Below are 126,115 nucleotides of genomic sequence, written 5' to 3'. Positions count from 1 at the left end.
CAGAAATGTCATTGGTCTATATCCCCAAACTCTGAGGAGGTAAAATGAGGTAATTTATTATAAAATCAGAAATAGTCTAAATTTTCTAAAAAGTATAATCCCCCTTCACCTAAAGTGTTCCCCAGCATAATGATAATGCAATCTTTACCTCAAAATCCCCATAAACTCTCACCATATGGAGTTTTTATAGGAAGGTTCATGAAGCGTGGCTCGACTCCTACTATGATGGAGTCCTCCTTGGTATATTTCAATATGGTCAAGTATTTTCAAAGTATGATTTACAAAGGATTTGTCCAAGAGGTATGAGATACAGTTCCTAAAGGAACAGTATCTTACATACCCTTCTTATGTACCGCAGGAGATATAAGAAGAGACACCAACAGAAGTTAGCCTTAGAACATAACAGAAAGGAACTTTTCAAATCTTAAATGTGTTTCCTAAGCCTCAATGCATACTCTTGTGGGAATATGCTTCCCAGCTGTATTACTTTGTTAGGGTTAGCATAACAAAAATCACAGAATGGGTAGCTTAAATAACAGAAATGTATGTCTCACAGTTCTGGAGGCTAGAAGTCCAAGATCAAGGTCAGATTGTCTTTTGCTGAGTCCTGTCTCCTTGGCTTGCAGATGACCACCTTCTCACTGTGTCCTCAAGGGGTCTTTCTCTGTGCCTGAGCATCCTTGGTCTCTTCTCGTGTATCCAAATTTCCTCTTCTTATAAGGGCATCAGTAACGTGGATTAGGACCCACCCTAATGACTTCATTTTAACTTAATCACCTATTTAAAGACCTACTTCCTCATATAATCACAGTCTGAGGTACTGTTGGTTAGGGCTTTGTGTTTAGGATCCTGGATATCTAGATCCACTGGACAGCTGATCCTGAGGCTCATTAAATGGTCTCCATAAGCAAAGGACTTCCAGAAGTAGAAAGCAATTTGCAAACATTTTATGTATCAAGAAGATGGCATTGGGTATTGTCAAAGGTAAACAAAGCTGGACATTAAGGTGGTAAAACAGATTTAATTTAGTAACTACTGCCATTGCGGAAAGAGGTGAGCTCCATTCCAATTTGCTGCAGAGGTGACTGGACATTTTAAAGAGAGAATGAAGGAGTAGGAGAGAGAGTGAGTGAGGGCTTGAGCAGAGTCAGGGAAGTGACAAATCACCACAACAGCTTAAGGGAGCTGGTCAGTGTAAAGTGAGTAGACCATCTGTGTCTTCTAACTGGCATTTATCAAAATAAGGCTTTTACCCTCCCCAAAAGACTGGGAAAAAGAGACCCTATCCTTCCTGATGATTACATTTCAAAGGAATGACTTTCAGTTCCTAGAGAAAACATTCCAGAGTTGTAGAAAAGATGAAGACATCTCAAAGGAACAGAAGAAGGATTTACAATTGTAAGCACTTTTGAGTAAAGGTTCTTAGAAAGAGGTCAGGGAGCGGGGAGGGGGTGCTATCATCAAGTATTGGAAGAACAAACAGCAAATTCTTTTGACAGCTGTACTTTTTTCTAGACAAGAATGCAACTCGGGGATGGATTGCCCCAGGGAGGGGCCTTAGGCTCCTAGAAGCTGTGTTGAAGCTTAGTGAAGTTTCTGATTGCAGAGGTTTGAATGGATGTTCATGGAGCTTTTGCAGGTCTCAAAGATTTTAGTCAATCAAATCCTTATAATCCAGAGATGCTATGTCATTAAATTGGAATTCCATTTCTGGGAACCCATTTCATAGTACAAATATATCAAAACTGATGATTAAATGAAGTAGGAAGAAAACAAGTGCAAATCTTTGCTTTTATAAAATGACTTAACTGAAGACAATATATAATTCACATCCATAGAAAATGAATTGAAAAACTTAACCATGTGAGGCATACTGGTGACAGGTCCCCACATCAGTGGCTCCCAAACCAGAATCTTAGGAATCACTTAAGATTTATATTTTATTTATTATTTTAAAATCACATATACCATCATATGATACAAATTTTACCAGGTAGGTACATAGTAGTATTTCTATCGCCCAGCCCCTAGCATCCTTTGAGTAACTTTTAAAAGTTGCTTCCTAGGATTCAGGACAAAGCTAATATATCAGAATCAGAGATGAATCCCAGGCATTGGCATTTTTGAAAAAGGTGATTCTGAAGGTATTCAGGTTTGTTACGCACTACTTCATAGGAGACTTTAATATAAGTGCTTTTGTTATTCACTTTTAGAGATGAAGAAACTGATGTTACCTCATATGTTGAGCCCCTACTCCATATGACTGGTGTTCTAAAAAGAATGCCATGTAAAGAGAGAGATGCGCACACAGAGAGAACGCCACGTGAACACGAAGGCAGAGGGGCTGGCTTCCAGAAGCCAAGGAACGCCAGATGGCAGGCAAAGCACCAGAAGCTCAGAAAGGAGGGACAGAACGGATTCCCCTCCCGCAGCCCTCAGGAAAACTAACTCCACCCTGCTGAGTTCCGACTTTCATCCTGCAGACTGTGAGACAATGAATTCACGTTTAAGCCACCCAATTTGTGGTACTTTGTTAAGGCCCTAGCAAATTAATACGTTTCCTAAAATAGCAGACTACTTTGGTTCTTAGAAGCCTCCCTAATTCACTTTATTTTCTCACTGCCCTAACCAGAGTCTTTTCTCCACTCCCCACCAAGATCATGCTCTTTCTCTACGGAATTTTATTTTCTTATAACCTGGTTTCAGTCTGTTTGGACTGCTATAACAAAAATACCATGAACTAGGTGGCTTATTAACAATGAACATTTATTTCTCACAGTTCTGGCATGGTGCTGGCTGATTTGGTGTTTAATGAGGGCTTCTTCTTGCTGTAACTTCACGTGGTAACACGCTTTCTGAAGTCTCTTCTTTAAGGGCATTAATTCCAATCTTGAGGGCTCTGCTCTCATGATTTAATCATTTCCCAAAGGCCCCCCCACCCACCTCTTAATACTGTCATCTGGGGATTAGGATTTCAAAATATGTATTTTGAGGGGAACATAGTATTCAGGCAGTAGCAATCCCTTCCATGTCCTTTTTTTAAAAAAATAATCTGTATGCCACCTATTAGAGTTCTAGTTTCTCCTAAATCCCTCTCCATTGTAGAAAGTTATTTTTACTCCTACAGAATTTGAAAAACTATTGATAACTATATTATGTGAGCTTCATGTTAGTAGAGATTATTAATCTGTCCCCCTCTAACCCCATTTTATTTTCAATCCCTAGAGTAGTGCCTAGGTCAACGTTCACAATAAATATTTGTGGGATGAATAAATTTTGTTTCTTAACTATTGACTAATGGGCATAGGTGTTGCTTGTTTTTTTTTTTTCTTTCCTCAATAAGATTCTAAATTCTTGGAGGGCAGGAATCCTGTCTTATACTTTACTTGTATTCATGAATTCACAACTACTGAATATCTGACTTTAAATCAGGTGCTATGCTAGCTACTGAAGGTCCATTGAAAAACAAAATAGAAGTAGTTAGTGTTGGCCCTGTGGAATTTATAACTTAGGTGGAGATGGAAACATTAAAGACCTAATCTCTTACGAGGGCCTAATTGCATAATTCTGATAAGCGCTTATCAGGAAAAATACAGAAAGCTAGGAGCAAGGATAACTAAGGTACCCCTACTACTGTTAGGATCAGGGAAAGTCTTCTCAAGGACCTAAATGCTTGGGAAGAAAAAGGTGGGAAAAGAGCCGGCGCTCTGCTCCATGGAAGCCCTGATCCAAACTTGGGGAATGGTTACCTAAACTGAGAATTAAAACAAATGTAGTTTTGAATCTTATTTGGGCTCAACTGTGAGCAGTTCCTGTGTTCTGGGAAATCACCTGAACAAATCCTTTAATTATAAAAATGTAAAGTAAGTACTAACCCTTTGTTTTTAAGAAAAAACTGAAGGAGTAAGAAAAGCGTAGATGTTTTAGACATGAGTCTTAATCAGTGGTATATTTGGACTCTGAATAGTTGTATATAGTTGGTTGGCCTTAAAAATAAAAGTCTGTTATTTTGTTAGCAAAGATAGGTTTATTTGGAAATAGCAGAGGATTACAATTTGGGACGAGCAGACTATTGCAAAAACCAAAGGCAAGTCCAACAAAGTAGAGGAATGTTATTTTTTTATTGCTTTTAAAAAATTATTTATTCATTTATTTATTGTTAAAGTATTGTTGATATACAGTCGTATGTTGGTTTCAAATATACAACACAGTCATTCAACAGTTACCCATATTATTAAGCCCTCACCTCCTCTTAGCGCAGTCACCATCTATCTACATAGTAAGATGTTACAGAATCATTAACTGTAGAGAGGAATGTTATTTTTGTGGAGAAGAAGGAGGAAGTTGGAGGCATTGTTTTGAAGGCAAGTCCATTAGAGAAAAGCAGGAGTTCAGGGTTGATGGTTTCTCCTTGGCTGAGTTGCTGGGATAGTTGAGTTCTTGTAGAAGATGCGATGTACATCTCTTCCTGTCAGGGTTTGCAACTGATGGTTCCTTCGTGTTGATTCTTCAGTTGGGGTCTTACTGAGAGCGCTTACTGTTATTGGGGTGCAGTACTATGGTGCAAGAGCTCCTCCTGCTGGCCTCCCAAGTCCATTTTCACAAGCTGAATCACTACTACACACTGAGACTCATTTGTACCTGTGGTAAGAAATATTTCTGGACTTAATTTATACCTAGTATAAGTACTTTGGTACAAAGTACATGTTATTTTCTTCTTAACTCTGTTGTACTCACACCCTTGGGGAAGTGAGTCAAGAATTGCTTGCAGGAGATCTAGATCTTTTGCTCCAGAGCCAAGGACCTGGTCTTTATTTTCTACTACAGAAGACAGTAACTAGGAATAGACTGGGCTTGGCACAACCCAGTCTGTGCTAGATTGTTGATACCTTACATATGACTGTAAGACTGAATAAGTTAAAATTATGCTGATGCTTGCTTTCAAAATGACTGCTCCAATTTCAGAGCAGAAAATGGGTTGAAAGGGGCAAAAAAGGATTCAATCTAGGTTATTCTGTATATAGAACCCATCTGGTTAATTTCTTCACATGCATTTAATTTTTCTTTACACATTCAAGATTTATCATAATATCTGGCAAACCTGTAGTATGCCCTCCATATTTACTTACTGAGTGAATGGACTTTTTCATTAGGAGATTACTCAAAAAGTCATTATATAGAGTATGGAGTAAGACTTCCTTGGATCACCAGAATTTGGAAAGAACATCCTTTCAGAATGAAAATAATATATATATGTATTTCTTTGTTCATCATTTATTTTCTTGATTACTTGTTCTCACTTTTCCAAAAATGATTCAAAGGGATGAAACTATGCATAATGAGTCATTTGTAGTAAGGAAACGCCATCAGAAAAAAAAAAAACTGGCAAGTGCATTGTGAAGAGATGCAAGGAACAGCCATGAAGGTGACTAGAGTGAATTTCCCGGAAGAATGACCAGAATATAACTAACACGAGAGGAACCTGTGATGTCATGGACTATCAAGAAGCCCGTTTAAGGAAGGATGACAGGCGATCCAGGTGGAGTCAGGAAAGAGAGAAACCAGAGAGGCTGTCATGGGTGGCTGTCGTGTCGAGGGCTGGGTGGTCTCCTTGTCCAGGGGAGGCACGGATGGCAGTCCCTCCACCTGGAGCCACACAACAGTGATCTGCTCCAGGAGTCTCCTAGCCTGGACGAAACAACCCTCGACACTGTGCAGCTCTCTCGCTCTCATGTTTTTTTATTGTGAATTCGGCCTTCCAACTCTTTGACACAATGAAGGAGGAGGCACTATGTTTTGAAGATGTTCTGGTTACTAGAAAAATACATCTAGCACCACACACGGCACTTGGCATTCTGACTGAGAGCTCAGTCCCCTGTGAATTTGATTATTATGAACTGGCTGCAAAAGCTTGACCAAATCAGTTTTGATCTTAAAACCAAGGGCCATTTAAGCTACTTCGAATGGAGACGGCCACGCTAAAGTAGTGGCGGGCTCCCGTTTTGGTATTCCGCCTCGCCCGTCTGTCCTATAGGGATTTTTCAGAAGGAACCTTCCTCGTTAGGGTGGCTCACAACTGGGCCGTCTGGGAGAATCTATGTTGTGGAATTGTTTGCACAGCCTTGGTTTTAGGAGTGCTGGTGGGACTGGCTGGGTCATGGTATTTTCCAGGTAGGAGTCACAAGGAAAATGCCCTCCAGACACTTTTTTATAAAGGCAGGTTCATAGGAAAATTTAAGAGGTTGAGACTTCAGTCAATAGTAAGCAAGCTGAGAGCCTCCTTACTTAATTAAACAGATATGTGTAGGTGAACCATTTGCTTTTTAAAGTCTTTAATAACAGACTCATAGGCTGGGATTTTCCTGGTTCCAAAGAACATTTCCTCTAGCTTTAAGTTCATCAGATCAGAACCATATCACCATCTCCCTGGGCTGCACAGACCAGAGAATTCTCAGATTTCTAGGATGATATGTGTCTACTCTAATTTGAGAATACTGAATTTAAAAAGTTGGTGACCACTACTCTCTCACAGAGGACATATGGACCCCCAAGAATATGTGTATGTGTTTCCCCATGGTTCCAGGGACTCCATTTTGAGGAACACTGGGGAGGTGATTGCCTACCCATCCCTGTTCACTTGTGGACAGGGTGGGATACCAGCTTTCTGTGCATGTATGTTGAGGTCCTGCCTGAAATGTTAGTCTTCTAGTGAGAACAATGCCTGATGGATTTAAGTGTATGTCAAAGAAAAAGAGTTTTTGTTGGTTATAATAACAAAAAGAAGAGTGGAAATAAAGTATACACTTGGCACCACTGTTTGAAACTTTGCTCTAAACTTTGGTTTGGAGAGGGGAATGTTTTTCCTCAAGACTCCAGACAGGAGATACCAGGAGTGGATAAATAAAGAGTAATGGGTGGAGTGCTACAAGTAACAGGAATGTGTTGTAACAATCATTACGGTGATTGAAAAGATTTTATCTTTAACAGAGGTCAGAGTACATTGAAGCTACTAATTAATCAGTAGGTTGTTTTCTTTTTAATTGTTGTCAGCTAGTCGTTCTCTGCGCAAAATGTAGAAGTGAACTTTAGCACTATATATACAGGGTGGCAACAGCAATCTGCTAAATAAAGGCAACTCTTATGATTTGAAAAGGTTTTTAACTTATGAACTTGTAGAATGAGAGACTCCCAGACTAATCATGGGATAAATTTCAGTCTTCTCTTTAATTATTAATCTACTTCTTTTTATTCTGCTTTAGTGAAGAGAAAGCATGCCCCCTAAATAATATTTAAAATGCCAGTGTCCATTTATTACCAGTTGTCCACATATCTAATTCGGACCTGCATTCAGTTTTAAAAAATTTTTATTTTTAAAAGTTTTTTATTTTCCCTGAAGTGTGACTATTTTAAGGACAGAAGAGAGAAAATCAATCTCTATGACAAATTTTCCATTTATGAATGAATTTTGGTGTGTGATTGATTATACCATTAGATAATTAAAATCCTGAAACCATGACTGGAACCACCAAATCATCAAGACCCATCTACATACATGTATGTGTATGTGGAAGTGTGTAAATACGGTGCAATACTTCAGCCAGTGAGATGAGGACTTTACCCACTCTCAGGTAAAGTCAGAAAGCTAGCTACAGTATCAGTCTCAGAGCAAAATGTTGCTATTATCCAGAAACTTCAAATATGAACTCAATTAAAAAAATCTGTTAAATATTTTAGTGGTTATGATAATAATGTAATGATTCTTCCAAAATTAGAGAACTATTTTGGGAAGGTTGATAAATTATGTCAAAGTGGGTATTACTGGGAATAAAGTGATTACAACTGCTTGAGGAAGACCCTCCCCAAGTGAGAGGTTTCTTAATGGAAACATTTGCCAGCATTTCACTACCCTCCAATTTTATTCTCCTCTGTCATTATCTCACTCCTCTTCCTTAGAGGTGATGAACTGTATGGGGACATCTTTGGTCTTATTATTATCTTGGGACACTGGGCTCTTTCTAAACAGAAAAAAAAAAAGGAAGAAAGGAAGAAAGGAGGAAAGAAAGAAAGGAAGGAAAGAAAGGAGGGAGGGAGGGAGGTAGGAAGGAAGGAGGGGAAGAGGGAACAAGGAAAGAAAGAAAGAAAGAAAAAAGAAAAAGAAAACATTTCTTTGTGAGATCCAGCTCTTAGGAATACTGACAATCTAAAGTTTTGGTAGTGATGAGATAATCAAACTTCTGGTGGAAGAAATTCGGATTCAATGGGGCTATCTACATTCAAATTAAAAAACCAACTAAAAGAGGCTGAGCAAGTAATGAAAATGAAGAAATAGGCTGGGCTTGAGAAAAATCTGGTATAAGTACTTTGGTACAAAGTACATGTTATTTTCTTCTTAACTCTGTTGTACTGCAAGAAATACATCAGTGCCATGGTGATAGGAAAAGACCACGAGCAGCGTGGAGACAGAGTACACTGGAGAGGTTATGTACTGCAGGGAGCAAGCCCAGTGCTGGCTGAGTCCAAGAAAATCCAGACATTCTAATGTTAGTGCATATTTTAATATGTCAGTAAGCAATTCAAATTTTCTAAAAAACATTGGATGGGCCCTTGCAAAGGCCCTCTAGTTCCTGACTGCTGATTTATATATGATCAGTGAATAAAAGGATTGGGAAGAGGCAGGCCTAGACTTTCTGGCCAGAGGCTTCTCTTCCCACTGTGTACACTCCTGGAAGCTGCATTCTTGCCCATTTGGGACATTCTGTCCAATTTGGCAAGTGTACATTGAGTATATCACTATATCATAACAGTTTGCCTTGGGATGAAAAATTTCACCTCTAGTTCTCATATCACTTTTGAAGATTTGATGTAGTAGATTCAGATATTTGGTCCTGTAATAGTGGTCCCCAATCAGACTATTGATTAGAATTAGTGGGGTCACAACCTATATCTGAGAGTTCTGTTCTAAGTCCACCCAAAAAGAAAAGACTGGGGGTGTCAAAATCATCCTTTGAAAAGGTCCTTAGGAATGCTCCATCATGGAGACCAATAGACTACCTCTCACCAGGCAGTTTTCCTCTAATACCAGAATAGATTCATTGCTTCTTGGACTGAGCCCAGATGACGTAGTGCCTGGATTTTAGGGCTAAGCAGTTTGAAAATATGCAGTCTAGTTTTACACAATAGAATCACACTCAGGGGGGACTTTGAGAGACACCCTCCACCTGTTTCAGGAACTGAGCTCTTTAGAAGGAAAAACAGACTTGTATTCCCCATCTCAAAAAGCTCCCTGAGTGGAATGGCCACTATATCGTCTTTGCTCTTTTCATTTTTTTAGTTATATAATTTAACTCACATAGTTAGGCATGAGGTATGAGGCAACTCTACTGTAAATAATGTCCCCCATGCACTGTTGTTTTTCAGTTGGAGAAATAATTTTATGTAGAGCAGTAGTTCTCAAAGTACAGTCTAGGGACTCTTGAAGTGGTCTGACACCCTTTCAAGGGGTGTGTAAAGTTACACTATTTTTATAGTAATATTAAGATGCTGTTTTCCCTTTTTGCCTTCATTCTCTCTCACATGTGCCTAATGGTCGTTTTGATGCATTCACCTGGAAAGGCTACAGTCCTGAGTTTCTCAAACATTCATCTAGGTGTTGCTGTGAAGTTGCTTTACATGTGATTAAAGTATGTAGTCACTTGACTTTAAGTAAGGGAGCTTATCCTGGATAATTTGGGTGTGCCCAAGCGGATCAGTTCAAATGCCTTAAAAACAGAGCTAAGGCTTTTCTGAAGAAGCTCCATCTGTGGACAGCAGCTTCTCCTGCCTGAGATGTGCAGCCTGCCCTTCCTGACATCCTGTCCTGTGGGTTTCAGACTTGCCTGGCCAGCCCCCACAAAGCGTAAGTGATTCCTTGTAGTATATCTCGTAATATATATCTGCCACTGTTTGCTTCCTCGGTTTAACTCTATTTTGGTAGCAGAAGTGCTTATAGAAGAACAGAATTGTAAGGATGAGTTTTCTGGAGTTGATTTTCTAATCTGGTTAGATTTAAAGGCACTACTACCTCTGTCTGCGGGGTAACAAGGGCATTTGTAGTTCATGACATGAGAGGATAAGAGATACACAAATTATCCCTTGGAGGCTCCTAATCAATATCAGTAGAAGGCAAGGTTCTGGGTGACTGTGTATTTGCTATTTCAGAACATTTTAGTTAAACTAAGGAGGCTGGCTGATTGCTCCAACTGTACTCCTGAGTAGGGATAGAAAAGTGAGCTCAGCACTTCAAATTCTTAGGTCAAGTTCCAAAGAAGTGACCTGAAAGCTTCTATATCTGCCCCCAAAGAAACCCTTGACTTCTGTAGTCATGGGCCAGGATTGTTGAAAACCGAACTCACAGTCCCATCCTGTGAGCAGCCAGTGTATAACGTAAAGATGAAGGCATTGATCAGAAAGGAACAGGATCCTGAAAACCGGCATGGGGCTGTGTGGGCAGATCTTCATGAAGCCGAGGACATTCTGCTGAGTTGGGGATGGAGCTTTCTACTTCTGCCTCTAGAAATTGGCCCTCCTTTGCCCGAAGAACCTGTAAGGCTCCTCTGAGGCACTTGCCTTTCAAGATGTTGCTGATGTGCCTCAGAACCTGCCTTCACCACTCTCTGCCTCTAGACCTGTCACTAAGCTCAAGTCCCAGCAGCCACAGAAAGCACTGCACAAAGTGTGACCCCTGAGTAGGTGTGCTGTGCCCCCAAAGAAGTGCATGACTTTCCCCATTTACACAGGGAGAAATCGGGGAGTATGTGTGGGAATGGACATTAATGGTGTGGGAGAATGTTGGAAGGAATGGAAACTTGGATCAGGTGAAATTTATGGAGATGTGCCCACTAAGCAGAAATTGCAGGTTTGGTATTTTAGTTTAGGGGTTAGAGAAGACTCTTAACAGTTTAACTTGCAGTCTGGAATATGGACCCAAGGTGGTCTATGCTAAAAGGTGAAAACACCAGGACTGCCTTTGTATGCTTTAGAGGATAGTAGCCAAAGGCATAGGGAGATTGGGATCTTAGAGTAGATTTATCATGTAGGACCTGATCATTCACCCTGGGAAGGTCCAATGACATACTTTTACCTCAACTGTGAGAAATATATTTGTGAAGGGAGCCCCAGGATGCTTGAAGAGCTCTGTGGTTGCTCTTCTCTGTAAGTCAGAATTTACAGTGGGAATTGCTACCATTGAACTGGGATCCCTAAATGCAATGGGGATAATGGGAATCCAGTAAGGCAGGGCCCAAGTGGCTGCACTTGACAGCCAAAGGCGGTGGCTGTGATGATTGTAATGGACAGCAGAGGGAGTCAGGTAGCAGTCAGAATAACCTGATTCAAAGAAACCTGTGGTGTTGACTAATTGATGGATAGAAGTAGATGGTCAATCTACTAAATTCTCATTTGTATTCTGTGTAAGTGGAAGAGGTCTAGGATTAGTCAACATAAGTCTTAACTTGAATCACAAAACAGCTAGTCATGATCTCTCAATTAAGTCCCAAACTTGAGCCAGCTTATAGACCGAGAGCCACACAAAGAAAGGGAATCTGGGTCTCCTTGAGGAGGGCCAAAGTTTTATACTGTTAATCCGACTCCCAGTCTTCCTCAAAGGTACATGTGGCCATTTACCAGCATGACTATACATTGAAGAAAGGGAAATCATCAGATTATTCAGGGAATACTGGATAGTGTTTCTAAATTGATACTAACTTGGAGAGACCCAAAATGTCATTCTGATCTATCAGTGAAAATAGTAGTTTATGGAAGTCAGGTGAACAAGGGGATTTTAGCTCAGGTTCATCTAACAGTGGATCGAGTTGAGTCCCTGAATCCATTCTGCGGTTATTTCCCCAGTTCTGGAATGCAAAATTGGAATGCAGAGACTCAGCAGCTGGCAGGATCCCCAAGTTGGATCTCTCAACTGTGAAGTAAGGAATTTGAATGAGAGATCAGGAGAGTGGTGTGGGTGGGGCAGGGGGAACTGTGACACGATCAGAGACCCAGAGAAGAAGAAACCCTGCAGAAACCAGGCAGGTAAGAAACACTTTGTTGGAATGTGATGGGAGTTAAAACTGGAGTGCTTTAAAGATCTAGGCTAAGATGTTTGATAGTTGAACTTTAATTTATGACCATCAGGAAAGTCACTTCTGGCTTTGAACAGTAGTGTAGCATGAAGTAAAATCCTGTGCTTTCTTAGGTAGAGAAGAGGTGAAATAATGGGCAGGGCATGAAAGATGAATGATACAATTCCCGGTATTTAGGTATTTACAGTGGGACAATAAAGTACATACACAAATCAAGGCAGGATATGATGAATGCCTAAGAAAGGTGTGAAATCAGGGAAAAGAGAGGTCTTTTTCAGAGACTGGAGATAAAATGTAAAACCTGTCTATTTAATAAAATTCTTCACCAATCTGCCTCACTACCAGATTTCTCAGTTCTGTCCTACCTCTTAAATTGAATCAATATTCATCATTTGCTTCTAGCTATGGAATCTTATTTGCCATAGGCATCTATTCATGAGAGTATTGACCTGTGCTCCAAGTTTTTTAGCCTAAACTTCTCTGACACATTTTGCACAATTGCTGTCAAAACATGGGTATAAGGATGTAAATGATACAGAGTCCTCAGATAAGATCTTCTATTTGCTTGAGAAAGTAACACAGCTCTTCTATTTTGGTTGGGAAGAAGAGACATACCAAGAAGACAGAGGCAGAGACTGGACTTCGGCTTCCACAAGCCAAGGAATACTGAGAGTCATCAGAAGCTGAATAAGCGAGGAAAGGCTCTCCCCAGGAGCTTTGGAGGGAGCTTGGTCCTGCGTCTGGATTTCAGATTTCTGGCCTCCAGAATTGAAAGAATAAATTTCTGTTGTTTTAAGTCACTAAGTCTGTGATGCTTTGTTAAAGTAGCCCTGGGAAACTAATACAGCAAGTGAAGGGAGTCCTAACTGCAGGAAGTGGGGGAGGATTTTATCCCAAGATTTAACTGAAAGATCCTCAGGGGGTACAGGAGAGGCTGGAGTACAGGGAGAAACTGGCAGAGAGCAGTGGGACCATCTGCCACTTCATTTCTTCCTTCTCCTTCCCTCCTTCATTTGCAAAGGTGAGCCTATCTTGCTCCTTTGTGTTTTAGGTTAGAAAAGGATGGAGGGCTTTTGCACTTGCACCAAGCTGCTTTCTGATCTCTGCTTTGTTGTTAACAAAGCACTTTCAACTCATAATCACTTTTCACCCTAAAAAAAGAATCTGTTTTATTGATGAGAAAGCTGAAGCTGAAGTACAGAAGGACTAAATGAATTGCTCAAAATAAAAGAAGGGTAAGAGCCAATATAATCTTTGAGGTTTTGTGCAAAATATGTCTCTGTTTTCAGCAAGAATTTTGGACAGATTTTGGCAATTGTATTTTCCTCATTTTGTAAACCACAGACTATAGAGGGGTTTAATTTTGAGAAACCAAGCACCTGAAACATCTTCATTTATAACTTGGTTTTTACGAACAAGTTATATTTTTTTCCCATTTCTTGTGGGGGAGGCAGCTTGTGACACCTACTTGGCTGGATGCCCAAAGAGGACAAACATTTACATTATTTGCAGTGGGGTTTCTCTCTTCCCTTCCATTCCCCACTTCCTCCACACCTGGGGCAGGGGCAGACCTCTCTTTGCACTATTTGCTATCAATACTGTTTCAATTCAGTTTTCTGGCCCTCCCAGTTTTTTCAGCTTAAAATAACCTGAAAGAACCCTGTGTGAGATTTTGGTCCCCATTCAGTGACGATATGGAAACATTGGACAGTCTGATTTTCTTCCTACTACAGTCTCGACATCCATTCTCATGCTCATTTTTAAAAACACATCAGGTTTCTAAGAGACAAGAACTGCAGTGGAGCAAATACGCATACAGGATTTTGTCTGTCATTGCTCTTACAAGGGCCAACAAGGCAGCAGCGGGGCACTGAGTGCCCAGGACGCTTGCAGCAGCCGGGCGTTTTTCTGCAGCTTCTGTTCTTTGGAAGTGTTGGGTACAGGAACTGTGCTTTGAATCTTCCCCCAGGAAGAGGGCGATCCGCAGCCGAACTGTTTCTGTGCCAGGGAGACGGCCGCTGAGCGGAGTGGGGGAAGTGAGGAGAGGGCTTTCAGGAGGCGACCAGTAAGACATCGCCCCAGAGCTCCGAAGCGGAGGGAGGGGGAGACCTGGAAGCCGCGCAAACCGCAGCTCAGCAGCGCTCGGTACATTTCTCTTCTTGAAAGCCTTTCAAAAGGTCGTTTTACACCCACAAAACAAGACCTTTCCCAAACGTCCGGGACACGTCAACAGTTCATTCTGGGGGTGAAGAAAATGCTAACATTTTGCAGATGACAACTCTGCTCCCTGAAAGACCTTTGCCGAGAGTGACGGGGGAGGGGGGGGTGAGGAAAAGAAGGGAGACGGCCCCGGGGGCTGCGGCGCTCTCGGGGCAGTTCCCACCTGGAAGCTCCGCGTGGGGTGGCGGAGGACGTGCGGCGAGGGCAGAAGCAGAAACAGGGCGCCGGACGGCCGAGCGCAGCCCGTCACCAGCGCAGTCCTCGGCCCGGCGCCAGTCCCTCCGGCCGCCGGAGTGCGGCGGGGAGGTGCTGCCGCGGGAATCCTCGCTGCGGGAGGGCCTTCGTGCGTCAGCCGCTGAGCTGTCGCAAGCGCCACCGGGAGGAAATCAGGCACAAGGGTGGGGCGCGTTCCCGGCTGCGCTCGCGGCCCTACGCGCGCCGCTGTGTCACTTCGCTCACCTCCAGTCGCGTCCTCTGGCCGGCGCTTCCAGGTCTGCGCACGCGGCTGGGGAGGCTACGGCGCGGGCCTGGGCCTCCGGCGCAGAGGGAGTTAACCGGCCCGGGCGAGGAGGAGCCCGAAAAGGAAGGAAGGAAATTGCCGCCGTTCTGAAAGTTTTTTTCCTTCCTTCTTTTCCCTGCAGACGTGAGCGCCCGGAGGCGGCGCCGCTGATTCTGCGGAGCCGGGCTGCGCTGCTCTGCTCCCAGAGCGGCCGCCCGACTGCCTGGGGAGAGGAACAGCTGTCGCGCTCGGATCTGCTCTGTGGACCTCTTCCGAGAGGGTGCGCCGAGCCATGGACGGCGCAGAGCTGGCCGGGAAGATCCTTTCCACTTGGCTGACGCTCGTACTTGGCTTCATCCTTCTGCCTTCGGCCTTCGGGGTGTCTTTGGGCATCTCCGAGGTCTACATGAAGATCTTGGTGAAAACTTTAGAGGTGAGTGACAGGAGGGATGTGACGCCCCTGCGACTCAGAGGGCTTTAGGGAGAAGCCGGGTTGGAGGTGGCTGGGGGAGAGCTGTGGGGGCCGAGCTAACACGAGGGGGCCAGTTCCGAAGGTCAGTGGTCAGGAGGGGTGTGCATTGCAGTTTATTCTCCGCAGTAGCGAGAAGACAGCATCGTGGCTACCCCTGCAGAGTTGGAGGGATCCGGGCTGAGAACCCTGGACCACCCTATTCCTCTGGTTGAAGGCAGAACCACCCCTGCTCTGTTAGTATTTTTACCAGTTAGAATAACGATGTAACCGCCTTTTATATCCTCGGCGTCTTTATATCCATTGTGCAGTGCAGCTGTCACTTCAGTCTGCTTAGTTTTTACAGCCCCAGGTTCAGAGGTCCTTTCATGTACTAAGGCATCCTGTCCTTCAGAAAGGCATCTGGTTTATGCTCAAGATAAGAAACAAATTGCTGGAAGGTAGAAAGAAATCAAGATTATATTTTAAGGGAGTTATGGACATTTTATCTAACCAGTGGCATTTGAAATGTCATTGAAAATCTACATTCTTTGCCTTCAGAGCCCCCTATACTACTGTTTCCAAATTTTGCAATAAAGGTGTTAGATGGAAGTGGGCTCGGTAGGGAGCAGCTGCAGGTTACCTTACAGGGCTTTATTATATTAGATGCTTCCCTCATCAGATGCTTCCCAAAGCCTTGGAAGGTAGGGAGCACAAGTGTTATCCCCCTTTTACAGGTAAGGAACCTGAGATTTAGAGAAGGTCAGTGGTTTGCGCCAATTAAGAGGAGACAGGAGTCTTAGGAGAGGGACTGTAGCTAAGTGGTTAGAGTACAGACTGGCTAAGATTTGGTACCAAAACCCAGGGTCTGCTCCTCAAGATGTGCCTTTAGGGAAGTCACCTTTTCTTGTGCCTCATTTTCCTTATCTATAAAGGAGGAGTAACAGTAATACCTATTACCAGATGGTTGGTTATGTGAATTAAAATGTGAAGCATTTTAGAAGGGTGCTTGTACATATTAGGTGCTATTAAAAGAATAATATTATTATTTAGATTCTAGCATCCTGGTTTCTGTAACTTCTACAGTACCTATTAATATAGTTCTCATTTTTCTGCCCTTATTTTCTGTTTGCCTCCAGGGCTTGCCTCTATCTGCTCTTCTCTCTCAGCTAGTAGGGTGGCTCCAAGATACATGTCTCTAACCTGCTGATCTCTTGCCAATCTCTTTTATCTGTCAATCTCCTGTTTTACCCCAGATTTTTGTTGCGCTTCCTCTTTGTGGCTTTTTTTTTGTTTAGTCTTTGAAGTTATATTTGATTCTTCCTCCTCTGCTCTCATGTTTTAAAAGTTCTGTTGTTTCTACTTGGGAGATACTTCAATTTTGGACCCTTCATATTGACTGCACACTCTGAACTTGGTCACACTATACTGTGAATTTCCTACCTGCTTCCTACTGTTAGATCTTTTTCAGAATACTCTCTCCATAGCAGATGATCCTCTCCAGCTGGTGTTCACTTTTTGAGAACTCTGAAATGATTGAATTGTTCTCCCACACAGCAATGTCTTTTGGGATTTATACCCCAAGTGAGAGTGCAGTGATGGAAAGTTATATTCACTGGTTTTCAGCTGCTGACTCCTGTATGTCTTGCTTTAGTAATTCAAGGTACAGCTGAAGAGATGTCAATGAGAGAGGCCTGCTACTTGGCTGTCAGTCTGGCAAGTAACTACTATACTTTGAAGAGATACATCCAGTCCAGGATCTGGCCTTCAGTTTGGTAGGGACTCAGGTTTTAATTTTTGTCCATCTAGAGTTGAAGAGACTGTCAGAGATGTACTTCTTGTTAATCAGACTCTCAATTTTCTACCTGTAGTGGGAGACAGAGCACTTAGATCGGAAACCAGGTAGATGGCAGCATAAGGAACTACCCTTTTTTGCTAAGACCAATCATTAGGGAAGAGAGCTTCTCAGCGAATGTGGAATTAGAAGTGGTTCATTTCATGTGCCAGCTCTTACATGTTGGCTATAGCTGCCTGGAGCACCCTGTGTTTGGGAGCAGCTGGGATCATCAGGGAAGAACTGTAATCCTGTAGTGGTATCTGGTTTAGACACAGGAGAGGAAAGTGGCAACCCAGGGCTTTTCATCTTTCAGATAGACCAGTGTTATTACACTAAAGATGGTGACCTGCTGTTGTTGGAGTAAGCCTAGTATTTTGAACTGTTATATAATTTTACACATTTTTTTTGTTCTGTTTCTCTCTATAGTCCATTCTTAACTGTCTTAGTAGTGTGAAAGCTGAAAATTGTAATTGTCTAGGAGATGATGTCACAATTCTGTAAGCTTTTGACCTAAACTTTCAAAAGACTTAACCCTTTAATTCATTTTGGTGCAGTGGAGACAGCTACTTTTTCCTTTCCAAGAGGAATTTGACATTAAGTGGAGTGAGAAGCTGCCTGAAAGTGTTTTTCAGCTTTTCCCCGCAGGAGGGAGTGGGGTGGGGAGCAGTACTGGGGATTGTTGCGAGCCACTCTTGAACTTGAGGGTCACCTTGTGGATAGGCATGTATCTTCCATGGTGCCTTTGTTCTGAGATGCCTCTGAAGAAGGTTTAAAATCTATAAAGAGAAACTCTACCTCTGCATTTGAACTTAACCTGATTAGCTACAGAAGCTGGTACAGTAAAAGAGAAATTGCTATTTATTGGGAGATGCACTGATGGTTTGGAAAAAACTGATCATTTTGGAACCTAAATAAAGTGTAGGATACATAGAGGGAGGAGGAAGCTAACACTTGTCATTTTACTTCTTAGCCTATTGTGTGGTAGGCATTGGATAGATTATCTACCTTAATCTTTATAAACACCCTTGGTATTGTCTTTGGTTTAGAGATGATGAAATTGAGGCCCCAAGAGGTTGACATCTTTTGTCTGTGATGATTAGCTGGGAAGTGGCAGAATTGCAATTCATGTGTACATCTGTCTGGCTGCAAATCACTGGCACTTTTCACTCTCTCTGGGGAGTAAGCCCAAAGAGGAAAATGGTTTTCCAGTACAAATTCCCTTTGATTAAATGATTTCTCCAACCTTAGCGTTTGCTAGTCTTGAACACTAAGAGCATTTTGTAGGACAAACCTTTAGAGTTATCGTTTCAGAGGTGTTACTCATTCTGATACTTGTCTGGCGACAGAGCATGGAGCTCTTCGTGCCCCAGTGTGGTACCTGAAGAATGTACCCCCCCCCGTGTTAGGGTGCTGGAGCTGCTGTAACAAGTACCACAGACTAGGTGGCTTAGAAGTTTATTTCTCTCAGTTTTGGAGGCTGAAAGTCCAAGATCAAGATGTCAACAGGTTTGGTTTCTTCCGAGGCCTCTTTCATTGGCTTGCATTGGCTGCCTTTTCTCTGTGTCTGCACAAGTCCGTTCCTCTGTGCGTGCGCATCCCTGGCAGCCTTATGTGTGTCCAAATTAACTGTTATAAGGACACCAGGCAGATGGATTAGGAGCTACTCTAAGGCTCTCATTTTAACTTTGTCAAAATTAAACCCTTTTGAACAGGTTCTATACAAATACAGTCACATTCTGAGGTACAGGGTGTGGCAGGGTGCTAGTTTAGGGCTTCAGCATGTGAATTATGTGAATTTTGGAGGGGACACAATTCAGCCCATCACAGCCACAAAATATCAATAATTTCCATGATATGAGCATGGAATAATTATCCCAGTCTATGGTAATTATTTATATAAAATATAAAATCAAATAGTTACAATAAAAAAGTGAATTCCAAGATATCAATGATTGATTATTTATAACATTTTATTTTAATCATATCTTTGGTCTACTTATACATGATAATAGATTTTAAAGTGAAAAACCATGGAAATAAACCTTTCCCTCTGTTGAGAGCAGATGGGAGGTCTAAGTCTGGAGTTTGAGAACACTTCTTCTCAATCAGCAAGGAAAAGAAAAGGATGCAACCAGATTAAGATTGAGTCTTATTATTATTTGTAACTTGCCACTTGACACCTGGAAGATCAGGCCTCTATTTATAGGCCTTTCTGTAAGTGTAAATGGCATGTTCCTCTTTGGCTCCTTGGGATCTTGTGCAGGAGTCCTGACACAGTCAGATCATGCCTTACTCCTTGACATTCATGTACATGTTTTAGGTCACTTATTTTGTATCAGTTACTTTCTTATTTACTTGAAAAAAAATTTTAACTTCTCTGTTTTAAGCCCTCTGACCAGAGGAATAACTGAGGTTTTTGTCTGACATAGTCAATAAACTCTGTCTTTTTGCCCTTTCAAGGGTGCTTAAGTCCTAGTCAAAATTATTACCATGCCTTTTACCTCTTATTTTGCACCTTCCCTCTCCTCCCTAAATCAGTGAATTTAGACATTGTTAGCTTCTGAAATTGTGATCATCTAAATAATACTTAAGTTTAATTGTTCTAAACTAGAAAAATCGCCATTGGGATTTCCTGGAATGCTGTCAACAAAGTTAACTTGCAGGTTTTGAACTATGATGTTAATAGTAGATAATTTTGGAAAGGCATAAAAAAAGTATAAAAAGAAAATGACAAATCACATCCTGTATATTTCTTTATGCCTCTATATACATTCAGAACAAATGAGAGTTGATTTTTTCCTGTTCTTAAATTCTCTTCAACCTGTGATTCCTCATAATCATAACCCTTTCCCTGTGCATCTTATTAGAAGTAAGTGGCCAGATGGGCAGGTGAGCTCTACAGTTAGTGAATTCACTGATTTTTTTCCAGCTTTCCAAGTGTCACACTGCCTCAATATGCAAGCTAATTTCTGATGCACCCAATTAGTCCTCTTTGAGTGTATCTTACCCCTCAATGTTTAATTTGTTATGAAAATTATAGTTACTCTCTGGGCCCAGTATTTATGTCTTTACATGTGTTAATCTCACGTAAGTATCATAGCAGCCTTATGGGATAGGATACATCATCCTCATTTTACAAATGAAAAAATTGAGGCCTAGAGGGATTAAGTAACTTCAAACCCAGACAATTTTGATGCTGTAACCTGTGACCTGGCTCGACACATATCACGAACTTCTCAAGGAGTAATTTATTGGGGTACCAGAGGTGTGTGAGGGGTGTAAGTAGGCTAAACATAATTTTTTTGTCATTTTATTAGGGTATTGTCAGGAAGTCATGTAAGAGTATACCTGGCAGTACTGGGTTCACTGCACTGGGGTATCCCTTTAATTCAGAAAGCACCAGGGCTTAATGTTTAATTTCACTTCTGTATAAGCATGGTTTAAATATTTGACGTTGTGTCTGTAGAACAGTTTAAATTAATGCTTCTTATTTTTGAACAGTGGGCTACAATACGAATTGAAAAAGGAGTCTCAAAGGAGTCAGTTCTTAAAAACTCAGCTTCTGTTGGTAAGTCTTCCTTTTTATTATGATTTAAATATTGAAACTGGGTAAATTTATATCTACCCAGTTTGGGCTTGAAATATGCAGAGAGCAGTGCATTCTGTAAGTCTTGGATTGTTCATAACTGTTTCCTTTATGCAAAATTGCAGCTGCCTTTGTTTTGAATGGGTTTTTACTGTAAAAGAGGCTTAGTGCTTATGTGTTCTTACAGGGTATTTCTAAAGGCATACATTTAAAGGTGGGTACCCCTAGTTTTGAAGATGTTGTAAATGTTTATTTTTTTGAAGACTAAGACTACTTTGGGGTTAAACCAGCTTTTGAGGTTTCATTAGCACCTTGCACCTTATTCTAACTTACGGTTCTCAAAAATGGTCTTCAGAATACTCTTCCCTTTTAAAGGTTCATTGGTAATACATAAAATCAATAACTCTCTCATGAAATAAGCTTGGTATCACCACAAATCACACCTCACTTTGTGCTTTGCTTTTGTCCATAAATCCTTTCATTTGGGGTAAGAATTTAGGAATTGTTTAGGGCACTGGCCTCATAGGGGTGTAGTATTCTGTGAGAGCACTGGCTATGAAACTAGGAAGAAATAAATCATGCAGTTTAATTAAAAGATTAAGCTTTATGTTTTTTTCAAAAATAATGTAGAAACAATTTTGTATCCATTTAATTTAGGATTAAAGATGGCCAAAATGACAAACACTGCATTAGAAGGAATTTGTCTTCTGGAGGCTTGTCTAAGAGAAATTGTAGAAATTATATATTATAGTAGAGTATAATTTGTTTTGAAGGTAAAATATTTGAGTGAAAAACACCTGCACGTTTTGGTGTAATTAGATCATTATAGTAAAATGATTGGAGCAACTAGTAGATTGTTGTGGTGTGTACTTAAAAACACCAAAGTATTACCACCAATAACATTTTTACCAAGATTGGACATTTCTGGCTATATATGATTCTCTCTTTATTGTCAGATAATTTCTCTCAGATATAGCAGACTCTATAACTTTTTTATTTTGGGGTACATATTTTTAATGTGTGTCCTTATGATTTAAGGAGAGAGCAAACTTTTTGCCTCCAATGGCAGAATTTTAGGTGATTTTATTTATTTAATTAATTAATTTTAAGTATTTTTCTTATTGAAGTATAGTTTGTCGCCACTCTTCAGGGACCAAAGCAACACGCCCAAGGTCTTGATTCTTCTCTAGGCTTTATTGTCTAATCTCTCACGGAGGTTACAGCAGTTGTCGGGAAGCTCTTCTCACTCCCGGCGGGCTCCCTTATATTCAGTCACCCAACCAATCCGGGACAGTATCATGCGTGACCTTTAAGCAGATAGGTGTCACGCGCCACTCTAAGTGGGCAGCACGAGCTGTGCGCGGGTACGGAAGTCTGCTGGGCCAATCCCCAACAGGGAAGCAGGCGCCATCTTTAGGGCATTGTCCAGCTAGAGTGGGGCTCAGCCTCGGCCGTAGGCGGGGCCCCCACATAGTTGATACACAATATTACATTGGTTTCAAGTATACAACACAGTGGTTCAACAGTTACCCATATTATTAAATCCTCACCCCTCCACTCGTGCAGTTACTATCAGTCAACATAGAAAGATGTTACAGAATCATTGGCTATAATCTCCATGGGGAGCAAATCTTATTGCTGGTTTTCTCTTGTACTTGGTAGACTTTGGGCTGTCACCGATCTTAAATGAAATTGTGTGGGGCCTTATGGATTGGGATGGTGGTGGTGCATGTCTTGGGCCATGAATTTAAAAGGGCACAAGGTGTTTCAATTTGGTAGGTTAAGAGAATTAAAGTCACTAGGTGAGGGTGTCCAACAGCACTGGTTTAGTTTTTCCTCCTATATGGAAGTGAATATTTTCACTTGTTGAATTTTTTTTTCTTTTTTCTTGTCATGTGTCTGTCTATTTTTGGTCTTTGTCTCTTCCATGGTACCTCCAGGAAAGAGTGGAAGTGAACAGGAGAGAAGATATACATCATAATGGCTTAGAGTGTGGCTGATGTCTACAAAATTTGCCATGTTTCATTCAGAGTAGCTGCCCTTCCTTTTCACCTGTGAGATGGGGACTTGACTATTGCAGCTGTGGAGCATTTGCTCCCTGTAAGCTTGACAGGGGACCCAGAGATGGATAAGAGATGGCCCCTGTGGGGAGACCAGTATCTGACAGGCCACTGTAATAAATGCTAAATAGGTGTATTAAGCAAAGGACCATGGGAGATCTGATTTAGGCTCTGATATGTGTTTTCCTCTGTTAATCCGTACCTGTGGGTGGTGTGCACCTCCGCCCCAATCCTGACATCTGTCCAGCTTGGATATCTTTGCCATAGGGTGTGTGCCCCGTTGAGACATGCTGGTCCTGGGAGTCAGCAGAGTGGAGAGTGGTTTAGCATTACAATCTTAGGCATACCGGCAGAGGGTGATGAAACACAGTGAGCACTGAATGCCTGCCTGGCTGGTATAATCTTCTGCCTGCGGAGCATCATGTCTCTTTACTGAAGCCAAAGTTAACAGAAGGCAGTATTCAGCTGGTCAAGAGTTTAGACAAGGTCACAGGCAAGCCAAGGGCCTCAGAGGTGTGGGTGTGATTGTGAGATGTCTGAATGTTTAAGTGCTGATAATGGGTTTGGGGAACTGAGAGAGATTAGCTAAATAGGGAAAATTGTTATGTTTATTTTCTACACCAAAAATTCCTCTGCCTCTGTTTTACATAGTGAAGCACATTTTTTGAAAGACTTTTCAAGTCTCCCTCTCTAGTTAAACCCCTTTTGTATTATATTTCTTCTGTGCTTTTATTGAATAAGCAAACCTTTTATTGAAAGCTGAACCTAGGGAAGCATTATGTTTGGGGTTAAAGCATTCTCTTCTGCCTTTAGCCATATTCTAATGTCTTCTATTAAAAAGCTATTGAACTCCAGACATAATCATGAGTAAGGTCTCTGTAAGAAGCTCTAATATTGTACCTTCTTTTCGGTTTAAGGACTTTTTCTCATTGTTAATACCACGATGAAGATAAATCTTCTCCCCCTTCAAGTAACTATGTTATACTGAACAACTTAAGTGGAGAATATACATTACCTCTACCTTAGTTTTTCTTCTCTGAAAGTTGATGGGCTAGAGGCTACAACTAGAGAAGAGGAGGGTGTTGACTTATTTTTCTTCTTTGCATAAGCTGTGCTTTTACCACCCCAGCCAGTGGCCCAATGCATCATCTCCTCAGACTCTGGGATGTGTTCTGATAGATATTTTAGCAACTTTTATATTGCTCTCTTGTAAATAGTGCAAGTGATCACTAGAGAGCCTTTGACTATTAAGAGCCACCAGCCTCACTCTTTGGGTACTAGACTGATTTCCAGGAACTATGATGCTATCAGACTTTAATAAGTCAGTAATTTGATTGTACTTGTAATGAAGGTAATTAATTATATCATTTTTGTGACTCAAGATTAATTCCATTCTAATTGCATTATGAAACTAGGACATTTTGAATGATTACTAACTCAAAGTCAACAGGCAGGAATAAAAGCCCAAATTGGCCTTTGCCCTGGGAGTGAGTCACAAACAATACAAATAAATAGAGGCTCAGTCATTTTGCTATTGTTCCCTTGAGCAAGGTCGTTGGACTGAGTAGCATCTGCAGTGGGAATGCAGGCTGCCTCCCTAGGCTCTGCTTGCCCTACGCAGCGGGCACATGGCCTATTAATTATGCCCTTGTGCTAAACTTCTATTCTGCTCTGTATATCTTGTCCCCCAGCCATCTTCTACCCCCATCACTCCCAACACAAAGGACAAAATGTGATTGTGAGGCCTCTATTGTTACATCTATTCAGAGAGAATTGAAGCTGCCTGACATTTCTCTCTAATTTTGATTTCAGAATTCTTGCTGTCAGACTTGACTAACCACGTTGAAAGCTTTGCCACAGTGATTACATCAACATTAATTGATTAGTTAATCTCTTAAATTCACAGAAAATATGGAATAATATTTTGTGACAGGAATTTGAACGGTATCATTTTCCCATACTCATTTTGACATTTTTGATATTCTTTAAATCAGCTAAGTTGATTTAGTACTATTGTCTCAGAGTTAACTCTCTGAATACAAATCGGTATCTGCTGTCCTCAAGTATATGGAGTATAATGTATTTAATAGGGTTATCTTACTGATAAAATCCTGGCACTTGTCTGGCTACTTGCAGAGAGAAAAATAATCCAGTTATGGGCTGTGGAAGGGTTGTAGGTTGAGATTTTATCATGGCTGTGGGTCCACCTGCTTCTATTAGTTTGTCTCTATTGGTAAGTCTTGTGGCTGATGGTGATGATGATGAGGAAAATGACAATTTTCAATACACAGAAGTAGAGGAAGAGTGTAATGAGCCCGACTGAGCCAACATTTGTCAAGGTTTTGCCATATTTGACCTGTCTATCCTCATTTTTTGTTGAAGTGTACAATGCAGATACAAGATTTCATGTCTTTCATACCTTTTTTAAAAAAGACTTTAAATAATAACCACAATGCTATTATCCTTTTAAAAAACTTAATAATACCTTAATATCATCTAATACATGGTCCATATATAAATTTCCCTAACAGTTTCAAATATTTTTTATAATTGATTTGTTTGAAGTGTTCTTGAAACAAAAATTACTTAATAGGTGATTCTGAAAAAATTCACTAGCGTTTTTATCCTCACGTCTTAATGTGGCTCTGTAGAAGGCAAAGGTTTGATTCTTTTGCTTGTTTATTTGTTTATGAACTCTAAGATTAGTCATCTTTATTTATAAGTACAATATAATGAAAACTTAGTTCAGTCCCTTTGGAGAGCAATTTGGCAATCTGTGGCAAAGTTGAAGGCCTATTATACTCCAACCCCACAATTGCACTTCCCTTAAGATAGGGAGCCTACCCAAACTCTCTGCATGTTGTATTCAAGTACACAAGTGTATACAAATAGTGTATACAACAGTGTATATGAACAAGTATATGCAAATAGTGAAAATGTGGAGACAACACACTCACTCACTCATTGGGAGAAAATTTAATATGTAAGCTGGTTTATTTATCCTATGCAGTGTTCAAAATGAATGAACTAGATTTCCATGAAGAGAACAAAGTAAACAAATCTCAATGTTGAGAGAAAAAATGTATAGTATAACAACACTTATATAAAATTTAGTGCTGTAAACAGATACTGTATATATGTATGTAGATAGGTGTAGATGAGTAGAAAATGTATGTGGAAATAATATATACTATGATGGTGGTTATCTTCTAGGAGGGAGGAGAAAAGGTAGCAAGGTTGGCTTTAACTATATCTATAATTTTTTTCTTTAAAAAATACTTGAAGCAAATAAGACAGTGGGTATATTTTTTCCTTGTTGAACTCATGTTTTTTTTTGTTAAACTTATATTTTAAAAATAAAAATTGAAAAAAGCCAACCAAATAAAATGTCAGTAGTCATTTATCTAGTCTTTAGTCTGATAAATGGAACTAGTTTTATATGAAGAGAAAATAGATACCTGTCTCGGGGGTGTGACTGAATGTTACCTTCTTCTTTTTTTAAAATTTATTTTATTTTATTATTTTATTTTTTATTTTTCATTAAGGTATGATTGATATACACTCTTATAAAGGTTTCACATGAAAAAATAATGTGGTTACTACATTTACCCATATTATCAAGTCCCCACCCATACCCCCCAATGCAGTCACTGTCCATCAGTGCAGCAAGATGCCAGAGATCCACCATGTCCCTTCTCTGTGATGCACTGTTCTCCCCATGATCCCCCATACCATGTGTACTAAACATAATACCCGTCAGTCCCTTTCTCCCTCCCTCCCCACCCGCCCTCCCACACCCCTCCCCTTTGGTAACCACTAGTTCATTCTTGGAGTCTCTGAGTCTGCTGCCATTTTGTTCCTTCAGTTTTGCTTCATTGTTATACTCCACAAATGAGGGAAATCATTTGGCATTTGTCTTTCTCTACCTGGCTTATTTCACTGAGCATAATGTCCTCCAGCTCCATCGATGTTGTTGCAAATGGTAGGATTTGTTTCTTTCTTACGGCTAAATAGTATTCCATTGTATATATGTACCACATCTTCTTTATCCATTCATCTACAGATGGATACTTAGGTTGCTTCCATATCTTGGCTATTGTAAAAAGTGCCACAATGAACATAGGGGTGCGCATGTCTTTTTGAATCTAAGAAGTTGTATTCTTTGAGTATATTCCAAGAAGTGGGATTCCGGGGTCAAATGGTATTTCTATTTTTAGTTTTTTGAGGAACCTCCATATTGCTTTCCACAATGGTTGAACTAGCTTACATTCCCACCATCAGTGTATGAGGGTTCCGCTTTCTCTGCATCCTCGCCAACATTTGTTGTTCTTAGTCTTTTCGATGCTGGCCATCCTTATGGGTGTGAGGTGATATCTCATTGTGGTTTTAATTTGCATTTCCCTGGTGATTAGTGATATGGAGCATCTTTTCATGTATCTGTTGGCCATCTGAATTTCTTCTTTGGAGAACCATCTCTTCATATCCTCTGTCCATTTTTTTATCAGGTTATTTGCTTTTTGGGTGTTGAGGTGTGTGAGTTCTTTATATATTTTGGATGTTAACCCCTTGTCGGATATGTCATTTACAAATATATTCTCCCATATTGTAGGATGCCTTTTTGTTTTGTTGATGATGTCCTTTGCCATACAAAAACTTTTTAGTTTGATATAGTCCTGTGAGTTCATTTTTGCTTTTGTTTCCCTTTCTCGAGGAGATGGTTTCAGGAAGAAGTTGCTCATGCTTATATTCAGGAGATGTTTGCCTATGTTGTCTTCTAAGAGTTTTATGGTTTCATGACTTACATTCAAGTCTTTAATCCATTTTGAGTTTACTTTTGTGTATGGAGTTAAACAATAATCCAGTTTCATTCTCTTGCATGTAGCTGTCCAGTTTTGCCAACACCAGCTATTGAAGAGGCTGTCATTTCTCCATTGTATGTCCATGGCTCCTTTATCATATATTAATTGACCATATATGGTTGGGTTTATATCAGGGCTATCTAGTCTGTTCCATTGGTCTATGGGTCTGTTCTTGTGCCAGTACCAAATTGTCTTGATTACTGTGGCTTTGTAGTAAAGCTTGAAGTTGGAGAGCATAATTCCCCCTGCTTTATTCTTCCTTCTCAGGATTGCTTTGGCTATTCAAGGTCTTTTGTGGTTCCATATGAATTTTAGGACGATTTTCTCTAGTTTGTTGAAGAATGCTGTTGGTATTTTAATAGGAATTGCATTGAATCTATAGATTGCTTTAGGCAGGATGGCCATTTTGACAATATTAATTCTTCCTATCCATGAGCACGGGATGTGTTTACATTTATTGGTATCTTCTTTAATTTCTCTCATGAGTGTCTTGTAGTTTTCAGAGTATAGGTCTTTCACTTCCTTGGTTAAGTTTATTCCTAGGTATTTTATTCTTTTTGATGTAATTGTGAATGGAATTGTTTTCCTGATTTCTCTCTCTGCTAGTTCATTGTTAGTGTATAGGAATGCCACAGATTTCTGCGTATTAATTTTGTATCCTCCAACTTTGCTGAATTCAGATATTAGATCTAGTGGTTTTGGAGTGGATTCTTTAGGGTTTTTCATGTACAATATCATGTCATCTGCAATGAATGTTACCTTCTTCAAAACACATCTCCATTCAGCCTGGCCAGTGCCTGGAAATTAAATTAAACCTATGGAACAAAGGTGTGTTCATTGCAGTATATTACCTCAGAGCTGGGTTTTTCAACTTCAGCACTACTGACATTTGGGGGTTGAATAATTGTTTGTCATGGGAAGCAGTGTCCTGGGCTTCTAGATGACAGTAGCACACCCCTACTGTGACAGCCAGCAGTGCCTCCAGATTTGCTGAATGTTCCATGGGGTGGCAAAATCCTCTCCCCTCTCCCATCCATCCGTGCACTACTTTGTGAACCACTGCTCTTAGAGAGTAACACATTAATATATTGATACCCACAGTCATTGGCATAATTTATTTTAGTTTTCCAACAAACAGGCCCTTAAAGGAGCAGAACTTTATTTCTACAGTTTTTTGGTGGCCAGTGTGGGAAAGGATGGACTGTGAGGTGAGGCATATGAATGACAGGGTTAGGAGAGAACACTGGTTGGTGGGGGTGGAGGTACGTTCCTTAAAGAAAGGTAGAGGTGAGACACCCTTGTCTCAACTCTCAGAGTCTGAGGAAAACAGAAGGTCTGTTTTGGAGGGAGCTTTACTTTAGTGTGGTAGAGACTTGTATTTAACTAGGTACTCTCACCTCTGAAAGGAGATGACTTGGCTTTTAATTCTGGCCAACAATGACTAAGCAGGATGGAGGGGTTTGGGCAGGAAAAAAGGTTAAAGTTCAGATTAGACTGTTGATCTTAACCGGTTCTGTGAAGTGATGTGTGGGAAGACAGTGATGTAAGCCGTAAATCACAGAAAGGAGGGCTCACATCCTAAGAAACCAATTAGGAAGCTCATAAAACATTCTCTATTACTTTTCAGATTGTTCTTCCTTTCATATGGCAGTAACAAATTGGATGACATGTCCTGTGCCTCATTCCTATTTTCTGTGAAATTTTTTTTTAACATAATGAAAATAAGCAGATTTTAAATCTGTCTATAACCAGCACCAACTAGTTCTGGGAAAATCTTGCTGGTGATTTAGCTTTCCTACTCCCAAGTCCTTCAGCAGTTTAGAAGGGTACATGCATCTCAGAATTGTGTAGTTTGGAAAAAAAGGTTGGATGAGATCTGAAACTCAAGAATTCTTTGAGGGTGGGAAGATAATAGGATCAGATGAAAGGAGAGTCAGCTCAAGGATACCTTCCCTGCTTATTTAGAGAAGTTCTCTTTACTGCTAGGGCGAGTAGATAACTCATCAGGTACCCATCAAATTCAAAATCCAGCTTGTCATTTAGAAGTGTCCCCAAAACCAGCTGCTCCACGACCACATCCCTTCTGGCTACCCTACATGCCAGAGAAAACCCCAGTACAGACAAGAACCTATTAATAATAATAGTAATCACTACAATTTGTTAAACACGACTCCACTGTACAAAATTTACATGAGGAAGGTCTTGTTAATTGTCTTTTAAAGCTGAGGAATCACAGTTGAAGAAGCCACGTAACTTGCTGCAGATCACATAGTCCCAGGCAGCCTGAAGAGGAATCCCAATTTGTCTTTCTCCTCAAAATTCCTTGCTACCTCCCCAAACTATCCTTTCCTTACCAGCTCCTCTGGTCAATGCCTTCTAATTCTCCCTCGGAAGGCTGAGTTAACTCCTCCACAAACGGAAACTCCTCTGCAAATTGTTGGCTTTGTCACATACTAGGAAACTTATACCATTTTGATTTCAAATCATCAACAAAATTTTAAAAGAAATGAATCTATGAAGAGTGTTTAGCATTATGATCAAAGATACTGTACATAAAAGCCAAACCATAAGGCTGACATTTTAATTGAACTGATGACTCACTTGATGATGAAATTTTATGGATGCTTCTGTATTGTGGGACTTCTTGTTTAAATCAAATTGGTTATGTTCAAATCAACAAAGTTAATGTGGGCTGTCAGTCAAGATATGGGTCAACAGTATATGGAATGGGATGTTAAAATGTTAATTGTTTAAGTGAAACCGCCTGTTACTCCAAATGCCTGTTGCTCATGCAGAGACCAGGAAGAGTGATTCAAACCAGCTGGTGACTGTGTGGATGAACATGCTGCTTCTGTCATGCACTGCCACATCGCCTGTTCTGCAGTGTTGACTGACAACTGATTACAACATCCATACTTCCACCCTATTTATGCTTCAAAATAGGTATAAACACATGGTTAATGACATGATTAGTATTTATATCTGGGTTCAAAATCTTCTCATTTTATAATCAGCATTGATTTTTTTAATGATTATAAGTTTCTAGAGAACTACTGGAGTTTATGATGAAACAGGGAGTAGATTTTCTCACCCACCTTTCTCCAGAGAACAAAAATACATCTCCAGTACTTATTTTTAGTCTTGATAACTGAGAGACAATAACAGAAAATTACTCAAAATGAAAAGGGCAAATTTGTATTACAGATATATAAACCATGTAGAAAACAGGAAAATAGAAGCTACCTTTATTTCAATAAAGCGCTTGGTTCTATCCTGATCTCAAATCCATCCTCCATGTCACCCCTCCTGTGACTCTGGCAGGCATTACTAATTGATGATAAGTCTTTGTCAGTGAATCAAGATGTGGCCTCTTAAAAGTTCTGCTTAATGTAAACCTGCAGACAGCTTCTCACTACCAACTGATTTAGAGTTGGCCTTCCTGATGAAACCTTGTCACCACTCCTGATCTGAGAGCAGACCAGGTTTCTCACACTGTGAACTAGAGGATCACTAACTGAAAGGAAGGGAACCTGTTGAGTAATTGGGTTTGGGCGTAGATTTGGTTGTATTGTTTGAGGTTGTATTGATGACTTGGACATAGTTGAGAGCTCAGTAGTTTTGACTGCATGCTCTTAAAATAGGTTTTAAAGAGCCTAGGAAACAGGAATAGAAAGTAATCTTGATGGTTTCAATGAATGAGCCATCAGAGAGAAGGATGACACTGAAGATCCTTTACCCATGCAGGGTGCTCTGAAATGATAGAAACACCAGGCTTGATTAATGGTAGGAAAAGGCTTGCTGCTTCTGAAAGCCAGAGGCAGAATTTTAGGCAACCAGACAGTGGAAAGCAAGGCACAGCACAGACCCTCAGGCGATGTGGCAGTGCATGACAGAAGCAGCATGTTCATCCACACAGTCACCAGCTGGTTTGAATCACTCTTCCTGGTCTCTGCATGAGCAATGCTTCCTGAGTGTCTTCCCCATCCTGGGTGAGAGGCTGAGCTATGCTCTTAAGCAACCCTTAGCCTAGTTAAGGAGATATGGCCCATTTCCATATATCCATGAGCTGTTGTGAACCAGGTGGTACTGAGATTGCTGATTCCACAAACATTAAATAGAATTAGTTTGAGGAAGAAAATTCGTCAAGTGTCACCTGAAAGGAGATCATTTTGGATGGAGGACATCAGAGAGGGTTTTTTGTGGATGTGTTAGTGTTGAACTGGCTTTGTGGAGGTGAATTGGAATTAACTAAGGTGATGGAGCTTCTCAGCTGGGGGAAGGAGGGAATGGCTTAAATAGTAATGGGAGGGAACTAAGTTTATAGAAGAGGCAAAACAGAAGTAAAGTTGGCTGAGATTATCTAAGAAGGACCTCAAATGCAAAGGAGTTTAGATGTGCTATAAAGGCATAGTTAACCCTGGTTTACTGTTTATATTAAGGGCGGTAAAGAGGAAGTTCTGAAGCCTGTAAAAAGGACTGATGTAGTGGTAAAATGAAATCTGTGAAGGCTGATTATTGAATTTAAGAAAAAAAATCAAGGGATGATTCATATTACAGTTGGTTAATAGGAGGAGGAAACCATCCTACTTTTCATCCATATCCATAAAAGATAGGCCAAAAATATTGGCTTAAATTGAAGTAAAATGATTGTTATATGTAAGAAAGAACTTCTTGTTGGCAGAAATGATCTAAAACTGGACCAGGCTAGTAGGTAGATTATATAGAGATTTTTTACAAAAAGGGCAGGTGGCAGAGAATCTGGGGAGAGGTATGACCTATATGACAAAGCTTTTCTCACTTTTAACAGTACCTTGCTTTGGTTGTAACAAATTCCCTATAAAAATCCAAAGTATTTCAGTTTTAATCTGTCTTTCTGTAGGGTTTGTAACATTGCTATCTGCTTATAGGTCACTGGCTCTATAAGCAGAGAAAGCAAGAAAGCTCTTCATCAGTTTTTATTCTGCCAGCATGGAGCAACAACCCTTCAAGCCCTTTTACCTTTTCTTCTCTGAGAGGCTTTGAAATGCAATTTCACAATTTTCTGTTTTCTTGCTGAAGCTCCCTGGGAAACATAAGTTCTCAAATGAGCAAGAAGGTGAGGGTCTGGGGTATGAAAGCATGCTTGGCACACAGAAGGCTGGGGAGATGGGGAGCAGGCAGTGGTGGTTCTGTGTTTCTTGAGAACAGGCTCTTGTGGTTCAGGGAGAAGAGAGCTATTTGGATTTGTGATTAGATGGAGTTATTTTCTTGGGTTGTGATAGGAAGAAACCAATGATATCTCGATGCCCTGAGCATCAACAAAATGCTTAGAAAAAACATTCTCCTTCATGTGCCAACCTTAGAACGGTTTGATGAAAGCTCTACTCTGTACCCCCTTCACTAATTTTTCTAGGTCAGGTGCTTGGGTTCCCTGCTTCTCTTCCTCAAAGCTCTGTTTCCCCCAAAGCTTGGGCTGTCTAGAGAAGAACTTTAATTTCCTGGAGTCCTATTCCATTTTCCAAAGGTTCCTCAGGGAGTAGAACCAATAGACCCTTGTGTCTTTGGTGACTTCTGGAGCCACTCGGTGAACTAGAGGAAAGAACAGGACATGTTCTGCTATCCTATTAGTGCCTTAGAGCCTTCACTCTGTCTAGCCTTGGCATTTCTGTCTGGAATTGATCATTCTTGCCCTGTGGGCTTCTGGTGTTGTTGAGTGATGGGCAGCTCACACCTGCTCATTTCACCTGGGGAGGAGGGGTGGACACTGAAGCCCAAGGATGCAGAGGATGCCAAGGACAGACTTTGTGGGTGGGGTAATTTGGCCCTTTTAACTTTGAATATTTGGAAAAATGCACTGTATGCAGGGGACAGAGGTCTGGAGGAACATTGGCTCAGCTCTTTACAAAAACTTAAAAACTTTGGAGACTGCATATACATTGCAAATCACACCCTTCTCCAAGCTGTAAGAGGAAACCAGCCTGATTTCTGGTATTCCTTTGTAACCAGTGGAATTCTCTTGGTTTAAGCAGGGGAGAAATTAATAATGAATTCCAGAAACTATAAAAAAAAAGGATAAAAGGCAATTAAGACCAGACAGAGTTTAGACTTTGGCTATGTATAATTAATAAAATTCCCTGTGAGGAGGAGGGAAAAAAATGGCAGAGTAGGAAAGTAAAGTGGTTACATTCTCCCACACATACACCAAGGAAGCAACTACAGCAAATACGACTAAACCTGAAAATGACCTGAAGACTGCAGAACAGACCACCTACACCTGGCAAAGAAGAGAAGACCACATGGAGAAGGGTAAAGTGGCAGAGCCACAATTGAGCAGGACCCAAGCCCTTCCCCCAGCCCAACCCACAGGAGAGAGGAATAGGAACAGAGCCAGGACTTAGAAACACTGCACACCTGGTCCTGGAGATCTGCTCCAGGAACATGAGTCCCCGTTGCATTGGGTTCTGGTGATTAGCGGGGCTAGACATGAGGGACAGTTGGAACATGCTGGAAGACTAAGACTACAGCTGTTTGTGGAGGACAGGCATGCTTCTCTGATCCTGCTGAGACCCAAAGGAGAGGCAGCAGTTTGAAAATTCCATGAAAGATCACTTCCAGCAGTGGGAGGGATGCCTGAGGGGTGAGGGTTGGATGGATTTCTCTCCACAGGAGAAAGGGCGGGTGAATGACACTTCCCCAGCCCCTGAGGGCACTCTCAGGAGCTCCATCCACTCCATCCACCTTGCTGGTGGCTCAGCTCTGAGGTCCTTGCACACCACAGGTGCTCCAGCCTGGTTGGTCCAGCAGCTGAGGCCTTGCTGCCTGGCAGGCAGAGGAAGTCTTTTCCAGGTTTCTTGACCCTGTATCAGCCCAATTAGAGAGGCACCTGCAGGAGCCAGCTCCAAGCCTCTTTCTTTCTTACCCCTGAGCCGCACCACTGCCCTACCCCATTAGCACTGCAGCCCCACCACCAGCACAGGGCAGGCATAGGGCAGCCCTGCCCACAACAGCACCAGCAGAAACTACTGCTGTGATCACAAAGAGCCAGCTGAGGCAAACTACCAGCCACAGGAAACTGACAGCCAGCAGGCAGACAGAAAGGCAGCCCCACCCATTGCCCACCAACAGCAACTGGGGCTCCACCACAGAGGAGAACCAGGCACTGGTGAGCAAAGAATCTTGAGCTTGTGGGCACCACAGTACACATTCTTTACTCTCTAGAATAGGAAGCACAGCAGATCCGTCTATACAAAGGAAGAAACACAGAAACCCTGACAAAATGAGGCAAAGGAATATGTTCCAAACAAAACTATAGGATAAGATACCAGAAAGAGGGCTAAATGAAATGGAGATCACCAATCTTCTTGATAAAGATTTCAAAGTCATAAATATGCTCACTGATCTGTGGAAAAGTATTGAAGATCTCAGGGGGGACATCAACAAAGAGATAGAAGAGTTGAAAAAGAGCCTCTCAGAGCTGAAGAATGCAGTAACTGAAATTAAATATACAATGGAGGGAATGAATAATAGATTGCTGCAAATAGACGGGACAGTCAATGAGATGGAATTAGAGAAAAGGAAAACAATGAAGCTGAGGAACAGAGAGCAAAAGAATCTCTAGGAATGAAAGAATGTTAAGAAAGCTGTGTGACAACTCTAAATAAAACAGTATTTGCATAGTAGGGGTACAAGAAGAAGAGAGAGACAAAGGGATAGAAAGTCTCTGAGGAAATAATTATTGAAAACTTCCCCAATCTGGGAAGGAAAATAGACACTCAGGTGGTAAATGAAAAATCAGAAGCCCCTAACAAAAGGAACTCCAGGAAGACAATGCCAAGGCATATAATAATTAACATAACAAAGATTAAGGATAAGAAAAGAGTACTGAAAGCAGCCAGAGAGAAAAAAAAATTACTTATAAAGCAAACCTCATCAGGCTATCAGCAGACTTCTCAGCAGAAACTTTACAAGCCAGAAAGGAGTGGTATGAAATATTTAATGTACTGAAACAGAAAGAACTTCAACCAAGAATCCTCCATCCACCAAGATTATCATTCAAATTTGAAGGAGAGATTAAACACTTCCCAGATAAACGAAGGCTGATGGAAGTTAAAATCACTAAACTGGCATTACAGGATATGTTAGAGGAACTTCTGTAGGTGGAAATGTTCGTAAGCATAAATAGTTTTCAGAGGCAAAAATAAACCCACAGTAAAGGAGTAGACCATTTATTTACCAAGCAAATGTGAAATTAAAACAAAACAAATCAAAACAAAGGTAGTAAAACCAACCATACATGAAATCAATCGAGGAATACACAAAAAAATACAGATTATGACATCTAATAAATAAAATGTGAAGGAGGAAGAAGAAGAAAAAAGTACTTTTAGATTGTGTTTGAAATAGAGCACCATCACCTTAATAAATACTGTTATATAGTTAGGAAGCTGTCCTTGAACCTTATGGTAGCCACAAACCTAAAGCCTATAATAGATACACAAAAAATTAAAAAAGAGAAATCCAATCACGACACTAAAGATACCATCAAATAACAAGAGAAGAGTATAAGAGAGGAAGAAAGGAACAGAGAGAAACTATAAAAACAGCCACAAAACAGTATAAATAATTAACTATCAGCAGTTACCTTAAGTGTAAATGGGCTGAATGCACCAATCCGAAGACATGGAGTGGCAGAATGGATAAAGAAACAAGACCCATGTATATGCTGCCTACAAGAAACTGATTTCAGACCCAAAGACATACACAGACTGAAAATGAAGGGATGGAAAAAGATATTTCATGTAAATAATAGGGAGAAAAAAGCAGGAGTGGCGGTACTTATCAGACAAAATAGACTTCAAAACAAAGAAAGTAACAAGAGACAAGGAAGGACAATGATAAAAGGGTCAGCCCAACAAGAGGATATAACCATTATAAATGATCTATGCAACCAACATAGGAGCACCTAAATACGTAAAACAAATACTAATAAAATTAAAGGGGAAATAGATTGCAGCTCATTTATTTTAGGAGACTTGAACACAGCACTCATATCTGAAACATCTTCCTATGTTGACAGATAGTAACCATATTAGTGGTTAATCCTAACAGCATTAGGATTGAATAATGTGGGTGAGTATTGAACCACTGTGTTGTATACTTAAAACCAATATAAGACTATATCAATGATACTTCAATAAAAAAGAAATAGCATTCCCTACTTGGTAGATCGTGTAAAGGCTAAGTTTATTTTCCTTTTTTTCCAAGTGTGGCAAGCTTTTTGTTTATTAAGTTGGTATCTGTTAGTATACCATGCATAGATATATATCCCTTCTTCTTCTTTTCTCTTCAGTGATATTGGCACAAATTTACTCAAATAAACATCCTCATTTTCAATGACTCATATGTTCAGAGCAGTGAGTTTTTCTTGCCAGTCAGTGGCCAACCTACATGACCTTCCACAACAGACTCTAAATGTGTGATGCCAGCAGACATTGCAAAATCCCAGCATGTGATAGCATTTAGCCTCTGATGCTCAGCTGGCATTCTGTACAATGAGCATGTGCCCAAGATTGCTAGTCAATAGAGAGACATGTCTATCAGGAGATGTGTGCAAGCAGGAGAGAGAACAACAGGCATTTTGTAATCAACAAAAACTGACACCCTTTTCTTAAGGGAGGGGCTGCCTTGCCATTCCACTCTTACCCGCTGAAGGCAAACCATCCATTGTGCCCTTTAGTATAAACCTGATTTAATTTAGAAACTTAGAAATGATATTCCATAAGTTTGAGGTAACTTAGTCTTTTTTGTTTTTGCTTGTAATCCATGAAGACAACCTTGTATCATATAATGAATAGAATTGGTGTTTTATGGACTCAAGGAAAACAAAAAGGGAAAATGGATTTCTATTTATGTAAAAAAATTCTACTGATTTTAGGAAAAGGGGTATCAGGTGGAAGAAACTGTGAGGAAAAGCAGGAGGGTAGGAGAACACAGGAGATATTAGCAGATCCAAGAACTGATTTAGGTTCGTTGGAGTTAGGATGAGTGAAGATGAGGTGGAGGTAGAAGGAGTTGAGATTGGATACTTAGGTTTATGTCAAATCCTAAAAGGCCATGAATGACAGGCTAAGACATTGCCTTAGATAAGGCATCTCAGTTTTGGGAAGACAAATCTGGTAGATTTGTGGAAGTGGGATTAGACAGGAAGAGGGTGGAGGAAGTGGAGAAAGGAGGGATTGTAGACGGGGAGCCGTTTGGGAAGGTAATCGGGCCTTGAACTGGAGCAATGCGATGAGTGGAAGGTGAAGTGTCTAGGCAGCTGTATAAAAATGTGAGCCTTGGGGAAGAAGTCAGGACTACAGATGCACATTTTAGAGTTATTTGCAGAGGGTGGAAGTTGAAATGGTAGATTTAATGAACTCACAGAGAGTGAAAGACATTTACAAAGGCTAGGGAAAAAAATCATAGGAAAGGGGCAGGAAGAGATAAATGAACCACCTAAGGATCAACCAGGAAAGAGAATGAGAGCCGAGGGAATGTTAACGAAGAGAAGGGAGTTCTGACTGTATTTCCTTTGTCCTCATCCCACTGCTACTCTTTTGTGCTACATTTTTCTCCCAAGGATAATACATGTCTATCTCCAAGGATAATACATGTCTATCTCTTTCAGAAATAAAAACATTGAATTCCTTATCTGTAAACTGTTCTTTTCCATGAGTGTATAAACCTGTGAGGTGGTAGATTATTAGGGGCTTCTAAATCTAGCCCAGAAATTAAGTATTTTTGAGTAAGATTTGAAATGCAAAGGTGACACTGGTTATGTGGAAAGTGATCAAAATACAGTTTCATTTTGTTACATTTTCACAATTCCAAGAACATGCAGAGCCTTCAGAATGATGTGATTCTGAGAAGCAAGCTGACGAACCAAGGATATATATGTAAATATTTGAAATTTGGGTTTATAAGTCTTTTAAAAATATTTTTTATTTTCTGCATAAGTAGTACATTTACATGGTACAAAAATTATAGCAACTTGGAAGTATATGCTTTGGTAAGTGTAGTTTCCACCTGTTACTGTCTACTACTGTGCCATATTAGTTTCTTATGGATCATTCCAGTTTTTATACTATTACAAACATGCTGTTATAATGCAAATGCTTATTATCTTCATGTCTCGTGAACCCCAAAGGTGATGTACAATAAGCACTATTCTGAACTGTTTTTCACTTATATCCTATAGTTCTTAACGTGTTGTTACTTAGAAAGTTCCTTCTTTTTTAATAAGAAATTACATACCCTGCATGCAGATGGTACTTTTTATCTGTAGTTCTCAACCATTTGCTGTTAAAAAAATGCTGTGATATGTGTATCTATAACATGAATTATAGGTAACATGAATTTGTGGCATGAGAGGTATTGCTCTGTCAGAGTATTTGTAATTTTGTCTATTCTTCACTAATGGTTGTACTATTTGTTCTTCCACAGGCATGTATGCAAATGCCTGTTTCTCCACAGCTTCACCAGTGGTATAAATATATGTCAAACTTTTGGATTTGTGTCAACCTGATAGGTGAGAAGTGGAAACTCAGTTTAGTCTTAATTTGCATTTCTGTTAAAGGTAGTGTGATTTTGTACATGTTTCAGGGTCCATTTGTATTTCTTTTTCTGGGAATTATCTACCTACATCTTTTAGTCATTTTTCTATTTCTCTTTGTTTTCTGTTCCGCTTTGATTTCTAGGACCTTCTCATATATTAAGGTGATTAGCTTTTGTCTGTGCTAAGATACAAATACCTTTCAGTTTGCCGTTTGTATTTTTTCCTTTGCTTATCACACTTCATACTATGCAGGTGTTTTTCACTTTAATGTACTGATACTTATCAATGTTTTCTTTTTATAGCTTCTGGATTTTGAGTTTTTTAGTACAGAGATTTTTCCTCTGCCAGGTTCAAAGGAAATGCTCTGATGTTTTCTTTGATTACTTGCATGTCTTTATTTTTGTATATTTAAATCTTTGATTCATTTATGCTGGTGTATTTGTCCAAATGACTATCCAGTTGTTGCAACACTTTTTATTAAAAATTCCGTCTATACCCTACTGATTTGCAAAGCATTCTCAATGATTTCCTGAAATCCAGTATGTGTTTGGATGTATTTCTGGACTTTCTTTTCTGTTCCATTTGTTTACTTGTCTTATGCATTACTTATCATGTTTTAATTGTTGACATTCTCCTAGATGTTTTAATTTCTGAAGGGATTGTTGTTCCCACTCCTTTTCCTTAACAGAGTTTTCCTTTTACTCTTGCTTGCTTATTTTTCCATCTTATCTTGTGATTAAGCTTGTCTATGATCCAGAGGAAATGCAACTATCTATTTTTATTGGAGTTGTATTAAATCTATGAAGTTATTGAGGGCAGCTTGCCATTATTGATTTGAGTCTTGCTTACTTTCAAAGACGTACTTTTCTGTTTGTTTAGGTGTTCTTTTGTATCTTCCGAGGTGTTTTAAAGTTTTCCTCAGATAGGTTTTGAACATTTCCTCTTAAGTTTATATTTCTGATTGCTATTATAAATGGAGTCCATCATATCATCCGGTTGTTCTTTATATATTAGAAAGCTTTTGATTTTAGTAAGGTAGAGGATATTAAAGTAAGGAATTCTTTACAGATTTTTGCAGATTTCTTTTTTTTTAGGTATGCAATTATTTTATCTTCATATAGTCATATCTTTACTACTTCTTATTCAACTTTAGTTTGTATTTTAATTTTTTCCAGTTTATACTTCATTTCTTTCACTTGTCTAATTGTGCTGCCTGCTCTTTCAGTACGGTGTTGAATAACAGTGATACCAGCTGCCATTCCTGCTGGGGATGGACTGTAGGGCTTTCCGTGTCTTCCCAGTGTCTTGTTGGCTTTGATCTACCTCTCCATCTTATGTTAAGTACTTGGTGATTCGTGTTTTGTTATTTTAAATCAAGATGAATGTTGGATTTTTCATGCTTTTCAGCATCTTTGGTGATGAATATATGTTTTCTCCCTTAAGTGTATTATGGTACACTAAAAACAAATAAAAGTTTATTTAAAAACATCAAATAAACAAGTTAAATGTAACTCTTCAGTGTGCCAAGTGGGGAAACATTAGTGGGGGCCACATGAGTAGTTTTATACTCTTGTGCTTTTGAAAAAACTAGGCAATCATGATTGAGTAGCTCTTAGGAAACCAAAGGAGATGAGAAGCCAGCATTTATTTTGAGCATAGTTCATGTATATGACATGTTAGATAGCTGTGCTGATTTTGTCCCCTTTCTGTCTATGGTGTATAATAATCTAGTTCTTCTAAAGCAGTTTTGCTGCAAAAGGGACACTTGTGAGTTTTTCTCATTTTGTATTATACTCATATTTTTTTATCCTCTCCAATCTCTCCACTTCCAGAAACAGAGAAACTTCAAACCTTGAAATAACCAAAAAGCAACCTAGCCAACAGCAGCCCCTCAGAGTATACAGCTAATTTGACTATCAAATAGATGAAATATTATCAATCATAGATGAAATTACGCATAAAGATGTTAATGCATGTCTGTGAATTCCCGATGTTTAGTACTTATTGGTAACAAGTTGGTTCTTTCATCCTAAGAATTTCTCTTTCCAAATCAGTTTAATCTGCAAAGTGAATAATTTAACATAGATCTGTTGCTTGTAGCAACAAAATGATAATGTGATTCAGAGGAAGGGCAAATCCAGTTTTGTGGGGGCCTGAAGCTGATACAATCCGGCCACCCTCTTTACGAAAGAATACACAGAATTTGGTGCTGGACCTTGAAAGGCACTGTGCAGGTGAGGAGACTGCAGCTTAACCTTACTAGGGTCACGGTCAGTTTGTCTTCAGCTCAGAGACCTTGAATGCACACTTAGGGTGATGGCTGAGGGTACAGCAGGCTGTTGGGAATAAAAGAGGTAGAGGCTGTTTTCTACAAACCCTGGCTAAGTAATGGTCCAGGTTAATGAGGTTGTAAGAGATGTAGAAGGTTTTAGGACATATCTAACAGCAGCAATGAAACAGGGTGATTATCCTTTCTAAATCTTGATTAACCTGTAAGATGCATGGGGCAGCTGCTTCTGCCTCAAAGGGACACGAAGAGTAAAAATGCTGGCAGGATATCTGTGTGGTGAAGTTACAGTCATAGGTTGGACAGAACAGCCTCTCGGGGCAGCTGGGACCCAGCTAAACTACAGAACAGGGGAAGCCTTGAGGGGGTGTTTTTTGCTGGGTTTATCTTGGGAAGGCTCAGAGACCTGATCGGATGTATTCCAGACTGTAAAAGATTTCTGCCCCAGTTGCCAAAAAAATAGTTACAATTTTCTGGAAGTCAAGTCAATTGGTGACAAGTGCATATCCAGATTAATGCTAGATGGAGGCACATACAGGTTTTCCTGTGTCAAAGTTCCATTTCTTCTCTCAATAGGACAGATACTAGGAGGAACTGCTAGTCAGGACTTTCTACTCAGCAAGGAAGAACTGGGCTGATGTGGAGTTGCTGGGAAAGATCTTACCCATTTGGGGTTTGAGGGCAAGTGTTAGACTGAGTGACATAGAATTTGAAGTTTAGGATATGAGAAGCTTTTGGTTTTGGAGTCACAGACTTGGTTTCAAATCCTGGTTCTGTTTCTTATTCTCTCTGTGGCCCTGGGCAAGTCACTCAACCCTTCTGAGCCTTAGTCTCCTCATATGGAAAGTAGGGATAATAGACAATAGCTCATAGGATTATGGGGTTGTATAGGTGGGTGTGTCAAGGATTCAGCACACAGTTCAGTATCAGGAGACATTCAATAAATGTCAGTTGTCTTCTAGTTTGGGAAGGAAGATTTAAAAATATTGATGGGAAGGATGGGTATGATTGCCTAGAGCCTCTAATTGGGTTTGAAAATTGTAGAGACTCTTAAATGCAACATTTTTCTGATTTTTAAAAAAGTGAGGCATAATCAACATACATTAAAATGCACAAATATAAAGAGTTCAGCCAGATTATTTTTATGTATTTATAGAGCTGTGTGATTAACACCCAAATCTAGCTGAAGAACAAATGCAAGATCTAAAAGTTGTTTTAAACCCCTTCGTAGCATATGTCACTCATCCCTTGGTCCCCATTATAAACTCTCTTCTGATTTCCATCATCATTAATTGATTTTCCCTAATTTTGAAATTCATATAAATGGAATCCTTTAGTAGGCACTCTTTGTATCTGTTTCTTTTTCACTCAGTATAACATTTATGAGATTTCTCCATGTTGTATGAATCAGTGGATTATTTTTTAATTGCTGAGTAGTATTCCTTTATACAAATACATAGTAATTTGTTTATCTATTATTATTTTGATCAACATTTGGGTTGTTTCCTGTTTTTATCTGCCATGAGCATTGTTGTGAACACATTTGCTTATTTTTCTTGGGTACATACCTTGAAGTGGAATTGCTAGGTCATAGGATAAGTGAGTTTATGTTTAACTTTGTTAGACACTGTTGAGTGGTATTCCAAATGGTTGTACATTCTTAGAGCAATGCATGAGTTCCATTAAGTTGCTCCATAGTCTCTTCAATTCATGGTATTTTGGGCCTTTTTAATTATAGCCATTCTGGTGGGTATGTAGTAATATCTCACTGTGGTTTTAGAAAAGAGCATTTTAAGTACTTTTTCCCATTATGTAAGGTAATACATATACTTGAGAAATTAAACATTGTGGATGTACTACTAAGAAAATTAAAAATCACCCATATGAAATCCTGTTACTCAGAAAAGACCTAATATTTTGATGTATTTCCTTATAGCTTTTGTCTATTTATATACATATTTTAAAACGTAGTTGACGTTTGAGTTTATTAGATCTGGGCTTGGACCCTGACATCTGTATTTTTATAGATTCTAAAGGTATTTTGATGTGTGGCTATACTTGAGAACTACTGAGTTAGCTCAACTCCTCTTTTTCCCTCTCTCTTAAATTTCAGTGCCTAGCCTGGTACCTGGCTCTGTCTCATAGTGGCTGAGTGATAAGCTGCCAGAATGGAGGAATGCTTTTGATTTAAGTGAGAAAATTGAGTCACAGCTAAATTGACTTTTCAAATGAGTTTCTTAAATAGATTTAAAAAAAATATAGCCTGCATTTTTAAAAAACAAAGAGAATAGTACAATCAATTCCCCAGACCCCATCACAGAAACTCAACAAGAATTTGCTTATCTGTCCTTTTTTTTCAGTTTCTCTTTTGTGGAAGTACATTTTTAGTTAAAATTTTAATTACCGATGTAGTATGTGAGCAATGTAGAAAATTAGAAAAATAAAGATAATCAATCAGAAACGCCATATTTTCATCTTCTTAATGTATGTTCTTTTATGGAAACATTTTAAAACTAATCCTAGAGATTATGTCATTTTGCCTTTACCTCAGTATGCTTCTCAAAAAATTGACTTTTTTTTAACGTAACCCTGATACCATTTTTACACTTAACTAAGTTAATAACAATAAATTGGATTTTTAAAAAGTACTTAGGAAGGAAAGCTGGGGCAATCAGGAAAACAGAAGAGTCAATGTGAAATTGTTTAATTTATGTGCTGTAAATTGCATCTTGACTAATGGCCCGGGGAATTTTTTGGACGTAGTATATCTAGAGCTTAGCCTTGCAGAGTTATAGCTGTATTATTGTCCAAAAATGTGGCAGAAAGTGGACTAGAAACTTGTGTGGTTAGGTGGCTATGTATTTGTGCGTATTAATATATTAGTATGTGTGACGATTAATGAATTGGAGAAGAATGAGGACAGAGATTGGCGACTGTTTCAGGGATTCTTTCTTGGCTCTTGCTTGTTAGAATTGTATAAAGACTTTTCAGTTTTTAACTGAACCTGAGCGATCACTCGAATACGGTCTTTCCTCTCGGAGCTTGGCTTTGAGTACTTCTGGTCTTTACACCCAGCAGCACAGGGGTACTCCTGGCTCAGCCCCACCCACATACAATTATCTTTACAGCTACTTCACCTTGGTCTCCTCTTTAATCAGGCCGATCGCGTTTATGGATCAGGAAGGTATGATATGGGGGCATGGGAGGGAAGAATGTTAGCCTGGCTTTCTTGCCAAGGGCCAGAGGCCCTCAGAGGAGCTCCTCATCCCAGGAAAGGGACCTCCCTACTGGGTGTTGGTGCTGGGACCTCTAAACTCTCCGCGGATTTGCTTAACGGAATATGAATTTTTTTTTAAAAAAAGGGAAGCAGTATTTATTTAATCCCATAGTGGATAAATTACTGAAATAGGGGACTCACAGATATTGCCTCCTTTTTTAAAAAATTGTGGTAAGAGCATTTAACATGAGATCTACACTCTTTTAACAAAATTTTAAGTGTACAATATCATATTGTTAACTATAGGCAATATTGAACAGTGGATCTCAAGTAAAATTTTTTTGATTGAAGCACAGCATAGATAGACAAGAGTGTTAAATTATAAATGTAAAACTTGATGAAGTTTTCAAAGTGAACTTACTCATATACTTCTCATCCAGATAATACAACATTACCAGGACCCCAGAAAGTTCAGCTAACGCACCCTCTCGGTCACACTTCAGGGCAAGGAAGGGTATTTTTGTTAATTCCAAACCAGCTTCAACTAAAATTTTTCCTGTAGAAATAGTGCTGAAAGACATGTCTATTATATGGTACTGCTACTATATGATCATCTATGTTTTGGGGTTAGTTAGGTTTATGATTGGATAAAATTCTAGCTCAAACAGATTTATTCAAAGTTTCCATGAGAACGTGTTTTGGACTCTGAGCTTCTTCTAACTTTTGGAATATAGCCTATTGGTAGGTTAAGGATCACCTTATATATATATATATATAAGGCTATCACCCCACTTTTAGTCTGTAGTGGATCCTGTTCCCTAATGGGTGACCTACAAAGTATGCTTTACAGCTGGAGGAAGGAAGAACTAGTGTGATTTATAAATGGGCAGTTATTCCAAGAGTTCGCTCAGCTCATTTAGAGTTAATTATATTTGAGCTGGTTTTAACTTCAGCCTGCATTTCTTTTAACAGGCTTTCCATAGCTGGTATTATTTATGTACCAGTGACTTGCTAAAGGCACAGGGGCATAGGGCACCTTGTGCAATTAATCTCTTGCATTAGATAGATACAGTTCACATTTTATTTTCACCCAAGCACAAACCTTGTTGGTAGAAGGACACAGTTCAAATGTTTTTGGCTTTACTTTTTGGAAGCTGACTTGTGTAACCAACGAAAATATTTTCTAGAATCAGGGTTTTACCGATTTCAGAAGTGATGGATTACTCTGAAGGATCAGGATTAATTTACTAAGAATTTGGGATTCCTTAATGGCAATAAAAACCATTATCCAAATTGTGTCTGTGTTGGTTAAATCTGATATGAATTTATATCTATATTTTCAAGATTTTTTCAAGTCTACTTATGAACCTTTCTTGGTGCTGTAAGAAATATTTCCTCCTTTTCTTTCTAGACTGTACTTTGATGCCTGATACATCATGAGTGTCCCCTATATGCTGATTGAGTTGAATACATTTTCTGTCAGAAGTTTGTATTTCGGGTGAATTGAATCAGTAATTCTGACATCAGGGTGTTTCAAGAAGGAAGTAACATTACATATTCAGCAGTACTTCTTTTGACATTTAATCTTGTAATTCCCATTTCTAGATTTTGTATGCCTTGGTGAACTCTAAAGCTAGTATTTGTTCATTTACAGTATGGATCTTCATCCTGGGAACAACTGTCAGTTCCATGTATCTTTCTTTTTTTGGATTATAGCACATATGTAGCCATTACCTAATTTAATAAATAGAGTTTTACAGATACAATCTATTTCTCCCCTGTATCCCTCCCTAATTCTTACCCTGCCAAGCCCTGAAACTACACCCTGATTTTGATGTTTATTATTTTTATGCATATTTTCATGCTCCCCCTGTACATGTATGTATTCTTAAATAATACATAGTATATATTGTTTTGCATTATTCCAAGTCTATAAAAATATCACCTTCCACATATCATTCTGAGTGTTTGTTCATTCTGTTTGCCAGTTTTCTATGTTGGTAAATGTTCTAGTTAACTTTTTAAAAACTCCTATGTAGTATACACTGTATGTATCCATCTTTTAAAAATAATACAAACTGCCTTTTATTATTTATTTATTCACTAATTTTTAATTGAGGTATAATGACATATAGCATATTAACATATTAGTGTCCAATTAGTTGCCCAACATGATTATTTGATATTTGTATATATTGCTATATATCCATGTACTTAATGGACCTTTCGATTGATCCCAGTATATCTATTGCCAGCAATGTGGCAAAATGTTCTTATATGTCTACGTATGCACAGTTTTATAAGACTCTTTCTAGAATGTAAGGGAAAAGCTATTCCTTAAGGTGGAATGCCAATTAATAAATGTGAAAGGAATGAAGGAGTGAGAAAATGCTATTTTAAAAGACACATAGTACCAATTTATCCAAGCAAGAATCATAATATCTGTTAATACCATTGACTAAAAAGTTTGAGGAGTAGGATATTTCTGTAGACTCACTTATATAGATACTTTTAGATAATAATTATCTACCTATTAATCAAAAAGAGAAAAATAGTAACTTTATAGTGGAGAAACCTGGTAAGCGTTAACTACTTCAAACCAAGTGATCAAAGCTAAATGTCATCAATCATGGCACAAACTGACATCACATGTGATGTATGGAGAAGAATACAGCATCACTTACATAGGATTCTGCAAAAGTGTACAACTTGCACCTAATCATGAAGAGACATCAGATTAACCCAAGAGAAATTTGGCAAAATAAATATTTTGTACTAAAAAATATTTCAGTATCTTGAAAGGCTGAGGAAGCTTTTCATATAATGGGAGACTAAAGAGATGGCATGTATATATAATGTGTAATCCTGAGTTGAATCCTGGACCAGGAAAAAATGCCCTGAAGCATATTATTGGGACCATTGTCAAACTTTGAATAAAGTCTGTAAATTAGATACTAGTATTTGCAATAATGTCAAGTCTTTTATTTTGATAATTGTATTGTGGTTTAAATAAGTGAAGCCCCATATGTCGTAAGGAAATCTGTGCTGCAATATTTGTAGGTATAAAGGGCATGATGTTTGCAATTTATTTTCAAGTGGTTTAGAAAAAATGATACTATATATATCATTTTATACATATATAGAGAGAGAACAATAAAGCAAGTCTAACAAAGTGTTGGCAATTTGTGAATTTGAATAAAGTCAACTATCATTGCAACTGTTGTGTATATTTGAAACCAAGTTGTTTTCTAGTGTGGTTATACTAATTACATTCCCCTTGTTCCAAATCTTCATCAACATTTGACAGTATTCAATTTAAAATTCTTACCAGCCTTCATGGGTATGAAATAGTATCTCACTGTGGTTTTAGTTTGCCTTTCTCTGATTATGGTAAAGGTGAACATCTTTTTAAAAATGTTTAGTCATTAAGGTTAGTCTTTTTGTGAATTGCCTGCCATACTCAGAGCCAAATTTTTTAGGGGTTTCTTTGACTTTTCCTTATTAATTATTTTATATTTCTTAATCCATTCTGGAAATTAATTTTTCATCAGCTAGATGCATTGCCAGACACTAACATACTTTTGAAAGAGGCTTAATGAAAATATAAAACTGAATTATATTTTATTTGACTTACACAGAATAAAGTAAGTCAGGGGTCAGAGAAAATATTGCACATCAAGTGTGTAGAGGCTACAGGGATGGCTTCTGTTTACAGATTTCTTCTCTCCTGGCTCAGTTAGTATGAAGCAATTTGAACTTGTGTTTGTACCTCTGGCCCCTCTGAAAAAGGTTATTGTTATAAGGGCTGTCCACTGTCTCCAGTGTGTTTCATTCAGAGATTTGCTGCATAACTTGGTCTTCCCTCCTCTTCTAGACTTAAAATAAAAATCTGTATATTGCTGAATAATGAAACTATTGCGCTGCTTAATACCGGCCAGTATTTGGCTCGAGTAACCTCTAGAGAGCAAGATGGTAATTCAGGAGCGACGCTATGGTTCGTCTGATAACACTAAGTAAACCCTTTTCATAGATTGTAAAGAAAGATTTAACCACTTAGACTTGAATACTGAAAAAGATAATCTAATGATCATTCAAGAACTTACTTTACTTTCTATCCCAGTGCATTATGCTGCCATTCCTTCAAAAAACTGATAGATTATAGCTCTTTCCATGGATGCACAAACATTTCACCAGCATAGATATTATATCCACATTCCTCATTATTTCCTTGTAAACTGGAAAGTGAGAAAATCAAAAGGGATCTTCTTGCAGGGAATCTGACATCTTAATTTCCACCTCCAAAGAAAAGACTTTTCTGTTGTTGGAAGTAAATTGCTACACACCCCAGGGGGTGGATAGTCACATCACTGATACTGCAGCTCTTCACTCCTCAGAGATCTCATCTAGCATTCTTAGTTGATAGTTAGAAATGAGTGGCCGTAGTCATTTTTCAATTAAAAAAATTTATGACACTTTAAAAATCTTTGAGTTATTTTCTTTATGGAAAATACAGTAACAGTATAAAAAGAAAAATCTAACCCTGTTGCTTCAGAATAAGCACTTAATATTTCCTTCTTGACGTTTTTTTCTATGTATATATATATTTCATGGAGTTAGATTAAAATAATAGTGTTTTAAATTGAAGTATAGTTGATATACAATCATATTGGTTTCAAGTAGACAACACAACAGTTCAACAGTTACCCATATTATTAAGCCCTCACCTCAATGAATGCAGTTAACTGTCAACATAGAAAGATGTTACAGAATCATTGGCTATATACTCCATGCTGTGCTGCCATCCCTGTGACTGATTTATGTTATGATTGAGAATTTCTGTGCCCCTTTATCCCCTTCACCCTGTCCACCTACCCCAACTCCTCCCCCATGGTAACCACCAGTCACTTCTCAGTGTCTATGAATCTACTGCTGTTTTGTTCCTTCTGTTTTGTTTTGTTTTTATATTCCACAAATAAGTGAAATTGTATGGTATTTGTCTTTCTTTGCCTGGCTTATTTCACTTAGCATAATACCCTCTCGGTCCATCCATGATGTCTCAAATGGCAGGATTTCTGTTTTGTTTTTTTTAATGGCTGAATAGTATTCCATTGTGTATATGTACCACCTCTTTATCCATTCATCTATTGATGGACATATAGGTTGCTTCCATATCTTGTCATTGCATATAATGCGGCAATAAACATAGGGGTGCATTATCTTTTCAAATCACAGGTTTTGTGTGGTACTTCTATCATAGATGTAGAATTACTACTTTGTATGGTTTTCTATCTTTAGTTATTTGAGGCACCTCCATACTGCTTTCCACAGCAGCTGCAACAATTTACATTCCCACTAACAGTGTAGGAGGGTTCCCTTAAAATACAGTTTTATTTATTTATTTATTTAAAAAATTTTTAAATTTTGATATCGTTAATGTGCAATTACTTGACAACATTATGGTTACTAGACTCCCCCTATTATCAAGTCCCCCCCCACATGCCCCATTACAGTCACTGTCCATCAGCATAGTAAGATGCTATAGAATCATTACTTGTCTTCTCTGTAAAATAGTTTTAGATCCTGCCTTTTTTCACTTGACATTCGAGTACTTACTAATGGGATGCATTATATCTCATTGGCTAGATTTTGAATGCAAAATGCTACAGTGAATACTCTTGCCTACATTTTGGATTATTTTCTTATGACAGATTTCTAGAATTGGAATTACTGAATTAGCAGCAAAACTATTTTTAGTTTCTTTATGCTAAACAGGTTTTGACAAAGTTGCTACTGGTTCCACATCATACAAATTGAGTATAAGAGTAACTGAATAGTTTTTATCACTGAAGTTTATTAAATAAAAATGTTGCTGATTTGATCATGTAAATAGGCCAGTCTTTGTCTTATTCACATTTCTTTGTTTACTAGGAAAAAGGTTTTGCTGCAATTATTACCTATTTCTATTGTTTCTGTGAATTCAGTTCATGCACTTTGCTTACTTTTCTGAAGGAGTCAGTGTTTTTCTTATTAAATAATTTTTACATATTAAAAATTTCAGCCTTTTGCCATCTGTGGCAAGCACTTATTGCCATTTTGCTTTGTTTTTGGCTTTATGGTTTTTATCAGTGGGAAGCAGAAATCTTTGTTTTTTACACAGTCTAGATCTATACTTGGGGAGAGTTTGCTTCTGTGATTTCCTTTGCTAATGGAGTGTATGAAGGAAATGCAGGCAAGAAGGTTACTGGGGCCCGGAATTCTCCGTGACTGAGTTCATTGAGTAGAGGCCATGTTATGCAGATTCAGTAGTTTTGCCTCTTTTCCCACTACACTTGCTCATCTTATATTTCTGAAATCTGCCTCAGATTTTACCTGTTACCTATTAAATTTATTTGTCTGCTGCACAGTTAAAGTTGCTCCTTTGGTCAGTTGTTCTGTCCTATGGCATTTTCTCATGTTCTGATGCTTTCTTTTAAGGTATTATCCAAAGAGATGAGTCACCCATGGAAAAAGGGCTCTCTGGTCTGCGAGGAAGGGACTTTGAGCTGTCTGATGTGTTTTATTTCTCCAAGAAGGGATTGGAAGCCATTGTGGAAGATGAAGTGACCCAGAGGTTCTCCTCAGAGGAGCTAGTGTCATGGAATCTCCTCACAAGGACCAACGTAAACTTCCAGTACATCAGTCTACGGCTCACCATGGTGTGGGTGCTGGGCGTCATAGTACGCTACTGTGTTCTGCTACCCCTGAGGTACGTCTTCTGCCCAGCAATTGGATGGCATCATTGGTTCAGCCTTCCTTTTAAATTATGTATGTAATGGCCACATGAGAATATTATGGTACTCTTCTCACTGAGAAAACACCACCGAATGTCACCCCCAGGGGAATGTATTATCTGTTCTCGTTTCACATTTTTTTCCAAATGACGGTGTGTATTCAGAACCCAGTATAGCAATCCGGATCCATGTTGTTCTGTAAGTCATAGCTAATTTGAGGATGGAGAGAGAAGGGAAGTTAGAAAAAAAGGACGAGAGAGGATTTAGTTTCACTTTCACCGAGTGTCAGCCAAGCTCTAACTGCCTCTCTTTGCTGGTCTGTAGCAGTTCATAGATGCACAGGAGAGAAAAAATTCCTGAACGAGGATACCACAGGGGAGAGCCATTTGGAAGGGTAGATTTGTTTTATCCAACTCCATATGATCACTCGCTTTTCTTATTAAACATTTGCCTTCTGGGTACCCTTTGGTTCTAAGTTTGAGTGCCGCCTGACGAGGATTTGCTCTTAAGCCTGGTTTACTGGAACCACAGTGTGGAACATAAGAGTAGAAGAGGTGACATTGGGCAGTAGGATGAAGTACAGTTGCCAAGGTGTGCTTAGCATGTGATGTGTGATGGTGGGGAGTAGGTGTGTGCACCAGTCACAATATTTTTGTTGATTGTCTTGCTTCATTTCCCTGGGACACGGCATTCTCTCAAGAGAGCTTTCCAGGCTGTTGTTACCAGCCAATTAAAATTGGCACATGAATTGAAACCTCTTTCCCATCCCTCGGGTGGCCTGTACTTGCCTCATTCGGATTTATTACAGGGGAAGAGATTGCGTAAGTATAGCAAAGGCTCATGTCTAAAAGCCTCATGGTGGGCATGGTATGTCTTTTGGGAATCATGTCAGCTGTGATAACAAAGTGAAGTTCAGGGTTTTGCATACACTTTTGCTTGAGCCTTAAGCCAGTGTTCCCAAAGTGGGTTTCATGTCCTCTGGGGAGGCATAAAACTATCCTTTGGTGTGCAGGAAAGAAATATTTGAGTTTTTATTTTTTAGAAGTTTCTAGATTATTTACAATTAAGCTTCTATTAGTTCTATTTCTATTCTTAAAAAGAAATGAAACTTCAGTGAAATTGAATATATGGATTCGTTCCTGTGTCTTGACTTGGTCCGTGGAGCAGGCACTGTATCCAAGGCAACCTGAAGGAAGAGTGAGGATTTCACAGCGCAGAGTACTTGAGAAGCCCTCATTTGTTGGTTAGCTTTCAACTGCTGTGGGTGCCCAGCAAACTGTGTTATGATTCTATTATCTAGTTTAAACCAGCACTCACAAAATAGGCAAGGGACATGAAAGATGCTTGCAAAAATCCCACAGATTTAGGTAATCCAGTATGTAAGCACCCAAGAAGAATAAAGAAATGGAAGAATTGAGACTCCTAATCTTGGTACATGCTCTTCAGTCTGAAGGAATTGTTTTGTAAGTGCTTTTTAAAAGTAGTTGCTAGAAAGTGAGTGTTTAAAAAATAGATTGTGCTAAAATTAATTGTACTGATGGTTGCACAGTTTTGTGAATATGCCCCAAACTGTTGAATTGTTCACTTTAAATGGACGAGTTGTGTGAGATATGAATTGGATTTAGTAAATAAAGCTCTTAAAAATACAGATATGACTCAAAACTTGTGTCATCTATGAGAATCCCACGTTTAGCTCATATAAACTGGAAAACAGAATTTTCATATAAACTGGAAAACAGAATTAATCTAGCCAATAAAAAATTTCAGTAGTTTTGAACCCAATAGTTGGGCATGTTAAAATGTAACCCCTTCTAATTTAATGTGTAGGAACAAGTGATTCTCATTAGGGCAAGATAGCAAAACATTGTTTTTAAACTCTTGCATAATGGACAGTGATTTGAGATTAAATAGTGATTGGCGTGAAAATATGACATCTAAAGAAAACTGAATCTAACCTTCAAAGTGCTGTGTAAAAAGTTTTAAACCAAGACTTACACCTTAATAAGGTATTTATAAGGAAGCCCCATTTATTTTAAAAGATTTTAAATGTGAACTTTTTCTTATTGAGTAATTCTACTTACTTTTCTAAAAATGACTATTTTTCTTTTGAAGTGACTGGAGCATGTATTAAAAGCACTTTTCAAAAATGTGGAGTTTAGGGGTATTGTCAGCCACTTTGTTTACTAACTTCTGAGTTATCTTGAACCATACAAAGGGACAACAGATTTGCTTTAAAGATTCCTACAGGGTGGCATAATTTGCTCTTCTTACAGTGAAAGAGCCTTTAAGTATAAGTTTCATGATATTTTTTATAATTTTAAAGTCCTTTGAGAAAAATTTGTATTGTACCCTTTTGCCCCCATTAGAAAACAGAAAAACAAGTTATTTTCAGACTTTTGAAAGATATCTCCTTTTACAACCATACCATGCCACACCAAAGTGTCGTGAACAAAATAACTACTTCCAAACTGAAGTGACTCCTTTATGTAAACTAAAATTTTCTTCTTAAATTATACAAGAAGGTAACATGTGTGTTTTTTAAAAAAAAATTAAAAGAATTTAGAAAAGCTGAAGGCCAAGACATTATTCCCTTCACTACCTGCTTAACCCTTTGATGACAGAACTTGGCAGTTTTGTAAACAAATTTCCAGGCCTTCTCTCTGCATCTGTGTATGAGACACATTCTCGCTGTTAGTTTGGAAATGATTCATACCCTGTATATTATTTTGAAGTTTACTTTGCTTGTTTTTTTCTTCTCATAATGTGCCAAGTACCATTCTTCCATGTCAGAAACTATAAATATACCCAATTCTTTTAATGGCTGCATCATATTTCATAGTGTGGATGTACCACAATTTATTTCCGGTTTTGTTATTTATGCACTTTTGGGTTACTTCCCTTCACCCCTACTCCTCAGCTTACTTGTGCTTTGCCTTTTCTTTTCCTTTTCAGGGTTACCCTGGCTTTCATTGGGATCAGTTTGCTGGTCCTTGGAACCACCCTGGTTGGGCAGCTGCCAGACAGCAGGTAAAATGTTTGCTTCCATCCGGCCATAAATAGGATTGTCCCTTTTCTTAGCTGTGTCCACAAAGAGAATATTTGATTCCTATGTATTGCATCAAATTTATGGCCTCAACACACTTATTAAGATCCTGTTTACTTCTTATTTATAGTCTTTGTTTGGTTTCCCATCCTATTTTCCTACACATTGTGAGATGCTATTTCTTACAAGTGGATAGGAAAAGAGCTCACCAAGGAATTCAAGGGGAGCAGGAGAGTATTCTCAGGCTCACAAGGCCAAGAGCAGACAAGCTTCAGCTTCTCTTGGTCAGGGGTTCATCGTGCTAGTCTAGCAGGTGGGAGCTAGTTTCCTTGACAGTTTTGTCATGAGTGAGGCCCTAAGAGCTGACTGTGCTGGTGTGTGAGAACACAGTGTGCTATTGGGAAGGCCCACACTGAAGCTGTTACCAGGTAGGCCTCAGGTGTGCCCACAACTGTGCAGTAAAGTATTTTCTTTTCCTTCAGCCTGAAGTCTGAGCTGAGTGAGCTGGTGCACCTGACTTGCTGTAGGATCTGCGTGCGAGCCCTCTCTGGCACCATTCATTACCACAACAAGTGAGTGTCAGCTGGCTCCTCTGTTAACCCAGCATTGATTTACAAAAGGGTGGGAGGCAGCCTGGCATGTAAGGGAGCTTCCAGTGTGTCCATCCCTGCTGCTTAGATTGTCACAGACATAACAATGCACAAAAACGCTTTTAAAAGACAATCTATTTGCAGGCAGAACATAATAATAAACATGTAATGACAATAACTGGACTTATATGGTGTTCAGGCCAGGCCATTTTACAGGTGAAGAGGTGCAAGCTCTGGGAGTGTTTGTCTGGGGTCACATAACTGGTGAGTGGCTAGGAGTATGAGTCATATTTTCAACTGGGTCTGTCTGACATAAACAATGATGAGGTTGACAGGCCTGTAGTGTGGTGGAAGGAGGACCACACTTAGAGTCTTGAGGCCTGGCTTCTAGTCTCAGTCATGCACTTCTAATATTCCATATCTGAGCCTTATAACAGAGCACCGTATTCTGCTTCCCTCATCCCTAGCCATAGGAGTATCAGTAGCTAAATGAAGTTATTAGCTAAGTGAAAGGGATTTCGACTGTTTTACTTTTCTGTTAACTCAATTTTAATTTTTTTACATTTAACATCATTTTTTTAAAAGTTCCAGGACAAGACTCTTTTTTACTGACTGGATCTTTCTGTCTCATTTGTAGAAGGGAAACGTTTTATCATTTGGCTTTACCATGTATTCCCAACATTAAAGGGCCCATAATTTTCTAAAATTAGATGATTTTGTGGTTGGGCTCTGTGTTTTGGGGTGAGGAAATGCTTTGGTAAAAGTGTGATCAGAAAAGATACCTTCTACAGAAATGGTGCTTTAATTACAGGGAGAGGACTTCATAACTTGCTATAGAATTGCTTTTAACTTTAAGGAAAATATGCTAAAGTTATTATGCATTGGGTTCCCTGTTCCCTTTCTTCTCTGTACAGGCCCAAAGAAAACTGTTCCGCTTCATTGGTGTCATTGGTTTCAGTACTGGTTGAATTCTAGGACAGAGTTTGGGAAACTAAACTACGGGCCCATAGGCTAAATGTGGCCCCCAATCTGGTGTTTTTTTGTAAATAAAGTTTTACCAAAACATAGCCATGCTCATTCATTTACATATTGTCTGTGGCTGCCTTTGTGCCAAAATAGCAGAGTCCTGTAGTTGTGACAAGGATTGGCTGCCTTGCAAAGTGTAAAGTGTTTACGACCTGGCCCGTGAGAGGAAAAGTTTGCCAACCTCTACTTTAGGGGATGGAAGGGAGGAAACCACAGTAAATTTGCTCTGTGGATCACCATGGAGCAACTAAAAGTGAGTCTTATGAAAAATGGAATGATATAAAAAAAACTTATGTTAAAGTAAGTGAAACTTACATATCACAACATTTATTAAGGTTATGGAATCTTTGTAATTCACTCCAATATTTTTAAATTGTTTTTTCATCATAAAAGGAAAATTTGATCATTAGAAAAAGCAACATAAATATATGTAAAGGAAAAGCCATGGTTCCCTTCTGTACTCTTACCCAACTCCTACACACTGCCTAGAGATAGCCTCTTTAAGATGGGCCCATATACTTAGAAACCTAAATTTAATAAAATCTTTTTTTTTAAAACAAAGTAAGATGAATCTCTACATGCTGTTCTGAAAAATAGTGGCCATTTTTCAAGGTTTAGTATTTACCATTGTTTGTAATTGCAGGCAGTACAGACCCCAGAAGGGAGGCATTTGTGTTGCTAACCATACCTCCCCAATAGATGTTTTGATCTTGACAACGGATGGATGCTATGCTATGGTAAGAGTGGCTCACTGATGTTTCAAGTACTAGTTGCCTATTTTGTGGATTGCTCAAGTTTTTCATTTATTTTGGCACAAATAAGAAAGTCATTTGCATATTAGAAAGTGGATTATACTACTGTAGCTATCTGTTATGTAATATATTAACTAAAGAATATATAGCACAAGAGGAAAAATGAAAGTAACCATTATATTTAAGGTAGTAAAAAATTACTGAAATGTAGATGTGCTTGAGCTTGATAGGATTTTAGGAAGTTGATTCCATCTTGCTTCTAAAATCTTAGCAATGTTTAGTAACACTGAAGTGTTCCTCCTTAGAGCTGTACAACTCCCTTACCAGACAATTAGTTCTGTCTTCCTTCAGGGGCTCATACACAATTAAAGAAATATCTGGCTCTTTAATGAAGATCAAGCAAGAAAGACAATGTTTTTACCACATTGCCTTTCTCATTTCTTGCTTATAGCCCCAAAAGAACAGTAGAGAAGAAAAGAAAACCTCAGACAAAACAAAACCCAACAAGAAACCACAAAGCCCACAGTAAAATCACTTCAAAACACCTTTTTGTGAGATGAACCACAGTCTGGCATTTTTTTCCTCCAAATCTGCGTTTTGAAACTTGTTAAGATTTCCTTTACCTCCTCTATGTATGTGTCAGGTAAATTTTGGAGAATAACTATAACTGAAGATGTTTTTTCCTGTGTGGTGGTAAATAAGCCTTAAGCTGGTGTGTGGAATAAAATCTTGGGGAACCTTCTTTCCATTTCTCATGTCGAGAACTCGGCTACAGGGAGAGCAGATGGATTTTATTTCACTGGTCAGCTCCAGCAACTGATAGAAATGGGCTGGTATGCTTTTCTGGGAAGACATTTGTAAGGAGCCATTATTATGAGTCACTGCAGGTAGGAGAACAGACACATGGGCCAATGTTTGTCTATGGGTTATACAATCATTGAGGGGGTTTTGGAGGCCTTTGTATAAACTCCTAACTCATTGCGAGATATTTATCTGTCTAAAATATAAGTTCAGATACTAACTCTTGGGCAATTAAATTTTAACACCATAGTAAATTTCTGTCATTCACAGTTAAAAAAATATCTGGCTCTTTAATGAAGATCAAGCAAGATGTTCTGAATCTTGCTTGCAACTTTTTCTGAATCTAAGGAAGTTTTAACCATTTCTCTGAAAAGACTTATGGGCACTGGTAGTTCAAAACCTTCTTTAATTAGGAGTCAGTTTATAGTTATGTACTCTTTTTTTTTAGGAAACCACAACAACATATGCATACATCAGATAAACACAATTTTGTGTATAACTTCAAGAATGTTTATGGATTCTCTAGAAAGCCTGTCCAAGGACCATCATGTAAACAACTCATGATTGACCCCCAGTGGTCCTTCGTGTATGTAATAATTCCTTCCCTTCATGTGGACAAGCATCTTCATGTCCATTAGATTCTACGTTCCCTGTAATTCAGTGAGGTTAGGGCTGAGATTTTGTTACAGATGAGAAAGAAGAGATTCGGGCATTATAACCAACTTGCCTTGTAATTTTGTGTTTCTGAGACCATATTTATTCTGTGTGCTGGTCAGCAAAGAGCTGACTAGAATTCATTTGTGTCACAGAATTTTTTTGGCATTTTCCATGCTTTTTGATCCTGTATAAGTGCAATTACAATGTTAGCCAAGGTTTAGAAAAACACAGTACCTGTGGACTTCCCAGTGGGCTGAGTGATAGAAGCCTAAAGCCAGCTGGATTTAAGTCAGTGGCGGTGTGGGAGGAAGCTACTTCCAGAGGTCACAGTTGGCCTCATTTGGCTAAACATAAATGTATATCTGAAGAACATTCAAGATCTGTTCTCAGTGGCTTTTCAGTCTTTTTGCTCCAAAACAAATACCTCTACTTATTTCTTTTATTTAGAAATATTTTCTAACTTGCAGAGAAGTTGTAATAATAAAAATGTTAATTAAGTTTCAATATGCCCTTTATTTTATTCATATTCTCATCCCTATAATACTTCTAAAATTGTTCAGAATTGCTTCACCTGTTTTACTACAGAAAACAAATGCTAGAAATGAAAAGAATTCAGGATTTTTGCACATCTTGGTACCCCATCTGAGATGGAGGGTGTGTGGTCAAACACTCTCTGAACATTTTTCGAATTCTTACCCCCTTCCTTCAGTGTTGTTCTTTTTTTCATTTGAAATACAGTTGGGTTTGTTTCTTTCAGTTTGCTAGTCCCATCCTGTTGACTTATTTTTTTGAATATGTTGGGCATTAATGGGCTTCCATATGTTAAAACTAAACAAAAAAAGGTATTACTCAGAGAAGTGTCCCTCCCTCCCATGTCCATTCCACCCATTCCTTCCTACCCTTGTCGGTTTCTAACTGATTTGGTTATTCTCTCTTTTTGTAGAGATGAACAAACATGCATATATTTACCTTCTGTCTTAGACAAAAGGTGGCATACTGTATTTACTCTTTTGCAATTTGCTTTTTCACTTCACAGTATCTCCTGTAAACCACTCCTTAGGAGTTACAGAGCACGACTGTGTTCTTTTCTCAGCTGCATGGTCCTCCCTGTGTGTGTACCATTGTTTGTTCATCTAATTTCCTATGGCTGGACATTCAGATAGTTTCCAATATCTCACAACTATGAATAATGCTGTAGTTCAAACCTTGTATATATGTATTTTCATTTTTTTGAAGGTATTTCTTCAGGGTAAATTCCTGGAAGTGGTATTATTGAGTTGACAGTTCCATGTACATATAGTTTTGATAGATACTACAAAATTTCCTTTCATGGATGTTATAATTTCCCCTGTTCCAAGCAATGTATGAGAGAGAGTGCCTGCTTTCCGTAGCCCCGGCTCAGAGTGCATTATCAAGCTTTTGAATCTTTTTCAGTCTGAGGGTGAGAAATGACATTTCAGTGCAGTTTTAATTTGCATTTCTGTTTTCTTGACTAAGTTGAAAGACCTTTACTTTTTAAAGCTAGAATATAGCTAGGTGTAGCAACATAGCTTAAAATTCAAAGGCGCTGCTGAAGAACACGTTTTTCTTATATTTGGCCATTCATGTCCTTTGAACAGATGAAGAACTTCAGTCACTAGAGAAGGCCTGTCCTTTCTTCAACTGTGGGACAGGAACTTATTGGCACTAAAAATAAAAAGCCTTGGACAATTGTACCTTCACATTTTTCTCTTCCTCTCATGTTACATCTAGGTTGGCCAGGTTCATGGTGGATTGATGGGAATTATTCAGAGAGCTATGGTCAAGGCTTGTCCACATGTCTGGTTTGAACGCTCAGAAATGAAGGATCGACACCTGGTTACTAGGAGGTAAGCAGTAACATCACTCAGAATCCTTTGGGGGAGCATAAAATCCGATTCTCTTGGCTTTCCTGCTGAAGAGGGCAGAGCAGTACTAAGGATTAAACAAAAATATATGGAGCTCATTTTATGGTTGTTTTTTTCTGGTTAATCACCTGTCTTAGCTTGATTTAAACATTTTTTAATCCTGTAATCATAGTGGGATATATGATGAGATTAGAAGCCCTGTAAATGTATATTGCTGTGATTTAGGTATAGTCCAGACACTGAATTTTCAGTTAAAAATTACTACTTTGAAGGTTAAATAATTGATAACTGTTTGCTTAATAAACAGTCAGCTGTCTGCTGTTTGCTGCATGGCCGACTGGTTGCTGAATGACTGTCAACACTTAAAGCCATCCAGAGATAGGCAGAGCTAGTGCTGTTTGTGGGAACGGGAGAAGGAGCCTCTGGGGCTCTGCAGGAGGTGAGCCACCGGAAACCTCTGCTGGGGAGCAGCTTTTGGCCTGAGGCCTTTAACCACTCTGGGTTGTTGTTTCTAGAAATAAGAAGGTGGGCCTACTTAAGAGTTAAATGAAAAGTACTGGTTGAAATCGTAAAAGGTTAGAAAAGGTATTCCCCATTTTGAGATTACTTAGCAATGGGGCACTGGCAACTGTGACTGCCCTGTCTCAGCCTTACCAGTTTCTGGTGAGCAGTTGAGAATATAGAGCAGGTCTATATTAATTTCAACTTTTATTTCTTTTGTATTGACTAATCCTCCTAATTAAGGAGTTTTCTTTTACTTACTGGCCATAAGGCAGACAGGTCTGGCAATTGACATTCCCATTTTTCAGAAGAGAAAATACAAGTACAGGGGCAAGGGTGCAAAGCTTTGACACAGCTCATGTCTGCCTAGGATTCTTTACTGCATAGCAGAAAGCACTGCAAATCGCTCCTTTGAAATGAAACTGCAATAGTGTGGATAGCCTTATACTTTTTAAGGGACCAACTTCAGTGCATTTTCTTTACTTTAATTTATTTCTTTTCTCCTTATTGCTTTACAAGCAGTACAGAGAGTAAAGAATATCAAAGAGGATTGCTGCCTCTCTATTTTAAAGGTAGAATTTTGATCCTTTTATTTTTTTCTGCAGACTCAGAGAACATATTGCTGATAAGAAAAAATTACCCATATTAATCTTTCCTGAAGGTAAGATGGGTAAGACGGGGCACTGCCTATCAAACTGTAGTTGTAACAACAAGCACCAAAAGTGTGTGAGGAATCAGACTGTTCTAGAGTTGACATTCTTAGCCCAGATCTCTGCAGTCCTGTATGCATGGGATTGCCTTATTGGGGTTAGTAACTTCTTGTTTTCTTTTTAAATTTGTTGAAAGTCATAGTAACTTTTTGATCTTTTTATATATATACATATTTTAAATTAAGGTATCATTGATATACAATCTTATAAAGGTTTTATATGAGCAATATTGTGGTTTCAAGATTCATCCATATCATCAAGTTCCCTGCCCAACCCCATTGTAGTCACTATCTATCAGTATAGTAACATGCTATAGAGTTATTACTTGTCTTCTCTGTGCTATACTGTTGTCCCTGTGACCTGTCTATATTGTGTGTGCTAATTATAGTGCTCTTTAATCCCCTTATCCCTCCTTTCCCACCCATCCTTCCCCCCCCTTCCCTTTGGTACCTGCTAGTCCCTTCCTGAAGTCTGTGAGTCTGCTGCTGTTTTGTTGCTTCAGTTTTGCTTTATTGTTATACTCCACAAATGAGGGAAATCATTTGGTATTTGTCTTTCTCTGCCTGGCTTATTTCACTGAGCATAATTCCCTCCAGCTCCATCCATGTTGTTGCAAATGGTAGGATTTGTTTTCTTTTTATGGCTAAATAATATTCCATCATGTATATGGTACCTTCTTGATCTTAAAAGTCATTTCTGGTAATGAACTTCGACAGGTATTACCTATAACTTTTTAAAAGTCCTTATTTTAAATGTATTGAAATTGTTACCTATTGTGAAGAAGTTGTGTGTCTCTAGAGCATTTGGTCATAAGATTAAGGTTTGTTCTTAAATCTGCTTAGAACTGTTGAATTATTACTTAAGCAGGGATTGATTTGTGAAATGAAGTAAAAAAGCCTATAATTTTGATATGATTTGAATATTTGACATCATTTTATATCAAAATAATTACCTTTTAAAATTTGTTTAAAAAATGGCAGCCTTTAAAAACACTCACCTCCCCTCAATCCTGTTCTCACTCCACTGCAGGAACTTGTATCAACAACACTTCAGTCATGATGTTTAAAAAAGGAAGCTTTGAAATTGGAGGAACTATACATCCAGTCGCAATTAAGGTAAAACATGTCCCTTCTCCCCCCACAACAAACAGCAGTAAACTTGGTATTTATTTTCATAGAATTCAGGCTTAAATTTGCAAGAATAAAGAGCACTTGTGGACCCCTTACTCAGATTCTCCGGTTGTTTACAGTTTGCTCTGTTTGCTTGATTATTCTCTCTCTCCCTATGGGTATGTGATCAAATATGAAGGGGAAGAGTGTGGGGTGGGGACAGACTGTGGGCCAGGCATCGTGTTAAGTACTGAGGACACAGTAATAAGTGCTGAGGACACTGTCCCTACTTTCAGCCACTTCCAATTAAGTGGGGAGACAAACGTTTAAGAGTCACGTGAATAAACCTCCTGTTGCAGTGCTCCGGGGCTGTTGTCAGAGGAGTTAGCTGGTTTGCATTTTTGATGATTTCTATCAAGCAACGGAGCTTCTCTTCTTGGGGTGTAACAGAGCCGTTGGGCCTGCCACCTTGTGAACACTGATGTGGATAAGAGAAGCCACCAACTCGTTTGTGACTGGGCTGGGTTTTTTCTTTTGTTTTTTTCTCAGTATAACCCTCAGTTTGGTGATGCATTTTGGAACAGTAGCAAATACAACATGGTGAGCTACCTGCTTCGAATAATGACCAGCTGGGCCATCGTCTGTGATGTGTGGTACATGCCTCCCATGACCAGAGAGGTATTACATAGATAGCAGCTAGACTTTGGTGCTTTATCTAATCAGATAAAGGCAAGAAAACCTTTCCCTAGGTGTCTCCCTCTCTTACATCAGTTAGAGCTGACTTTCATTCTGCTTTCCTCAGCAAATGAGTCATTTTAAAAAAATGTATTTAGCTTTCTTCAAATTAGGCCATTTTTACATTCAGAGGTTCTTTTCCATAATAGTTTTCACAATTGCTGTTGCCTTGTTGAGCCTACAGATATGATGGAATATTGTATCTGGATAAGACTAATGAAAAGCTTAATAAATATATACGCATGAACTAGTTCAGCTATTGTGGAAAGCAATATGGAGGTTCCTCAAAAAACTAAAAATAGAAATAGCATCTGACCCAGGAATTCCACCCCTAGGAATTTGCCCAAAGAAAACACGTTCTCAGATTCAAAAAGACATATGCACCCTTATGTTTATTGCCACACTATTTACAATAGCCAAGATATGGAAGCAACCTAAGTAACCATTAGTAGATGAATGGATAAAGAAGATGTGGTACATATACACAATGAAATACTATTCAGCTATAAGAAAGAAACAAATCCTACTATTTGCAACAACATGGGTGGAGCTATAGGTATTATGTTCACTGAAATAAGTCAGGCAGAGAAAGACAAATACCAAATGATTTCCCTCATTTGTGGAGTATAACAATGAAGCAAAACTGAAGGAACAAAACAGCAGCAGACTCACAGACTCCAAGAAGGGACTAGCGGTTACCAAAGGGGAGGGGAAAAGGAGGGGTGGGAACGGAGGGATAAGGGTATTGAGGAGTATTATGATTAGTACACATGGTGTGGGGGGGATCATGGGGAAGACAGTGTAGCACAGAGAAGATAAGTAGTGATTCTGTGGCATCTTACTACACTGATGGACAGTGACTGCAATGGGGTATTGGCGTTACTCGATAATATGGGTGAATATAGTAACCACATTGTTTTTCATGTGAAACCTTCATAAGAGTATATATCAATGATACCTTAATAAAAAAATATATACACTTGATAAAATCAAACAATACAGAATTGCATTTTCTTGAAAGAACAAATGATATCTACTATAGTTGAGAATGGAATGTATTTGAGCTAAAATGTGAATCTTATATGTTAAAACAAATCTAAATTATAACGGGACATTTTAAGGTTATTATTTGAAAACTCTATCCCTAGAATGTACTAGTAATTTTTTTTCCCCTAGGAAGGAGAGGATGCAGTCCAATTTGCTAATAGGGTTAAGTCTGCTATTGCTGTACAAGGAGGATTGACTGAGCTTCCTTGGTAAGAGAGTTTTCAGAAGTACTATCACATTTTTTTTAATTAAAAAAAAAACTTTTAATAATGTCATTTATTATGGTGGTTAGCTGGAGGTTTAGCTGAAAGTGGCAGTGGTTTATGCAGAATAACAATGGCTTAAATATAGTAGTTTTTCCTCTCACTGAAACGTGGGCAGTCCTGTGTGGTATATCAGCTCAAGCTGTATTGTTCAACCATCCTCAATGAGCACAGTCAGTTTCTGGTGAAAGTTTTCGCTCCCCTTTGGCTTGCAAATGTCTGCCTTCTTTCCATGTATTACGTAATTTCTGCTTTGTGCATGAGGAGAAAGGTGAGGGGGAGAGGGAGGGGTGGAGTGAGTGAGCCAGTATGCTGATGTTTCTTCTATAAGGGCAGTAATCCCATCCTAAGGGCCCTAGCCTGATGACCTCATCTGAACCTACCTACCTCCCTCCCAAAGGCCCCATCTCTAAATATCATCGTACTGGGGTTAGGGTTTCAATATATGAATTTCAGAGGGAAACAAACATTTTGTCTGTCTTGGTGAGGGTTAGCTATACCTAATTTTAGTGCAAGCTGGCACCCAAGAGTCCATACTTCAAGTCCTATAAATTTATTAGAAGTTCCTCTATCCTTTTGATAGAGTAGTTTTTCTATCTCACTGAAACATGGGCAGTCCTGTGTGGTATATCAGCTCAAGCTGTATTGTTCAACCATCCTCAATGTGCTTCTGCTTTAGGGTGGAGGGTGGCTGCTCCAGGTCTAACCCAAACATGGATAGCCAGAAGGAGTTACAACAAGGACACACCCCTTTCTTTAAGAGCATAGGCTGGAAGGGCCCTAGCTTGATGACCTCATCTGAACCTACCTACCTCCCAAAGGCCCTATCTCTAAATATCATCGTACTACTGGGGTTAGGGCTTCAATATATGAATTTCACAGGGAAACAAACATTTTGTCTGTCTCGGTGAGGATGTTTCAAAAACACTTTACATGAAAAGTTCATTGGAGGCAATTGTAGCAATGTTGTAGAAGGAGGATTTGGCTGAGTCAGACTGTCAGCCAGGCAACCAAGAACTTAGGAACCCGCAGAGGGCCCAGGACTCTAGAGATTAAGGTTCTGGAAGAAGGGTAACCTAGATTGTTATACTCCTTTATGGGAGGGTGGGGAATCTCTAAACTATTTCATCTGTTCACATACCTTGATACAACTAATTTCACCTAAGAAAGCCATTTCTGGCATCCATTATGCTAATGAGCAGGGCACTAACTTCTACAGATACGAGTTTTCTACGTTGAAAACTCATTTCAAAAGTTGTTATGTGAATAACAAAGCTTGGGAAGTTGATGGGAGATAAAGGTAGCTGAAACCTTAGAGGGGTGGCTCTGGAGGGAGGCCCTCTGATTAAATGCCCACTTGATCACCCCTGGAGTATGAATCCCTAAGACAAATGTCTTCCCCTAAGGCCAAGACTAGTTCCAGATAAGTTAAGGCTGATATTTATATTACACTCTCTAAACTGGAATATGTGAAACTAAATTGCAGACCTCGTAACATCATGAAATGACAGGTTTACAAACATCGTAGTTTATAGTATCTTAGTTTACAAATGACCTTGTAATTCATGTTCATATATGTAACTGGCTTCATCTTCCTCATTCATTGTTTTCTGTTCTTTACCCCCTTCCTCTTACCTGGCGTTCCAGCCCAGCTCCTGCCCTGAAGCCATTATGAAAAGCTCAGAGCTTTGGATCAGTGGCTTCAGACCAAGGAAGGGAAGAAAGCCCTGAGCAGTCAGCCACAGCATAGACTCCTAATCAGATAGGCTTAAATGAAATCCATCAGAAATGATCCTCAGAGTTTTTCAATTTCCTTTTTTTAGGCCATATTCAGTTTATAATAAATGATTGCTTTTAATCACCTAGGCTCATTAAAAAGAAAATTAACTCACTGCCTTTCCAGATGTATTTGTCATTCACTCATTGGGTTATGAATTAACATGTCTGGATTGTTTTTTTCTTGATTAAATGAGAACTTAATTCTATCTTAAACTGGCTTTTATATGTGGTTGCTACTCTTTTAATTAAGATCTGCTTCCATTACAAAGGGGAGTTGGGTAAAACTTTGAATTCCCTAGGGGAGACTTGTCACAATTGGGGTACTTACAGCAGCCTGAGGCTTCCTGGGTGCTTGGGAAGGAGAACTGAGTGATGATATAGCATCAGGATGCTCGAGGGCAAGAGTTGCCTTCCACTTTTTGCCAGGTTTGGCCTGGACCTCACAAAAGGAAGAAGGACCTTTCTTCTCTCCCTCCCTTCCTTAATTCTTACTATACAGAATTCATGTAAATGCTAGGAATGGTTAGAGGCAGTTCATTTGGTTAAAAGAGGCTTTTGGGGACAATTCTGGGGAACTAACAACAGTTTCTGACCTTGTTTCATGAAAATTTCCTACACCTGACCTCCTGGAAGATTTGTGGGCTGCAGTCTATTTTTAAGTAGAGGACTTGCTAGTGGGGTGTGTCTTGGATTTGACTCTAGTGGCCAGAGCATTGCAGTGGGCTCAGGCAGGCATCTGTTTGTAGGTCAAGTTCTGCCTTCAGGGCATTGAGTTCACCAGCTAACCTGTGACCTATTCATCATTAGCAGGGGGCACTCGGTAAACGTTTGTGCTTAACTGGGTTAAAATTAAACAGGCATAGTATGAAGTAAGCAAATTCTCAATCCACTTTCCTAGGAGTTAAAATAAAAAACCTTAGATTGGGAGAGAGAGAGCAGCCCCTGATAGTCCAGACTCCACCCAGCTGTTACAGTTTGTTGTTTTTTTGTGTTGTCCAAAGAAGGAAAGATGTGCAGAGTCCATGTGACCCAGGCAGGTCTGTGTTTTCACCACGCTGGAGAGAGTTCAAAGACTCATCATGTCTGCATTAAGGAATGCTGCTTACATAGGCACAGACTACTGGTTGAGGGGAGGTTATGATTTCATTGTTTGTTTTATTCTGGGTCCTGTTTGGAATACAGAAGATGATAAATGCTTGAGACACATAATGCTCTGAATGAAAATACAACTGGTTAGACATAGGATTAGATTTGAATAATGATTAACCCATTTATCTTTAAGGAATGTACCCACATATATACAGTACTCTCACCATTTCTTGTGTGTATATTTTAAATTTTCCACATGGTTTTCTAGTAAGACATAGGTTGATTAGACGAAAAGACCAGTACTTTGCTTTCCTTAGGGAAAAAGATAGGTGAACAATCCTAGCTTTAATATAGAGCCCAAATATTGAATACAGCAGCCCTAACTTCTGCTAAGTAGAAGATACTGAGTAGAAACTGAGTACAGATAGTATTCTTTATTTCAACCAAGCCTCAGAGAGACTGTTCCTTCCCCGAAGTAACACACAGCTGGTAAGTGGTGGAGCAGAGACTGAACTCTGGGTCTTCTGCTTCCAAATCCTGTGTACTTTGCCTCAGAGCTGCTCAGCCACTTAAGCATCATGGCACCACATGGTATGTATTAATAGGTAACCCTTTTAAACATGGCTGGGAGCATCTTTTACCTTTTCTCTTTCTGTTCCCAGGGATGGAGGGCTGAAGAGAGCAAAGGTGAAGGATGCCTATAAGGAAGAGCAGCAGAAGAATTACAGCAAGATGATTGTGGGCAATGGAGCTCTCTGAATCGGACTGAATGACTGAACGCCACCCTGGAGATGAAACTTGACTCCCCAGAACTAGCCCTGAGAAATGGAATGTGTGTTTGTGTTTTCTGGAGGGTGGGCACTGTTTTGCGTTATTGTTTTTGTTTTTTTATTGTTAATCTTTCCTACAGAATGATTGTCTCTACCTCTTTATGCCAGAGGCAGAACCCACCAGTGCCGTTTTTGGCTTCCGCTGTTGTTAGAGCATTAGCCTCATGAATGTCAAGGTGGTTTACTGAATCTAAGCAGATTCTGCCTTTTGTAAAATGATCATGTCATGGTTGATTGAATGAAATATTTGTTCAGGGAAAAGTGCTTCTAAAACACTTTGGGAACTCACTGTGTTTGGAACTCATTGATAGGGTAGTTCTCAAAAAATACTCTAATCTCTATTTTTATAATTAGCTTTCTCAATTGCTTTCCTTCCCCTTCCTTCAGTCGCTTAAGCAGTTGGGATTCCTCTTCAGGTCAGGGTTACCATCAGGGTCATGTTCTACTTCAGGGTTGGAAAGAAAAATGAAGGTTGGTATTTAGGAGAAAGGACAAGTTTGTGGCCACCTGATTGAAAGTTGAAAGCAAATGTAAATATTTTTTACTGGTGTGTTCAGAGAGAAATACTGTTTGCTAACTTTACCAAAGAAAAGTGAGTCCAGGTGACTGCATGTGTGATTGATATGCAGGCGCGGTGGGAATCAACACATTTTAGCCACCAACCAGTGATAAAGTTTTCAGTTTTCCTTGTTTATGTGCTGAAGATCTATACCTGCTGTCTCTCCCATCTGCTGATTTGCTTGATTTTGTAACAAAATACATTTTCAAATAGGAGGATCCTTTGATAGCGACAACAAATCACACTGAGTAGTGTCTTCAGCGGCTGGACGCATGAGTGAAGTGTGCTGCCCCTCACCTTCCACCCCTTTGCGGTTTATGTCAGAATGTTCCCAGTTTCTTAAGCTGAAAAAATAAGTGGTAAAATTACCTTTTGGAAACTGAGCCTTAAATTTTTTAAAGGGGAAAATAAGTGTTTCCCGACTCACACAGCGTAAGCAATGTTTGGTAGCAATATAATGCCGTGTTAAACTCCAAGAGTGTTCTCTCTCTTCTGGTAACCATGTACAAAATGTGAAACTATCTTAGTGAATATAAATAAATTCTATATTTATAAATGTATGTTGCATTATTTCCCCTCACCTCTACCCTTAACTTAACTTAACTTAACTTAAGGAAGTTAAGTTCTTAGTATGAACAAGGATTGTGTATTTTTCACAGCATTGACAAAAGTACATTTTATTAGACTGGAATATCTGGGAAATGAGAACATGAACTGCTGTTTTTGGTTTGTTTTTTCTTTCTCTTTTAGCTTAGTTATCTGGACTCTGACCCTGTGGACTCTGCCCTGAGCAAAGTCACAGACTCCAGTTATTTTGTTGGGGAGCTCAGGCACCAATGACCTTTTAATGGGCTATAGGCATGCGTGCCACAGCACTGTGGGTGTCTATTCTTCTTACTGAGCTGGGTGGGTTTGACCCAAAGGAAAATTTGCAGACAGGTTACCCTCCTGGTCAGCTACTCTTCTGTTCTCACCTCCATTGTTTTTCCATTTTTTTTGTCCCAAAGACTGTACTGGGAGTGATCTTGACTAGAAATCACTATGTCCAAATATGTATGTTGGCATGGCTCTTTGTCTTTCCTTTTTTTCCCCCAGAAATAAGAGTTCCTTTTTCTCTTTTACTTTTCATATTCAATATAACTTGAAGTAATAAATCCATTTTGTTAATTAGTCTCATTCTCAGAAAAGCTGATAGAACAACTACTGGCTCTTTCGCTTGGGACACCAAAAACGTCTATCTTTCCAAGGGCACTGTGCAAGTAATAATGCTGTTGCGTATCCACTAGAAAATCGAATGCTTTCTCAGTCAAAACTTTTGTAGGTCTTTGACTGACACAACTACTTTTCTAGTAGTTTGAGGAGTTGCCATGTTACCAAAAACATATTTTTAGAAAGCAAATATTGCTCAGATTTAGTTTTTGCCCCCCCCAGAGGTAATTTTTTTTATTTGCCTTCCTTAATACTGTTTTATACCCACCTTAGAAATATTGTGCTCAGACTTTGGTCTTCTAAACTTCTGAGTCTGTAATTGTAATGGGATGTTAAGGGTAGGCAGGGTTTGGTAGAAAAATTCCACTAGATAAAACCTTTCATCTAAACCTCATACAGATTAATTCACTGAGCCTTGAGATTTCCTTTTTTATTCCAACTCTGACCTGGTCATTTTTTTTTTTTTTGAGAGGGCATCTCTCATATTTATTGATCAAATGATTGTTAACAACAATAAGATTCTGTATAGGGGACTCAATGCACAATCATTAATCAACTCCGAGCCTAATTCTCAACAGTCTCCAATCTTCTGAAGCATAACGAACAAGTTCTTACATGGTGAACAAGTTCTGACATAGTGAATAAGTTCTTACATGGTGAACAGTGCAAGGGCAGTCATATCACAGAAACTTTCGGTTTTGATCACGCATCATGAACTATAAACAATCAAGTCTGACCTGGTCATATTTACAGACATCAGGTTTGAGGAATTCTAAAGATTTCTGAATATTCTGGCATAGCTTGGGTTAGGTGAGTAGCCACGAATGAAACAAATATACTCAGTGCACAGGGGAAGTAGTTCTGGATAACAGGCTAGTGCAAAGATCATCTTGAGGACAGTTTTCCTGCATAAGCAGACTTCCTAAGGGGCCTTCAGCTCTGCTGTGGTGATTTTCCGTCATCCTCCCAGGCCTGTGTTGCACCTGGGCTTGCTGTTGGTGTCCTTCCATCTACGTAAAGGCTGTTGGTTTCCCGTGACTACAGATAATGTACCATGGTCATGAGGACTGCCTCTCAGCCAGAGTTGCTCTCTCTTTGGTCTCTGAAATGGGGTTTCCTGCCAGGTCTGAGAAAGTTGTGGTGGGAGGGAGGGTGAAGCTAAGATCTGAGGTTGGTGCTGAGAAGTAGGGGCCCTAGGAAGGGCCTTGACAAAAGCTGTGTGCTTGGTTTTGTTTTTTAACCACTGGCTTCATTGAGGGATTCATTACTTTTGTTCTTCCATTTTCTATTCCATCAGAGCTTAATGGTCTTATTTCTGCTTGTTCTGTGCTTACCTTGTAAATTACAACTTGCAAACTTATCAAAGTCTAAACTTGATCACTATCCTTACACTCCTTGTGAATAATACAAGAGCTCTAGAACTTGAATTCCAGCCATTCGTCCCTTCCCACTTGCCAGTTTATGTGACACTGAGTTTTAGTTACTTATATAATTCCACAAATTGTCATCATCATCATCATCGTCATCGTCATGGTTAGCACTTGTACAGTCAGTGATCGCCCGCACTCTTACTATATTGTTTATTCTTCCTCACCTCTCCTTGCAGTTCTCAACTGGGGGCCACATTCCCTCAGGGAGAATCTGCTCATGGCTAACTCCCTGTTCCAGTTTTTCTGAAAGCATATTCGTTTTGTACTCATTCTTAAAAGGTTTTGCTGGATGTGTAAGTTTATGTTCATACCGACAGTTATTTTTTTCTAAGTGCATTAAAGCTCATTCCATAGTCGGTATTGATAAGTTAGCTACCAGCAGCATAATTATTACTTCTTTGAAGGTAATACGTGTTTTTTTTTAAAGAACATTTTCATGTTTTTTTGCTTTCTAAAAACATGTTTTCAGTGTTTTTTAAGTGTATTAAACATGTGTTTTCATATTTTTTGTGTGTATTTAAGAGCATTCCTTTGTTTTGTTATTTTACCATTTCACTGTGATGTATCTAGGTGTGGGTTTCTTGTTATGTATCTTGCATGTGGCTTGCTGGGTTCTTGTCTGTAGATTGGTGATTTTTCATCAGGTCTCAAAAGTTCTCAGAAATACCTTCTTATTTTACCAGTGAAAACAGGTTATTCAGGAATGGCAGAAAATTGCAATCTGTGACATGAAAGCTATAGCAGAGTCATAGGCTTGTCTGAAGAACAAAGGAAACACTCTTTTATAGGGGAAGGGCAGAGTTGGGAGGGCTGTGCTCAGCAAAATGTCCTTGGAGTAAACTGAAGTTCCACGTCTCGTGGCTTCTCATGGGTTGAATAGTGACAGTCTCTGCTTGTCTGGGCTGTAGCCAGCAGGTGCAAGGTGGAAGCCTTCTTCTCCCTGCTGGGTGGTAAAGAAGCTTCAACAGCATGGCGTCCATCCCTTCTGCTGGGATCTGAGATGAATGAAGAGTGATGCGCATGAGAGCTTCTCCTGCAGGCCTCCTGAGTCTATGTCAGTAAAGTTTCCCTTAATTAATTTTTACTACCTTCAGATAATGTCTTTGTCCCATTTTCCCATCCCTGTCTTTTTAGATGTCTGATTAAACAAGAAAAATTCTCTATCCAACATGTCCTTCAATCCGTTTTTATATTTCCCATTTCTTTGTCTTTCCAGATTTCTTTCTGGATCATTTTCAGTTGTGCCATTTTGCTAGTTTCTTGTTCAGTTCTGATTGATCTGTTGTGTCCCTTCAGTGATATTTTAACTTCAATTTTTATATTTCTAATTTCTATGAGTTTTATTTGATTCTTTTCAAGTGTGCTTACTTTTAAAACCTCTTTAAACGTTTTGAAGCATCTTATGCTTGTTGATTTTATATTTTTTTCCAACAATTCCAAAATCCTACATCTTTTGAGGAGTTGCATCTTTTTTCCCCCTCCCTGTGGTTTTTTTTCTTTTTTTGTTAATCTTATTTCTTTGTGTGTTAGGAGAATTTTCATGATCTGTCATTTTCTTTGGAATTTTATTTCCCTTCAGGCCTTTAGAGCAAGATGAGCAAACAGCCTACAGGCTAAATCCTCCCCTCTGCCTATTTTTATAAATAAATTTGTATTAGAAGACAGTCACACCTGTTTGTTTATACATTGTCTGTGTTTGCTTCTACACTACAAAAGAAGTCAGGTAGTTGCAACAGTGAGTGGTTGGCCAAAAGAGCCTGAAATATTTACTCTCTGTCTCTTCCCCTGAAATAGTTTGCCTACCCCCGCTCCAGGGCACTAGCAGTCCTGGGCCACTTTAAACTACATTATTAGCTTTAGGTTTATTGAGCCATGTAAATAGTGAGAATTTAGCTTGTAAACCTATAATTAGGGTCTATAAATAAGGGCCGTTTTGTGGTTTCGAATTCGCTACATCGTGTTTTTGAGATACATCCATGTTGTTATGTTTGTAATTAGTTCATTCCTTTTCATTGCCAAGTGCTTTTAAATCCTTAGGGGAAATTAATTTTTCCCTTTCACTTAGTGTTGAGGTTTGACAGACAATTGTCCTGGCTGCCCTCTGGGAGTTGGGCCTGGGTGATTTCTACTTTCTTCTTATTTAACAGATATGGCCCTTTGAGATCCCACCGGTAAGGGAAGTGTTTCTAGTTAGGTTTCCCAGCCTGGCCCAGCCTTCAACTTTGTCTATTAACCCTTAGGCCGTTGCTGCTCTGGAAATCACAGCTCCAGTTTGCTTGGTTCAGCCAGCGCCTTCAAGGTGCAAGCCAGTAGCTGACCTCTCTGTCCTGCTTATCTCTCAGCGGTAACTTCTTTTCCCTCCGTCTTTGGACTGAGTGGTCATAACGTTCTTACTAGTTTATGGAAGCATTCAAAATAACTTTCTTTTATCATATAGAAAGAGGGTATGTCCAGGTTGGTAGAAATGAAGTTCTGCGGCATGACCCTAAATTTAAAAAAAGTTTCTCTGGGTCATTATTTTAGTATAAAGAGCCAAAACACTCCTTTAGAATCTAACTGTTGATTTGCAAATTAAATACTCTGCTGAAGATACACAGGAAGATCCAGACTGACACAGGGAAAGCTGTAAGGTTTTCAGCATCTGTAGAGATTGCAGTGTGCTAAGAGCATGGAGGCAGCTGAAAGCAGCTGACAGGTGGGTGGTGGTCTCTGCACTGTGGGTGAGTGGCATGTTCTCTCCCTGCCCATGTAACAGCCTGGGCTGAGGTCCCATCAAGGCTTTAAAGGCTCTTCCTGGGGCTTGAAAATCCCTGAGGATGGGTGCCCTTCTGCTGTTGTAGGAAGCTTAGAGCAATCCTGGCTCCTTGGCTGGCCTCTTGGCTCTATGTCCTGAAAAGATGCCCAGGATAGCTTTGAAAATAGAATGTGTATGCTCTATCTCGGTGAACCAAAATATTTTGGATCCCTTTGAGGTCCAAGCTATAATTAGGGAGTGGGATGCCTGGAAGAGCGGGAACAAACAGTCAGTCTCCTCTCAAGGTGAAATATATATGTGTTTCTTTTAAAAATAAGTAAATTGAATTTGTTTTGAAAAGCTTTGAAAATTGTATCCCTTGTCTTAATTAAGATACATCCTTGCCAAATATAAAAAGTGATTGGGAATCACAGGTTACAGTTAGGAAAGTTTTAAAATTACTATTTCTCTAGCTGTATAAAGTAAAACATTTGGTGCCTGCTATGTGTCCACCACGGTTCTGGATCTGAAAACATGGCAGTGTCAAAGGAAAAGTCGCTGGGTTTGTGGAAAGCCACTGAAGCAAGTGGAAAGTGAAAAAATAAAAAAACATGTTTGGATAAAGCCATCACAGGGGATTCAGAGTGGTCTTTAATTTTTTGTATAATCCTGGGATAGTAAATACCTAATCATTTTTTAGAAAGAGTTTACGGAGAAGTATAGCATCAATGGAATGGAGCTCTGTGACCGACCTGCATAAGGGAGTGGGTGCATCTAATCTCTGCGGAATGCACACCTGACTGTTTATTGCTGAGTCGGCTGGCGGTTTGACCTTGGTTAAGGCCCTTTTGCTATAGCAACTGTCTTTTGATACAGGCAGCCCTGACGTCTGGGTGTTGCTAAATCAGGCACAAGTGAGAGTTCCAAAGTTCCTCACTGGAAGGAATTCTCAGTGCTGGTTGTTTGTAAGGCAGGTTCTGAGATTGTTCCTGAGGACTCAGAATTTTGCTCAGGGTGGGGCAGAGGAATGATTGAAATCCTGTCCTATCCAATCTGTTCTATGGTCATTTGGTTAGCCAGTGGAGTGATGAATGAGATCCCATAGCTTCACCCACTAAATCCCTTGGTTTAATACCTGTCTTTGGAAAATGCTTCTATTAAACAGTGATTTTTGTTAGACATTTAACACATATTTTATGAAATGTGTGCTTGAAATGAGTCAGGCTCCATTGGTCGCAAGGTGCTGTGCTGTCTCAGACAGAAATCTGCACGGCAGGAGCTCAGAATGTGGAAGTGGACACAAACTCACTAACCACCGGAGGAAGTGGCAAGGCCTTTTTCTGGCCTGGGAGCAAAGTGCTGTGGCCATCTGGAGAAGTGATTAACACTGGGGATGGCACAGCGTGTGGCAGGGAGTACATTGAGTCAGTCTGGGGGCTAAGTGCTCCCTGCTGAGGTGGGGGAAAGGTAGGTGAATGGGTGCCTTGTTCTGCCCGCGCACCGTACCCTCCCACCCCCGCCAAACCAAACCAAACCAAAACCCTGAAAAGGAGAGGGTTATGTGTAATCACAGAACCGTTTACCTTGGAGGTGTTCCTTACTCTCATTTTTTGAGTTGCCTACTCTTTTTCCGGCATTACTGCCTGAGCCTAAGCCATCGTCATCTCTCACCTGGGCTGCAGTAAGAATCTTCAACTCATTCTCCCTGCCTCTGTTCATGTCTCTGTTTGGTAAACAGCAGCTAGTGTGATCATTTGAGTTTATTTTTTCCCTTATCTACCTTCTCTTTTTTTTCCTGTTAATCTCCGTTATTAGATGTTCACCTCAACTATGTAGTTACTATCTGTCAACACAGAAAAATATTACGGTAGTGAGAGCACTTGAAGTCATAACTGATCATGACTTCCACCTTCACACCTCTCCAGTGGCTTCCCATCACCCTGAGAATAAAATCCAAATCCTTTACCCTGACCTCCAAGATCTTGCTGTGATCTGGCCTCTGGTCACCCCTTTGGCCTGACTCCTACCATTCCTAACCCGGCTCAACCTCCCCCTAACACTCTGGCATTTTTGTTCTTTTTTGAAACCAACATTCCTGCTTCAGGATCTTGACACTTGTTACTTCAGCTTAGAATGATCTTCTCCTGGGTATTTGTGAGGCTCCCTTCCTGTTTCATCTGTCTGCTCGCATACCTGCTCCTCAAAGGCCTTCCCTGGCTGTCCGGCCAGTCTAACACAGCAGCTCCTGCCACTCCTGTCATGCTTCATTCCTTACCTTGCCTACCCCCAACCCCCAATAGCACTTACTTCCAAACAGTATGTATTTGTTTTACATGTACCCACCACACCAGTGAGGTTGATCAATATTTGCCAAATGAATGGGCAAATTTGTACTCATTCCTCACTCCTTCTTTGACTTTTCCAACTTTGACAATCTTGAAGATTGTAGGCCAGCTATTTTTTAGCATGTCCTTTAATTCGGATGGGTCTGATGTTTGTTCATGATTAGGTCAGGTTATGCATCTTGGGTGAGTAACTGACATGCTGTGCTCTTCTCATGGGTCCTATCCGGCTGTGCCCAGCCAGAGGGATCCTCATCACCCTGCACAGGCTCTGGCAGCTCACCCGGCTGGGGCTGCAGCATTCTGCACAGGGCACCCTTCTGCCATGGACGGCTCACCTGCGCGTGTCCACCGTGGCCTTCTTGATGCCCATGTGGAGGCTGCCTTACTGTGCTCTACCTATGGCTTTAGGACTGAATTGTCCAGGCAGTTGAGGCCCTAATAACTCTCATTGTTAATCATACCTAATGTATCCTGTCTAGTCTAGTGAAGTCCCGATCTTCAGCACTAAGCACGCACATTTGTTTTACACTGCAGAGTGGTAAAATTTGGCATAGAACACGCCACTCTGACAGCTGGACATAAAAGGGATAATTTCACGGACTCTTAAAGGGGTTTCTTAACACTGGGAGTTAGAGTTTCCACAATGCCTGCATTTCATTTTTGGGGGGAGTGTACAAGGAAGGTTGTTTCCTCTGTAAACTCACTCCTATTAGGAGAGAATGCTGCTTCGCCGAAAAATACCTCTCAGAATCTCGGAGTGTATAAACCACAGCAGCCTGTAATAATATCATGTCAGGACTAACCCCTTTTTTTCCTGTGCCCTGGGAATCTTAGCCTGTGTTAAACAAAAGCAATTCTGGCTGTTTCTTTGACCTTCTTTTCTCTCGATCATCTCTTTTCTACTGTTTACAGTGTGACACCTTCAATGCTTGTCTGACTTGGGTTGTCTATGCTCAGTTCATTTTTGGTTTGCTATTTTTAACACATTGTTGAGGTAGTTTTTGATCAAAATTATATATTTTGGCAGCACAAATCATTCAGCTAACAAAGACATAATAATCATTGAAGTGATGATGAAATCAGATTTTTCAAAAGTGTTTGGCTTTTTTTAAAAAGCATTTCCAAGTGGGTATGTAAATTTTTATGAAAATTCCTTTGGAGCAAGAAGCATTTATTTCTTAGTACTGATCTCATTTCCTTCCACATCAGTCTCATCAAATAATTGCTTACATCATGAGAAGAAAATTCATAGATATAAGCCAAAGTCTGAGGCCAAAAGTTCATCTTCTACCAAGAAAGTAAATAATGTCAAGGTAGCAGCTTTTTTTTTTAGTAGTGGGAAATTGCTACATGGCCACAGGTTCTAAATTTCTCCCTTCTCTCTACTCCTCCTAGTAAATTTCATTTCAGGAGATTTTGTTTGCTATCGTCATGTCATATTTATTGATGAAACTAAGAAGGTGGATGTTCCGACAGTAGTTCAAAATAATTTGCAGATTAATCATCTCCTCTATAGCCCAATTTTCTGAACAAAAACTTTAGAGATTTTCATTCATTCATTGACTCATTCATTCAGTGGTCACTAGAGTAGAACCTTTCCTGACACTCTCTGATTGGGCAGGAACAAAGGTTGTTTTTCCACGTTGGTACCCCATCTGTCCGGTCACCCATCTTGGGCAACATTAGGTTGTCTGTTGGTATGGTTTCAGGACAGGAACTAAGGCCGCCTGCAGCTCTCTCCCTGGTCTTGGGTTAGATGTCCCCAGCCTCTCGAGGTGAGGGGGGCCATGATGGGTGAGTCAGGCTGCTGGTGCTCCTCATGGAGGGGCTGCCTGTGGCCCCTGCCGTGTTGGTAGATCTGTAGCTGGTCAATAGTGGTTGTTGGCATTTCAAGAATCCTGATTCAAATAGGGGTGAGGAAGATTGTGGTTCTCTGCTTATTGTCCACTGTTGGGCTTTCTATACATAATTGAATTTTTCTTTAAAGCCCCTCTCTTATTTTTTCTTCTCTGTCATCACCATTCAAGCAGCATTCAGACTTTAAAAATCTCTTGCTTAAAAATCTCTTGCTACAGTCTTAGAACTAAAATTCTCTATGTCTAAAGCCACCATTAGCTAAGCTTCTTAAAATACACCTTTCATCATGTCGTAGTCCATTATTAGACACCAAATGAAGTCCAACTCCTTAGCTTGGAATTCTAGGCTCACCACAGTTTGGTTCCAAACAACTGAAATTCCTACTTATCCCTTTTCCTCTCGGTAGATATGTACACTTGAGGTTTCTAAAACATCCCATGGCAGAGACCACTTACTCTCCCTAAATTCATTCTCTTTCTCCATCATAGTAACAGAATCCTGACTTTACCCCAAATATCAGCACACCCAGATGAAAACTCTACCCCTCAGGCTGTGCTGCAACCAAGTATATCTGTGGACTAGGTGTTTGTCAAAGGGACATGAATCCAAGTGTAGAATGGAACTTCTGGAAAGTATCTATACAAATTTTTTTCTTTCTAGTTTCCTAGTTTAGGGGTGCGATGGCTGGAGCTCCAGTAGCCATTTTGGGCCTTGACAAGAACCACACTTGAGGCAAAGCAGATGAGAGATCTGGAAGAAGTCTGGGTCCCAGTGACTTTGTGAATCTAACTTACCAGCTCTACCTTCAGTGTTATTTGAGTAATTGTTTTGTTTTCTTATTATATGAATGGAACCTAATCCCAATTAATATATATGCTTCATGGTAACATTGAGATGGTTTTGAGGGATTTAGAAGGTTTAGTAGGATTTAGAAGGGCAAGAAGAGTAAAGAAACTTCACTAGTGAGCAGATAAAAGAATCATCAATACCCATTAAATTTACACTGCATTTTATAGCTTGTAGAGTGCATCCACATCCACTATCTAATTTGTTCCTCCCAACAGCTGGGCATGTTATATGCAAATATTATCCCCATTTTATGGATAGAACTATGAAGTCCAAAGCTGGAGAGATGATTAAATGGGAGGAATGCTGGATTTGTAGTCAGAAAATATCAGGGTTTGTGTTTCTCATTGTGAAGAACAAACTTTAAGGTGGCCCCATGTTCCCTCTTCTGGTGTTCATGTTTTTGTGTTATCCCCTTCCCTGAAGTGTGTGTGGACCTGTGACTTGCCTGTAGCCAGTGGAAGGCAGCAAAGTTGATTCGATGTTATTCCCATGGTTACAGTACACTGTATTTCACGCTGTCTTGGTAACTTACTCGCTCTAGGGTCTTTCTTTCTCCATTGCTGGCTTTGGGAAGGATGCTGCCGTGAATCCTACAGCCGTAAAGAGCCAGTGCTGCCAAGAACCATGTGAGCAGGTAGGTGGATCTTTCTCTCGTTGAGGCTCCAGATGAGACCTCAGCTCAGGCCAAAATCTTGACTGTAGCCTCCTGAAACTGAAGTGGAAACCAGCTAATCCATGTCCAGACTCCTGACCCAGAGTAACAAACAAACAAACATGGGTTGCTTTGAAATACTGAGTTTGTGGTAGTGTGTCCTGCAGAAATAGTTAATATACTAATCTACCAATTGTGTAGCCTTGAGGTCATTACATAACTACTCTGTCATGAGAGGGATGATTAACTGTTCATCATAAATTATGTTAACTTCTTCCACAGAATAACATTGTCACTGAGAAGTGGCTGACCTGCCAGGGGCTACATATTCCAGTCCCCCCTTGCATCTAGGTGGAGCCATTAATTGGTTCTTATGAAGGAGATGTGAATGGAAGTCATCTGGGTTACTGCCAGGATGAGGTTGCTAAGAAGTGACCAGGAACATCTGTTTGTACTGTTAACACGAATGTGAAATAAACCTTATTATGTTAAGCCACTGACTTTTTGGGATTTATTTATTGTAGCACTATTTTCCCCCTAATACAGTATTAGTTTTCGTATCTATAAAATGGGGGTAAAGCTTTGTGACTGAATGAAACAATCTATTGGAAACACTTACTACCTCGTCAAACACTATGCTAACATGGGGTGTTTAATGGTATCTTCACAAAAGTCCTAAGGCTGTAACCAGGGGAGAAATTATTTCTTCATTTCAGAGGGGATAAAACTAAAACGGAGAGGTGACAAGACTTGTTTGAGATCACTCAGTGAATTAGTGATGGGGGTAGGACTAGAACTTTGGATTTCCTGTCTGATACTTTTCCATGACTCACATCAAGTGTTCAGAGGAGGGGAAAGTGTGCGAGCAGGGGAGGCTGCAGAAAGGCCTATTGATTTCAGTGTAAGCTCAGTGTTTTCAAGGCTCTCCCTGCGGAGCAGAGCCCAAGGCATCCCTCTGCAGAGGCTGAATGTACATTTGGCTGTCAGTACATGGAAAAGAAACAGGCTACACCTTACATATGTTGTACTTCAATGAAAAGATTGATATGTACTTATTTTGAGGTGATTGTTGAAATACCTTCCTTGTGTGTAATGGAATGTTTTCCTTTGGCAATGCTGAAGACAGTTAATTTAGCTGCATATGTTGTCGGTGAAATTTCCCACGTGCTTGTATGAAACATTGGTCTTTTCCAGATGGTCTGTGTAAAGCAGGGTTGTTCTAGTAAATTTGTAGTTATGACAAACATGTTATCTTTCTTGACTAGATGAGAGTTCTTTCTTGGAAGAGGAAATGGTCTCCTACTGTTCGAAAGGGGAAAGCAGGCACTACACTGTTCTAAGGTGAGACTTGGTGGGATCTGAGTTTAAAGAAACCAGCAAGCTAGATATATTGCTTTTATCCCCTCTCCACCCACAGAATTGTGTGGTCTGAAGTTCCCTCTGAAAAGGAATCCCAACACAAAAGTTCCCCTGAAGATACTCCACATATTTCTAATTTCATGCTTTTCAGCTTTTTTCTAATAATGCCTTACTTTCTTGTTAAACACTCAAGCATTTATGATTCAATATTTAATATATAAAAAAGAATATCTGTGCTATATATGTTAAGAAGCTTACTAATAATTGAACACCTGTGGAAACACTGATCGACCTCGAGCCAGAACACAGCCAATGCTATTGTGTTGATCTGTAGTTCCTTTCTTTTTTCACATTTCTGCTCCCACTATGAGCCACTACTGAGCCTTACTTTCTTAAATTTGCATGAACTGGTTATAATTATTTATAAAAAGGTTTGAAAACCTTTGCAGGAGACTATGTAATGTGACTTCAGATGGGTATTTATAATAATTCTAACCTTTTTGCTCAGTACTTTCAAGACTATGATCTTCTTTGAAATTTACAATAGTCCTGTGAGCTAACCAGGAAGGGCCTTTAATATTTTTGCAGATAGGGAACAGAGGTCAACACAGGACTCATAACTGATAAGTAGGTAGCAGAGTTGAGCTTATAGCCAGTCTTCAGACCCTAAGTCCTGTGATCTTTGCACTAAATGATATTGCCTATAAGTGAGTAGCTGCCGTTCAGTAGATGTCAAAGGAGAAATCCTTGTTCCTCACCTGACAGAAACATCACTGCAGGTCATAGCCCCAGACTAACAGTAGCTTGTATGGTTAGCAGACTCACCAATTCAGGGCCAAAGATTGTACCTTCTTTTTTCTTGCATTCTCAGCCCTCAGCATGGTGTCTGATACATATTAGGTTCAGGTTAGGAGCCTGGGCTCTGGCATCAAACATCATGGAAATGAAGATTGGCCCTCCATTTATGGTAGCTCTATGATGCTGGGCAAGTAAACTAACTTCCGGAAGTCCCTGTTACTCCTTTGTAAACTGAGCCTAATCACAGCAATGCTCAGGGGTGCTGGGAGGCAATGACTGTGTAGTGATGGCACAGTGCTTGGCATACAAGGGCTGAATAGATGGTGGCCAAAAATAAAAAGGAAGTGTCAGTTTCTGCTTCAAGGAGTCTTAAGCATTGAGTTTATTTTCTAACTGTAATCTGGAGAAGGATGCACAATGGTATGGGAGCAATTCCCCATCTGACAGGCATTAAAGTCTAAGTGAACCTTGGCTTCAGTGCGAACATGACAGGCTCTGATGCTGGAGGTGCCTGAGGTGAGACTCCCACACTTGCCATATGGTGGAGGTAGAGAATGAGAAAAGAGACACTTCCAGTATGTTTTAGGTGGTGTCGTAGCAAAAAGGACCTGCCCCTCATTTCCTGGGTTAAGTCTGAAGGCAGAAACCTTGAAAAGCAGTCCTTCTGTCCCACCCTAATGCTAATATGGCTTAGCTGAGGAAGAGCAGAAATGGTGGTGTGACACTTATGGACAAAATGTCCCCCTGCTCACCCACATACATGCATAAAGTTGCATGCAACATTTACCAACAGGGGCATGGAATTAAATGGGAGCCAACTAGGGACTGAGAGCTGCCTTGGAGTGAGCATTAAGAGGGCTGGCAGGCTATTCCTGCAGATACTAGGACAATTGATGCCACGGCTTAGTCCCAGAGACAGCGAGACATGATTACTAGTAATGCCATGTGCTACATGTTGTGCTTGATTATACCCAAGGTGCTGTGATATGGCCATATGACAGAAGGTATCTCCAAAGGGGATCATGTGAACTGGATTGTGAAGAATGTGTAGGTGCTCATCATATGGAAAAGAAGATGGCAGTTGTTCATAGGAGACAAGTCATTCAGAGTCCTAGAGAAATAGTGTGAAGCATTTGGGAGATAGTGAGAAGACCAGGTGTGCAGAAGGTCAGGTCCATGTGGGAGAAAGGAGGACAAGAGGCAGGGCAGGTTTTTATTTTATGCCTTGAAAAATATTGTTTTCAAAGGGGCATGAATGCCAGATTGTAAAGGACTTTGTATGACATGTTAATTTCTCCTAACCCTAGATCATTCTATAAAGGTTTTCAGAGTTTTCTTTATGAAGGACAAATACATCATTTGACTTAAAATCCTACACTAACTCCCCTTAGAACAAGGATTCTTACCTTTTATCATGCCATATAATCATGTACGAGTCTGGGAAAGCTCAGAAAAAATATATTTCAAGGCATAGAATAAATAGCATCCCAAAGGAAACCAATTATGTAGAAATAAAATGATTAAAATAGTTGAAAATTTGTATTATATGTACATCTCCAGTAGGTCTTCTGCAAGTACGTGTAATAACTACTGAAATTGGAAAGAAGTGATGAGTTCATAAAATAGTTCCTGGTATCTGCCACAGTGTTAAGTGTGAAAATACTTGTGATACTGATTCGTTCACTAGATCACAGGTACTGCTCATACCATGTGATTTGTGCCTAACTTCTTAATCAAAAGAAACACTGAATTAAATTAGAAGTTAGTGAACATAAAGATGCCAACAGTGTGTGACAGACATGCTTCTGGATTGGTGGAAACGAACTCACTGGAAGTCCTGAAAAGGGGGGTTGGTCACCATGCCCTTCCCCGACGGGCAGTGACCTCAGTGTGTGAGTCAGCTTTCCTGCAGATGCAGCTCCTAGGTGGAGACTTTGGTCTTAGGAAGGCTGGTGACTCTCACAGTAGGTCCTGTTCTCCACCCAGACTTTATGAGTAAAATTGGTATTTTGATTCTCTGTCTGCTGACTCATTTATCTCCGTTCTGTCTTAAGCAGAGAAGGGGGGTGCTATTTATTGCTCTCCCCCCCATTGAAGATTCAAGAATAGCAAGACTTGTTAAGAAGCTAGTCTCCCAACAGCTGAGAAAAGTTAAATGTATTAAACTATTTTCAGTCTGTTAATTCCTCTCAGGATGTAGGTTACCAGGCTCTTTGTTGTCTTACCCCAAATCCCCCAGAACCTGTTAGTCATCAGGATGCTGGAGGGACAGGGAGTGGAGAGAGGGCAGGAAAGCCCTGAAAGGGGGAAAATGGTTCAGAAATAATATATTAGCAATATACACACTATCTTAGAGTTCTCTCCATGTAGCAAGTTACTAAGCCCCTTTATATGTTTATCTTAATTGATCTACGTGAGTTTGGCTGTTACAGATGAAAAAGAAAAGACTGATGTCCAGATTGAAGCTCTTTCCTACTATTTTAAATGAAAAGAGTGCCTAGAGATGTGTGCATGTGTGTGTGTGTTGGGGTGGGGAGGTGGGGAGGAAGGGGATTTTTATACAGAGAAATAGCAATTAAAAGCCAAGACGAAAAAAAAAAAAGCAGAGCATAGTCCCGTTTAATAAAGACACTATGAATAAATGGAGTGACTTGCTTCTGCTTGCCTGGATCTGGCTCTGGATATTTGGATTATGGCTATTTTAATTTCCATTTTCCTTCTGACATCATCACTTAAGTTATCATTGGTCAAAGTGTCCTGGGTCCTGGGAAGAAAACTTCCAGGGGCAGAGCTCAAGCCCATCGCTGCAGAGGCTTCTGGGAGGATGCTTCATTTGTCTCAAAGGTAGAGCACACTCGAGGACCCACCAGAATTCGGAGGCTCTGATGGACGTCTGGACATCATCTACCTCCTTTCCTTTAAGTAACTGAAGTGTCCCCCACGACTGGGTTCTCAGGGGCCTGGCAGCCAAGGTGCTTGTCTCTTGTCAAGGGTTGGTCACATGATCGCTCTAGGCCAGTCAGATGTTCTCTCAGACACTGGAATCTGGAGTGAAGTGTCCACAAGGACTGACCATGGACTGAACTCGTTCACTTTGAGGGGGCATCTTGAAGATAATCTATTATTTCCTGCTACCCAGATCCTTAAAACTGCCCTGCTTTCACCTTGAGGTGTGATTCTACATTGTTTTCTTTTAATTTATGGGTTACCACATGTCCTTAGCATACACTGCTTTCTAGTTTAAGTCATCCAGAGATAGTTTCTATTGCTTAAAATTAAATATCCCTGGCAAGTACTTAGCAGTACAACCCCTTTGTTGCGGGCAGCCTTCTGGTTCTATGTCAATACTTTTGTACATATGCTGATTTGTGAAGAAAAAGCTCTTTTTACCCAGGAGACAAGCTGGGGCCAGGCTAAAAAGTTAATAGAAAGTGTGGGAAATCTGACTGAGATCACCAGGAAACAGTGTCAGGAGAGAAAAGGCAGTGAAGACCAGGTACTTAGAAAGATGTTAATTGGTCAAGAGCACTGTGTCAGGTTGGGGACCAGGTAAGGGTGATCTGCCACGGCCAAGCGTTTAGGGAGAACTCTAGATGGGACAGGAATAGATCCACAGCTACTCAGTCAGCCCCTTCCTCAGGTAGAGGAGACTGTGCTGGAAACAGGTTGGATACCAGCGGCTAGTTCAGATTCTGGACTCTCAATGTGAGGCTTTTCTCCCAACCTGAATGGGATTGGACTCTGGAATTGTTCTGTGTACCTGCCATTGTTTATCAGGACATAAATCGCATCCTGATAAATAATTGCACCTGTTTTATAGTAACTTTCTATATTCAGGAAATTGACTTAGAATTGTGACAATCTCATTTGCTTATTCATTCAGTAAATATTTATTGAGCTTCAGTCACATTTGCAGGTGCTAAGTACATAATGGTACAAAGCAGAGAGTTCCTGTTTCATGGAGACAGTAACTGTAGAGAGGGAAAGAAATACCAAGCAAATATTTTAGTAGAAATGTATAATACTAAACTGTGCCAAGTGCTAAAAAGGAAAAGTACAGCCTGTGTTCAGGATATAATATGAATAATATTTTACTATCAAAGTAGGGCAAACGGAGGACGTTTTACCATAAGGAGGGTTCACAAACTTGTATTCCTTCAGTAGGACTCTTGCACTTTATTCAAGAGCTCTTGTCCTTCTATTTTCATAAACATACATTAAAACATAGTTCAAAATATAGAATTTGTTAGATGTGGTATTTTTTTGTGTTGACCTTATGTGTAGTATGCTGTAACTGAAAACTGAAGGCAAGCTTGCACACTAAATTTGGCTTAGAGACAGGGACATAAACTTGTGAATCTAAATTGTGAACAGGGAAAACAATTTAAAAACATTTTTATTATTATGAAGAAAGGACATAATCAGGCTAATTTCATGAGTGCATAACAGGGGCTTGGCGATCTCAGCTGTCGTACAGCATGTTGATATGACTAAATTTTCTGGCCACATTGCAGGTAGATCTGTTACCTTGAAAGAAATGACCAAACCTCATTTTTAAAATATTTGTTTAACATTTTGGTGATTTGACCATCTGCTGAAAACCGTCAAGTGTAAGATACTCTGCGAGTCGCACTGTGACTACCAAAATGCCTGTGGAATCACCTAGAACAGAACGATTGTGCACCCTGATAGGATCTGTGTGGGGCATAATTAAGGCGTTAAAATTTGGCAAGCTAACCTGAGTGGTGGAGAATCTTTGACAGAATGCTTTAGCGCCATCTTGTGGCCAACATTAGGAATATTGAGTGCGTCTCATCCTCCAGTTGGCAGAAAGATTGTGTTTGACAAGTTGATGAGGGCTTTTGGGCTGTTTGGACTTGTAATAACTCGCCGTAGAACCAATGTCGTAAAGCACGGTTACATTATCTGGCTGTGGCAAGGGCCTGGTTTGTTAATCAAGCCTCTTTCACATTCAGGCAACAGAAACTTATTTCAAACTCGCTTAAGCAAGAAAACGGGTTAACCTGACGGAGCACAAGGAGTTGGTGCAGGAGCCAAGGCCTTGGCGGCTAGGTCTGGGACCCAGTGTCACCAGAACACGCCCCCTCTATTTCTCATTTCCATCTGTTTTTTTTTTTTCCCTCTTGTTTTGGGGAAGATTGTTGTCAGGAGTCAAGATTACAAATGGTTTCTGCATGATGACTCAGGTGCAAATAGAAGGATGTCAGAGAAGGACTGGCCTGACGCGGTCACATGCCGACCTTGCACCAGCCTGTGATAAGGGGAAGGAGGCACGGTGTGGAGCCGGCTGGAGTCTGGGGATCCTCCCCTGAGGTCGGGGCGGGGCAGTGACCTTGGTGCCACGGATCTGTAACTTTCGCAGCAGAGTGTGGGGGAATGCTTGCTGGGCAAATGAACGAACTGAAGGAGATGCCTGCCCATACCTGCACTACTACTACCTGCACCTGCTAAGCCCATACCTGTTCCCTATGCACGCAGTTGTGAAGGTGCCAAAGTATTTTGTTTCCTGAGAACAATGCAAGCACATCTCCTCCTCAAAGGAGACAACTCAAAGATATATTGAGTTGATGAATTCAATGCCAAACTTAGAATTTCTGGATAATTTGCATTCCTCTTTGGTGCAGACATAATGGCTACTCTTGGTCCAACAATCTTATTTCCATTAGAGGAAGGAAAAAACTTGACCTCAAAGTCAGTTCACTTGAATTGGCCTATTTTGGGTTTACTTAACATACCTTTGAAAATTCCCCAAAGAGGAAAGTTCTGTGGCAGACTCATCTGAGTAAGTCAAACACTTTAGAGACATTCATTCATTTATTTAAATAAACACTTTTTTGAGCCCCTAATATTTGTCAGGTATCATTTTAGGATCTAGGAATATGTCCCTGAGTTCTCTCAACTTGAAGATATGAAAAATAATTTCAATACTAAATAGTAAGGGACTGCAACTTAGTATGAATGGCATATTCACATGTATGTTCTATTTGTTGCATTTCCAGAATTGTATATATTTCACAAGTGGTGCTTATGGAAAATCAAGACCGCTGAAATAAAAGACTCTCATTGATGCAGAGAATGGAGATAAAAAGAACCTCAAAGAGTGAGTGATATTACTGGAATTAATTGCAGATTAGAAGATACTTCTTAATGGTTTCTCTAAAAATATGGAACCATTTTCTTCCTGTTTCTTGTTTTTCTAGTCTTTGTTCTAAGCAGAGTTTGATTTGTGCCCTTGATGGCTAATTAATCATGAAACGATATTGGAATCAATTTACATTATTCATAAATTAGTTTCAGAGCTCATTGTCCTGATGGTATTTCTAGTTTAAAGCAAAATGAATGATTTACTTTCAGACAGGCATTTAGCTTAATGATTACAGGGGAAGAATAGTGTGGTACTTGAGAGCATGGGCTTTGGCATAAGATTGACCAAGGTTTGAACCTGACTTTACTCTTATTAGGTGTGTGGCCTTCAGCAAGTTGTCTAACTTACTAAAGTCTCAGTTTCCCAATCTGAGTAGTGGGGATAACACCAGTCTTCAGAACTGGTGTTCTGACATGACATGACTAAACATGTCATTGTATTAGCATCTAGAAAGGGTGCAAAAAATGCTAAAAGAAAAATTGGAAAAAAAGCAAAGCTTTTCTTACATGCCTTTTATAGGCAGGCATTACATGGCTAAAATACATTTATTAATGTCTTAGAGACCATTGATTAAATGATCATTGTGCATGTAATTGATTACTGTGGTCTTAACTGGAGACTAATATTACTTGGAAAGAGTATTGAGAATGTGGAAATGAAAAGATTTTGTTTTTCTTGTTATACTGAATGGCATTGTGGGGGTATCACTGGACTAGAAGACTAAGTTGAAGAGTTGTTGACAGGGTGGTGGTGGGGACACTTCTTCCCATCACTGATGTTTTATTTTATGTGAAGGGAGCTCCACTAGCCTAACATTTTGGCCTTTTTTGCCCTTTCTTTGTTCCTTTCTGGGGGAGGAGTCACTTATCTGGTGAATACAAAGGAGTAACTGTGACTGCATGGCCTGGATGCACCTCTTTTAATCTTGGGAGTGAGCCTGCCTGCAGAAAGCTTGCATTCTACCCGGATCCTCCTTGCCATAAAATATCAGGGATAGGCCTTGTCTCTCCAGTGCTTGCCCAGTTCCAGAGTTGCTTGTGACTAAGGAGATAAGTAGTTGAATACTCAGAATGAGTGTAATGGAATCCACTTGCCTAAAGTTATGGACCACATCCTCCAATATGAATGACATAATATCCACTCCACATCTGCCTTATTCTTGGGTCTTATTTCTTAATCATATCACAACATTTGTGAGAAAGATGGATACTCTTTATCAAGCTGGCTGAAACCCAATAGTCATGTCAACATATAGCTGCATACATTCCACTGGGGACCTCTTAATATCCTGAGTGGAATGCACTTCCATATTATCTAGTGAGGGGAAGGGAAGCTGGGGACTCAGCAAGAATTCCCATTTGCACGGCTTGAGTGTTCCTTTGGTGCTTTAGATGGCCCACTTTGTGCCTAGCAGAAGTTCTCAGGGAGAGGTAGGTGCTTGATGTAGGAAACCATCAGAATAAGTAGAACTCTCCAGGCTACAGGTAACTTTCTGTGTGGGTTGAGGGGATATGGCCAGGGTACCAATAACCTGCTAGAATGTTGTCCCTGGGTAGAGGGACATGAACTATGTTAAATGCTCTTGCAGTATGGTTCTGGAGCCCCCAGTTTCTTTCTTCATATAACTTACAAGATTATATGAGTTATCTGTTCTTTCTCCTAGGCTATAAACTCTATGTGGGGAAGGGGCAAGATCCATGTTGTTTACTGTGGTAAACATATGTTTACCAATCCTAAGTGATGAGTAAATATCTCTTGAGTGAATATTCTGATCAAGAACGAATAAATGTTCACAGAGAAAAAAAACCTAACTATATGATTATGATTAAAACTAGTTTTGGTGTTTTGTAAGAAATAAATTTACTGCATATGGAAGGGTACTGCTGAACTAAATTAAGTGATTCATTAGAAGACATTAAATGTTGTTTTTGAATACATCTGATACTAGTGTCAGTCTTGAAAGAAACTTTAGTGTTTTACAAATTTATGGTCCAAGAAAGAAAGGTAATGATCAGATCTTTTCCTTTTTTAAAGCAAATATTGTGAGCATGGAGTAGTTTACATGAAAGGAAGAAAGAGTAATAAATTCATCATATTTGAAGTCTTTCTAAATTGGTTCTGTTTGTGAAGGTACTTGCCAAAGTTTCCCAAAGGGAGGTATTTGAGCATTTTAGATGGATTTAAAGGCTGAGAATATGAGGGTGTAATGTGACAATGGTCCCAGTAGGTGGTGGTGTTTCACATAACAATATGCTTTTTGGATTTGGACTCGGTAAACGGAGTTCACTGCATTAATCTAAGACTGAGTTAGTTTAGTTTCTGAACAGTTGATAAGACTTTTCTAGTTTCAGACAGGCAATAAGGGGTAAAACACCCAGTCACCTCCCTCCATAAGCAAAAAACTCAGAGGGAAATACCATCTGTAATTCATACAACTATAGTCAATAGTAGGGGGAAAGAAATACACAAAACAATGGCTATTTCCAAGTTGGTTATATGCTGTGGTGTGGTCTGGATAATTCTAGTTTTGAAAGACTCTTCTGGATATGCACATATGCCAGGAAAAATTTGGATATAATGGCTAGTTTTTGCTCTATGGTCAAGACTTGTTTGAATATATAGTTTTAAAATGAACTGGGTAGTGCTGGACTTGGCTCTGAATTATCACATATCAAACACATTTATGCTTGCAAATTACTACACTTAAAAACAACTCACAAAGTGATTCTTAATACTCTGATACGTATAACTTGACAAACTGCTGAGCTGTCTTAATATTTCAATTGAATTTAATAAACACTTATTGGGGGTCTACTGTGTACCAGGCAGTCTGCCAAGCACTGGGAATCCACAAATTAATAAAAACAGCCCTTCCTTCTATGTTAGCCTTTAGCCCATATGTTGTCAGGCCTTATGGAGACCCTGCTTCTTCTCCATCACAGCTAAGGGTCTTGGTGCAAGGGCTGTGGTGCAACGAAAGGGGTCTATGGTCCCTAAATCTGTAGTCCTTTCTGTAGCAAGGTCCCTGATTCTCTCATAGGGAGACCTTGTCTACTAGCCTGGAGGCTGCAGAGGAGCAAGAATCCCACCCACTGATGATGGCTCCTGTAATACTACTCTTCAAACAGAGAGAAGGACTGGTCATTTTACATTTATTAAAACTCTAGTGATAGGTTTAAAAAATCATTGCTTGTCATACATGAATTTTCAAATCATACCCTTTTCTAGGATGCTAGCAGAAGATTCAAAGACAGTGAAATGTGAAATGGTCAAAGCCATACTCTATGAGGAGGTTGCAAAATGACCCCTTTGGTGCCAAGACACTAACAGGATTGCCCCAGATTCACCCTCTCCTCATTATCCAGAAAGATTCAAAATGGTGAAAACTGCCCCACGCAGCAGCAGAAAGATGCCCAGTTACCTTCTGCAAGATTAACTACTCTAAGTCTTGGGTTTCTCACTTAAAAATAGGAATTATAATTCCTAGCTCCTAAGGTGTTACAATGCTTGAAATAGGATAATGTATGGGCAAGCAAACTATAGTAATTCCTGACATATTAGGCATCTTAGAAAATGTTAGGACTGTCCCTTCCCTGTTTGGAGGGAGTATTGGTAATCAGTCACACAGTCACTAAATCACATGTAAGGAAGTTTAGTATCAAAATTTTGTCATCAATATCGACGAATCATCTCCTTTTGGCTTGTTCCTAATGCTTTTCATTTTGATAGCAATGGCAATAGGCAATTTCATGGTAGAATCAATGAGCAGATGATCTCAAGGGCTAGGTCTGGAAGCATTGGTAGGCAAATCCAGAGTAGAAAGAGGCTATTTATATTTCTCACATGTTTTCTTATAGCTGGTGCGCCAGAAAGCTGGCATTCTAAAAGAAACTGATTAAATGATGAATTGTGTTGCTGCATCCCAAAGCCTTCTCCTCATCTGCTGTGTGATCCTCAGCTTGTTAGTGTAAGTGAAATGAGGAATGGTTTCTCTTCACATGCCATGGACAATATGGGAGCATGACTGCTTTTGTTGCTGATGAAAATCTTACAGCCTCGGTTCCCTGTAATCAATTTACTGCTTTATGGACACAAAGTCCTCCAGAGAATTTAATAAATTCACATAATGTTTCTAAGTGCTGCATTGTGCATTTGGAGCACTGATTTAGCTGACAAATGTGAAAAATCCGTGTAGCTAGACAACTCCCTAGTGATTAGACATGTGTAGAAGCTAAAGAGAGCGCGTTGTTCCAGAGAAGGTCAGCATTAACATACAGCAGACACTCTTCTCTTGTGATTGGCTTTGTGTCCCTCCAGCTCTGGCAGATAATACCACCTAACCAAACATTTGTTGTTGGGGGGAGTTACCCATTTCCAGTGGGGCTGGACTTTTGGTTCTCCATTAACTTGTGACTTCTGATCTGGGCATAGCAAAGAACAACAAAAGTGAAGGAGGTGGTGGGGTGTTGAGGACAAGGATGACACCCATTGGATTTAGATGATGAAATGGTCACTGAATTAGGGACATTTGACCCTGAGGATGTCAGAGGTTTCTAAGGGAGATTTTTTATGGGCTAGAATCGCAGGGCCACTTTTTAAAACTGGTTCCACTTAACTTGTATTGAATCTCTCTGCACATCTTTGTTTCATTCTAATTTCCTTCAAAACTTAAAACAAATTTACCAAAAATAATAAATATTAAACCATTGTATTATTTAAAATAATCTATCTTTACTAATGTGTGTATAAGCATTCTACATAGTTACAATCAATCACTCCACTACTTTGTCTTAAAAGTACCATTTTATATTCCATTTTTCCTCCATAATGTTATTTCATACAAACAATAATGTTATTTTATATCCATCAAGATGGACCATAGAGCTGTGGTTTCAGATAGTTTTTTAGTATTGAATTTCTGAAATTTATCTTTAAATTAAAGTGGACAATGCCATGTTGCTTCAAAGACCACTCTTGTTCAGAATTTTACTGCCGATTTTATTGTTGATTTTAGCTTGAATTTTGATTTTCAGCTCAAGTTAAGATTTAGGTTTAGCTTGAGTTCCTGAATTAGAGGAAATAAGCAAACAGGTATACAAGACTGGAGATTTTGTAATAGCTGGTGTGGAATATAAGCCAATCCCTGTCCCATCTTCCCTCTCCAGTGACATATGGCCCAGCTTTTTCCTCTGCTCCAGGAGGCTGGGAGTACTGAGAAACTGTTGGCTCTCTCTTAATGGACCCATAAGGTTTGCAGCTGACTCCATGGCTCTGGAGCTGGGTGGTACAGACACCCAGATGGCTCACTGATTAAAAGGGAAAATCATTTCATGTATTTGGATGCAGTGAGCTGTCATTTGACAGGTAAGTTTTCTGAAGAGTTAGAGAACCACCATGTGGTCAAGGACTGACAACCAGGGATAGTCCTGGAATGAATAATCCTGATCAATGAATTTGGGGTTCCTAATTATGATTACAGGTGGATTTGGTACTTACTCAACAATGAATATGGCTAATCTCATATCAGATGTATTGATTATTGACAATGGGACAGGAAGCTGGATAATCTGTAACTATTTCCTTTGAAGGATATTTTTAAACTTTGCAGTGAGCTTTCCCTACACCTATCCTCATTTATCTGATGTAGAGACAGAGGCCTAGAGAAGACAAATGACTTCCTTAGGCTCCAAAGGCCGGTTATTCTTTATGATAGGATAAAAACACAGCTTCTATGCTTCCCACTGATATTTTTCCCATTGGACTGGTGGTTCCCAACCTTTTTGAGTATGAAGACTCAGGTTTTTCTTGTAATAAGTTTAGGAATCTTACATGATAGTAGCTATGTATATATTTTTTCCAATTTTTAAATTTTGGTAAAATACACAAAGCATGAAAGTTTACCATCGTAACCATGTTCAAGTGTACAGTCCTGTGGTATTAAACATATCCATGCTGTTATGCAACCATAACCATCATCCATCTCCAGAACTTGTTTCACCTTGTAAAACGGAAGTTCATACCCATTAAACAGTAACTTTCTGTTCCCCCTCCCCTGCCAGCCCCTGGTGATTCTACTTGTCTCTAAGAGTTCCACTGCTCTAAGTACCTCATGTCAGTGAAATCATACAGTATTTGTCTTTTGTGGCTGGTTTATTTCACTTGACTTAATGTCTTTAAGGTTCATTCATGTTGAGCATATGTCAGAGTTTCCTTCCTTTTTAAGACTGAATCACAATATATTGTATGTATTTACCACATTTTGCTTCTTCTCCATTCATCTGATGATGGATACCTGGGTTGTTTCCAGTAGCTATATTCTTTGTGTCTGTTGATTGGGAAAATCCAAAATAGAGTCATAGACCCTTTGTAGCACTCTGTGGCCCCTTGGGGTGCGCACATTGGAAAACCATTGTCTAAGAGATTTTAATTTTTAAAGGCTTTTTAGTGAACTCTGACATGGATGGCAGCATAAAGCAATGATATTAAAAGCAAGATGCTTAACTGTGACGCTCTCTACCAACCAGGAATTAACCATCTCATCATGGAGGATGAGAAATGGAAAGGTTGGGGTGTAGAGCAGGAGAGGACTCCATAATGAACACGCTTTAACTTTCAGCTTCCTGCATGGGGAACAGCACCACGTGCCAAACCTGACTGTCCTGTATTCCCATCACCTCTCTTGCAGTGGCAGAACTGAAATGCCTGTACTAGACAGACAAGGGTCTACATTATCACTCAAATGATGAACCAGTGTGACCAACCTGCTTGTGAGGATGTGATTTTTTTTTGCCACTATTTTGTTGCTGTCATTTCTGAAAAGCACGTCTCCGTAACTTGTCAGGTTAAATTTGCTGTCAATCGGAGTACATAAAATGCATACCTTCATATGTATACATTTTTTTTCATTTCCTAAAATGAACATCATAAAAAAAGACTGAAACGTGACATCAAAAGGCAGGATACAGACTCAAAATATTGTACAGCAGCTTCATCTTTTTATTAGATTTTCTGTGTGTGTTTTTTTCCCCTCGAGTTGCTGGATAAAATCCATACAAATGAAATGCTAGCTCACTCAGTAAATAATAATGAAAAGGTAAATTCATTTTACAGAGAAGCCAGTACATGTAAGACATCATCTTGAATGACTGTGATTTTCTTGAACTGATCACCAGGCTATTACAGTTTCTCAAAAATAATATCTGGCTTTTAGGCTCTCCAATTGGGCTTGTGACCTCTCCTTAACCCTTTGTCTCTTAAGAAAAATTGATTTTTTAAACATGTGCACAGTATGCTGCTAAAATCACACAGGTGCTGTTTAATTCACATCATATTGGTGTCCTAAGAGGTGACAGCGCCCATGAAGGGTCTGCATTCTTTCCGCCATGATGCCGCCATGTGAAGTTCTTTGAAAGAAATAGAAAAAAATATCTTTAGGGTTAAAATCTTGTTTTCTTTTTAAATTTATCTTGTAGCTAATTATGTGTCTATACCTATGTAGCTAATTATGTGTCCATTTTATGTTTTTTTGGGGGAAAGTCCAAACAGTTATGTATGATAATTTTGTTTTTTCCTCAGCGTCTTCTTCCAGACTGGGGGAAAGGACTGACCTTCAAGTAAATGTACATATGCTGGAGAGGGTGATAGGGTGGCTGGGCACTGGAGTTTTCTCAGGGCATGCGACTTTCATTGCCGAACCTGGGAAAGTCTCTGGCAAACCAGGATAAGTTGGCCTCCCTGGAGGCCAGGTTTTCTCCGGACTTTGTTTCTGTATGAGAGAAAGGGCAACATTCACATCAAAAACTGTTTTTTTGAGCACTTCTTATATCACAGACCTCCAAGAACAGAAAATTAGCAACTAACATCTCTTGCCCTTGGTGAGTTTTCTGTCTGGAGTAGCTGGCAAGTTAAGTCTAAAGGAACTGCTAAGCCAAGTGTTACCAGGGCCCTGACACAGCTGTGAGAGTTCAGGAGAGGGTGAGTATCTAAGGAGATAAAAATATGCGAGAGCCCTTGAGTCAGAAAGATGTTGTCCTCAATTCCAGATAAAAGACTTGGGCTTTGTTGAAAGCTTTATTGGCTTTCTTGAAAATTTTGAAGATGGAAATAAATTGGACTTTCACGTATTTGTCTCTAATATCAAAAGTGAGTAGCAAGCCTGGGGAAACAGGCTTTAACGTCTGAGAAGTGCATCCACATAGAAGTGGCCTTGAGTGAGAGGGGAGGGAGCTGTGAATTTGGCCAGGCAGATGGCCTACCTGGGGAGAAACCAGGCGAGGGGCTTCAGGCAGGCGGCCTGGGCAATGAGGCCGGGCAGTGGTCTGGAGAAACTCAGGATGCGCAGGCCTGGCGCAGATTACAGTCACCAGCAGAAGGCGGAGAGAGCACAGCTGAGGCGGGATGCCTACCCTGGCTTCTGTTACAGAGGTGTGAAAAGTGGTCAACAGCCAATGAGAAGAGGTTAAGGGCAGAGTCAGACAGTTCTTTATTGGAATCCCTTTTCCCACTGCTTTCTAGCTGTGTAACTTGGGCAACCCACTTAATTGCTGCAAATTTTGGTTTTCTTATGTGTGAACAGGGGCATAATTTTTTCACTATAGATTACCCACTAGGATTAAGTGAGAAAATGTAAGCAATTTAGCAAAATTCCTGGTAGTAGCCAATAAACAGTAGCTATGACTATTATCATTGTAATAATAAAGCAGCTACTGTATTCATTTGCTGTAATGAAATCACTTGATAGCTGTTTCTCTTGCCAGTTTGTGCAACCATTTTGTCCTCCTGAACTAAAATCATCCTTTTATTGATATGTATGTAATTATGAGAACCATTTGCTAGTTGATACATGATTTAAAGTATAAAATATCCATTTGATAAATTTCTTAGGATTAAAATTAGGCTTATATTAAAAAATAGTTTATCCAGGATTTCTTCAGAAGTAATAGCATTCTTTCTGGAAATTCTCTGGGATATAGTTTATTCTCCCCTTCAAGTGCTGTCTGCTCTCCTCAGCTATAGCCAGGTTGGAAAGTAGAAGGGCCTGCTCACTCCACCCTGGAGGAGACTGCCTGGACAGCCGCCCGCACAGTGTGAGCGTGTGATCGACAAGGGGAAGAGCTGGAATGTCAAGGGACCTGGTCCACACAGCCCCACACAGCCCTGTTCGTTCTGCCCTTCTCTCCATGCAGCAGCTCAGTGGACTTTCTGTGTGAGGGAAATTCATCCTGCTGTGGAGGATTAATCCTCTTGAAGTGCTCTGGCAAGATGAGAGCAGGAAGTAGACACACTGTGGATAAAGTGAAGGATCCTCACCTGAACCTAAACTACTTGATGATGTGACCAGCCTGCCACTAGGCTAATGCTTCCACACCCGTAGGCAATGAGCTGTTATTGACTGAGTCATTGTATAAAGAGCTCTGCCCAGCGCTCTGGGTGGAGGCAGAGACGAAGGAGGATTACAGACCTGCAGACTGTTGGAGACATATGTAATTCTAGTGCTCTACCTATCGCTGGGAGAACAAGTGGGGTAATAAACCCTTTCACCTGAAGAATGTTCCATTGTCATTCATCAGTCTCCCTGAATCCATAGTGAACTTGCCCAGGGCTGAAACCCATTGATAAGACAACAACTAAGCCCAAGTTTTTGCCTAAGGAGAAGAGAGACACACCTGAAGCACCTGTCCGAGGCAGCCAAGCCAACTTGTGTCTTGTCCTCCCTACTGGGCAGCTGGAAACTACGCAGGCCAGAGAGTGAATGTGTGGAGGTCATCCTCACGTGAGTCAATTCTGCAGCTCATAGGATTGTTTTGGTTTCAAAGGAAAGTAGGAATTGTTCAGTCTTTTTAAAACTACTGGGCTACAAACTGGACTGAATTGGATAATATTCTGTTTGGAAGGTGAATGTTTACGCTCACCTTGCACTGGAACACACCAGGAAGCAGCTTGTGGTAATTCCTGTGCACCGGCACAGGCTGCCTGAACATCTGCTGTGGGGGCAGCAGGGTTCCTGAGGCCTGACGGAAGTCTCTCTGTGCAAAGTGCCGGCGAGCCTCATGGGAGAGGACTCACCCTAAGTGAGGTGGAGCCAGGCCTCATGAGCCCAATCCCTCACTAAGCCCTAAATGAGTAAGGCTTTGGGAGAAGCATTATTTGCACATGCTCGACCACAGATCCATGAATGATGGAAGACAGGTAAGATGTAAAGAAGAAGCTGACAGTCATGATACTAAACTTCTTACAGCAGGTTTGTAAGCAGACTGCTTTGGAACCTCTTCAGCAACAGAGTCACCATAAAAAGGGGTGGAACTCCTGAGGCATAGGACCCAGTAAGACCGCACTGCTGATGATGAGCAGGTGCTGGAGAGGAGCCCACTGTGTTGAGCTAGAACTGGTATCTATGAAGAGAGTGGCTTTGACATGCAGCAAACATGGAGTTGATATCCATCTTAATCTTCTGTGTTAGTCCATGGAAGGCATGGCCCCTGGGAAGCGTGGCCCCTTCCAGGTGCTCAGAGATTTATTCAATGCTGGATGAAGTGAGTGCATGTACTGGAAGGATTACTGTTTTTAGAGTTAATCCTGGGGAATGTACTTTCTGTGTGTGTGTTCATCTATGGAATGGAAATAGTGTCTCAGGAGTGGTGTGAGGTTTGGAAGTCATCAGAATGGATGTTGCAGGTTTGATTCCCAGAAGTCAGAGATTAGCATGCACAGTGTTTGTTAGCTCCTCGGATTCACACCTGCTGGGGAGGAGCTGGGCAGAGGGAGCAGGTGGGCTGCCATGTGGTTGACCTCATGGGGAACTCTGCATCTGCAACAGTCCTTCAGAGTTGTCCCCAGTTGGGGCTCAGAGCCTGGATTTTCATGTCCCTGCATCAACCAGTCATTGAATGCAGATTGACCCTGGAAAGAGGGTCAGATTGGCTGAGATGATCGCATTTAGCCAGCTGAGGGCAATTCCCAAGGGCTGGGTGCTGAGAGTTAGTGGAAGGCAGCATGTGCAGCAGTTGGGGAATAAATCCCTCCATCCTAAAGTTGGACTTTGAGGGGTATAGCGTAGTCTGTTACAAAGCGACTTATTTTTTGACAGACCAATGGAACGTCTGGACTTCTGATTTGGGGAGATAGAAATTGGTGTGGACAATCAAAGCAAACTGCAGTAATCCTTGGATTTGGGGATCAGGAACTGACTAGTGCCTTTAAGCTTTAAACCAAGTCAGATTAAATGAATGAACTCTAGTCTCTTCCTGTGCCTTCTCGTCTTGAGGAAAGCATATATGCCCTAAAATTTTCTCATACTCTTGTAAATAGTAAATACTCTGCACACTTCTCACGCTGGGCAGTACGATAGTAATAATAGCAGTAATGGTAACACCGACCATCACTGACACGTAGGAAGTGTTACTAGGTGCCGGCCCTCTAAGTGCTCTATTTACAATTTTATCTCTAATCTTCATAATAACCACTAGGAGGAAGATGGTTTTATTTACCCCCACTTTTTAAGGATGAGGAAATAGGCTAAGAGAGTTTAAATAACTTGCCCAAGTTTACATAGCTAATAAGTAGCAGTGCTTGGTTGTAAACTCAAATTCAATGAAAAGCAAAGTGAAAAGATCTGAACCAAAGCAAGGTGTTCTTTAAAAGAGATGGTCCTGATGCCTGGAGCTGAACACGTGAAGCTTCCCGAGCAATGGCAGTGGGCGTGACTGGACGCCTTCTGTTTCTAGAAGTGAGTGGGCTCTAGACCTGTGTCTTGCCAATTCATAGCTAAATCTTCTGTGTTAGTCCATGGAAGGCATGGCCCCTGGGAAGCGTGGCCCCTTCCAGGTGCTCAGAGATTTCTTCAATGCTGGATGGAGTGGGTGCATGTACGGGAAGGATTAATGTTTTTAGAGTTAATCCTGGTGAATGAACTTCCTGTGTGTGTTTTCATCTGTAGAACTGAAATAGTGTCTTAGGAGTGGTGAGAGGTTTGGAAGTAATCATTGATGTAGCATATAGTCTTGCACAGCATACACTCTGAACAAGCCAGAGCAATGATTGTTACTGATGATGATGGTGGTGATGGTGATGATTTTGCTCCACGTGCTGGCAGGTGGTGTTTGATGTAAACATTACAGAGAACTAAAGGCCTCTTTCTCTCAGCTCTGCAAGGCTTGACCACATTATCACTAGTGTTCTGTTTTAAAACAAGTACAGAACCCTAGATTTTGGTGTTTCTCAGGTGAAGTTTTTAAACAAAATAATTTGCACCAAAGTAAAAGTGGGGAGTTTTTCAATTCCAGTCTTCCCCACCCAGCCCCCTTCCAATGTTTTCAAGGCACGTCTTGCTTTTATTACCCTTGCATTAACAGATCTACTTCAAGGAGCTGACCATGCCCCAGGAAATGGAGGCTCACTAGAAATGGAGGAGCAGAAAGGACAATGAGACATAAAAGGAATTTTATGTTCTTTTTTAAACGGTTATTAAAGTCGTCTGAAATATCACACAAAGCAGTGTTTAGATGAGACTCAGAGAACATTTTCTATAGACAGAAAAAGCGGAGGCTTTCCAGTTTTGTCTGAATTAATTCCAGGGCAAAGTTATGATTGGGGGTTCTATCAGTCAGGGAATGGTTGGATTGGAGAAACCACTTCAGCTTTTTTAAGCAGAAGTAGATTAACACAGGGAGTAGTGTGCTTACAAAACCATTGGAAGGATTGGAGGAGTAGGCACCAGCTGGCCTCCTGGTGCCACAAGCGGGAAGTTGGGAAATCAGGAGGCCACTGGGCCCCCTACTCGTTCCAGGGTCATGTTCCCTGGGCTGTGAGTCTGGGGTCAGGAAGCCACCGTCTCCACTGCTGGTCCAGGAACACACCACCTGAGCCAAAATCTAGGGGTCAGGATGTTGGCTCCAGAGCCTTGATCTTCTGCTAAATCTGCATGAGCAAAGTGAGACCCTCGCTCCCCACTTAACTCAAGTTTGAGTCTGGGTCTTGCCCACACACATCTTCAAAGGAGTCAGGGAAGTGGAGTTTTTATTTTTCCAGCTTCTGCCATGCCGGAAGGCAAGGTAGACAGAGGTTGGAGTGAGTGTTAAGCAAGCCAATCTAGTATTTCCACCGCAGTGGTTTACACAGTGGAAAATTGGGAAGGCTTCAGTTTTCTTTTCTGTTAAGCTTGTTTTTGTATGTCGTTGGAAAGAATGGTATGTGAGTATAAACATAAACTTCACGTTCACACTCTTTTGATCCTGTGACTAATTCAGTGAACTCTAACAAGCACCTGAATTGTTTCAAGGCTAGCATTTTGCTAACATCAGGTACACGTAGAGAGAAAAGGCAATTTAAACATCATTGGGAAAAACAGTCCCTGTCCTTAAAAACTATTTGAAAACCCATACCCATTAAAACCTCAGTAAGAAATAAGTAACAACTCAAATTCTCACACACAGACAAGCCTATTTATAATGATGAATTTTATGGAGCTGTTTATTTCATAATACACTTGGGAAACCATTACTTCCCCAGTAACTGTGGCCAGATAAGTGCCCAAATTGTTTCTCTTCAGAACCTTTGGCCACTCTTGGATGATTGGGTCATAATCAACTCTCTTTTTAGTGGGAACACCATAGACTGTAGTGCTTGAAGCCTAACCGATGAAGACAATGGCCTGTAATCTCTATGGGGTCAGAGACCACACTTTCAGCCCCCTGTCACCCACCTCCTGCTGCCATTAATGCTATTTCCCCAGTACCAAGGACATAGTAATTGTACAACAAATATTTGTTGATCCTTTCTTAGCTGACTAATGGGACGTATGAATGGATAATTGCTAAATAGATTGCATCTTGAGTTTTAATGGTAGTGAAACATTGGGAAACATAAGAGGGACTTTCTAGTTTGAAAAAAATTTTTGATTTCACAATTGAGAATTTTTCTTTTTTTTAGTACGAATGCTCATGAAAATAGTCCAAATGTATCCTAGATAATTTTTTCACCCTTAGGCTTTTATTCTAGAAATAACTAATGTTAGATTAAAAGCACATTGTAATTTTGATTCGGGCTTTTCATTCCCTGGAAGAGGTAGCTGTGGACACAGATAAGGAACACATTCTCCAGGTAGCATCCTTACTCTAGCCTTCTTTTCAGTACTTGGCATGCTTCTCATGCTTTCCTAGAGTTCATAATTCAGTCCAGGATGACTATTTCCTCAGTGTCGTACCTCTCTTGAACCATGGTCAATGCTTTCCTTTTTGATCTTTGCAAAGAGCAGTGGGCAAAGCAAAATCTTCCTCTGTAGACAAACTGCAAATTATTTTCCCCAGTGAGCTTGCAATGAATGAGTCAGAATAGTGTCCACAGCAGACATTTCCAAGCTGCATTAACATTATAAAGTCAAACACTTTTCTTTTGTGAGGTGCTTCTGATAGGAGCAAAGACGTGAGTTCCAAACACACTGCTCCTCATCATGGTGTTTAATTTGTGTGCCTGAAGGAATGTGATACATTCCGGGGTAAAAAGATTAGGGCTTGTTTCATTATTTAACTTCCCCCAGATTATTTTTGAGTCTTTGCTGTATGCCAGGCACTGTTTCAGTTCCTGGAAATACAGCAGAGAACAAAACAGATAGAATCCCTGCCTTCCCAGAACTTAGATTCTAGTAAGGAGACATACTGCACAAATGCACACATATATAATAAATACAATGCCAGGTGTGGTCATTGGAATGGGGCAAATAAAGCAGGTCAGAAGGAATGCAATGTGAGATCACATTTATGCAGATAACAATGTGGAAGGAAAAAGTGTTGCAGGCAGGGGATGGTAAGTGCAGAGGCCCAGCGCCAAAATGCGCAGAAAGGAGGGTGGTCAGGGGTCAGAGGATGCAAGGCCTGTGGGCCGTGATAAGGAATTTAGATTTTATTATGGGTGTGAAGAGAAGCCAATAGAACACTAAGAGCAAAGAATCAGCTTGATGTAGTTTCTATCTCAAAATGATCCCTGCTATAGCATGGACAAGAGCCTGCAGGTAGGGTAAGAGCGGCCAGCAAGTGGGGCTATTGAAGTTGCTTGTGGAGTTTGGAAGAATGTATTGGCATGGGTGTGTTGAGAAGTGGTCACCGAACTCTATTAAATAAAACTTGGGGTTATATTAAGAATAGTAACAATGTAGTTTTCATTCTCACATGCTGGGGACATTACAGGAGGAAACAGGCTCAGGTGGTGAGAAATTTAGTTTAAGAGCAGAAAAAGGACTGGCAAGAACAAAGTTGGCATTGGGTTGGTGGAGAATGCATGGAGATCTTTCTCAGAGATATTTTAGAAAAGGGAAGTACTGTGGATTTAAAGGAAGAAAATATTTCTAATAAAAGTAATCATGTATCCTTCAGTGTTGAAAAAAATCTCAGCAATGACATGACATACTTTCTTAATAAGCTTTCTGTGCATTTGGACTCTTCCTTTCATCTCTTTAAAAAACTTAAAATTTTTTTTATTGGAATATAGTTATACAATATTATGTTGGTTTCCTTCCTTTCATCTCTTTTTTCAATGAATTACTTAAATATCAGATTAGCTTTCTTCAAGTGAATTATCAGAACTTTGTCAAGGACAAGAGGAAGAACAGGTTTACAGACACATCTAAAAAGGTTGGGAACATAAAATACAAATCTAATTGATTTATCAAAGAATTCCATAAACTTCTAGAGAAAGCTGAAACTTCAAGGACAAATGCCTGCAGAAAGGTTCATAAAAGTAAGGTCAGAATTACTAAGGCAGGAAATGAGATGCAACTTCCAAAGTTGAAATGGAACATTCTCTTTTTTACTCTATCAGGAGCAAGAAAGGACTACAGCAGAGTGTTGTCCTTTAAGTAGATAGGAAAGAGAGAGACTCAGCGATGACATCAAAAGGCCACAGGGTATTCAATATCTTTTTTAAAAACCCTTCTGCATGATCAGCTGATTGGGGCTCTGGAAATAGGTAATGCATACTTTAAGAGAATGGAAAGGGAAAAAGAAGACTTGGAGGACAATACTTTAAATAAGTGAGATCTGTATCTAAATGTGCAGGCCCTGGTGATTTGCATCCAAAGGTACTAAAAGAATTGGCTAAAGTATGGGGGACCATAAATTGAATATGAGTCAGCAATTTGTAATGCTGTTATTTTAAAAAGAGAACATGACTGAGAGGTGTATTAACAGGATTATGACAAGGAAAGGGCAAGGATACGCTTGGCTCCGATCAACTGTTATTTAGAATATAATTACCCATTTTGGTTGCTGTGTATTAAAAGAGATGAGTAGGTTCAGGGAAAGTAATACAGAATGAAGAATGGAATATAAAATATGTGAAAGACCAATGGCGGGGGTAAAAGTTTAAATCTCCACTCCTACATCCTTTTGGTAAAGAAGCTAAACGCCGGGATGACGCTGACTTGGAAAGTCCAGGCTTTGCCTCCTAAGTGGACTCTATCTCAGTAGGCATATCTTAGCTTACAGGAAGTGGGTTGTTTTGTTTAGAAAAGAGACAGCTAATGTATAAGAAGGATTATTGTGAAAACCCCTCCGGCAAACTGTTTTTCATATTTTCTAGAGGAGAGCATGGTGGAGTTGGTATATATTCATATTAAGAGAGTTAGACCAAAATAGAACTAAACTAACAATGATTAAATACCAGAACAGAGGGCTGGTTTTCCTACCAATCCATAGCATAGTAATCCGGGGTCTGTAAGTACATACAGTTTTCCTCTGTTATCACAGAACCTTCTGTTCCCTGATTCGGTGGAGGAGCAATGTTTCAAGAGTCAATGGTACACAGGGCCCATTTCAATGGGAATTCTGTCATGATTTTCTTAAATTGGCCAGATTTGTTTCGAACTCCTCTGAATTGCTCTTTATCTTATTTTTCCATGGACACACCCCAGAACATCTCTTCCCCAGATGCCCAGAGCATTTATATTGTTCCTCCTGGCAGCTCAGCACCTCCTCCTAGCTCACTTTGATACTTTCCCTCGGACTGCTTTCTCTGCGTTGACTATGTCTTGGGCTTACTCCTCACATGCCTGTCAAAATGTACCTTTCCTCTGTCCCATTCCCTGTGATCCTTTACTTCACTTTCCAAATTGACAGTTTATTAATTCTGATAAACTCTAAGGGGGCTCATGGTTCTTCGGTGTCTCTTAACAAGTGGCACTGTGGGTCTAATGTATGAGGGAGAACATTTGAGTGGTGTGTGAACGTGGCTTTACATAACATTGAATCATGAAGAGTCACAATTATTCCCTTTTCAATTTCTTCTCTAGTCTTTCTGACTGAGTGGAAGAGAAAGTTTCATTTTGGTGCTGGTGTGTTTTTTAATCCTTTAACAGTTGTTAATCTCTCTTTTTGACAAAGGAAGTGTAGGCATCAGGCTCAAAGCCATGGGAGTTAGAATTATTTCTTAGGCTTTTTTGCTGTTGAAGTATAATATACACACTAGGAAGGGGCATAAATAAAAAATGTACATCCTAATTAATTATACTAGCCAGAAATTTTAAAATATTAAAAGAATTCTCATTGTATTTATTTACACAATTCCCTTTTATTTATGTCAGTGATACTGGTTTTCCAAGGCAGTGTAAAAAAAATTTCTTAAAAAAAAGAAGTTTAAGTAAAAAAACATTGATTAAAAAAAAAGCATGTTAATCTGTTTCATAGATTCTAAAGATTAATGTTTTTCCCCACTATATTAATGTCTCTGAGGCATCACACAGTTGGTGTCATCTTATGATGCCCATGGGCCAGGGCAGGCCATGCCCTCACCATGGTGTAAGCCTCCAGTATGACCTTGGACTGCGGTCAAATCAGGAAAGATCAACATCAGGGCATTTTAGATTCAACAAAATATGGCAAACAAACCATAATACTTTGGGTCATACTATGATGTGGAAAAAATAGAGATGTGATATGCAGAACACCTGAAGTTTGGAAGACAGAAGCTTAGTGACCTACTCTTTCTATCTGATGCCTTTGTATTAATAGGAACTTTCTAGAATGTAAAGTCTTAGTTCCAAAAAGTGATAGCAATTGTAGAAACCTCAGCCCTGTGGCTGTGTGTGGTGTCAGAGAATCTTGGGGAGCAGGTGAACTTTATTTTACATCCCCTCATTTTGTGCTTCTAAACCCGTGTCTGACCCTGAGGCTTGCCTGGTTGTTTGTGACATGTATATTATCCTCTCTCAGAAATTTCTAGACACTACATAATGAGGCTGTAGACATGAATTATCAGGAAAGCACCTTACAGGTGCAGAATACTTTGACACTAGAATAGAGACACTCCTGAAAACCCAGGATCTGCTCTCAGACTTGCCCCCAGTACCTTCATGACCCAACATGATGCCTTCTGCACAGGATCCTCCACATACCTATTTGGTAGAAGAATGAATGAAGGAAACTTTGCTTGGTTTTCCACTTGCAGATTCTAGGTGTGGCTGTATACTGTGAGGCCTGAGCAGCTAGGGGCCAGCAGCAGCCCACAATTGGCTCCGTCAGCCTCCTTGAGGCTCCAGAGGTTATGGCTGCACATTTGTATGGCACACCGTTTGCATATTCTAACGAGATGGGCTGTAATTGGCCTTCATTGATTTTGTTTTCATTGAGCTAAAATAGAGTCAGAGCTTCTTAGGCTAGAAGAACTGATTGATTTGTGGTAGAATTCAGGACTGTTCAGTTGAAGAAATAATTAATTATGTTCTTATTTAGTAATCATCAGGTTCAGCCTGTTTCTTAGCAGGAGAATGTGCTCAGCAGAATTGGACTTTGCTAAGGCAGAGATGCTTTAATTCAGGTACTTAAGTCAGGCAAATGGATACCACACATAATGCTTATTATTTTTAAAGAAAGCTCTGTATAGATTGGAGACAGCAGGGTAAATATGTATATACACATCACACACACACACACGCACACACAGTACATGTAAAGAACAAGAGACACGCATCATATCTTTCTGTTCCTCATCTTTCTGTTTGGGAATGGGAGTCGGCTAAAGCCTTCATTCTTTCTTGGGGAAGGTGGAATGAGGGGAGGATACACCTGGGCAGAAAATCTGGGCAAGTCTTGAGATGGTTGAAAGGCACTGGGAGGGTCTCTGCATCTTTAGTATTCCTCCCAACCCAGTCTCTCCAGATGGAGCTGACAAAGATGGGTACTAATTGGGACCTGGAATTGCTGCCACTGTCTTGGAATTATCATTGATATTAAAGATGGAGAAGCAATTGCCACTGTTGACACTGAGCCTGAGCTGGGACAGAATACATTTTACTTGTACATCTGGAAGCTCAAAACTTCCCAGCTGGCCTCCTCTAGCCCTTACATTCCTCTCATAATAATACCAGCCTGCATTTTCTGTCACTGAAAATTCTGGACCCACTTTTCATATTATGGGGCACTTTGCTGAACCTCCCTGATGTGCTAATCTGCATATTATTCAACTCAACTTGTATCAGATGGTGTAGATGATACACTTGCAAATAAATTTTAGACTTATACTCTTCTTTAATTCTAAGATCTCCAGGAAGGCTATTTTATTTTACTTTGGAGTATTTTCTTGAGAAGGGAAATTATAAAGCTAATAATGCTAACTACCTCTTAACCCTTAACAGGAATGAGACCAGGTAACACCATTTTACCCCAAAGGTTGATTCTTACTTTGTTTGTGAATATGTACTCAGCCACACAGCAATTATGCCTGTTGTTTTGGCGAAGATTGGCCTAAGATTTCACTGAAGTTTCTCATTACGTTCTAATTGAGTCATTTTCCTACCGTTTTGTTAAACATTTTGTCAAGTATTTGTTGGAACCTTAGAACTCCATCTACCCCCTAAAATGAGATGTAGCATAGTGGCAGGGAATAGGACTGGTCAGCAATCAGAAGATCTGGCTCCACAAGAGCAGATTCAAGTAATATTTCTTAGTATTGGTCACATGCCAGACATGGAATTTCAGCACTTCTGCATCTGCCACTTTTTATCACTTGCAGTAATAACTGCAAGATAGGGACTACCCTACTCATTCTGCTGATGGAGTTGGTGGGAAGTGTGTAGATTCTGAATCCTAGTTTGAATCCTAGTTCTATCATTTATTAGCTGTGTGACTGAAGAAATTTCCAATCTCTTCCTGAGTTTCTTTAATTAGGCAGCAGTATTACTGTATAGGGATTGGGAGAAGATTAGACAAATTAAGTGTGTGGAATGCATAGAGTGAGTCTGACCCATAGTGAGCACTCAGTAAATATGAGCTATTTTTATCCATGATCAGATATTTTCAGGTGTTACTTGTTAGCCCTGTGACCTTGGGCAAATTATTAGCATTTCTGGATTTACAACATCATATTTAAGAAAAACCTCATAGTATTTTTGGAAGGCTGGAAAGAGATTAATCAGTGTGGAATTTGACAGTGATGTATTATGGAAGTATTAGGATTAATATTAAATTGTTCATTATATAGTATATTCTTGTTATTAATCCCATTTCTAGTTTTTATTGAAAATTTTATCAAAATATCTCAGCAAAGAAGACAAGTGGTCAAGGACTCACTCAGTTGTTTCTATCTTAAATCTTCCAAGTGTCTGTCCACTAAAGTCTAAAAAAAAATGCAACTCCAGTCTTATTTGTTGACCTTTAATACATGTTATAAATCTTGATCAAGGAGTAGGAAGGCTTTTTGAGTGGATAAGATATGCAGTAACTACTTTTTTATAACAAACTCAAGTCTAGTATTTCCTTGGGATATATTGTAATAACAACCCACATTTGACAGCATACTTATCAAATAGCTTCCTTTACAACAATTTTCTAAGTCATGGGTTGTCATCTCCATTTTACAGGTAAGAAAACTGGGGATCCTAAAGTTTAAGAAACTGCCTAAGGTTTCATCTAGGAAATTAATGTCAGAAAATTGCTCTCTTATCTCATAATCTGTAACAACATTTGTATCATTGGTTAGGATGAGAATGTCAATTTCTGGACCCATAGTTTGAACTAACTTCATTGTAACCAGAGAACACAGTTAAGCAGCTGTATGTGGTCAGTCCTATGCTAGAACTCTATGCTTGCATTCAACCTATAGGATTTTATTCTGTTCAGAAGCAGCTACTACCCTGTTCTAAGATGGTTCTTCAGTGGTCAGTTAACAAGCTATATTCTGGTCTCTAATATCTCATGAGATATAATATTCATTTGATTATTTATCATATAATATCATATTATCCTATAATAATCATGAGATGATTTTTGCCTATTCTACTTAGAAGAGGGTACTTGAAAATAAAAACCTCACTTTCTGGAATTTCCCCTAGTAGTCCAACAGCCAATTACTCTGCAGAGCGCGCGCGCACACACACACACACACACACACACACACACACACACACACACTCACACGCTGGTACTGCATTCCCTCAGCCAAATCACGGGTGTCATGGGTTCAACCCTTTGGATGAACTCGGAGAGGTGTCCCAGTGCCCATGTCCCCTTATTGTCATGGAGGTACCAGGAGGGCAAAGCACACTTCTACCAGACAGTCTTCCTATGTTGTGATACAAGTAATCAATCACTAAGAGCTATTTCTCTCCTGGGTTTTTATTTTTATTTTTTAATTTATTCTTTATTTATATTTTTAATTTTGGTATCATTAATCTACAATTATATGAGCAACATTATGGTTACTAGACTTCCCCCATTATCAAGTCCCCACCTCCCCATCACATACCCCATTATAGTCACTGTCCATCAGCGTAGTAAGAGGCTATTGAGTCACTACTTGCCTTCTCTGTGTTGCACAGCCCTCCCTGTGCGCCCCCCCCCTGCCCTACATTATGTTTGCTAATAGTAATGCCTCCTTTCTTCCTTTATCCCTCCCTTCCCACCCATCCTCCCCAGTCCCTTCCCCTTTGGTAACTGTTAGTCCATTCTTGGGTTCTGCTGTTTTGTTCCTTCAGTTTTTTCTTTGTTCTTATACTCCACAGATGAGTGAAATCATTTGATACTTGTACTTTTCTGCCTGGCTTATTTCACTGAGCATAATACCCTCTAGCTCCATGCATGTTGTTGCAAATGGTAGGATTTGTTTTCTTCTTATGGCTGAATAATATTCCATTGTGTATATGTACCATACCTTCTTTATCCAGTCATCTACTGATGGACACTTAGGTTGCTTCCATTTCTTGGCTATTGTAAATAGTGCTGTGATAAATAATAGGAGTACATATGTCTTTTTCAAACTGGGCTCCTGCATTCTTAGGGTAAATTCCAAGGAGTGGAATTCCTGGGTCAAATGGTATTTCTATTTTTGTTTTTTAAGGAACCTTTATACTGCTTTCCATAATGATTGAACTAATTTGCATTCCCAACCAGCAGTGTAGGAGTGCTCCCCTTTCTCCACATCCTTGCCGACATCTGTTGTTTGTCTTTTGGATGTTGGTCATCCTAAGTGATATCTCATTGTGGTTTTAATTTGCATTTCTCTGATGATAAACGATGTGGAGCATCTTTTCATGTGCCTCTTGGTCATCTGAATTTCTCCTTTGGAGAAGTGTTTGTTCAGCTCCTCTGCCCATTTTTTAATTGCATTATTTGCTTTTTGTTTGTTGAGGTGCATGAACTCTTTATATATTTTGGATGTCAACCCTTTATTGGATATGTCATTTATGAATATATTCTCCCATACTGTAGGATGCCTTTTTGTTCTGTTGATGGTGTCCTTTGCTGTACAGAAGCTTTTCAGCTTGATATAGTTATGCTTGTTCATTTTTGTTTTTGTTTCCTTTTGTTTCCCTTGCCTGCTGAGATATGTTCATGAAGAAGTTGCTCATATTTATGTCAAAAGATTTTTGCCTATGTTTTTTTCCAAGAGTTTTATGGTTTCATGACTTACATTCAGGTCTTTGATCCATTTTGAATTCACTTTGTGTATGGGGTTAGACAATAATCCAGTTTCATTCTACATTTAGCTGTCCAGTTTTGCCAACACCAGCTGTTGAAGAGGATGTCTTTTTCCCACTGTAAATCCATGGCTCTTTTATCATATATTAATTGACCATATATGTTTGGGTTTATATCAGGGCTCTCTAGTCTGTTCCATTGGTCTATGAGTCTGTTCTTGTGCCAGTACCAAATTGTCTTGATTACTGTGGCTTTGTAGTAGAGCTTGGAGTTGGGAAGTGAGTTATCCTCTGCTTTATTCTTCCTTCTCAGGATTGCTTTGGCTATTTGGGGTCTTTTGTGATTCCATATGAATTTTAGAACTATATGTTACAGTTCGTTGAAGAATGCTGATGGTATTTTGATAGAGATTGCTTTCAATCTGTAGACTGCTTTAAGCAGGATGGCCATTTTGACAATATTAATTCTTCCTCCCCAAAAGCATGGGATTAGTTTCCATTTATTAGTGTCCTCTTTAATTTCTCTTAAGAGTGTCTTGTAGTTTTCAGGGTATAGGTCTTTCACTTCCTTGGTTAGGTTTATTCCTAGGTATTTTATTCTTTTTGATGCAATTGTGAATGAAATTGTTTTGCTGATTTCTCTTTCTGTTAGTTCATTGTTAGTGTATAGGAAAACAACAGATTTCTGTGTATTAATTTTGTACCCTGCAATTTTGCTGAATTCAGATGTTCTAGTAGTTTTGGAGTGGATTCTTTAGGGTTTTTTATGTACAATATCATGTCATCTGCAAATAGTGACAGTTTCACTTCTTCTTTACCAATTTGGATTCCTTGTATTTCTTTGTTTTGTCTGATTGCCATGGCGAGGACCTTCAGAACTATGTTGAATAGAAGTGGGGAGAGTGAGCATCCTGTCTTGTTCCCGATCTTAGGTGAAAAGCTTTCTGCTTCTCTCTATTAAGTATGATGTTGGCTGTGGGTTCATCATATATGGCCTTTATTATATTGAGGTACTTGCCCTCTATACCCATTTTGCTGAGAGTTTTTATCATGAATGGATGTTGAATTTTATTGAATGCTTTTTCAGCATCTATGGAGATGATCATGTGGTTTTTGTCCTTCTTTTTATTATGTGGTGGATGATGTTGATGGATTTTCAAATATTATACCATCCCTGCATCCCTGAGATGAATCCCACTTGATCATGGTTTATGATCCTCTTGATATATTTTTTAATTCAGTTTGCTAAAATTTTGTTGAGTATTTTTGCATCTATGTTCATCAGGGATATTGGTCTGTAATTTTCTTTTTTTGTGGTGTCTTTGCCTGGTTTTGGTATTAGAATGATGCTGGCTTATAGAATGAGTTTGGAGGTATTACCTCCTCTTCTACTTTTTGGAAAACTTGAAGGAGAATGGGTATTATAACTTCTCTATATGTCTGATAAAATTCAGCAGTAAATCCATCTGGCCCGGGGGGTTTTGCTCTTGGGTAGTTTTTTGATTACCGATTCCGTTTCTTTGCTGGTAATCAGTCTATTTAGATTTTCTGTTTCTTCCTGGGTCAGCCTTGGAAGGTTGTATTTTTCTGAAAAGTTGTCCATTTTTTCTAGGTAATCCAGCTTGTTAGCATATAGATTTTTATAGTATTCTCTAATATTTCTTTGTATTTCTGTGGTGTCTGCTGTGATTTTTCCTTTTTCATTTCTGATTCTGTTTATGTGCATAGATTCTCTTTTTCTCTTAAGAAGTCTGGCTATAGCTTTATCTATTTTGTTTATTTTATCAAAGAAGCAGGTCTTGGTTTCATTGATTTTTTTCTATTGTTTTATTCTTCTCAATTTTATTCATTTTTTCTCTGATCTTTATTATGACCCTCTTTGTGCTGACTTTGGGTGTCATTTGTTCTTCTTTTTCCAGTTTCCATAATTGTGACTTTAGACTATTCATTTGGGATTATTCTTCCTTCTTTAAATAAGCCTGGATTGCTATATACTTTCCTCTTAGAACTGCATTCACTGCATCCCACAGAAGTTGAGGCATTGTGCTATTGTTGTCATTTGTTTCCATATATTGCTTGATCTCTGTTTTAATTTGGTCATTAATCCATTGATTATTTAGGAGCATGTTGTTAAGCCTCCATGTGTTTGTGAGCCTCTTTGTTTTCTTTGTACAATTTACTTATAGTTTTATACCTTTGTGATCTGAGAAGTTGGTTGGTAGAATTTCAATCTTTTTGAATTTACTAAGGCTCTTTTTGTGGCCTAGTATGTGGTCTATTCTGGAAAATGTTCCATGTGCACTTGAGAAGAATGTGTATCCTGCTGCTTTTGGGTGTACAGTTCTGTAGATGCCTGTTAGGTTGATCTGTTCTAATACATTGTTCAGTGCCTCTGTGTCCTTACTTATTTTCTGTCTGGTGATCTGTCCTTTGGAGTGAGTGGTGTGTTGAAGTCTCCTAAAATGAATGCATTGCATTATATTTCCTCCTTTAGTTCTGTTAGTATTTGTGTCACATATGATGGTGCTCCTGTGTTGGGTGCATAGATATTTTTAATGGTTATATCCTCTTGTTGGACTGACCCCTTTATCATTATGTAATGTCCTTCTTTATCTCTTGTGACTTTCTTTGTTTTCAAGTCTATTTTGTCTGATATTAGTACTGCAACACCTGCTTTTTTCTCCCTATTATTTACATGAAATATCTTTTTCCATCCCTTCACTTTTAGTTTGTGTATGTCTTTGGGTTTGAGGTGAGTCTCTTGTAAGCAGCATATAGATGGGTTTTCTTTTTTATCCATTCTATTACTCTGTGTCTTTTGATTGGTGCATTCAGTCCATTTGCATTTAGGGTGATTATTGATAGATATGTACTTATTACCATTGCAGGCATTGGACTCATGGTTACCAAAGGTTCAAGGTTAGCTTCTTTACTATCTTACTGTCTAACTTAACTCACTTATTGAGCTATTATAAACACTGTCTGATGATTCTTTATTTCTTTCCCTTCTTATTTCTCCTCCTCCATTCTTTATATGTTGGGTGTTTTATTCTGTGCTCTTTTGTGTTTCCTTTGCCTGCTTTTGTGAGTAGTTGAATTTTATTTTTTGCCTTTAGTTAGTATTTGGTTGGTCTGCTTTCTTTGCTGTGATTTTATTTTCTCTGGTGACATCTATTTAGCCTTAGGAGTGCTTCCATCTAGAGCAGTCCCTTTAAAATATCCTGTAGAGGTGGTTTGTGGTAGGCAAATTCCCTCAACTTTTGCTTGTCTGGGAATTATTTAATCCCTCCTTCAAATTTAAATGATAATTGTGCTGGATACAGTATTCTTGGTTCTAGCCCCTTCTGTTTCATTGCATTAAATATATCATGCCATTCTCTTCTGGCCTGTAAGGTTTCTGTTGAGAAGTTTGATGATAGCCTGATGGGTTTTCCTTTGCAGGTGATCTTTTTTCTCTCTCTGTCTGCCTTTACTACTCTGTCCTTGTCTTTGATCTTTGTCATTTTAATTATTATATGTCTTGATGTTGTCCTTCTTGGGTCCCTTGTGTTGGGAGATCTCTGGGTTTCCATTGTCTGAGAGACTATTTCCTTCCCCAGCTTGGGGAAGTTTTCAGCAATTATTTCTTCAAAGACATGTTCCATCCCTTTTTCTCTCTCTTCTTCTTCTGGTACCCCTATAATGTGAATATTGTTCCGTTTGGATTGGTCACACAGTTCTCTTAATATTCTCTCATTCCTAGAGATCCTTTTATCTCTCTCTGCCTCAGCTTCTCTGTAGTCCTGTTCTCTGATTTCTATTCCATTATCAGTCTCTTGTACCTCATCCAGTCTGCTCTTAAGTCCTTCTATTGATTGTTTCATTTGTGTTATCTCCCTCCTGACTTCATCCCTTAGCTCTTGCATATTTCTCTGCAAGTCCATCAGCATGGTTATGACTTTTATTTTGAATTCTTTTTCAGGAAGATTGGTCATATCTATCTCCCCAGACCCTCTCTCTGGGGTTGTCTGAGTGATTTTTGACTGGACCAGATTCTTCTGACTTTTCATGACGATAGAAGTGGTCACCAGCAGGTGACATGTGTGTCAGCTGGGAACACAAAGTCCCTTCCTGCTTGCTGGTCACCTTGCCCTTCTCTGCTGCCTCTGCTGGTTACCTGCACAGCGGGAGCAGTCTCTGGGATAATCTCCTGAGCTGCTGTGGGCGGGGCTGCTCTCAGGATAGCCTAGGGCACTGTGAGGGGTGGCAGATGCATTGGGTGTGTTCTCTTGTGAGAACGGCTCCCCTTTGTGCCTTCTGGACCTTGTTCCGGCTTCCACTGCCTGTCCTGGTTAGCTGCGAGCTGGGAGGACACTCTGTATGGTTGCTGTGGGTGGGGCTCCTTCCCGGCTGTTCCTCAGCAATGGCGGGTTGGCCGGTTTGCCTGCAGCATGGCTGGGGGGAATGAATGGCAGGCTGCTTATCACCATGAGGGGCTTAGGAGCTGTGTTACCACCCAGGGAGTTAGGGTTCCTGAAGTTCCTTAAGATTCCCAGCCTTCTGTGCTAAGTGCACCAGTATGATTTTGTCCAGCTGTTAAGCCCTTGTCCCTTTAAGACTTCTAAATGTGCCCACTTTTCTTTTGTCCCATTGGAGCTGGCTGTGGGGACCCGCTCATAGTCTCCATCTCGGAGTTTACTTTTCTATTTCTCTAATATCCAGTACACCATGCAATGTGTGTCTGCGCTCCCGGTGCAGATTACTAGGGCTGGTTATTTAGCAGTCCTGTGCTTCCACTCCCTCCCCACTCTGATTCTTTTCCTCCTGCCAGTGAGCTGGGGTGGGGGGAGTGCTCGTGTCCCACCAGGTCATGGCTTGTATCTTACCTTTTACGTGAGATGTTGAGTTCTTGCAGATGTAGATGTAGCCTCGCTGTTGTACTGTATCTTCTGGTTTTCTTTTAGGAATAGTTGTATTTGTTGTATTTTCAAAAATATGCATGGTTTTGGGAGGAGGTTTCCGCCGCCCTACTCATGCTGCCATCTTGAGCTGTCCTATCCCAGGTTTTTAATGGTGATAAACAGAGAGTACCCTAAGCTCTTTAAGTCTGATGTTCCAGAGTCTGCCCTTGAGTATTCTTTGGGAACTTGCCCTAGGGTCATGGATTTTGGTGATAACTGAAATAATACTTGGCATACTGCAGTGAAGTTCTGATACTAACCTCCCAGAGGTAGTACAGAGTCTAGAGGTTAAGGGCACAGAACCCAGCAAGACTGTGCTCATCTCAGATAGAAGCCACAAGTCTGGGGGCCCCAGGCCACCTGTACTTCTGACCAACTGGCTATAATTTTGGGGGTCCCATGACCTGTCCAGGTTTGACAATTCACTAGAATGACTCACAGAACTCTGGAAAATGATATACTTATTATTACAGTTTTATTATAATGGCTACACATAGAGTGAGGTCTGGGGAGGTTTCAAACACAGAGCTTCCATGTGCCTGACACTGGCTGAAATCAGGACACATCACTCTCTCAGCATATTGATGCATTCACCAACCAGGAAGCTCATCCAAGCTTCAGTGTCCAGAGTTTTTATTGACATTTCATTGATTGAATTACTGGCCATGTGGTTGCACTCAATCTCCAAACCCCCTTTCCTCCATGGAGGTTGGGCTGACATTACCTAGCTCAAAATTCCTCTAGTCACATGTTTGTCCTTCTGCAGTGACCAGCTCCCATTCTGAATTATTTCCTTAACATGAACTCAGATGTGGTCCAATCACCATGAATAAGAAAGACGCGTATATTGCTTGGGAAATTCCAAGGGTTTATGAGCTCCCTCCCTGGAACCTGAGACAAAGACAAATTCTTTATTATAATACTACTACATATAGGTCAAAAATCAGTAAATGTTTCCTAAGTAAAAGCACAGAGGAAAGAGTGAGAAAATTAATGAGTTTGATGGGCTTTCTGAGGGATTTGAACCCAGCCCTTTAAGCTCTTTACTAGAGTAATTAACTTGGGAGCTTCTGAAAGTACTCCTTTCTTGTAGTGTCCTGAATCTACCAGTTGAAATCCACGTGCCTGAAGGGGTCGTGCATCTTGGGTTCAGGGTTCTGGTTGGCCTTTCTACTAAGTGTGGTAGAGGTGGTGGTGAGGGTGTTTCCCAGACCAGCATACCTTGCATGCCACACCACACCAAACCGCAGGGAACTCACTGATTTAGCATGTGTTTAATGAATGCCTACCATATCCTAGGCACTGTTCTAAGTGCTGAGGATACCATAGTGAACAAAGTATATAACATTCCTGCCTTTTTGCAGCTTTCATTCTAGGAGAGACAGACAATGCACACATAAAGATATTCTAATCAAGTGATGATGAATGTTTTGGAAGAGAATAAATGGAATGCTTGGAACCTATTGCCGTGCTTCTCCTGCAGGTGGGGTAGGTGAGGGCTGGACAAGCATCTAACTATGGGGCAAAGCTTGTAATTTGTTGCTGTGGCACGCCTGCTGGGTTAGAAAAAATCTGTCCCTAAATGCTTAGTGAGTCTGCTTGGCCTTTTGATTCTGCAGTGATTAAATGCCAGGCTATTGGGAATTAGTTTTATTCTAATTCAAGGTTAAATGTAGAAAAGACCTCCCTCTTCTCCATCAAAATTCAACTATGGATCTTTTAAGGGTGTCAGTCTCTCTTTGAAGCCTCTCTGACCTCCTACTACCCAATTGCATTTAATCCCCCTTTCTCTTCTTTCATAGCATTTAATTTATAGCTCTGTTGGATCACGTTTCATTCTATCTTATATATGGACTTATGTCCTTATAGAGTCTATGTTTCCAATAAAATTTGTAATTTTCTTGGAGGCAGGGAGATTCTTTGTCACTCTATCCTCTCTTCCCTCCATCCCCAGGAACTTTAGAATGTGGGTACACAGTAGCTATTAACTAGTGATTGGAAAAAAAAAAAACTCAAAGCATGTTCATCAGTGGTGATATCTGATTTGCAAATATGTAAGTTTCTTACCTAATTTCCATTGATTTACTGGATAAATGGAGTGTTCAGTCACTTCCCTGGGACATTAGTTTTGACTGTTTCTTAAGAAAGCAGTTCCAACGTTAAGACTTTTGAAGAATCACAACAATAAAAATGTACTTATTGTTTCTTTTCTCATGGTAGAAGAATACATCTTTATTTTTGAAAGTTGAGAAAGTATAAATGAGCATACAACAAAATAAAAATCACTTTCATTCACTCAAAAGATATATATTGAACCATTACAACTCTCTAGATACACACAAAGCACTGGGAATGTAACAGTAAATAGGAAAGACCAAGTCATGCTTTCAGAATGTCACAGAAGAGAGAAATTAAACAGATGATTTTAACTTGCACAGTTAATTAATTAATATAATTCCCATAATTCTTACACATGAAAATAGTTAATACTAACATTTTAATGTGTATTTATCCAATCTTTAAAGCAATATATTCATAAAAAATTTTAAATAGAGATAATACTACAATACTGTTTTCTAATGTGACATTTTTTATCAATATATTTTGTGAATATTTCTTTAAGCCTTTTAGCATTATTCTATAATATCATTTTAAATAGCAGCTAATGTTTTTTCTATTGATGCTTCAAACTTTTAAGTGGTGATACATTATTTCCCTGGAAGAAATTATATTAGAATTAGAATTTGCTATCAAAGGATCTGCAAAAATTTAAAGCTTTTGATGAGTATCACTACATTGCCTCCTCATTCTACCTGCTGACTGCCAGTTTACACTTTTACTAGCATTATATGAGAGGGCTGGTGTCAGCATTTTTTTTTCATTTATAAAGGAATTAACCTTATCCACACATTTTTGTTTGTGAGCGTGTGGTCATTCCTGGTGCACTGATTGCTGAGATTGGCTCCAAAGCAGAAAATGAAAGACATTTTGTAATCAGTGTTGGGGCAGAGAAGTGTTATGCCAGGTTGGATGTCAGGAATATTGGATGGTTTCAGACTGTAAAGTGAGGAAGTGACTAAGAGGCCCTGTCATTTATGTTTATGTTAATTGATTCTTCAGTTTGGCCATCGTCTTGCAGTTACATGGAGAACGAATATTTAAGAAATATCCTGGACTAGAACATCAGGAACACAAGGAGAGAGCTAGGGCAACTAGTAGCCAGTGTCACTAATGAGATTGCAGAGAGGCAGACCGCATGCCCATAAGGACGGTAGGGAGCAGCTGGTCAGTCCAGCCCCAGGCAGAAAGTCAAAGTGCTGTGCCTGGAGGCAGCTCTTCCATGGGAAACAAGGTGCCCCCTTCTGAGGAAGACAAGAGGGATGCAGTGGAGGGGTGTGTCCCTTCTTTGATTCTACCATTATGGGACTTGGCTTATAAAATGCTGTGAGGTTGGTACTTTATACTACTATTATAGCCTTGGCTTTAAAGAGATTCTTATTTTTATTTTTAAAATATGCCACACGTTTTCCCCTGTACAAAACAGGAAGGAGCTGGTATTAAATAGGGAACAAGCTTGTGAGTTTTCTGTGATGTGAAGGTGAATGCAGTATCAGGCGGGAAATGGTCCTGGAGAGCCATCAGTGGGCTTGTGCTGTGTTCTCGCTCCTGCAGTCACCCACTTCTGCCACCTTGCGCCAGTCTCTTAATGTCTGTGCCTTCAGGCTCTTCATTTTTAAAGCAAGAGATTGGAGCAAATGGCTTTACTACTTCTTCTGGCTTTGAGGGTTCTCTGACACGGTCACCTAACCCAAAATTTACTCAGTTTCAGAAGTTCATCTTATTCCCCCTGCCCAGATATGGGGAACACTATGTGCTCACAGCAGTGTGGAGATTATCGTCTCTCCTATGTGACTGTCATGGGAGTATGTTAGAAAGAGAGAATTGGGGGATAGGTAGCATAATTTACTACTACAAATGACAAATTCTTCTTTATATTTCTGTCTTGGTCTTTGTAGTCACCATCTAGGTCTGACTTCACATTCTTAACAATAATGGAGAAGGAACCCTTTCCATTCCTCATTACTTATTTTTCTCCTCTGCAATTAATTTTTGTCACTTCCTATCTCACTTCATAAAGCGATGAACACTTTCTAATTTACTGAAACAGTTGCTCTTCAGAAGACCACCATGCTCCGCTGGCTCTCACTATTGTATCTTCGTCTGCCCTAGGAAGAATAGTGTGCTTGTGTGTGTTGGGGTGTCCGTGCTTATGCATCCACGTGGAGCAGAGGAACATGAGTTAGACAGAGAGGAATGATGAGGTGGTTTGGCTTCACAGAGAACATTTGTAGATTCTATCTGGAGCGCATTTTATTAAAATTGCAACAAACTTTATAAAATCAGATGTATGGTTCATTAAGGGAACATTACCTTACAATTATGATTAATTAGATTAAACTTATGAAAGTGTGTTATTTGTTCAAATCAAAAGGGTGGGGGAAGATGATGGATGATGAAAGAGTGTGATAAATGCAGAAAGCAGCTGAACTAAATTGAATGTGTATTCATCCGTTCTCACTTCATAACTAATGATAAATTGAGCATGTCACATTTAACAATACATGTCTGGGCTTAAGCACACAGTTTCAGCTCCTGTTCGCTAATGCCTTGTGATAGGTAGTTGAGACCAGAGAACTGAAATTTTAGCTCTTGGACTTCTGTCTGCTTATATCTTTCTATGGGAAACACGCAAGAGACTTACTACTGAAAGAGAAGAATTTATGGAATTTATTTGTTACATAATAAAAAATTGACTTCCGCAAGTCATGTAGTTATGGCATTTAAACTAGATTTATCCTACGTTTCTAAAAATGGATGCTTCCCTCCATTTGCAGGCTTAATCAGGAGGCAGAGGTGAAAAGCACCTGGAGCTGTGGACATCTCTTTCTCCTCTCTCCCTCTCTCAAGTGAAGCCATGTTTACACTGGCAATTGATTGCAAGAACACCCTGTAGAGCTCATTAGGCAGTCTGGGAAATTTGAAAGTGAGGGGTAAATATTAAACAGTTTACATCAGTTTCCTGAAATCTCAGATTTTCCAATATTTTAAATCACATTGTAGTCTTTCAAGGACCATCTGAGATTTACGAAGCTGGTGTTGGGGTCAGGGAGAAAGCATGTGGAAAATATTTCCAGTCAGACTGAAATTAGACAAGTTTGCCACACAGAGTCAGGAATGGTTTATAAAAAGAACCCCTTTTTCTACTAAAGTCAAAGAGAGTTGTGATGCAGGATCTGACAAAAGTATTACTCTGTTCTTTAATTCTTTCGGAAATCAGATTAAGACACTATGAAGTAAGTGATGTTTCTGAAAAGGTTACAGAACTTTTTTTTTTTCTTGAAGGATTTTGGTAAGATTCATTCCGAGTTGTGCTGATGGTTTCTGGTCAGTTTTGATTTTATCTATACTTGATTTGTAAGGCCCTATCTCAAGACCTATTTAAGCATTCCTAGCTTGATATTTTTAGGAACAATGAAGTTTTAAGAGACTGAGTCTCTTTTAGATACTGTTTGAAATATTTCATGCTTGGGTTACACCCATAGATGAGACAAATGGATGAGAATTACCCTATTCCTCAGAGTAGGGGAGGTGTTCTGAAAGGCAGAAGGTGAGACAGCTGTGGCCATTTAAGAGTTACGAAGGGGATGAATGGTGGTGTTGTCAGAAGTAGTTATTCAGTGCAGGTTATATGGCTGGGAACAAGGTTGATGGCAGTGGTTCTCAGTGAGGGGGAGGTCGCAGCAGCGTGGTGTTGGTGGCGATTTTGCACCCCAGGGTCTATTTGGGGATGCCTGAGGCATGTTTTGTTGTCTCACCTTTTGGGGAGGCATGCTTCTAGCATCTGGGGGGTAAAGCCCAGGGATGTTGCTACACATCCCGTAAGGCACAGGACAACCCCTCCCAAAAAGAATTATTCCAATTCCCCAGCTCAAAATGTCACCAGAGATGAGGTTGAACAATGCTGGTCTTAGGTGAGGCAGGAACGTAAAGAATGGTAAATTAGTGAACTTGGTGTGCAAGTGAAGAGGAAACTTCTGGTGAGTCACAAGGCTGACATATAAAATATGTCTGAATTATATTCTTAAAGTGACACAACAAACAGATCAGCCAAATGAACCCTAAATTCAATTAGTTGACTATAATACTAATGATTTTAAGTAGAATATAGTATAAATTGGATTAGTCTTGGATCCCAACCAAGCTGATTTAATTCCTGCACTATCAAAATAATTTGACTCTGCTTAAATCTTTCTCATGATTTTTTCCCTTAGGAGTTGATTTATTAAATTCCAGTATGGTTTTTAGGAGGTGTTACAATCTCTTCCTTTTCTGTAGAGAGGAATTGGAGAGGTAGGCATTGGTCTTATGGTTAAATCAGGAACAGTACCAGAACCAGAATTCTGCCTTGCTGAGGGTGTTGTTTGATTCTCCAAGTCAAACGACCTCCCTCTTTCAGGCCAGGGCACTGCTCCCTCTCCTGTGAGGAGATGGTCTCTATTAATGGCAAACTGTCTTGGAAAAGAAGATCCTGAAGGTGAGGGAGGGTAAAGTCTTGATCATGCTAAAGTATTCAAAAGAGGAGCTTAGAGGAAGAAGTTGTCACACTTGTCTGAGTCTGATATAAAATACATTTCAGGGCCAAGACAATTCATCTGTCAGGCTTCCTGTTGAAAGAATATTTACTCAGCTATGAGAAGAGAGCTTCAGTGAACATCCAAGATAATGAAAGTTTGATAATACTCAATATTCTGGAAGTAACCCTGAATCGAGTAGGTTTTTAGTGTCAGATGGCAAGATGATAAAGAACCTTCAGAAAACTTCCTGGGCAGCAGAAAGCGACAGGATCCACATCAGAGTTTTCTGACTGGGAGGTAAGGGTCCTGTCTTTGCCAGGAAGAAGAAAGAACACATTCAGTTCATTTCTTTTTTGTTTGTCTCAAATTCTTTTTTTTAAAAATTGTGATAAAATATGTATAACGTGAAGTTTACCATTTTAACCATTTTAAGTGCACAATTTAGTGGCATTGTGTACATTCACATGTGGGACCATCACTATATCCATTTTCAAACTTTTCCTCACCTGAAACAGAGACTTGTAACTATTAAGCAATAATGTTCTGTTCCCTCTCCCCTCATCCTTGGTAACCTCTGTTCTACTTTCTATAGCTGCTAATTTGCCTATTCTAGATAACTTCTATAAGTGGAAGCATACAATATTTGTCCTTTTGTATCTGCCTGTGGTTCACTTTTGCATTCTTAGTGCCTAGTTAATGCCAGGCACAAGAAAGTATTGGATAAATAAATATGGAATGAGTGAAAGTTTTAGTTGGAGAATGGGAGTAGCATGCACCTTCAGGATTTAACACAGTTTTTTTTTGCTTATGATAATAATGACATAGCCTTGTATTTAAATAGTGCTTAATGTTTTTTCCAAAAGCTTTGATATTTTATCTTATTTGATGCTTGATTACTTTGGGGAAAAATGCCACTCTTTTAAGATTAGATTTAATTAAAACATGAATTTACCATCATGTTAATATTTTGGTTTTGCTAGCTTAAATTTACTTAATAACGTTTAAATGTGCTACCCTTGGGGATAACGCCATGTGATAGGCTGCTGTGGAGGCATGAATGAAATGCATGCTTCATAGTCATTTATTGATAAGGTTCAGGTCCACCACGGGAAGGAAATGGAAGTGCTAAGATATTAAGTGCATCCTTTCAAGGTCCCCCAGGAAATTAGCAGCAGAGCCAGAATTAGAATTCACAGCCTTTAGGTCCCCAAGGCTCCACGACCCTGAGCTGCCCACAATTTCCCTCTTCCCATGCGTCTATTCCCGTTGATCTCTAATGGTACCTACAAAGCATGAAGGAAAAGTAACCATTCTTACATGAATCCTCCCACCAGTGCAAACAGTGCAAATTGTTTTCTTTTGGGGTCAGAGCTTTGCCACCTGCCATTTCAGACTCTGTGGAAGGCTGGAATACATCATTTGAGGGGTTATGCACTGTATCTCACCCATTACTGACTAGTCCTGACTTCTCCCTGGGAGATCAGCTCCCTTCCCTGCCTGCTGCTGCCTCCAGGCTGCTTGTTCCGTTAAGCTCCAGGTGCCTTCAGGAGACCAGAGGGGACATTTTGCTCCACTTACAGATGCAGTCAAAAGGAAAGGCTAAGTAATTAAACTAATGCTCTCTTCATGGCCAACTTTATTTTTCCCTGTTTCTATAGTCTCATTTTTTTCTTTCTGTGCAGTTTGTGGTTCGACATAGCCCCATTGCACTTCCCCTCTGATATTGTCTCATAAAACTTTGTGTCAGTAATATAATTGTCTGACCAGCTTTCTAGGTTATGTGTTCCCCGCCACCCCCCGCCCTTAAAGCACACCGGTAGAGAAAGCATTTATGCTTGACATTGTGACTTTCTTGGGCTAAGTTCCGTCCTTTTATCACAGAAAGGCTTTCAAGAATGCACTACAGTGCACTTACTTTTTTCTTAATATAACTTCCATCCCACCTTTGCTTGCCAAAGGAGGCCAATAGACTTGTCTGCTTGGAATAATCAAATGAGACTGATAGGAAAAATAGGTCAGGGAATAATAAGTAGCTAATTTACTGGGGACAATACATTCATTTGAACTTGGAGTTTTTTATTCAACAGCCTTGAAAAAAACAAGTTTTAACAACCATGATGATACTTCAGTGGCAAGATTTGGGGCTTAGTAGGACACTGATGTGGAACTGGAGAGGGGAGCAGAGGGAAGAACAGAAGCATGAGTGAAGCAGTGTCAGCTGGGAAAGGGCAATGCTGCTTCTGAGATATGAATGTGAATCGTGAGCATATGCCATGAGGATCTGGGCGATTATTTAGGGATATTGTGTTGGTTGCCTGGCCCCTGTTGTCCTACTTTGGGTCCCAAGGGGCAGCTCCCCTCTATCTCCTGTGAGGCATGCTAGAGGATCCTGCATCAACTATGCTCCCCACAAGAACCTGGCAGTTCTAATTTAGAACTGTGTCTTGAATCCAGCCTCTTTTTACACTCCCTGTTATTGTTCTGATCAGGGTCTCACTGGGTCTCTTTGACGGTGAAAAGTGGTCCCCTACGCAGGCTGATTTCAGAATCAGCTGAGGAGTAAACACACACACAGACACACACACATACACACACATATACACAAACACAGACTCGCCAAATCCACCCTTGTTGATTTTCACTCATTTGAGTGGAGCTTAAAAATCCATATTTTAAAAACACTTTCTAATGATCAGTCATATTTGAAAATGTCTTTCTTTGCCCATTTCAACTATTTGTTAATTAGATGTCCTGACTAATGTGTCCCTAGCTCAGTCTGTCATCTTCCAGGTTATTGCCCTAAAAATAATAGAATCGAATATTCCACACAGCTGTTTAAAAACACGTTTCCTCTCTTTTCTATTCCAAGGATGAAATTCAGACTTCCTGGTTTAGTATGTTGCGACCCCTCCACTGCAATCCTTCCCATCTTTCCAGCTTTCTTGCCTATTATTCTCCTTCACATACTTTATTATCCATCCACACTGAACATCTCTCAGGCCCCTGTACATCTGCACTTGTGAATCCCAAGCTTTTACAAATGGCTTTGCCTTTGCCTGGAATGTCCTACCTGCTCCATCTATACTTTGAGGCAAGACTTCTCTCAATGGGCACCTCCTACATGAAGCTTTCCTTGATTGGGCCAGACACTTAGTTGTTCTGTGATTCTGAAGCACCTTATTCATGTCACTACAACAACATGCATCAGACTGTATGCTAATTTGCCTTTACTAGATTGCAGGATACTCGATGTCAAGGATTATTTAGTTTATCCTGTTGTTTCTAAACCTAGCACCTAGTCTGGAAAAAAACAGTTCTTAGAACTGTGTATGGAATAAATGCATGAAATATCACTTTTATAGTGTGGCAGTTAAGAGCCTGGACTCTGGTCCC

At 39.7% G+C, this 126,115-nt stretch overlaps 1 protein-coding gene and 1 long non-coding RNA gene across 6 annotated transcripts; one reads left to right on the top strand and one right to left on the bottom strand.

The window, feature by feature from the left end:
• Positions 1–12,018: 12,018 nt before the first annotated feature.
• On the top strand, positions 12,019–69,407 carry GPAT3 (glycerol-3-phosphate acyltransferase 3). 5 transcript variants are annotated; one of them, XM_017655449.3, is made up of 13 exons: positions 12,019–12,066; positions 14,978–15,268; positions 20,622–20,688; positions 51,179–51,449; positions 54,427–54,501; positions 55,000–55,089; positions 56,777–56,870; positions 60,096–60,211; positions 61,336–61,391; positions 62,470–62,555; positions 63,099–63,227; positions 64,461–64,540; positions 68,125–69,407. In XM_017655449.3, exons 2-13 carry the CDS (start codon positions 15,128–15,130, stop codon positions 68,219–68,221), a joined length of 1,302 nt encoding a protein of 433 aa, XP_017510938.1. In that variant the 5' UTR covers positions 12,019–12,066; positions 14,978–15,127; the 3' UTR covers positions 68,222–69,407. The 5 variants fall into 5 exon arrangements, with proteins under 5 accessions (XP_017510938.1, XP_073093462.1, XP_017510936.1 ...); XM_073237361.1 differs by lacking the exon at positions 12,019–12,066 and adding an exon at positions 14,245–14,261; XM_017655447.3 differs by lacking the exon at positions 12,019–12,066 and adding an exon at positions 14,690–14,827.
• LOC140849600 (uncharacterized) lies at positions 12,134–14,640 on the bottom strand. The gene is made up of 2 exons (XR_012131684.1): positions 14,500–14,640; positions 12,134–14,134 (listed from the first exon to the last, which is right to left on the bottom strand). It is a non-coding gene; the product is annotated as an uncharacterized lncRNA (long non-coding RNA).
• Positions 69,408–126,115: the final 56,708 nt, after the last annotated feature.

Source organism: Manis javanica, chromosome 5 (assembly GCF_040802235.1).
Source record: "Manis javanica isolate MJ-LG chromosome 5, MJ_LKY, whole genome shotgun sequence".
NCBI lineage: Eukaryota > Metazoa > Chordata > Mammalia > Pholidota > Manidae > Manis > Manis javanica.
The sequence above is the reverse complement of the archived record's forward strand: the minus strand, read 5'-3'. Positions and strand labels throughout refer to the sequence as shown.

Bases quoted from the DNA above. Each gene is read 5' to 3' on its own strand.
- GPAT3 (XM_017655449.3), top strand. From the start codon at position 15,128: ATGGACGGCGCAGAGCTGGCCGGGAAGATCCTTTCCACTTGGCTGACG. The intron at 62,556-63,098 runs GTAAAACATGTC...TTTTTTTCTCAG, and splicing joins TACATCCAGTCGCAATTAAG to TATAACCCTCAGTTTGGTGA. The intron at 64,541-68,124 runs GTAAGAGAGTTT...TTCTGTTCCCAG, and splicing joins GGATTGACTGAGCTTCCTTG to GGATGGAGGGCTGAAGAGAG.